The sequence below is a fragment of the Colias croceus genome, chromosome 7 (assembly GCF_905220415.1).
Source record: "Colias croceus chromosome 7, ilColCroc2.1".
Lineage (NCBI taxonomy): Eukaryota > Metazoa > Arthropoda > Insecta > Lepidoptera > Pieridae > Colias > Colias croceus.
The window spans coordinates 6,739,131-6,883,309 of record NC_059543.1 but is presented as its reverse complement, the minus strand read 5'-3'; the positions used below and the strand labels follow the sequence as shown (position 1 = coordinate 6,883,309).

Sequence of the window (144,179 nt, the reverse complement as noted above, 5' to 3'; positions counted from 1 at the left end):
GTGGCGAAGTTTAAATTGCAAAGAAAAACAAACAGAATTTTGCACACGAAATCACAAAGTTACATACCTTGTTATAAAGTTTGAACGAAATTTAAACAACTTCAAATGAATGCGGAGAATGAGGATAGTTTTTTCTGCATATGCTTTGCATGTAAAGCGATGAATTTGATATTAATCTATACTGTATAATATGTTGTTACTGCTTTTCATTATAGGTGCATTGTAATATATTACTAGTCATAGTTATGTAGAGCTGTTAATTAAATCTATTAGGAGTCAGATGAAAATAATCTCATGTAACTTTAAACATATGGAAAGATTTTTATCATGTTTTGCAATTGTACAGAGCATCACAATTTTTATACATTTCTTTCTTATAGGCGTCTTATCAGACAAATAAAAATAACATAGCTAACAGATAGTGGTTCTTATATACATCACACATCATTCATTAAGGTTCAATATGTTTGAAAACTATCTACGTATATATTTCAATACACATGTATGTATTATATAAATGTATATTTTAAAAGCAAAACCTGGCAAATAATTGTAGTGCGTTGCACTAGTCAAGGTGAGTGGAGGGTGAACGAAACCGCAACCGCAACCATCATTTATTTTTGAGCAATGCCACCTGTACTGCCTGACAATAAAGGCGTTATGTTTGCTATAGATATATTGTATTCTACCCTAACCAAAAAATCTCGGCTGGCTATTCATAAGACGACTTTAATTAATTAAAGAATTTAATTGATTTTAAATGAATAAAAAAAAGTTGAATATTTTTTAATTTTTAAAAATATCGAGTTCTAATCAAGAATATAAATATTGAAATTTGAAACTACCTATATACGTTAGTAAATAAATAGTAATTGATTTTAAATGAATAAAAAAAAAGTTGAATATTTTTTAATTCTTAAAAATATCGAGTTCTAATCAAGAACATAAATATTGAAACTACCTATATACGTTAGTAAATAAATAGTTATATGTGTAATAATGCGTCAGATGTATCCAAGAAAAATCGTTAACTAAATGTTTTATCGTCAATATGAAACTGTTCTATTAAAAACAATAAAAAATCTGTTCATTTCACATACACTACAAACCAAAGGAAACAATGAGGCGTTGATTTCATTAAAATTTTAAATGACAGGGTGCACCGGAAAGTCGGACCATGAATGGCGGCTTTACCGACGACACATAACCGCAGCTTTAGAAGGGTAAAAACTCGCCAACCTTACTTAGTGTCAACACTGCAAAACATAAGCTGGAAATAATATGTGCCATATTAAAAAAAAAGTTTTTGAATATCGAATTACGAACGGTTGAAATTGATATTCAACTGTTTTCTATTTTGTCACTTTGGTCACAATACTGGTAGCTGCAAGGTAGCTGTAATCGATATTTGTCAATTTAATGTCATTTTGCTCTCTTAATAAATATAAAGAAGGAAAATAAAAGTGAACGAAGGTAATATTATGTTATGATGGTATTTTATATGGACTTTTTAGAATATTTTCACTATTCAAATATTATGATGATTCAATTTTTGTTAATTTTTTGTTTTTCAATACAATTCACACTTTTTTATGTCTATTTATTAATGAAAGTGCTACCAGCGATGTCATACCATAAATGTATTCTATCCGTGTATTTTTAAAAGATTTAAGGATGGCAAAAGTTTGGGGAAATAAATAAAGAGGTTCCGGACATATTGCGGTTTTCATAGCGGAGAATTTATGGGAAGCTCAAGTTATATTTCAACAAGGCGCTTTCGGTCTTAGGATTGTTTTTATAAAACGCGAATTTTGCTGGTTTTGTGTGTTACAAGGTATTTAGTGTTGAAATATTAGCCTATAAAGTACAAATATAAAGGCGCGTAAATTGCGCGTTAAGGTATGTTGTGTTTAAAGGGTTTGCCCACTTTTGCATAAGGATTTTAGGGTAGTTTCCATAACTAATCGTAGGTACAATTTAATATACATTAATATCTATTGAATCGTTATCATTCATAGTCAGTTGTTTTATTCATCAGATAAAATAACAGAAGGTAACTTGTGGATTACAAAAACATAAGATACAATTTTGTTATACACCCCAATTATTATTTTTTTCTTCAAAAATACTTCTTAGTTTTCGTTTCTTTAAGACGAAAATATTATGACTATCGAATGTGCCTTTTAATTTTGAAGCAAAGTGCTGTTTATTTTTTCATCTTACATTTTGAAAAATAAAGGTTATATAGGTCAGTAAATTCGGAGAGATACTTCTTATAATAAGGGCGTTAATCACAATATTCCATGCAGGCGCTCAGAACATCGGAACAAAGGAAATCCCGAAATTAATTAAAGTATCATCATTATAAGGCCAGCATATAGGAATTAACATAATGTTCTGGCAGCATATTTACAGCCCTTTGTGATGGCAGACGTATTCAACCCATTAGCTGGCACGACGCGCGAACTATTCAAATTAATTAAATTTAATTGTGTAGAAACGCGCGCGAGTTCACTTCGTGTCTCGTAAACGCGAAAATAAATTTATTTCAATTCGCTTAGCTTTTCCCGTTTTCGTGCTAATTGATTTTTACTTAATTTCCAAATGAATGGATGTGGTGTGAGGGGTGTGTGGTGAATGAGAAACGTCACCTGAAAACGTCACATGTAACCAACAAGCGTCGCGCAGTCATGTTTAACAGGAAATTATCAGCGTGGGATTACGCAATCTAGCACAATACTAGGCCCATTATACGAGTGAAGTAGTGCTGTTTTCATTAAAGCAATAGTTACGGGTTAATACTAAATATCTGGTAAAAGTAAATGTTAGCGTATTTAAAATTTACAACGTTGCAAAGGAAAATAGTATTGTGCAATATCTAAGGTTAACTTTGTTAATAAAATCTTGTCTAATCTTCCTTATTATTGCTACAAAAAGAATTCTGTTAAATATTGCATTATTACAAAATGAAACATTTAAAAAGCTCACAGGTGATTGTCGAAAACCACCCACGAAGTATATTTATAGTTGCTCTGTATTTTAACACCTTTATTTTGTTTAAAGCCACGAATAACCATTCACATTTTACGGTTCAAAATAAACATGATTTTATCTTTCGGAAGCCAACTGTTGACAGTTTCCAATTTCAAGGCCTGGTTTAAGTCAGTCGTAAAAATTAAAAACAATATACATTGAATATTAATTTACTTTTCAAACGATAATAAAGTTTCAACTTTTATAACGTAGATAAGGTCAAAAAATAGTAGTCAATACGTATATTTATTTAGCCAAACATGTTTACTAATTCGTACAAGATTCTTACCTCTAAATTCAGTAAAATGGTTTCTTATTAGGTACCTAACTTCAAAATAACGACTAAACATTCAACAGCAATTAGTTACCGCTAACGGCTTGTTAGCTATTATTAATAATAGGTATTATTAAAGTTAAGTATTAAAGAAATAGGCATCACATTCCGCATCTCAAGTATTTAGCTCAAATTATTACACGGAAACGCAATTTATCACATAAGCTATTCCGACTTTAACAATGATTTAAAACTGTTTTGAAAGTCACAGACGTTTAATATAAACGAAACAAATAAAGAGTAGCTTCAGAATTGGATGTCACGAAGCACGCTGGCGTCGGGTCACATTAGTGAGCCAGCGTAAAGCAGTGGAAAATTGAACAACGGTAGCTTATACGAAATAATATTAGCATGTAAATTCGTGTCCGCGAGTTTGCGTGAGTCCGTACTGTTGTATGAATTATCAGAAATTTTCATTAAATTTTAATATTGTGTTTTAGATACTTTATTTTGGTTAATAGTTTAAATAATGTTGAGATGGTAATTGAAATGTACAGGAATTTTATTAATTTCATTTTTAAATTTATATTTAATATGATTTTATAATTTTACTCTTTTTTATTATTCGATAAATTTCGCGATATTGTTCTTAAGTAAATAGAATATTACTAATATTTTATACAAATTTTATGAAATAAACGGGTAAAGCTACGGTTATTGCTTCAATAATAATTAATTTTATCTAAAACGATACTTTATATGGTCGTTTTAGGCCGAGCCAGAAGTTGTTACGAAAACAGCAAATATAATTATTATAACAAAAGACAGAAATTATTTCCGAACCTCACTTTAGTGAGTGGCTATTCTTTGTAGCTTTAAATAAATTACTTCATTATTTATAAAATAAAAGGTAAAAAGGTAAGTAGATACTATTGTTTTCCTTTCTTAAGTAAATTCGGTGATACCGGTATTAATCGTTCCTACCTATTATCGCTCAAATATTGTAGTGTCAATATCAACAGAAATTTCTTTCATACATTAGATACAATTTACAGTCTATCATAATGTTATAAAAATAAACCTATTTTGTGTATTTTCATCATCATCCATTCTTAATTTTTAAATGCTATCTTCCTCTTCTGGCCTATTAAATTTTCATGGATATAAACTCCGCAACCAATTTCAATAAAATTGTTATGAACGCCCAGAATGGGGCACAATCTACAGGCATTTTGAAGAAAACGTGCTTTTCTGCTTTTAAATTTGTTGCCTGATTTTTTAATAATTAATTCATCAATATCATGAAACTGCATCTTTTTAAGTTGTATCTTTTACATTTTGTAAATGGGTTTGGCCGACTTGTTGCTCAAAACCGCACCATTTCTTAATAAATTTCATTTAATTTTTGCGATGTTGATCTTAAATATTTGGCCATCGCTCACGGTTGTAACGCTAAGCAATCTTTTACAACAATAACACAGCCAAGCAGCGAAAACCTAAAAATGTTGCCTCAAAAATGTCAACACGCTCGATCCGAGGCTCATATATCACAAGGATTTATGTCTACCGGCGTTCCTTTCTCGATTTCCACCTAACACCTTAATTTAATATTAAATTTCGCTCTTTCCATGCTCCTGTATTGCGAACAGATGTCTTTACACGTTTCGTTATTCATTTTTCACATCCATGCATTAACACTGTAAAGGGAACTTGAATAAGGCTACGTGAAATAATAATTTCAGAATATGCAGCAATGAATCAAACCTACTGAAGGTATAATTTAATTAAGGCTGTGTAATTAATTATTTATAACAGTTCTTATATTTTGCATAGATTCAAGTTTCATAACACAGTACCTTTTTTGTACGTAAAATAAATTAGGTATATGTGATGCTTTTAAATACTTTTTGATTGTTTAATATACCTATCCAATGATACAGAATTGAGATTTCAATTCACTATACTTTTGATGTGAACAAATAAATACCTCTCAAATAAAATATCCATCTTTCTACGAATTTACAAATATGAAAATATGTAGTATCGTTCTTGTAGTAGTATAGTTCTTGTAGTGAATCTATTAAAATATATTCAAATAATGTAGGAGGTACACGTGTCCTTACTTTTTCTATTTTTTCATATACACTACATCACTTGAATATGACATGTACTCAATTCTTGCTGCAAATGCTGTCTTTAAATAAAAGAAGAGCGTGTGTGCCGTGTACACGTGTCAGAAGTGAAACTTCTTTGGCAAGATTCAAACATACCAAAAACGTCACCTTCGTCCATGAAATTTCTCATCGCGCCTTAAAAAGTTCAAAAAACAACAAAAGACATACGTACTTACAAGTATAGTATACAATTTTCTATTGTCAACGAATGCACCAATTTCACACGTTGATTGCTGAAACACAAATCTGTCTGGCTGAAAATCAAACGAAGTATTACGTTGGTTCAAATTTTATTGCTTTCCATTAGAGTTAACATCAAAATCGAAATCAATATACAAAATATAAAGCTATTATAAGACCAACTCATCCGGTAAAACAATTAGAAACGAAGAGAAAACAATCATATGGACTGAACCACTCGGCGTGTAATTATTTTTATGTTTGTATAGGTATGTTATTATTCGGATTATAAAGAAGCGGTTTATCAGACGTTAGATTGGGGTATTTTTTGAGTGGCAGATACCTTATTATGAATGATACATTTTTTTCTTTGTTACCACAAAATATTTTCTATAATTTAGGTATATAAGGTAGGAAATATGTAATGTTTATGACTAGAGTACTATTACCACTTTTAAAGGGTACTTAAAGTATTTAAGTAGATAGTTAAAAATTTTAACTTAAAATAATTAAAGTTCCGTTAACTAACGCCGTGTCACACCCCGGACACTCCATACAAAATTATAGTTTTGACAGTCACACTGTAGAGACTGCAAATGTGTGTGTAAACTCTTTATGGTTGGCACATTTGTGACTAGCGTAAAAAAAAATTCGCGTTTTTCTGATGAAATACATCCGTAAACAGCACAATATCTAACCATTTTCTACGAAAAACGATAATCACAAATCCAAAATAATAAAATTGCTTTAAGTCAATTTGATTAATGTTGTCAATCTTCGTTGCGTTTCGTCTAAAGACGTCGTTGGTATCGTCCTTGCGGGGAAATGGGTACCATAACATGTCTGATCGTGCGGGGTGAGGTAAGTGTTTAATTTTGGCGGGAGGCGGAGAGTGTCCGTTCTGTAGCGTTTAGCTACTATTATGTATTCTGTGGCCGTGTACTGGGGGCATATTAAGTGTAGAGTTCTTATTTATGATTTAAAATAGTTTTTTTGTTTATGTAGTTAAACTCGACAACAATTTTTTTTATGTTTGTCCTTAATAAATTATAATAAATATAATCTCATTTATAATAAATTATAATCTCATTTATAAATTACGTTTAAAAAAATTAATAATGAATTTTCAAATGAACAAATAAATGCGTTTTAAATATTGCACAAAAGCTAACAACCAGTAGTTAATACATTGCATAAAATACAATTATAACAAGTAACATTTACAATTGAATATGTCATGTCCGATGCATTTTAATCAAAACAGCATTAGTGATCGTATGTTGATCGCATTGTGTGAAACGGACGCGATACTCACTGCCAGCACGTGCAGACAACAAAATAAATTTAATTATTTTTTGTTTTATATATTTAAAAAAATTGATTTCCATACAATTTATACACTAAAACACAGAAATAGAGTACAATTTATAAAAACATAATATTTCTCATTCTCTATACCTAATGGTTTCTTGTATACCCAGTTTTTATATCCTATATCACTTCATATAAAGAAGGTTTGTTTCTAATAATTGCGAGACTTGCCGTAAAAGTAGTGGCCACAGCACACATTGATAATAATCTTTATTGTGAATAGTAACAGTTTATTAAATAAAAATAAACTAATATCTAGGTTTGTTTGCACATTACTATGATTGTGAACCCATTGCAAGATTTAGTTTTACCAATCTTAACTTTATCTGTTTTTTTATATCTAACTAGCTGTGCCGCGCGGTGGCTTCGCTCCTGTTGGTCTTAGCGTGATGATATATAGCTTACAGCCTTCCTCGATAAATGGGCTATCTAACACCGAAATAAAAATTTTAATCGGCCCAATAGTTCCCTAGATTTGCGCGTTCAAACAAACAAACAAACTTTAAGTCGTGTGCGTAATGCAGAACAATATAAACAAAGAAGGTATTTTAATTTATAAAACTTTAAATATTGTTGACCAGTTACGACTGCCGTTACTTTACGGATTAATAGAGGGTGAAGCGTGTCTGATCGACATCGCCCTAAGCAAGGGCATTGCAATACATACTCAGCTTTATTGAAAATTAGCTAGCCCGTCACTTCTGATGGATATTTAATTTATTTTTAATAATAAATCACTAATAGCAAAAGTCTTAAAACAGATGTGACATATTTGGTGATTTTAGTATTGATAGTAGATTTGACCATATCTTCAGTAACATTAAAATCTGTTTAATATATTTGGCGTGGAAGAGGAATCATTTAAACAATCTTATAAATTTAGGTGTTTAGAAAGTAGGATGTATAAGAATCTGACAGCTACTTACTATGAAAATCACAAATGTGAACAGGCAATCGATCATAATATATTTTATAAACCACAGACCGCATATTAAACTAGCTGGAGAAAGCTCGTCAATATGTATGAAAACAAGTGTCTCTACATAACATAGCAAAAGCAATAATTTTGTGGGACGTGCACACGTTTTCGAAGTTTTTATAATACAATATGGCGCAACGAAGTTGTGAGATCCGACTAAATAATGCGACGATATTGAGAGCTTCGCACATAATCCTATAAGTATAAGTGTACTTTGTGTATTTGTATCAGTTTAAGCTATACTTTGCATATATTTAAACTCTACTATTGAAGTTTTTTTAAACTAAAATAATATTTTGCATTTAAATACGCTTTTCAATTTAGCCAATCAATTTAATTGCCTAAAGTTACAAACACGTTTCATTACTGTTCCTTAAAATATAGGCCTTTCAAAATAATTTAGTCTAAAATTATTAAAAGAAAATTATTATAACTTTTCAGGCTTGTTTTAGACTTGTTCGATACTAATCATTTTAGACTAGCTAACCCAATGAAGATTTCATTACTTCTCCCATGAGATCTATGCCCAATTTCACTACCAAAATTATCTTGTGAATGCAAATTAAATCATCGAGTTTCAATTGCATTCAGTTTGCAGTTACGATATGATGTACTCGCAAGATATAGAAAGACAAAAATAAAATTGGGTCTGTTTATTAAGGGTCCTACTATTTTTTTAAATCAGCTAGAGGTTAATTCTTATTATCTATACCTAGATAATCTTTTATTTGGTTCGTGAGTTGCACAGAAATCGTAAAAGCTTACCCGCTTAACTTAATTGAATATTTATGAAAAATTATCGCTATTCATTGCTTGGAAAAATCCTTAATATTAATTGAATGAAAATAAAGTCGGATTAATAAATTTAATTCATTCAAATCCTCTATCAGTTTTTGTTTTTACAGAATCGACATTTCAAAAGGTTTTAAATCAGAGTTACGAATTCAATTTAGCGGGGGCAATTTGGGGGCGATATCAGAATAATTTGCATAGTTATTGTATAAGCATGGGTCAGCTACAGAGGCTCGGTGACAGCCCCCATCCCGCACTTGCTAATAAATCAAATGTGTTATAGGACGATACGTAGTTATATGATATACTTTTTAACATGATATAGGTAAGAGATGAAAAATAATGGTTGATTTATTAATTTACACGTTGAAATTGAGACGCTTGAAATGCTTATTGACCTAATAAAGGGTTTTCAGCTCATTGATGTTCCAAATCTACCTACGTATATTTTGCTAAATATAATATATAAAATAAAGTGTACAATTTACAACAACATTTACAAACATAGCTCATGTACTTTTTTGTGAACGAAAGAGTAAAAGCGATTCTTATAATCCCTACATTTATAATAATTTTTTATTTTGTAAAATCAATATATATTTTGTTCTTGTTTTAGTACATTTTGCATCCGCTGCCAAAAGAGGTAATCAAAAAAATAAAAAAATGTGAAAATTTAAATATATATCCTTAAAATGAATTCCGATATAAGGTGAATCATGAAATTCCCGGTATAACTCGGCATTGTGTTACTTGGATGAGTTTTGGATAGCTGCTCTAACTCCGTAATTAACTGTCAAGTCAACAAAGGTACCATTCATCATTAAACATTTGTTAAGACACACTATATTCTTGCGCCGGCTAAAAATAATCTTTTACCTCGTTTTTTAAAGTAATTTTATTTTAACTTGCAATCTGCTCTCACAAACAAAGCTTTAACAATTTATGTTTGGATTTAATAAAACAACGCCAAAACTGCCCGAAATTTTTTATCTGTGCATGATACTAGAAGAGTGAAAGCTCCGTGGTACATACAGTATTGAGTGGTATATATTATTAAATATTAATATTATTGATGATGTCAACGACACACGCGCTTTCCTCGGCCGAGCCGCGTCCATACAGATTGCTTCGCGCAGAAATAGCTGTTTGGATCATTGAGATAATATTAATATGGAGCAGACACCACGAACAAAATCTGTGCGCCAAGCGCGGCGGCGCGGGGCGCGCGAATGACGGCTAGACAGTCATAGATTATGCGATGTCACTGACTCACCGCTATAGAGGCGACACTTTGTTTCATTCTGTCTATTTTATTGGGTGCCACTCCTTACATGCACGTTGACTTGAAATTTTCTTTGTACTTACTTAATATTTATTTTAGGTATAAACTGGCTTTACTACGCGGGGCTAACAATATCTGGCATATAATATAGGATGATGTAAATAGTGACGTCATATGGAATAATTTAATTTTTTTCGTGTTTTAGGTTCAGTCAGGGCTATGGGAAGTTTTATTCCTTACAAATTGAGCCTTTTTTAGAAAAAAAATAATTTTTCCCTTTCTTCACGGCCCAGACATGGAAACCTTGAATAGAAAAAATATTAATTACTTATCTCTGAACTAGCGGTCCGCCCCGGCTTCGCCCGTGGCACATATTTCCACTTGGACTCCATTGGACGAAGGGTTTTGGCCGCAGGGAGTTGTGTTTCGCCGCTTCCGCGGACGGATACCCGGCCCCCCGGAATCGCGTCACACGCCGAAGGCATAGCGTGTATTAATTTAGTATTTAAGTAGTTTTAAGTTCATATGGGCCGTAGTTTTTAAGTTATATTAAGACCTTTAACTGTAACTACATTTGTTGCCTGAAATAAAGACATAAATAAAGACATAAATAAAATAAATATTTCGCAATAAAAAGTAGCCTATGTTCTTTCTCAGGGTCTTAAGATTGTCTGTGCCAAAGGAGAATGCCCATGAAAGTATGGACCACAGTACAGTGTTGCGTCAATGCCAGAGTGGTTTTGGAGGGTTCTTCGATATTCAAAAGATTTTTACCAATTGATTTTTTTGTGATAAAAACAGGGGTTTTCAAGATATTGAGAAAAATGTGAAATAACCTCAAAACTTAAATAACCCCGATTTAGTTAGGTTTATGTGTGATTTAGGTAACATTTTATCGTCCAAAGGTTATTTTTCGATTAACATATTTAATCTATGCGTAGAGCTTATGCTTTCAGACAAAGTCTATCTGTTCATCGGCTAGTGTAGGTAGGCACCAGAAATCTTCCGGGACGGATTTCAAGAAAACCTAAATATATACTTAAAAAATGCCAATTGAGTTTTTATTCGGTTTACATGTTGTTGTTGTTGTTGTTGTTGTTTGAATCATTTTTTCACTACATATTCGAAGAAAGAAACAAATAAGAAATAACTGGTTACCTACCAAGCTATGTCATAATAATTTTTTTTTTATATACAGGGTTACTTGTAAAACACCGGCAACCTCGCAGGACAAGATAGCCAACATCATAAGTAATAACATTTGTTCTACGACTTTTGATAATTTGTTAGATTTTATTTTCATACAAAAATAAATATTCACTTAATTTTCCGTTTGAATATTATAAACTCTACGCGCATTCCAAAAATTACGTAAACAAGAAGCGAACGGGAGGGGAAAGGGGGCGTCGCGTCGTCCTTTCGATAATGAATAGAACATAGACTTACAAATGTTAGGAGAGTACAATAAAAGCTTAAAAAATCATTTAAAAATAATTTATTGCGTTATGCCAAAAGTCGTAGATCAAATGTTGTTACTTATGATGTTAGCTATCTTGTCCTGCGAGGTTGCCGGTGTTTTACAAATAACCCTGTATATATACATATTTATATTATTTTACTTCACTATCTTTGTTAAAACAACCTACAGTGTATAAACAATACCTTAAAGAGTGATTTTATGTTAATTGATTTTTTTTGTAATTCAATGAAAATAATAATCGATATTAATACATTTAGCTATTTACTATAGTAAATGTAATAACCAATAAGTTACCGCTTGGTTACCGTGGTAACCGGTAATGGTCACTAAATCTATATTAACGGATCTAAACAATTACATGTCTTATTAGATTTTACAAAACATTCCCTGTTCAAAATATATTTTCCGATGGTAAGAAGGCCTCTAAATTGCCGAGATTTTTTTAATAGTATTGTTGTCTTGATGCATGAGAAAAACCAGTACCAAAAATTGGCATTCTCCTTTCATCAAAATCGGTCCAGTAGTTTATGAGCCTATTAATTACAATCAAACAAACAAACAAAGTTTTCCTCTTTATAATATTAGTGCAGATAAATAAATAATAATTCAATTATACGTTCAAGTCAGTAGCTTATACAATATCAATTAAAAACTTGATTAAAATCAATTAACAAAAAAAATTGGTGATTGAGTAATTGATTTTCATATTTCATGATTTCACCTTTTTTCAATTAACAACCAGTCTATGCTTTTCTAAATATTATGTAAAATTATTATTTTATACTATAAAAATATACGCCAGCAAATATTACTAACAACACTTATTTCATGCCCAATGTCATATCTTAAATTTTTAATCTATGACAAAATGTCGCCCGCCAAAAATTTTGCTCTAACTAAGTTTTAAAAATTATTATCTAGTTACTTACTGATGAAAAGTTATTCCTTTGCACTTTTCCGTATTCTTTGTATTATTTGTGCAATATCGTAACACACACGTAGGCATATTTGATGCGTTTCACTTTAAAACAAATAAAAAATGAGCGTGACGTTCGCGCCAATGAGCGAGCAAGCGACTGAGTGCAGTTACGCCACATGACGTATGTTGAGTGGAACATAAGTGATGTAGGCGGTATCGTCTCCATATTAATATTATCTCAATGGTTTGGATCCGCCTTTTAAATGCTGTAATCAAAAGTATGTACTTCATCATCATCATCTCTGCTTTTTAAAGTCCGTACATTTTAAATAGTAAATAGTAGAGAAATAATATAATGTGTACAGGTTTTTATTTAATATAAACTAATTAATAAATAAATGTTTGCGCAATTTTCAGAGAAATACAGCTTCAGTCTTAATGATTAGAATTACACATTAGTGAGTCATCAATTTACCTTCAAAATAATATATAATTACTGATTAAATAACTTATTCAATTCCTCTATGTAGATTTAAAAAAATCCACTAAAAGTTTTCTTACGTGTATTGGTTTTTGTTAAACTAATTAGGAATCGTTATAAATACTCAAGCAGGTTTAAGTTTCTTAGGACAATAAATGCTCCCCAACACTTGTAATTGCAAATCCCTTTTATTTGCACTAAACTTATTCACGGGGGAATGAAATCCTGTTTAATGCAATTTCCATCTATATTTAATGAATGATAGAAGCGCCTCTAGAATTTGCGTACATCAATTGTTGCAATACTATAATTACGTTTTAATATGTTGTATGTATGTTTGTTTTCTTTCAAGAAAAACAGCTGATCGGATTTGTATGAAATTTGGTACAGAATAAGGATAAGCACAAAAGCTGACCTTTATCCAGGAAAAACGCGAGTGAAGCCCCAGGATTAAACAAGTACAAACATTTTTGAAAAATAAATAAAATATTATTACTTTGTAAAAGTGTTTTAAGTTTATTTTAGACAGAAATGATATTACCTATATATATCAGAATTTTTTATCATGACCATTATATTATACTTATACAAAAATTTACAAAAAAGAAAGATCTTGCAGAAATAACATAATATGACGTAACAATTTATCTCAAATAGTAATCACAGTCTCCAAAAATGAATCTAGATATTTCTACATTCCCTACGAAAGTATACGCTATACAGATTGGGGTAATTACTACTTCTGTCACGTCCCGTCACGTAATTATTAGATGTAAAGTATTAACGCAATTAGCTGTAATTGAGAGGACTTGTTATCAACGATTAGATCACAGCAGAGCGTGTAAATTGGAGATTTAGGCGACGCATAAATCAGTCAGAGGTCGAGGTAAGCCCTCCAATACGTTAACCGCTGTCGAAGCACGACACTTTTGACCTGCCATCAGATCGATTTTATTATAACCCAATGATTTTTCACGTTTTGGCAACTGATGGATTTAAATCTATACATACAATAAATCTGTAGAAGGGTCAATTCTGTACATTGAAAATATTGAAAATATAAATAGCAGGGGTCGTTACTGGATCGATACCAAACCCAAATATGTGATTAAAAAATTTATGTCTGTCTGTCTGTATTTGAAGGCATCACGAGAAAACTAACGGTTCGATTTTGATGAAACTTGGTGTAATTATACCTTATGATCCTGGGCATAAAATAGGAATACTTTTTATCTCGGAAAAATACGTATAAAAAGAAATCTTAATTTTTCTTAATTTGAACAATATTTTTGTAATATTATCTATTATGCTTTGAATATTAATGCATTTTAATCTTATAAAAGCTCAACATTAGACACTATGTGGCTTTATTCCTGTAGGGAGTTTTTTTTTTTTATAAACATACGCATTGGCTCGTTTTAAAAGCCTTTTATCGTAATCTACTTTTTCTTATCAGGTTTTAACTTCATTTTCATTTGCATGCATCCATTTTAATTGTTATTGAATGTTTCCTTTCGTTATTAATCCCGTTCTTTTATCTTTAATGAATCTCGTTGTTATTTAATCCATTTCGATAAAATCAACATATTTTCTTTTATGTCTTCCATGCACATTGCACGTACGTATTATATTTAAATTTTATTGTTCAAGAAAACTGTCAAAAATTTTTTTTTATTTATTCCCTTTGATTACAATCCCGATTATGTTCTCCTATATAATATACCTTTGAGAAACAATGTTTTTTCGTTCATCTGGTGCTAATCTTGTTAGACGAGCCTAATTATAATTAATAATTATCATTCATATTTAGTTGTTTTTAACTTAAAGCATAATTATCAAGTTTCCACGTCTATCCATTCCTATACGTGGAAACGTAATATAAGTTTAAGAATATAATGTACTTAGCAGGTTTATGTGGGTTTAATATTACCCACTAAGAAACAGTCGCGTGTGCCTTCAAAATGGAAACAAGAAACTGCACTCAAGCTAATTAGAGTTTGATAGCTGTTGTATTCTTGTTCATACAGTATAAGACCTACATGCTTATTATGAGACTATTTTCATATAAACTGTTTAACCATTGTTCCTATGCGAGCTATTACAGACTCAGATGTGAGGTATGTCAACCGTGTGCATCGTGCGTTATTTTCTCTTTTCTTATTTTAATGAAGATATTGGAACAAATCTTGCAATCGAAGTTGTATTAAACCAATTGATGTCCAAAAACATAATAATAATAACGTATTTTCAACATTAGATTCATCACATTGATCGTGGAAACTACACAAAATATTACTATTAATAAGATTAAGGGCCGATTTTTCAATGCTTGGATAAAACTTATCCGTCCAATAAAGTATTACACGATAATATTAAAATGTCACCCGTAAACTGTCAAGTACGGGCAATTAGAATACGTTTTTAAAATGGTAGTTTTATACATTATTCGACGAATAAGTTTTATCCAAGCATTGAAAAATCGGCCCTAAATAGAGTTAAACGTATAAATCAATAAACTGTGAAAGCATTTATCCACATTCCGTTGCTTTAGATTCATTAAACATTACTCATTCAAACTGGATATTATCCAGCATAACATTAAGAAATACGTTAATTGACCGATATAATGTTTCGGAGAGTTATTAACAGTTAATGAATCTTACGTTTAATGGTAATTGCTTGGTAATGAGAATTTTCGTGCCCGTATGTTCATTTGTGAGTTATAATGCTTTTAACCTTTCTCAGATATGTATGGGTTATTCAGAAATGTGTACCGTTTTAATTTCGTAATCGGATCACGTAGTCAAAATACGAAAGGCCAAAATATATTTGTTGGTGCATTGAGGAGATTCGGACTCACCACATATCTATTTTCGATTAGAGTGCTGTTAAATCAATACTCAAATAGATTTTAAGAACAGCGTTACGATTAACAAAGCGTGTGTAGTGAAAAATATACTAAAAAATTACTTAATAAAAATAATAATCTCATTTGTTTTATTCCGGTTATTAAATTAATATCTACCCACTAAGAATGAGAATGTATTGTGATCATCTCGTAATGACTAAGTTATTTTTGGCACGAATACTATTTGGTATCTGCAAACACGAATAAGTATGTATATCAATTTGTGCATGAAAAAAAAAAAGAAGAAACAATCTAAATTGCTATTAAAAAAATTACTTACTACTTTTAATAAGCCATAAAATCGTCGTACCTTACTCTACAATTATTGATATATAGGTTACAATATGATTCAGTTGTTTCCCTCATCGAAAATAACGGCTTGTAACACGACATGATTATACAGTGTTGATTGTCAGTCACAGTTTGTAGAACATTGCATTTTGTATTATAAGTGCTTTTTGAAATAGAATAAGGCTGCTTGTCCACTAATAATGTACGAGGATTTGTAGCGAGGAATGTTTTTGTAAAAATCAATCATATCGCTTCACGCCCTCGCATATTAAAAGGTGGAAAAGCACCCTAAAGTTGGCCAAATGCAAAAATAATGAAAATATACCCTGGCATTCTTTTCATAATGATGTTTTCATGACTTTCACAGTGGTGGCGAATACAAAAGTTAGATAATTATAGTATTTTCCTCCAATAAGGAATAGGAAATTAAAATGAGGGACCTTTTACTTAATCAGAAACTATAAAAGTTTTGGTTCTCATTGAATTACATTTTTCCATTTCCTAATTTAGACTATCCTAGGAAAGGTCGAATGTATTGCCTTTTATAAATGCCTCCGTTCTATAATATGTAAATAGCATAATTAAGATAAAATTAGAAAACCTTCTCTTTTTCCCAGATGGAACGAAGACTTTTTATAGGTTTGTTATAGGTTTTTTATTAATCCAATACTCCTACTAAGGAAATATTGTAAAGCTCTTACATGTATCAAATAATTAATTGACGATCGAAGGGTTTTCTTTAGCATATTCATTTACAAAAAATACTAGGTACTCCGAGTCTAAGATCCTCGGTGGATCGTAGCATTGAAACTTACTGTTCCCAAACCACGCCCTTGCGCTGTTTATTTTTATATAATTTATTTAAAAGTAAGAATAACTAAAATCGTTTCATATCTTTTATCAATTCATATTATTACTATTGCTATCTTTTAAGTCCTAGGTTATAAAGATCAGTAACAACTTAGCTAATTGTACACACTAAGACCTAATGCATCCATGCGTTCCAGAAAGTTCCATCATTTGTCACTTGACTGATTGTGTTGTTCGAAGCGATCACGCACATTTTTTGCAGTTTCTTTCCATCCTCTCTGATAGCGGGAGACGGGCCTGCAGACGGGGACATCAATTATTCACAACGATTCATTTTAAATGTTGCTTCGAGCGTACTCTTAGCCTGCCTTAGTAATTTTATTTAATATTAAGTTGCGATTGCTATTTATTCAAGTCTATTGCAGGAAAGTAGCATATCTACGTGTAGCATAAGATGATGATGATACTAGTTATATTATTGTATGAAATTGTTTTAAATTTTAAATAGTGAACTTGGTTTATCATTCAGTTAAATAAAAAGTAATAGATATACAAATAAACAGAATTCATTATTGACAACTAAGTTCTAATTCATACAAAGTGACTATTGCAATATCATTATTTTTATATTCAATCGAGTATCCTTTAAAACAGTTCAACGTGATATTTAGAAAATTTACGTAATTTAAATTGTACAACCACAACCGTTCTGTGTAATGGTACTTGTCTGTATTTAATACACTTTGAAAGTTCATTACATCTGCGTGATAATATTAATATGATAAGTTTTGGATCGCATAAAATACTAGCAGACAAACACAGTATATTTAATCCTTGTAAAAATTGCAATTAAACAAGAAAATATCAGCGTCATTCATTCTTTCTTTTCGTCAATCCAACTGCAGATAGCAAAAGTAATTGCATATCATAAGAAATTACTTTAAAATGCTCTACATTTGATCGTCGCGTGTTATGTGTGTTTGTACAAAGGATCATGGGCGCTTCATCCTCGCTATATTAATTCCACCGGCCGCTAAATTTGTTTCAGTCATCGAAGTACCCCGTTGACAGTTGTTCGATAATTGAACTGGGAACAATTAGCCATCGAGTGGTTAATATCTGCGCGGCTGTCAGCGCTGACTGGAGACACTCGATATCGAGTGTAAATCGATTCACGTAAATGCTGAGCTGACAATCGATTCTATGATGATTTTTCGATTAATTGCTGTAGAGTTTCTTGTTTCGTGAAATTTTATAAATGCTTCATTTTTTCATTCTCTATTCAATACTTATTCAAGAAACAATAACGCAATTATTATTATATAACAACAAATTAATAAAAAGTTACTGAGAAGTTATAGTTTCAGTGAACGTAAGTAAGTAAACGTTGTAAGTAATTAATTGTCTGTAATTGTCATCTTCGTAGTGCAAGTGAAAATAGTTGACATAAAAATTATTTACTAATAGCCTAGACTCACAGTAGTTTAATATTTATTATACGTATAAAATCTTGCCAAACTGTAAAACAATTTAATGTCTGTGCTTTATAGACGGTAATTTATTGTATTAATATGCCATAGTGCAAATTTGAAACAACATTGTATAACATGAGGCAACATTTAGAAAGTGGTCTGAGTGTCCAGTACAATGAAGTACGTTAATAGAATTAGGAACAACATAGAACTTAGGTTGAACTATTTCATAATTATTGTATTTGTTATTAAGCTTCTTTCTATCTTCGTTCTAATAGGTACATATTATATTATAAAGAATGTAGATATATCTTATATCTATGATAATCCTGAAATACATACAAATTATCACAAAATTATTTTCGTCTTCTTTACATACAGCTATGTAGTACGACTAAAAAACACAAAATGTTTCGAATCTATCTCTGCATGTATGAGTTGGTTTTCATAAAGGGAAGATGTACTGAGTACTGACCCAAAAGATCGCGAGCCCTTGTTCCATTTAATTTTACGAGCAGGGTGGCGCGAAATGTTGATATCTCGGAGGTTTTATTGGTTGTTGTTTTCACAACGTTGTATAGCGTTGGATAAAAAGAGTTTCATTGTTCGGATGTACGTGTCCCTTGCCCGTAATCCCTGCTTCCTGGTCACATGTGGTTCACTTTCACCGTTTGTTATGCTGATACTAATTAAATAAAGTTTGTAATGTTCATAATTAGAAAAGGTTCTGTCGCATTGTGAATTTTTGAAACAATCTCGTTTATATTTTTCCAACTTATTCACTTATTCGTAAATTAATTTTGAGATGATAATATATTGTGTTTTATTGTTATTATTAATTGAGAATTTGGAGTACATTAATAGCGATGGGATTGAACATAGGAATCTTCGAAAAAATAAAATATGCCAATAGGAAAAAATTGACTTCAAACATAGTAAATACAGTCGTTACCATCTTATCTTTCTTAAAGAAATCTTTCACCGTACACACGTACAAAAACGGTCAACTCAAGAACAGGATCGTGCGACATATTTCAATTTCTATCGGATAACATTGATTAATCGGCCTCTTTATCTCGCTGTAACTAATTTCTGAGACGCTGTTTAAACATTGATTATAAGAGCGAGCTTGAAATTATGGCACTGGATTCCTGTAGACCACCTGCGGAGGATTGCGGCCAGGAATACTCAATTACCTTGCTTGCAAGATGCTTACAGCCTGACTCACTGCTATTGTGTTTAATCAAACTGATTAAGGTTCTTGAAATATGACTACTATTAATATGGGGGAACGGTGTTATAACTTTAATGGCACGCTGCGTCTGTCGTGTTTCCAATATTTGAATAAATTGTTTGTTATAGGTATTTTTTTACTCTTGGTTGCCGTAATGAGGTACAAATAACAAGGTTTTAATGAGAGTAGCAGATTGATTTCAGCTATTAAAACGATTCCCGTTCAAAAAGATTGAATGAATCGATCCTGTTTTGCTTATAAAAAGGTGTCTTTTTAAGCAGCCGATGTTTATGAAGTGTCAGCTTGGCTATAGGTACCTTTGTACTTTTTAACTAATCACGAATGTACGTATGTATATAATGTGAGTAACATATAACTAAAATATGAGTGACGTTCTATGTACATGCACAAAAAACTTGATTCTTGATGGTAATAATAAAACTGAAATTGATAACCTACACATTTCAAGACACTTTTAAATGATATGTGTAAATGTTAATTTAAATATAAAACACCAAGGTAAGCAATAGGTGAATATAACTGTAAAATGATTTATTCAGAAGCTGCCATGTAGGTACAATAATATTATGTTAGATCGAATACGACCCTTAAGAAAATAAACAGCTGAAAATACTAGTAAGCGGATACTATTTCTATTAGAGTTCGTAGTTTGAGGAACTTAGTTACTGTGTGTGCTATAAAAATACTGGTTTTATGTCTGTTTTTCTTGTTTTCGCTACGAATGTAACTCTACTGGTCTGGAGCGGGCTTGCAAATGGAATCATTATGCTCATGGTACTATTGATTGTTAAATCCTATGTTATCGAGCTAGTGTTGCCCAAATGCAAGAACAAGACGAGACTTCGCCAGTCTTGGTCTTGGTCTTGCGCCAGTACACCTGGTCTTGGTCTTGGTCTTGGTCTTGCGCTCCCAGTCTTGGTCTTGGTCTTGGTCTTGCAGCAAGAGTCTTGCAAGTCTTGCAATTACCTATTAGTCTATTACTATTTATTAAAGTTTACTTTAAATCTTAGAAAAACGTATTAGAATTGGAACATTGTGAGCTTGAATTAACATAGCCATAGTAAAGATCAAGCAGATTAATAAATAACTGAAGATTTGATAAGAAATTCGAAAAATCAACTGACCTATATGTCGTTTTCCATGGAATTAACTTTTTCTTAATAAACATTTATGATTTAAACATTTGATTTTTTTCATTTAAGCTTACATTTGCTAAAACATGTAAAAAACAAATTAATTACAATAACTTGACTGTATTTTAAAGAACAATACTTATCTGTTTAGAAAGAGATTGAACCCTCAACTTATAAGAAATTTAATAAAAGAGTTTTACGATTTATCATATTTTATTTGAATAAAAACAAAAACATATAAGTAATCAATATTATAATATATACTTACTAGAATGAATTAATATGACATCTACTACCTATCCTTACCATTTTATCCTAATCATAATACTACTTGCGTGATCAGTATAATGTATTCATTTTCATTCTAAGCACTCTGAAACTTATTTATTCTATGGAAAACCTGTAGGTACTCTTAAAAAAAATCGAAATTATTTTGCATGAGTATACCTACGCCCTATGGCGGCAATCAAATAGTGTCAAATGTTATGATTTCGGCGTGGCGGCCACGATTGTTTTAGATTTCAAAAGAAGCCGCCAAGTTTTTCGGAAGTACATGTATATTGTATCATAACCATGTACTTCCGAAAAGCGGCAAATTTCTTTGAGAAGTAAGTACAAAACCTTTGATGTCGCATTATCAAAGTGCCGATGGTTAAAACATAACTATGCATGCACTCAGTTTGATTTTAATAGATATTTTTTTTATTCGCTATGTTTATGGTAGTAATGCGCATGGGTCCAGTTTTTCTTATTCTTTGATACAGTTTTTTGCGTCTCATAGAATTCCTAAGCGTACCTACTAGTTATACACCGAACTGTTACACCTAACTACTCAGTGAAATAGCGCTAAGTCCTAGCTGCAAGACGCAAGAGTCTTGCAGGCTAAGTCTTGTTCTTGCTCAAGTCTTGCACGGTCAGTCTTGGTCTTGGTCTTGCTAAAAATACGCGGTCTTGTTCTTGGTCTTGGTCTTGCAAAAACGCAAGACGCAAGACCAAGACTGCAAGACCAAGACTGAATTTGGGCAACACTATATCGAGCTAATGTAATAGAGATAGGTGTACGTAATAGTTTAGGAGCAAGACTGAATAGATTAGCATAACATTTAGTACAATAGGTGTACCTGCGTAGTTTAGAACATACATAAACACAGGTAGGTACTGTATTATTATAAAACGTTTATTTTCTTTCTCATTATAATTGTTTTTAGTACGATAATCTCAATTATGAGTTGTTGATACCGAACTACTGGATACTTTTTACGATACTGTAATGAAGTGCAGAAGGACAAGAATGTATTCTTGGCGGCTCTTACTGTAAATAGGTACTTGTCGCTGACCGGCTTGGCGTTTTGGTTATGTTTTGTCTAATATTTTAGAGAATATTAATTTTAAAGTAAATAAAAAATACAGGAATAATATTACCTACCAAGCGAAGAACCAAACGTTTTGAAGTATTAAAACGATAATTTCTAAAGTAGTGTCAAATGACACTCAATGTTATTTAAAACTTTTTGATTGAATTTGTTAGGTTAATATAATACATTATAGTAATAAGAATGAAACATAGTATAAACTACGAAGCATACATATTCCTACAGCAAAGCGTCAATGATTTTAATCACATAACCACAGGATATGTTAAATCGGTCAATATTAATGAATACTAATTTACTTGATCTGAGGATACAGCCGATACAATAAAATGTTAATTACAGTTCCGCAAACAGTAAACATGGACACCGGGGCTGCCGCTGTCTGCCGGACTAGAGGGGAGAGTTACATAGATGTAGAGAAACAGGATTTTTCAAAAGTGTTAAATTTAACTGCTAGTAATGGTTGAATCTATACTAATATTATAAAGCTGAAGAGTTTGTTTGTTTGTTTGAACGCGCTAATCTCGGGAACTACCTACTGGTCCGATTTGAAAAATTCTTTCGGTGTTAGAAATTTCATTTATCGAGGAAGGCCATATCATCTCGCTACGACCAACAGGAGCTGAGCCACGCGGGTGAAACCGCGGGGCTCAGCTAGTGGCGTATAAAATTGTTTTAATAATGTAGATTTAAATCCTTTGAAAATCCTAATATGAATCTACTAAAAGATGATTGATGATGACGACATAATATAACCTTATAGTTACACTTGACGTAATAATTTTATTTTTTGTTTTTAGTATTTTTAAAACTTTGATGTGGAAATTTTTGTTGTTACTTAAATTAATATGAGTCGACGAATTTTTTGCATAAAATTAATTGATCGTAACCCAAATTAGGTACCTTATACCTTGATATATCTTGAATACGCATTTACTATGAAAGTGCAGTCTAATCTAGTATTTAAGAACTTAGACCCATGCTTACACGAGCGCTATGGGAATTGTTAGTGGAATTTTTTATCATCTGTCCATCCCAGTACTATGAAAGAATACAGAGATCTCTCAAGTGTAATAGAGGTTTTTTCAATTTTTTTATGTCCTAGACTTTACTTTTGTTAAACAATAGGCGATACTTATAGCTGAGTGACTTTCAACACTTAGAGAGATATTTATGCAGGTCAACTATTCATTCATATATTTTGAAGATGGAATTTATTTTTGTATTTTTTATTTTCAACAGCATTTGTTTCACATTGAGATCAAAGATCAGAATCACTACAGAATTCCTATATTATTTACTTTGATATTAATTTTAAGGTAGGTATAATATGCCAAAGTTTCAAAGGAAAGTTTTATATTTGCTCTCACGTTGTAAGTTTTCCTACAACACGTATCAAAGAGAACTTTATGCTATTCTCACAACTGCATAAATCATTTTTCATATAAAGTTTTACTACACACGCAAACTTCATTACATGGAGCTCCGGGAAGCCACTAGATTAATTCCTACAAGAATATAGCTAATACATTATAACGATGGAATTCCTTTGAAGCCTTCGGCTAATCGCCACAACGTATACTAACACATTGAAAAATGATGACTGATAAAATCTTGTCCAAGATAATACCATATGTCATAATTTGCAAAGCCATACATCTTGTATGGAAAAAGCATAAAGAACCGCAATTGCATGTACGTTTTTGACAGGCAATATACCTTCAGTAACAAATAAACGAAGAGTTGAAATTTAATCAGAGCCGTAAGAAAATAATTAAGGTGCGCTTATTTTAAGGTCGTTTATTTTAGTTTAATTGTACGAATACTAACGAGCTTTATGTTTTTAACATTAGTAAAGTCGTTTCAAACGTAAAAGAAACTTGTAGGTAAAAAATGAGGCGTCTTTGCAGGCTGCAGACGAATTTTGAAAAAGTACTTGAAACGATCTTTAGCCCAACATCTCATTAGTGGAGGTTACTGACCTTACTACTAGAAGACAAAAGTATGATGTATACGAAATGCAATGCTCAGTTGCGATCTTATTGGTTATATTTTATGAAAGCTATACGTACACTCACATATACCTACCTACATACATTTTTTGTGCAAATGATTAATATTTGATAATTTGACATGTTATCATCGCGTAGCACTGTATTATTTATTTTTGTCTTATAACTATAGGTTGTCTTATAACTCTTTGTAATAGTATATATTTCGTATTCAAATGCAAATATCTACCTACTAATTTAATGTAATATAAAAATAATAATAGTTTAAAAAAACTAAAAAACACGCTTTTTATAGAAAACCGAACTAAAAAATAGAAAATTTTATCAAATTAGTGTATTGTCATCTGTCCTCAATAAATCTACAAAGTTTGAACGAAATCTGGCCGTTTAAAGTGGGTCAAAATCGCGCCCAAAGAAGTCGGTTACAAACATACAGGTGAAGCTAATATAAAGCGTGTAATATGGTGTTTTTTGTAGTTAGGTTAACCTAAAAATAGCGATATCAATAGTTATTAAGTTATCTCAACGCTATATTTTGAGCAGATGAAACATTTGGAATTGTATAATTAATGTTCAATCAAATCAATTTATTCAAATTACTAATTATACCTAGCTTAGATAGTATAATACTGAATAATGTAATAACAGTTACATATTTTGTTAGTGAAGCGATTATATCGCGAAAGCTATGAAATTTGAATGGTTCATTAAATTATAGTTATTTTAATAACCAATTTAATGAGTTACCATACTAGTTTTACGACTATTTTACGAGCGGCGCTCAAACTGTTTGCAGTTATGGCTGCTATTAGACAATAAATACATTTTTATTTGGGAAAAACAAAAAGTATTTTACATGCCTGTCATTTTAAATTTTTTGTGTAGCAAATTTTAAATATTTTTTTTTGTATGAAAATGGGTATTTATGAATAAATTAAGACTATTTCGCAGGAATTTCGATTCTGCTTAGATTTTCTGTCTAGAATAATAAGATCAAGTAAGAGATTTGCAATAAAACAACTTAGTAAATTTTGGATATATTTATTTAAAATCCATGTTTGTAGAATTGTAAACTTACATAAGGTTCATTTAAAAAAATATAAACATCGCTACAAAAGTACAGTACTGCGAAATATTGCTAAAACACAAGTGACAAAAGGGATCGTTAAAATTAATTAATTCGCAATCTTACAACAAATAAACTGCAAATAAAAATCACTACTAAATAGCGATGAAACATATAAATAATATATATAATATATATTTAAAAATGAATTTCAATAAAAAGTAAAATGTAAGGAATATACAATAAATGTCAAAGAAACATATTCTATCTACAATATACAGGTAACAAACATCTATCTATTTACATTTTAATTCAGACTAGTTCATGATTGAAAACGAAATTCATGAAGAGATTTTTACATTATACGCTATAATATACCGCGAAGGGTACAGTGATTTAATATTTAAGTAAATTTTAACAGCCGTTTTAAAACAATGCCAATGTAAATAAATTTCGCATTTCAAATGCCGTAAAAACATGTAAACAATTACAATATTTTTATACATATATACATGAATTAATTTTATAGATGTTACACATGAAATAAAGAGTTAGTGCAGGTAGAAACAGCCGTTTTTAATATTCATTACATTCATTGTAATAGCATCGACTATTTCTAATTAAACGTTGGTGTTTTCTATAAAATTTACAACAATTGTTCTAAGGGAACGACAAAAATCCATTGACCAGGGAAGAATTGGGCGAAATTTAAAATTTCACAATTCACCTACACTACACACGTATATATACATGCGAGATACCGCATAAAGCTCTCTTAAAATTATAAAGTCTCAACATAATAATTAACCTATCTAATTATCTATATCTGGTATATACAATTATTGCTATTAAAAGAGCGCTCATAACGCTCTTTATAGTCAAACTTCATTGACATTTCTACAAAATAAATACAAATAATATTAAAGAAATTAATCAAGCGATTGATGGGAATTTAAAATTATATCAGAATTATATTAAGTTTCTACATACAAGAAAGTCAATAAAGGCAATCTACAGAACAGTGAATAAGTAAGTACTTCATAAAGCAACTAAATCTAAAGTAATTGGCGACGTCGATACGCCTTCAATAATAATTAAGGGGAATGATACAGTAAATGTACGTCAAACTAAAATAATATTTTACTAAGGAAAAGTTTTATAACATCGCATCGGCATGTTGTTTTGTCAAATAAAGAATAAAACCTTTTATTTATTTCTTCGTTTTCATCAAAACGGTTGGAATAAAATATAACATATTGTATGATTTATGTAACAATAATATATCCAGATAGTATAATATAATAGTGACAAGGCGTAATAGAGGTCATTCCAAAAGTTCAATAACAATTATAAAGAAAAATACATTAACGGTTTAGATTTGAGTGTCAGTCTTATCCCTAAATCTATAAATGCGATATTTATCTAGGAAAACGTTCTTACGTCTCGGTATATCTATTTGAAAAATTTGATAAATTTTATATAGTCAAAAAATCATATAAGAATCTAAAGAAAATGGCAGATTTGAGCGTTCAATCTTTCCCGTTATCGATCACACTACGGTATCAGTTCGTAGCGGTTCGAGCAGAATTTGTTGAATATTTTTCTAGTGGTTACGGCGTTCTTGTTCAGGAGTTTTATTTTCAGCTGATTCAGTTTCGGTATCAGTTGCGTAAGCGGGCGGCAGCGCGGCGTGCGCTCGCGCCCGCGCCGCGTCCTGGGACAGCGCGGGCGCGCCGGGCCGAGCTCAGGGACGGTGCGGGTGCGCCGAGCTCAGCGACGAGCTGCTCACCCCCGAGTCGCTGCTCTTCTCCGACACGCACGTCTCGCCGCCCGCCACGAACTTCACCACGTTCAACTTGTGGTCGGACTCGCACGTGTCGTCTCTCGCCCCTCCCGGCAAGCCGCCAGTTCGAACGACCGCTTTCTCCCCGACCGTGCCTGGGTATCTTTCGATCCTATCGCACTCGGCGTCGTCAGGTTGCCTGCGGCGAATAGATCGCTTCGCTTGGGGCGCCGGTTCGGGCGGTCTATGTGAAGGTTCTTCTGTCCGGTGGACGAGGGGAGAGGTGCGCACGCGCACTCCGCCGACTCCGACGCCGGCTTCGTAACAGCCAGAGTCCCGTGGGAACTGACGTCGACCGAAAGGTGATTCTCCACCCTCAGAGCTGGATCCACCTCCTTCTACCTCGCCATCACCTTCGCCACCTGGGAGTTATGATAATGTAACGCATAAATTCATAAGGTGTTGTCGTTTTCATTAGTCACTTATAAAATGGTTAGTAGGTATATAATTGTTTTCTAAGATCCCGTATTAGTAAGTAGTTAGTAGTTTTTCTGAATTTAATATCTTTGGCTATAATATTCACGATAAAAGAGATTAAAAATACTAATTACATTCAAGCTGGTGCAGCAGTTGTACAGCAGCGAGAATACGCGTTCGATGGTCAGGTGTCATTATTCCCAAGTAGTCCAAGTCAGAAGGTTCAATCTCCTTAAAAAGTTCTATATCTTCATAACCATTCCGCGCAAACGCTATAGCGTATTCGGGCAAGTCAATCCTTCTCAAAAGTTCCTCGACGGTTCTCGGTCGAGTTTCCCACAACCTCTCCCGACTCTTGCACCATTTTAACGTCCTCGACCTAGAGGCGTCTCTCTCAGAAAGGACTTCGACGTTGGCAAACTTAAAGTTCCCAACTTTATTATTGAGTACGCCCCGCCAGATACCGGATGCGTTCATGTTGATCACCTCAATGATGTCCCCTTTCTGTTGGCAAATAACACATTTAAGTTAGATTTTGCTTTAAAGTTTAAAGCTTTATCTATGCAACAATACTCACTTTATATCTTAAAGCATCTTTTTCGTATAAATTAGGGATGTAATCGACGAGTGCTCTGGCGCGACACAGCATCTGAGGTACCAGTAAACTTCGCCCGGCTGGACTTAATTCTATGTTTTCTTCTGCCGAGAGAGATGAATGATTACTACCAGCGCGAACCAATGCCTGCGTGCCTGTACATAAATATTTTATACATATGTGCCTACACTACAATTTTGAGAAAACATAATAAAAACAATAGTTATCATCAAAAATATTAGTGGAAAGGTTGAAAATGTCAGTCGGTAAAAATATATACATTTTATACGTGTCGATTGGGGCATTTGGATCATAGAAAAGAAAGACAACACTTATTTACAAACATTTATATTAACACAGACAAATAGTTTATCAATAAATCCACTCACTACTGCCTGATCCGCTGGGTAGACTTTCAAAAGAGCTATTAGAACACGGAAACGCTTGATCGGCACTCGTCCGCCTTTCGGAGCCTTCGGGACCCCTTTCTTGTCGTAATCTTGATATTTTTCTTTGTACATCTTGTCTAAGCCCTCTAACTTTTCCGACTAAGTTTGAAACTCCTTCACAATCATCAGCCGACTAAAATTATACACAGAAATATTATTTGGGAAATTTTGAAATTAAATGCGAAATGAATGGATACATTTATTTATTAGTCGTTTTCATAAAGTTTTGATTTCAATTCAATTACCTTATGCACCGTTGCAATATGTTGCGAGTCAGTCTCGCTCTCTTGATCTTCGTAATCTGATGAGGCAGGCGATAACGGATCTATTCCTATTCGATAGCCTGACATTTGCCTGTAACCTCTCCTGGAATCCCGCTCGGATCGACTTGATTCTATCGATATGCCCGATAGTCGCGATCCTATAGACTGTATGTCGGAGGCGGCGTAATCCCCGCTCTCCCTATCTCTCGATGTTCGCAGGGGTATCACAGTGGTTGGGTAGGGTCCACTCTGTGGAATTATTAATCCTCTTCGTGGAGCCCTCGCTAAGCTTATATCGCCGGCGCTTCTCAATGATATCACACCTTCGCCTCTTGGTTCGTTTCGGAGATTAAGCGTAAAACATACTCGGCCATTTTGAAACGTAGCGGCCGGGGCCCCACCGCTCATGAGGAAGTCTTCGGGGTCACTTTCATAGGGAGGTTCGTCGTACCAGTGTCCCCGGCCAGATAGTCCTCTTGCTTCGTCATCGTACATGTATGTGTCGTCTGCAAACGAGTCTCCAATTAGATCTGAGTGATATAACCCTTAATAATGCAAATAAAAATGTCCGTGCTAGCATAATTGCAAAAAAATTTACCGTTTAATGCCCTCCCACAAAGTTGCGGTTTCACTGACAACACTGCAGGTAAGCTGTGTACGAACATCGGAAAGCCGTGCGTGGTTGATGCAAAATATCTTTAAAAACATGCATTTAGCATTTCGACGCAAAAAAACAAAATATTGTAACTCATGATTGTGAGTGATTTCATTAAACAGTCGATTACAATAAATAATCCTCTTGAAATTGCTTCCAATAACTTTTATCGAATCAAAACTCGACTTATTTGAATGTATGATTGATGAAGTATGCACATCGAAAGCATTCCGGATGATTGCGATACCGAACGATAAATCAATGACAATATCAAAATAAGCATTCCGTCAAGATGACCAATAAATTAAGTGTCAAAACATCGTGCAAGCAACATGCTTCAAATTTATGATCTCATATGTAATTTCCATCTAGAAGCTTCGATATTTTGACCTTAACGAGTGAGTACACATCGACATAAAGCAAATTAAATTCTGATTAAGTAATATCGATTCAAAATAAATAAAATAAAAGCTCAACTCAATTTTGAATTTAGAATGCATGAAAACATCTAGCTTGCAATAAGTATGTTACACAACTAAACATCAAAAATGGCCAAAATTTGAAGCAACTAGAAAACATTCAGTAGACATAAATTTGTATAATTCCATCCAATTTTTGTTGACCTGACGAACATAAACCCATTCAGAATATTGAATAACATTGCGGCAGTATTGAACTGAAATATTCCCTTTTATCCAAATCTAATATGGTTAAAATAATATCATTCTCAATATGTATCAGTACTGTTCGTGTTTGATGTAAAAATATTTCCCTCCCCCTTAATTCTATTTGAATGTCAAAAAAAATATTCCAATTGATTCATAATATATTTCAGATCAATACAATAAATTGTTAAATGCTGCAAATACCTCCAAACGGCCCTCGCACCCCGTCTCTTCCCATATTGATAAGGCCGTGACGAATGTCTCTTAGAATCTGTGGAATAATTAGAAGCAGTTAATAACTACGAACAGAAATAATTAGCCTGTCAATGACAAATAATTTATTACATCAGCTTATCAGTATTCGAAATGAATAAATTAATTTTAGAAAACATCGTAGGCTACAACGTATGCAAATTATTTTCAGAAACGAATCATTAAGAAATAATAAAAATAAACCAGTATGGATATGAGCGTGGGTGTAAAGGCATCCCGCTAACGAGGTGCAATACAAGTAAAAACATAAATAAAAAGATTTTCACAAAACGTTTCGCTACATCGTGAACAGGACAATAAATATTCAAAGGCTGTAAAACGACCAATTCCACGTAAGTAGAAAAGTATTGAAGACATTAACTTAATTTATGCGTTTTTTGTTCGTGAGCGAACGACTTTATACTATTGAATGCGGTCTGTGTAAAATTTCTCATTAAAGTAATAAGAAGAAATTGTTATTTTCATTCTAAATTATGTTTTTGTTTGTACTCACAAGTATATAGAATCATTAATTTTATAAATAGAAATACGAAGGATAATAAGATTATAAAACTGATGCATGTACTTCTTATATATTGCTCAAATATATAGCGTGTAAATATGCTTAGTAAAGGGATTCAAAAGTTTTGTATTGAAGCGGTATAAGTTTTAACAGGCTTCGTCGAGATTAGGGCGCGATTAGTGAGAGTCCCTGCTCATATGTCTTTATTCGGTTATCCATTACTAAATCTCAAACGTAACTTTGTAAGCTGGGAAGAGTATATTTTGATTTGAAAACCATATACAATCGTTATTTTATTCAAATTATGTTTTAATTGTTTTCCGGAACATATTATATTCATCAAGTGGGTAATATTCTTTGAATTCATTTTTCAACATTCAATTTCTACGTAAAGCCATAAATTTATTTGAATTTTAATAAAGAAAACTTGTTTACATGTAATTTTCAGTTGACTATTATATTTCAGAAAATAAATATATTTTGTATAAAATACAAAGAAAATTGAGAAATAAATTTAAAATAAAGTTTTAACGAATTACCTCCTCTTGCTCTCTTGCCAGTTTGTCTTTTTTCTTCATAGCTTCTTGAACTTTTAACTGCAACAAGCACAATATTTCTTTTATTTTAACGTTTATGAAAAAATAAACCTCGTACAATTTTGATAAGCGGTATAAAATGTTTAACAATATAAAATAGTAATGTAAAATAAAAACAAATTAAATAAGGCATTTCATGTTTTTCTCGTTGAGCAAATAATTTATAAATAAAATTGAATACAGTCCTACAACGCAAAGCATTGTTTCCGAACAAAAAATTGCGAAATAAATATATATAAGTATTTTATGCAAAATTCATTTGCGTTTACATGCTGGATTGATCTATTCTTTTCACGAAGACGAGTGAGGCAAAAAATATTTATTTATGTTATTGTGGGGACCACGACAAGTGAAAAGAATATTATTAAATGTATGTACATACACATGCACTCACAATTTCACAATTTCTAAAAGCATTTGGAATGGATTAAGGATTAGGGGCAAAGGAGATTACAGTTTAAATATAAACAAATTATTTCACATACTTCATGGCAATGGTCGACGAGAGAATGAAACTAGAGCAATACAATCAGAATGCGGTTTAACATGTAAAGAACGATCCATTTTATAACAGTCTCGACGACAATCATACTCACTCGCCTTCTGCGTCATATACTTTTATATTTCATGCATCCCAAACTACAGTGCAATACGTGCTGTGCAATTCACAACCTTATATTACTTATAGATACGAAAATTATGAACATTTGACATAAATATTAGATAAGCCAAAATCATATATGAGAGCCACCTCCTATTCTTTGAGCATTCCAAATGTAGAAAACCAAAATGTAGACGATGGAAAAATTTTGAATTTTGAATTCCTGTTATGACTCTGTTGGCAAAATGTTTTTCGAAAATGTTTCACTTTTAAAACAGTGTACATCTATGGTAATAGTGATCTGCTTTTTATTTTAGCATACATTTATATGCATCGCAGTGACTATGTGCTTTGCCACCCAGAGTATAACAGAAAGTTTTCCTGCTGAAATTTTGAATATTACTGTGTATTGTGTTTGCTTTATTTTTTAAATTAATAAATAAAGTACCCAAATAGTTTTCTTGACATTTAGGTAATTTTTCGATACAAATTGAACTCTCATTACTAACAGACAAAAAAATTTAAACAAAAGCAGATAAATGAATTGACATTTACACATACTTTTCAAATCTTTTAAAACACAAACACAGTAATTTGTAAATACATCCGAGCAGGAAAACCTTGGCTCACCCTATGTATAGTTTCTTCAAAGGTGTTTGGTTGGGCGGCAGTCATTTGAAAGAAGCGGAGGCGATCATAGTCTCTAGGGTCAACCATGGACCTTAGAGCCGTGTCTGGCCCAGGTCCGAGACCCAGGCCACTTTGTAGCACGCTGTCCGGAGTATCGACCTGGAGGAAATTACTTATTAAAATTACTTCACGGCTCCTAAACTATGATGATGCATCCTTGAACAAAATAAATAATCAGATAATGATAGTTTTTTTGGTAGAAATTCCCATTTATATATAGATGATTAATTAGAACTATTTTAAGAGTTATCGCTCGTGAAAAATATAACGAATTTTTCATAACAACGAAAAATATTTTTATATTAGATAACAACCATAACATGCGAGTATGGCAAAATATATTTTTAGAGCTGGTATTAAAACGTCAACATAGGCGATATTTTAGAAAAACGATCGAACTTTAAAGTTAAACAAAATTTTGAACATTTATCAACATCGCCGTTTCGACATCGACATTTTTCGGTAAAATATCCGAAAATATCAAAAACTCTTTTAAAGTTTAGATTTTCGAGTCATGATAAAGTTATTAATTGTTCAGAAATTTAAAGTTTTGTTCTTTTCATTATTTTACAAATAAATTGAAGTATTTACTGATTTTATAATTAAGAAACTTTTATTTCTTACGCTGCTAGGTTAAACAAAATATAAGGATAGTAACTACATTTCAAGAAGTGTTATATACCATATTTTAGCTCCAAAAACTTAGATTTTTTAAGAAGTAAATGACGTCACAGGGATCAGCTAGTCATGAATACTTCACGTTTTTCGCTCCCGGTATGTTGTAGAAAGATTACGCTAAAGGAGCGGCCATTGTCGGACTTTCGTATTATTCCCTTATCAAGTGCGAAGTTAATGGGCTAGCTTTGTGCGGGCTATGATTAATTGATTTGTCCCAACAAAATCTCATTGTAATGCAAATATCCTTAGCTTTTTGCAAAGCGAGTGATTAATAGTGGAACCGATCTTTTGGCTATACTGTGCACTGCTTTAAAACTTTTACAAGCGTGAATTAACTACAACAAAACTTTAGCCAATAATGCGTTTGTGTATATAAATTGAATATTATATTATTTGAGAATTTGTAATGTTGTTTAATATTGTCTTGTAAGAAAGCATATCAGCATACTATATTAGATAAGAAGTTAATTATACTGTTTGTATATTATAACTATGTAGATATAACTAATCATCATTGACAGGAAACCTTACACAATTTCGTATACAAATTGATTTTTGTGGAATTTGTTTTCTATCAGATTTTTTATTACCTAATATTAGTTATATTAATTGGATGTTACGATTAATTTGCTACAACATGAGCATATGGTTGTGGTTATTTATATGTGCGATTTACTCTTATTTTCATAATGTTTATTGAACCAAGTTACGAATGTTAAATTTCTGAACTATGTGTCCTATATACAATGAACAACCCCGTAGACTAGCCAACTGAATAGCAGATAGTGTGAACACAAATACAACTGAATTCTCTATATAATTTTCACAGTCCGATAGGATGGAAGTTACAATACGGCCGAAGAATTGCCGTTTTTTATTGTATTTCTTCGTTGAATATATAATACTAGAGGTTCGCTTCGCCCGTGGCACATATTTCGCAATAAAAAGGAGCCTATGTTCTTTCTCAGGGTTTAAAGATTGTCTGTGCCAAATTTCATCAAAATCGGTCCAGTAGTTTATGAGCCTATTCATTACAATCAAACAAATAAAGTTTTCCTCTTTATAACATTAGTGTAGATATGTATTTTTACGGAATTTTGCAGTTGAATTTATAAGTGAGCTATATGTACATAGTTGCACGTATGTACTTTTTCCTTCATTTTCTATTCATTATAAACTTTTTAGGTCCCTTAATTCGAGTTCAAAGGCAAACATACATAAACTATATTTACTCAGCTGTGTTTAAATTAATACAAAGTTTAATATAAATGCAAAACAGACGGATATACTTCTACGTACAAAGAAAGTAATCTGTGTCATAACGTTGCTATGAAAATATTACCACAGTAAATGTGATAAATGCGTCCCGAGGTAAACTTTTGTAGTTGCAAAACTTTAATATCGCCTTCATTTTGTCGTTCCAGATTTCCTTTGTTACCTTTGTTGAATGATAACCGCGTTTCTTATTACGATGTTATACAATTAAATGTGTGCAAATTAAAATGTTAGCTGAAAGTTACGAGAAAACAGTATCACTCACTGTTTTTAAGTTTATTTTTTCTTTACGCAATGAACTGTTGTTTAGGGCATTTGTTATGTTTACATTGAAACAATTGCCAAGGTTATCTATGCTTGGTTTACAATTTAAGCCTAATTGATAGAATAATTATTAAAAAAATACTTCTATGTTGCGAATAATTGTTATAAAGTAGGTATCATAATACAGCTGTTATAGTTTACGTGAGTTTTTTTGTACGCTACCTATATGCTAGTTTTGTAAAAGTTTATAAATCCTGAATTAAGATAATAATATATCTCATAAACGATAAGATGTTAAACGAATACAAGACACCAGTCACTGGACGGGCCATTTTGCTTATTGATTTCTCATTACCAGCTTTTTCGACCGAGGCTTTCATTTTCATTAATTTACTATTATTGCGGCAATCAATTCTGAAGAACATTCTATTCAAATAACACAAAAACATGTTTACATAAAGGAGGTTTGTTACTAATTTATGGTAATCTAACATTTAAAAAACTAATTTAAATTGTAAACAATATTTCTATGCATAAAATTGTTCCATGAAATATCAATGTTATTGGAGAATCAAAAAAGCATATTTTAATTGTTGGATCAAACGCACAATTTGTTTCGTGATCGGACAAATGAACGTTATACAGGGTGGCCCGTTTATAGTGGTCCAAAAATTTTTTTCAGCTTGAGAGCATCATGAGTAATCATTTAAAACAAACTTTAGTTCAGCGAAAACTTATGGTTTAGAAATTATGATTTTTTTTTTAAATAATCCGGAGTTTCAATATTTTTGACACAAAACCACTCTGTTATGAAAACTACTGGACCGAATTGAATGAAATTTGGTATAGGTATAGCGCAATAACCTACCTATCGCGCTATAGGCTCATCTTGTGCAAATAATTAGACTGCATTTTTTTATTTTAACTTTTTCTGTAGTTTTTTGAATTTCTCGGCAAAATATTGATTTTTCGAAAAAATCCTGTGAAAAAAAAATGTACCACCAAGGTTTTGCTGGTACTGCTAAAAACTACCTTAACATATGGTTATTCTTTACACAAAAAATCATAGTTGTCCTTCGATTGTAACATCTTCAAAAACAACATCATGTACATTAACACATGAAAATCGAAAAATTACGAAATTTACCATAATTTTAATTTAAACCTATTGGTTCGTAATTCTTCAAAGATAACATTATTTGAACTCCAAATGATCTTGTTACTCGTTTTCAAAGCCCATTCATCAGTGATATTTATGTGAATCATTACACAGTATTCAAAACAGGGTCATAAAAAAGCAGGTAAAGCGGGTCGGTATTCGTCGACAGAGAACGTTAATTATGTCGTGCGTTTGTTAAAAAGAGACAGACGCTACAATATTGTTGTACGTACGATCTTCAGTTGTCGTTTGTCGCTTGCGCTCACTGCAGCTATTCTAGAGTTTGGTGTATTTTAACGTTTTGGCTTCGTTTATTGACTCGTATAATCGCTCATCTGACTACTTGGCTTTCGTGAACTGGACTTACTGATTGTGCTCGTGATTTGGAGGTTTTGTTGACAATGGATGGAAATCGTAGACATGCAACCTACTCACCGCGTGAATATGCGATGATGCATTATTTTTATGGTGTCGCACAAGGCGTTGCGCGAGAAGCGGCCAGGCTTTATCGGCAATTTGCTGAAGGCCAGCCAGGCCCAGCTGTGCAGCGCTTTCCTGACCATCGCGTTTTCGTGAGGCTGCATAATTCTTTCCTAGAAGGAGTTATCCCTGGCTTTCGTCGTCGTGAACCTGGACGCGTAAACAGAGATGATGAAGATGTTATCCTGGAGGAATTGCGTCGTGATCCAAATGTAAGCCAAAGAAAACTTGCAAGGCGTACGGGTATACCCAGGATTAGAATTCATAGGACTATTCGAGCTAACCAACTTCATCCTTACCATTATCAAAAAGTTCAACTTTTGAAACCCGAAGATTATCCTAGAAGAATGGCATTCTGTAGAGAAATGTTGAGGAGAGATCGGGAGGACCCAAATTTTTTTGATAACGTTTTGTGGACCGATGAAAGTCGATTTGAGCGAATTGGATTATTTAATACGCATAACACGCATTATTATGCAGTGACTAATCCCAACTTAGTGAGAGAGTCAAATTTCCAGGAACGCTATAGCGTTAATTTGTGGAGTGGAATTGTCAACAGAGAGTTTGTGGGCCCATTTGAGTTACCGTCAAGGTTGAATGCTGACATTTATTTAAATTTTATTCAAAATGAATTGCCCGGTCTGTTGAGACATCTGCCAGAAAATTTAAGGGAGCGCATGTGGCTACAACACGACAGAGCTACCTGCCACTTTGCTCTACGGGTAAGAAACCAATTAAACGTTACCTATCCGGAGAGGTGGATCGGTCGCGGTGGCACCATCCACTGGCCAGCCCGTTCACCCGACTTGAACCCCATTGATTTTTTCATTTGGGGATACTTTAAGGAGATTGTGTACGCACGGGAGAGCACATCGGAGCAAGAATTAAGAAGGAAAATTCAAGTGGCTATAACAGCCATTAAAGAAAGCCGGCAGCCATTTAATAGGCTGCGAAGGAATTTCTTACGCAGATGCAGATTGTGTTTAGCGAAAGGCGGACGGCATTTTGAAAATCATTTGTAAAAAATAAACAGTATGTTAATTAATATTTATGTTGTTTTATTAATTTTCCAAACCTTTTATTAAGATTTAAACATAAAAACTAAATAACAAAAAAAAACTCAATAAATTGACATTAGAATAAAGTTAAGTTATCTTGGCTGGCAGGTTAAAATTTTATTTCATTCATTTTAAGTTTTATAGCAATGCAATGGCAATAAATGGTTCTTTAATCGAAAATTGGCCGTTCCAAATGATTAAAATTAAATTATGGTAAATTTCGTAATTTTTCGATTTTCATGTGTTAATGTACATGATGTTGATTTTGAAGATGTTACAATCGAAGGACAACTATGATTTTTTGTGTAATGAATAACCATATGTTAAGGTAGTTTTTAGCAGTACCAGCAAAACCTTGGTGGTACATTTTTTTTTCACAGGATTTTTTCGAAAAATCAATATTTTGCCGAGAAATTCAAAAAACTACAGAAAAAGTTAAAATAAAAAAATGCAGTCTAATTATTTACACAAGATGAGCCTATAGCGCGATAGGTAGGTTATTGCGCTATACCTATACCAAATTTCATTCAATTCGGTCCAGTAGTTTTCATAACAGAGTGGTTTTGTGTCAAAAATATTGAAACTCCGGATCATTTAAAAAAAAAATCATAATTTCTAAACCATAAGTTTTCGCTGAACTAAAGTTTGTTTTAAATGATTACTCATGATGCTCTCAAGCTGAAAAAAATTTTTGGACCACTATAAACGGGCCACCCTGTATTTTTTCCTGGTTGTTTCTATTTTTTCCGGAAATAGAAATAATATTGGTGAGTTATATATCAGCTAGAATTAAAAATAAATCTTTAAATCTAATACGTTTTTATTATTGTATTCAACACAATTACTAGTTCGTCCATATTAATCACTTGTATGTTCAGTGGCACTTTACATATTTCAAGTCCCACTGAATACTCAGGTAATTATTTATTATTGAAGAATGCAACGTAAACAAAAAGACGAAGACAAAAATGTGTGTAGTTACTTACTATACATTGATTATGCTTTAGGAGTAACAAATGGGTATCTTATCCCTATAATCGGTTACAAATTCATAAACTGGTCATATCTATTGAGTGATCTCCTACAACAAAACGGGTGTAACAGCGGACAATAGTGTTATCGTTACAAGACCTTAGTTACGAGGCGCATAATGTCGGGAGCCACGCAGCCAATATAAAGTTTTATTACCTATATCGTGGATCTACAGCCATAATGCTTGAACAGTATCCCGCAAGACGTTAGCTACAGGGCAAGGTGCCAATGCGAAAATTTAACTTCAACATCAAGTAGTACTATAAAACTTTTCCGTATAATAGGCACATTGTATATGTCAATAAAACCGATTGCCAAGACCATTTAGGGATATCGTCTTTTATGTTTTTGGGTCTTACTTTATATTCTCGTGTAGTCGTATGTGAGGGTAGCTATTCAGGTATAGTACGTAACTATTTTAAACTATATAAACGGAGCAGAGTCGATTAAATAATACGACAACAATACCTTGAAAATTTCTGACAGATTGTCTGAGTTTGTAAAACCTATGAGCTTAAAGCTTTACCTAATATCAAAGTTAAAGCTCTTAAATTATTACCTTGGAGAAACTTTGGATAAATCATCGTAATCTAATACAAGAGTATTTCATAAAGAGTGACATCTATTTAAAGTCAATTGTGCTAAATTATATCGTTGGTTTATTTTTGTGATAAGCATTAAACGTTATTATCAAGACACCCACGCCCCCACGCGAGTAGAGTCTGGGTGATAAATAAGCAAGATTTATCGTAGTAAAGGTGTACTATCTATCTAATATATAAAAATCAATGCCACTTTTCGTTGTAATTCCATAACTCGAGAACGGCTGAACCGATTTCGATAATTCTTTTTTTATTATATTCCTTGAAGTACGAGGATGGTTCTTATGTAGAGAAAACGTTAATATGTACCACGGGCGAAGCCGGGGCGGACCGCTAGTTACATATAATTATATCGACTGTGTACATATAAATATGCGTTATGATTACATACTCAATATTTTACACTTTCAAACATCCACACAATAAATTACATTAAAAACAAAATAAATTACAAGTATTGCCTCAAACAAGCCGCAATGCACACACACATATGGACGTTATATACTTTGATAAATAGCGAAATATATAGGTCTACAATTTGTTCGGCGTTCTGTGTTTTTTCCGCATTAACTAGATAACACCAATTGGATACCCATAAAGTATTCCTAATCCCCTAATCACAGCTGGACAAGTCCCGCCAATGGCCGAAAAAAGCAACTCCTGACAGAGCTAATCCTAAGTGCAACTCGGCCGATAAGGATTACACTCCCGCCCTAATGGCCTTATCCCTTCTCCCAACAAACGACCATAACTCAGACGCCGTCTTGGCTCAGCCGACTTAACTTTGGCAGCCGTCATTTCTCACTCGCACGCGGCGACGTACCCCAATGGTAGATTAATAAATATAGGTGGCTGGAAAAATGTAGCACTTAATTCGAGCGAGATGAGTTGCGTATACGTTGAGTTCTTCATATTTATGGCCTTTCTTTGTGTAGCATGATACATTCCTTTACTTGGGTTTATGGGACTTGTTTGGATGAGTTCTGTTCTTGTTTCGGCTTATGAATTTTCAGTTATTTATACATTAATTTTTTTTTTTTTTTTTTTTTTTTTTTAAATGAAATAAATTTATTTGTCCATTTTATGTTTTACAATTTAAGTACGACAGTGGATCCCAAACTAAGTGAAATACTTGTGTCTTGGGACCCTGAGTTGCGCTTCTTGCGTTATATACATATGTTATGGACAGTAGAGAGTTAACAAGTAGGTAAATAATCTAATGTAATGGAAGTTAATACAATTAATAAAAAAAAAATAAAAGAAAAACACAAAGTACATTATTTTGCGGTTTGCAGCACGCGTGTTCGTGATAGAGTGTGTGTGTGTGTTTGCGTGTGTGTGTGAGTGTGTGTGTGTGTGTGAGTATGTGTCATTGTTTGTGAGTGAAGGCATGTGTGTCAGCTCAGTGGTCCTTTAAGTAATTGTTCGGTTTCTTCAAAAGATAGTGTTTGTAACCATTTCTTTATGACTTTCTTGCATGTGTAGTTCGATAGTAGTGTTATGTTACAATGTTTGTTGACACTATTGTATATCCGAGGAAATAAAAATTTTGGACATCGTTTAGCTAAGAGGGAGGATGCACGAGGACATGGCAGTGAGAATGTGCGCCTTGAGGTGAGTTTTTTAAAGTCCTTTCTTATTTTTAAGGTTCTGTGAGTAGTTAACACAGCCTTGAGAACGAAGAGCTGCCTGACCCTTAGGACTGCGAACTCGCTATACAGGTCAGCTGTTGGGAAGCGGAAGGGTTTTCTCAGCATCACCTTTATGACGGCTCTTTGCGCTCTCTCCACAGTGATGAAGTTAGTTATTCCGGCGCCCCCCCAAACAGATATGCCATATTGCAGAATAGATTGACAGAGCGCGTGAAATACGGAGGTGAGAATTGGGAGAGGAGTACAATCTCGCAGTTTTTTCATTACATAAATGAGTTTTCTTGTTCGCGAAGACAATGTTTCTATGTGGGATTTGAAAAATAAGTTTTCGTCCAGTGTGATTCCGAGATATCTTATTGTTTTTACACGTTCCACTGTAGTACAGTTTTGGTCGCAGTTGGTTAATTCAGGATTATTGCACGTATGAAATTTAACTTGGAGATTTTGATTAGGTTTCGATGCCTGTGTTTTGGAAAAAGCAATTAATTTAGTTTTTTTTATATTTAAAGTTAAGAGATTTCTATCAAGAGCTTTAGCTAAAGTTTGGAGTCCAGATTCTGCGAGTTTGTACACCTCATCCCATCCGGTAGAATGGAATATAATGGCTGTGTCGTCTGCGTAGGATATTATTTGAGCACTATTTAGGGGTAAGTTTACTATTTCGTTTATGTACAGGGTAAATAAGGTGGGACCGAGTATGCTGCCCTGCGGTACGCCAAATTTAATTGGTAAGACCTCACTCGCTATCCCGTCTATTTTTACGTATTGTTTGCGGTCAGTCAAGTAGCTGGAGAACCAGTCAAGCGCAAGGCCCCTTATTCCGACTGATTCTAACTTTTTTATGAGCAGACTCGGCGAGATGGTATCGAACGCTTTGGCTAGGTCGATGAATACTGCCAAAGCTTGTTCGCCATTTTGTATATGCGAGGCCACTGAGTTAGTTAGCAGTATGGCAGCGTCTTCCGTCGATTTACCCTTTCTGAATCCGAATTGCCTGTCACTAATAAGATTTTGTTTGTCTAGGTAGTTAAGTAGTCTTCTGTTAACTATCTTCTCAAGAACTTTCGATAAGATGTTTAGTAGCGCGATGGGTCTGAAGTTTTCAGGGATGTCGACTGGCCCACCTTTATGGATGGGGGTTACGGCTGCAATTTTCCAGCAATCAGGGAATGAGCCTGTACTTAAACTCAGGTTAAATATGTAGGAAAGAGGTTTAGCGATAAAAGGCCTTATTTTTTTCAATAAGCGTGCCGTAATGCCGTCAGGTCCAGGCGAGCTATCGGTTTTAATCTGTGAGAGATATTTGTCGACTTCGGATTCATCAGTAGGGAGGAAGAAAAAAGAGTTTATCGACGGGGTGGCCAGTGAGTGATTGTTTGTGAGTGTTTGTTCTGTTGCAGAGAGCCTGTTTAAGATTGTATTAGAGAGATTTTTGCCAACTGTCGTAAAATAGTGGTTGAGTGAATTTAGTGTGTTGTTCTGTGTGTCATGAGCTAGTTTTATCGGGTCATTTTTGTGTGCGGAAGGATGTATGATAGATTTAAGTGTATTCCAGAGTTTTTTTGGGTTATGCTTGGTGTCCTCTATTTGCTTGCTATAGTATTCGGTCTTTAGTGTGAATAGAAGCTTGTTGCAAACATTTCTGTATTTCTTGTAAGTGAGACGCCTATTTTCATCGTAGGGATGTTTTTTGGTGAGACTGTGCAGTTTATCTCTACGTTTTATACATTTGATAAGATTCGGAGTTATCCAGGGTTTTATGTTAAGCTTTTTACGACTTATGTGTACTTTTTTGAGTGTTTATTAATGAAATACTTAAAATACCATTTGTGCATAAACTACGTTATTTTTGCTTTCGTAAAAACAATTTTTTATTCATTTATGTTGTTGTTTAACAAAACACGTAAAATACCCAAATACTACAACAGAAGAAGTACACATCTATTTAGTCGCATGTCAGACTTAAAAGAACATTTTTCAACAATAAACGTTCCCAATTAGAAGCATGTACAAACGCGATGTCGCGAGCGAGTTCACTAGCACGCTTATCTGACGTGTGCTATCTAGTGGCATTCAAACTCACGGCCAGACGACTCTTACTACAACCATAGCATAAGTATCTTTATGTTACAACGGTGTAACCGAATCTTAGCGAGACATTTTTCATACGTTCCCTTTTACCCTATGCACTATTGTCCCCAGCGACGCCGGTCCTTCTTTGACAGACACTCATAGCAATTAGTATGACGCCACTGACGCGTCGCTAAGTACGAGTGACGTGACCAATATTTCGAGATTTCGAGAGATAGATAGGCTATGTTATGTTAGAGTTTATTCCAATTTGTATGCATATGTTGGGAGCTTGATAAGACGTTTTTATCTGGCAGTATAATCGAATTGGCACTTTTATTTCCTTGAAAGAAATTTCCTCTTCAATGATATTGCAAACTCGACTTTATGTTTGAGTATAAAAAAATTGAATGTAAGAGACATTTAAAATTAAATTTTATCGCATCACAAAAAAAAAAATATTTGTAAAAATTCAGTTTGAATAGTTTATTACAACTTAAAAAAATATAAGCTTACTTGATGACTGATGACACTATTGATTTCTTAACGAAAGTATGATTTTCCTAATGATTAATATTAAAATTCTACTCCGAATATGATTGATAATACTCTTCCCAACATACCTCATTCCTATCCTACGGATTGCGATACGAATATTCTTAACTTTTCTTTTTAACCTTATGTTGTTTACCATCATATTTTATCAGAAAAGTACATAATTATGCATTTCAAACTTATATATAAAATATTGTCATTCAAAGTTTTAGGTACTTCATAATATATTTTTGATAAATGTTTAATGGTTGAACCTCATGAAATCTGTGACCATAATATATATTATATCAAATGATAAATAAAATTAAATATAGAATCGCTGAAAATAAAATTTTGATATATTTAAAGAAAATGTGAAAAAAAAAAACCACACGTTAGTGCCACCACATATTTATATAATACAAAGGTAAATGTGTAATTTTATGTTTATTAAATGTATAACAATATGAATATTATATTTTTATTATTAATATAGATCCTCATATTATACATAGTACATACACGTTATTAAAATAATCAACTATGTATCTATTATTTAAGCTCTGTCTTTGGAGCCCTTTGAGTTAGAATCATGCTCATTTGTACCACGTGTTTTCGTCGAGATAATAAAATATGCAATATTCTAATGTTGTCATACTTCTGGGCTAATTTAATTAAAAACATGTGTCACAAAATTAGAACATGCTCAGTTGTGCAACGCTATTCCATCTAATTTTGCACACACTCATTCGAGTAATTTTAGAATGCTTCTTACCGTATTTACCTTTAAATTTTACATTTAAAATATCATTAGTTTATAGCTTATATTATAAATTAGTTAATTACTTCGCATATATTTCATTTAATTTGATATAAGTACTAACCCTCTGAGGTGGTAATGTTTGACGAGGACTATGCGTGTGTTTTGGAGAGCACGAACCATGTTTTTCCTTCCTGTGTGACTTTAAGCCACGGAGCAGTCTTGAGAATGTCGTCACCTTCTTTTTCGCGGTCCCAAGGCAGTTATCTAAAGAAAAAATATAGTGTGTACTTTTATTTGTTTACTTATAACTTGAACAAAATTTTAAAAGTATATAGAAAAAAGAAGTAATATACACAGTCTTCTCTGTCATAATACATATTATAAAGAAAGAAGAGTTATTTGTATACAAGTTTATATTATTTGTACTTTGAAATATAGAACGAAAATAATTTAAAGCCCAGATTATTAAACTTATTCATTGTTGTTTTCTTGACGTTGACGTTTCAAAAGCTTTCCATAGTCTAGAAGATTAAACGGCTTTGAATATTTTAGCCTACTTCTCGAATATAAAATCTAAAGTATTTAAAATCAAAACTATTAAGTACTAGCGGTCCGCCCCGGCTTCGCTCGTGGTACATATTCACGTTTTCTCTACATAAGAACCATCCTCGTACTTCAAGGAATATAATAAAAAAAGAATTAAAGAAATCGGTTCAGCTGTTCTAAAGTTATGCGCTTACCAACACATTTTTATATTATAGAAGATAGACGTAAAAAAAAACATAACATTATGTATGAATTTTTATTTTGATAAAAATATAAGTTCATCTCAAGTTCTGTTTCAAATGTCTTAAGAATTGTACAAAAACGTGAAGATATTATAAAAATATTGAAATACTTACCGCTGGGAGGGAATTCATAAAAGTATGCAGATCGCGGACTCAGACAACTGCAACAAAAAGTTAACTTGTTCAAACTATTGTCTACGCTTTTATAAAATTAAAAAGCTAAGGAGATTTTAATACTTTAGTAACTTTGTAGCCTGGGCATTAAACCGTAGTTAAGGAAATCGTTTAAACGCAGTTTTATGCTAATTATTTAACGCTATTCTTGACAAGTCTACAATCGTTGTACCAGCCATTTTGAGCATATAGATTCAGATAAGATTATTATAGTTCAGTGATCATTAACAATTTTAGTTTAAACTTGTTACGATAAATTGTCATAAAAATCATTAAAATTACATCAATTTCATATAGTGTAAAATGTAAGCTACCTTTAGCGTTTATATTCAGAAAAAGACCACAATGAACGTTGTTAATCGATGCTAAAACAATTCTATACACACGTTACAGTCACATAGGTATGTGGTTTACCAACGCAGAACGAGTTTTCCTATATCGTTTATTTAAAACCCCTATTAAATTTGGCTGAAATCGATTCACATAGTATTAAACGGCTTATAAAAATTTACTACGTCATATTAACTGTGTATTTACTAGATATAGTATAGAAAAAAAATGAGTAAAATTATAGTCTGTTATAAAAAATTCTGTACTAAAAAAAATATGCAATATTCGTTTTCACATCATAACACAAAATACCTACATTATTTTTCCTTTTTATGGTAAAGATTTTATATCACAAGTATAAATTTTCCCATCATAACAAATAATTGTAAATAAGTTCTTAAAAATATATTGCTTGTTATCTACAAAACATCTACTCGACTCGAGTAGAATTAATCTAAGCTAAAAAAAAATTGAAAGTTAAAATATCCTTATCCAAATAGAGACAAATCCAATAAACCAGAATCATTAAACCATCCAGCTTTCATAGGCTAAAAGATAATAAACAGGGCTTTCTTTTATTAAGCTAGTACGTACTAATTGAACTTGTTATAGATTAGCCAAGTACCTATCCAAACCAAATTATCCCAATAATATTAATATGAGCTTGTGGCTCATGACATTTGAACTTTCAGACATCAAACAATATTTGCCTGAACCGAAATAAAGAATATATTCAGTCTATTTATAGCAACCGCGAAATATGAGTTTCACATAAAAAATAAAAACTCATTCGTAATTAAATAATGACGCCTGCTGGCTATGAAAAAATGCAGCTCCAAAAATTAAATTTCGGTATATTGAGTTATTAACAATATCCCACTAATGACGTTTGTGGGTAGAATGAGTGCCGGTAATGAGTGCGTAAATTTGTAAAGCGGGGTTATTAAATTTCGCGGGAGTTTATAATAATATGATATGTGTATGGGGACGTAATTATTACGCACCTGTCGTACTTACTACGACGGGCTGTTTTACAAAGAAGGCCCTATTAAAATTTTCACGCCTTTTAAGAGTATACAATATACCAGCTTAAAATATGCCTATTCATGATGATAAATATTTAATTAAAGCCATGTTCAGACGATAAAGAAAAGCCGTATTTAATAAAAGCAATCAATAGATAAAACTATCAGGGAACGTAAATCCACTGAACGAAAAAGATAAGCATTATGAAAAATCCCACCCAGTTACAGTTTACCTTGGGCACGCAATAAACCTATATATAGCTTGTGGTATTAAAGTATTAAACAATGTATTCGGATCAAACTATATTCCACAATGGGCCATAAATCAACACAAGTCGTATCGGAGCATGCAACGATGCAATGAATATTGATTTTGGGACCAATTTAGTTGGACGAATATAAATTAACGGGAGAAATCATGCGTATTGCGTATGCTTTGGAGGTGAAAGACATTGAAGAGTTCTAGCCTTAATTTATTTCTGTACCTATGAGATTTTAAAACACAAAAAAATTTCAATAAATTTATAGAAAGGCAAGCGAAGAAGGAAAGCGAGGAAGGTTCTTAATCATCCCAAACAATTATTTACAGCTGCTGTGTTGTAAATGATGAGGCATTCACGTATTTTTTTTTACTTGGAATCGCTATTTCGAAGATAAAAATAAACTTTATAAGCCAATTACTTATTTCTTTGTTTGATTCCTATTATAGGGGTCAATCTATCCCTAAATTTAACATTTGCAAATATAAAAATAGGTCTACCTGCTTCTTTGAATTCAAAAAATAGTTGCCTATACATTATTAATTTGCATTTTCCATTTACTAAGCAAACCTTACTAGGTAAAGCTGTTTAGGCATGGTCAGCCTAAAAAATAGTCTAAGTAATCTATAGACTAAATAAATATCAAATTTATACCCGAAGAATACAAAATTTGAAAACGAAAATATAAGCGTATTTGTGAATAAGCAAAATAACAAAAATAAGACGGAGACAACGGCAATAATATTAAAATCGCTTAGTGAGATACGTTCAGATTTGCGAGTCAGACTTAAGAAAACTTTCTGTTTGAGTAGCTCTTGGTATTCTTGAGATTAAACGTAATTTCAAATCCAGAGACTAGATTTGTCTTCTTAAATATCAAACTTTTATGATAAAGTTGTTCAACGTTTGTCAAGTGATATGAAAACATTTGTGGTTTCTTTGTTAGAAAATAAGGTTCACAGTGAGTAAAATTTTAAGAGCGTAATAATTGTTAGGGATAGGTACATTTGATAATAAATAAAAAGCTGTTTTCAATATCTAGACACGCGGCAGCGTGTCAAGCCGAGTTCAAGCGAAGAGAACTGGCGAGCAGCAGCCGTGTGTATATTTACACGAACCATTTCGAGCCACTTTTCACCCCCTTTTATCTCGAAAACTATTTGAGTAAAATAAACCAAATTTGGTACATATCAAGAGGACCTCAAGATAAACAAGAACCTTAAATTTCATAAATACAGATTAAACAGTTGCGTAGATATTAATATCCAAAAATCGCAATTTTTAAGACTGACTGACTTATAGACATATACAAAACCTAACCCACTAGTTAGTTAGTTAGGCTAGTTTTTAGAACCTCACAAAATATAAACAGTACGTAAAACTAGCCTCATCAAATTATGGGGTTCAATAGGTCATTAGTTGTTTGCTTTGTGAAAATAATTATATTATTCAAATTAAAAAAGTTATATTTTGGAATAAACAAAATTTCTGGACTGTCTGCAGAACTTGGCACACATTTAGATCTCATTTCTTTTTTTGGCAAATTAAGTCAACGTAAGAACTCGGCTCCAAATTTAACGACCGCTTCTAAGTAACAGTGATGATGAGAAAATAAAAATTTACTACTCAAGATAATAAAAAGCTGTAACATACATAAACTGTATATTGTCTGGTATTAAAATGTAGGGTAAAGCAACATAAAACGAGATTGAGAATCATGTCTATGGAATAATAGCTACTATAATAGCTATAATATAATATTATGGGGCTATGTTACAGCTACCGCACACACTGGGTGGCATGCTATGGGTGTTATGATCGAACTATTCTTGGCTATAAGATATGCCTGATGTAAGGTGTATCAGTATCACGAATCTATACTTTCTTGTTAAAGATTAAAACTGAAGAATTCGTTTTTATCATAGCGCTATTTTCAGGAACTCCTGGACCGATTTCAGAAAAGAAAAGAGAAATTCTTTCACTGTTGGATGTGTAAATACGAGAGCACTAAGTATAATTGTGATCATAAAAGTGGATTCACCATAATTCCAATGAGTCATACGTTTAAACTACAGGGTCCGATATCACAAACAAATTGAAATACTTGTCTATTTCACGATAATTCCCGCCAAATTTATTTTAATATAATGTAGTAGAAGATTTAATAATTTAAATCATTTCTATACAGCGAAGAATAAATCCTACTAGATTGATAAGGTACAAAGCGACTGCATGCAATCTTCAAGTGTATTAAGATGTGAGACGAGGTGGTAATACGCGTGTGTTATTATCTAGAATATAATATGAGATTCAATTGAGACTAATCTTAAGCTGAGTCGGAGACTGCATAAATTATAAGAAAATATTAGTACTTTAGTTAATACGTGACTTTATTAATGTGTATAGCTCTCGTTATACATGCAAGTGTAGTGAATGATGGAGGTGTTGTTTCTACAGTGAAAGGGGTGGATGATCGATCAGTCTACTAGACTCGGCGGCTGTTAGGCTACAAAATTAAAAATGTAAATGCAGTTATTGTTGAATACCTAATAAAGACTGAAGAGTACTATTAAATATAGGAAATATATTCATATCCTCATTTCCGTCAAACAACGAAAAAATAATAAGATCGAATAATTAAATTAAACGAGACTGAATAAAAAGGTGTCTTTATAGGTATGTCTTTAAAAATATTTGCCATTTTTGAGAGACCTTAAACTATTTATAAAAATATTAAAGGACGAGTATTTAACAAATGACTCTCATAACAATCAGAACCCGCAAACTATCAACACCATTGTACATTACCGCGGCGTCATTTCAAACATTCGCAATTATTTTAGTGTTTAAATAACAGAATTTACAGCGACATTTTTGAATTCATCAGTCGATTGTTGGCCTGAAGCGTTAACCACTTTTAACGGTTGGGTCGGTTAATTGCTTTTAAAACAACCGACTATAACCGGTCCCAATTTAAACCTCCATCGCTAAACACAACAGATAACATGAACGGAACGAAGCATTGCGCATTTATGCAGGCACTTAAATAAATCCACTGAACTAAAGGCGGTTTCACACTTACTCATAAATTTGTTACAAACATTAATATTAAAGAACTAAGATCATGCTCAGGGAACTAATTTTCATGTTCGGGATATTCCTAATAACAATGTTTCATTTGGAAAATGATCAATTTTCTTTTGGAAAAAACAATGATTTCCATGGAATTTTCTTCAGTCAACCTTTTTGATATTTTAATAAAGGATAACCCTTTCAGAATTGGAAATACTTTTGAACGCTTATCAGATATATATTTGGATCGGAGTCGCTCAGAAAAAGGATCAACCCGGAAAAGTTACGCGGACGCTTTCCTATAATTGCATTATAAAATAATAATTGAATGCACGGCCTTAGTTCATGTTAATAGTTAATATTAAACATACCGTTAATTACAAGAATAGGTATTATTTCGTCTCGAGACATGCTCATTTACAATAACAGATTATATAATCCCGACACTTATTCAGCCACCTATTCTTTCCAGACTATTCTTAGCATAAAGGGACATAACAGTTACCAGTATGTTCGTCACTTTACATACCGTGAATCTAAGGTCCCGTATCTTCGCTGGCTGTAATCACACAGCTTGTTAGTGTATTCCCTCCACGACTAGTGTTAATTGACTAACTGAGATACGTCGAACTTAATATTTGCGTCTACAACTTGTATGGCTCGATCTAAATGACTGATTTAACTAATAGAGGAAACTTGCAGTAAAATAGTTTGCGGCGAAAGCATTTTAATTCAAACGTATGACAATCTTGTATATGTGATTATCACTATACGTATATATCTGTCAACTGTGTTATCACCTTCAATTAAATGAACCAAGTACAGGATGTGGTTTCCCACTTTTGAAGGCATTTCAGCAAATCATTTTATAATATAGCCTAGAACTATATTAGAAGTCGAGCATGTTTTAGCACGGGCCACATTCGCAGGACGATGTTAACACTACGGAAAGATAAGATTTAATGTGATATATTTAAAACATATCATCATGTTTGAAATGATGAGCGAAAATATACCTACTCATATCAATTGAGTCTTTTTTCTTTCCATATCTGGACGAATCCTGATTTCCTTTAAATATGACAAAGCACTTAATGAACAAACAACAAGTTGTAAATAATATATTTATTGGTATCATTGGAGAAGAAATGAGCCAATACAGTTAGTAAGGGAAGCAAGCGCCCACCGAAACCACCCACCACAATTAATTGCGGATGTGTCACATGGGATGTGGATTTGAATGGGATAGTAAAATAAAACGACTTCAAATGGATTGTCTCTTCTTGGTAATTCATCTTTATATACAGAAGCTTATACTTTCCACTTTGTTTTTCTTGGTAAATTAAACATTTAAAACGAATTTGTGTTTATTTTGTTGATGTTTTATCTATTTCATACTTGAAAATAGTAATAAATACACAAGACAATCGTATTAACTGTATCTAGACATCTAAATTTACAAGGACATTTCGATTGCCTAATCATACTTCATCATCACTACATAGTATAAAACAAAGTCACTTTCTCTGTCCCTATGTATGCTTATATCTTTAAAACTACGGAACGGATTTTGATGCGGTTTTTTTTTAATGCATAAGGTGATTCAATAGGAAGGTTTTAGTGTATAATTTATTAGGTTTTAGACAAAGCGGGCGAAGCCGCGGGCGGTAAGCTAGTAAAGATTAAAATAAACACCACTAGAAAGTATATAACAAGTAGGTGAAGTAGTGTTGTCTTGTGTACACAGCTTTAGTACAAAAGAGCATAGCACAGTATGATTATAAAATCGGTTATGCAATATAAACACACTACCGATATTTGTCATGTTCTCAAGATATTTTATGGCAAGCGTATAAGAATGAAGTGTCATACACTATATCAGATATTCGATGAAAATATTATTAAGATGAAGTACCCTCAGAGACTTTATATTAGGTACGCGGTATACCAGTTTACACCCACTCAAAATTTATAGCATCAGTTAAGGTTGTTGTATGATTTTTAATTATAACTCTGCATAATGTAGAAACAAAAATTGTGTTGTCACAACCTTTTTTACTTCTAATTTATGTCTGAAACAGCTACAATCGTTTTATATTCTAATTTATCAATACAATTTGTTTATAAATGCGTGGTTTCTACCTACACATTATTTCATATTGTAACCAAACATGAAATTTAATATCGTTAATATAATTCATTATTTGAAGTTATGCTAATACGATTATTGGAATAAGTTACCAATTAACAGATTTTGATTCAAATTATTACAATGTTGATATGCTAATATAGAAGATACAAATAGTAATATCAATTAGTTTAATTAGTACATCATAACAAACTGAAATTTACATAAATTATACGATATTTTATACAAATTAGACCAATGCTTGTAAAACGTATGACAATAGTATATTGCACGAGGTAATATGGTTATATTCGTAAATGACTAGTGAGGCTTATTTTGAATTGTAATTTATACACTCTTTTCTAAATTCTTATTTATATGTTTCATGAAATTTGGCACTACTAAAATCCGTGTAATCCGAAAACAGTAGAGATTAACAGGTACCTACATACAGATTTATGTACCCACTATAAGAACTACAGTTTGACACACACAGTACAGTCTGTATCTAATTTACTTCATAAATTAATTCTCAACTCAATAAATCGATAATTTCAATATATAGTTCCTAAAATGAGACCTGTATTCACGATAAAATTAATTATCATCAAGATAAAACGGCATCCGTAACTCGGTAATCGATTTTATCTCTGTACCTTCGGGAGCACAAATCCTTAGATTTAGTTGAAATAATTACAGTAAAACCTCTATTATAAATCCGTAGGAGCTGACATATCTTGGTTCGTTAATTTAAATTTATTTTACATTGGAATGAAACAGTTATACATTCGTTTGTGTCCCTTATTATAGTCATATAGCTAGTTAGTATTTCGCTTCCATTTAAACTTGTACGTTTGAGCACAAATGCTTGTAAATGCTTTTATGAAAATGTAAGACTAGTTCAGATACTTTTTCATAAAATTGTAAGATAAGCTATCATTATTATAACAACTGGAGAGGGTCAATTAATGAACTTTAGTTTAATAATTAAAACGACGAAATATTGGTTATCGCAATGTATGTTAGAAATAAACAATCCGCATATACATATTTAGCTAACCAGCTTTATTAGCTTCTTCCTACGGCTTTGCCCGGAAAGGCGTATCAAAGAAAACATAACAATTTTTGTATTTTCGCTGCGTAGGTCGATATACAATTACAAATGAAAATAAATTTGTTGTAACACTGTAATAATAAACTTCAAAAGCCACCTACTACTACCAAGCTACTTATTCGTGTGCTATAAAAAGTAGAAAATCAATACACACGCTTGTTTCAACGGATTGGAATATTCAATACAAAAAATCAGTGAAATGCTGCAGTCGCTGCATTTACACAATCAAACATCTAGGAATATTATATCTAGCTTCAGTGTATTTCAGGAAGAGAAAATGTAACATTAAAATAGGTCACCAGCAAACACAAATAGCAGAAAAATAGAAAGGAAATTCTTTAAATGCATTTAAATGCTAAAACTATTTGACCGAATTTTGTTGCCAATCGAACGTCGGATTTCAATTTAGATAATCATTTCAACATTTACGTGAAATTGTATTTTATAAGTATATAATAGTTGAAATAACTTATGATTAAGTTCTGGATTGCGAATAAAACGACGTCTGTTTAAATATAACGGAATAGAAAATATTTAAGAGGATGTATATGTGTTGGAGGAGTAATATAGATAATGTTCAAAGTCATAAAACTTAAATACTGTAACTTGGTTTAGAGCTTTTGATGGCCCTAAAAAGTTTTGTTTTAAAAACAATTTTTTTGTAATATATTCCGATACTGCGTTAGTTTAGAATTTGAATGGAGGCAATACATTGTGTATTGGTGGAGAATAAAATTCATGAGCTTCATAAATCGACTCTATTCTAACATTTTTATTAAATGCCGGTACATTTCGGTTCGGTACGGTGACGTTAACCGTTAAATTTTGCCCTCGGTTTACAGTGGGCATTAGCTAACTGAGTCCAATTTATAATGCATCTATAATTATCTCATGATTATAAAATATGTACCATTTTAAGTGATTTTCCATGTCTGTTAGCACTGTCTGACTAAGGATAGCAAAACAGTAGCTACTTATAGTATTAATAAACTATATTGGAGCACATCTTTTGTTATTTTTTTATTATTTGCCCTAATATATGCTAAGAATAACCAATTACCTATTCATTTTTACAGATTGCCGCCATCTACAGTCCCAGAGATGTCCCAGCGTTCTACATTCATAACTACGTCATATATTCCAGAAAAATGTAAATTATTCTAGAATGTTCTTACCTCTGATAGTTATGTTGCTGATTGTGCATCAGGGGTTGCGTGGGCTGCGCTAAGAGAAGTTTCTGCTGCTGCTGCCGCTGCAACATTTGCTTCCCAAACACACCGTACCCGAAACCGTAAATTTCATCTTCTTCCTTATCCGTCAAACAGCTTGAAGGCTGGAAAGACTTTTCATATTATTGTTACGAAATGTATAGATAGCACCTACGTTCTTGGTACTTGAACATATTATAATAAATAATTACACTTTACAGTATAAGTATAATAATAATAGCGAAAATTGTAGTCGCTTGCTTTACTTTGGAACTTATTTTCAGACAGTAGAAAATATAAGTCAGAATATAAACAATTATAACAGATTGTTGAACTTGTTAAAAGTTCACAAAATCTCAGAAAATATAATATGATATACAATATATTATAATGCTTTGTTTTCTTCACGTTATGCGTATTATTGGAAATATGATAAACCTTTTGTTTTACACAATATAATTGTTATATTTCTTAGTATTGCGCAAACATTTGAAATATGAGGTGGAGAAATATATATTAACTCTACATTTTTTTTATCAAATAATGGAATATGTGATGATATGATGAACATGCTATTTATTTAATTATGCTCCAAATCCAAATATGCTCTGCTTATTTGGCGTTGTTTTGGCATTTCATATCAAAAAATCCTTTTTAAATAAATTTAATAGCTAATTTAATTAAAACAATATGTAGGTTGTAGGTACGACAAAAAAGCATATCTATGCTATAAATACAGCGAGTATGATAGGCGTGGTACGACAAATAGTAACATTTCTTATCAATAAGCCACTATTTCACATCCAATTTATTGCTAAGATAGCACTTCCTTCGTCACTATAACAATTTTGCGATACGGGTAATTGGCGGAGGCAATTAGTCATAGATAATAAATAATAATAAAGTATAAACCAAGTATTTCTTATAACTAAGTATATGATGTTAATTGATCAATATTCCAAATTACATTTTTGAAACTACGCATTTGGTCTACTAATCTACGAATTATACATATTTATGTATAATTTGGAGATTTATATAAAATGAAAACTTCTAAATAACTATACACAACTACCAAAACAAATTTCTCAAATTTGCGGACGTTAATAAATTCTTGCATTAAATGCGATAGGTCATATTTTTAGGTCAGTCGTTTAAAAATATCAATAAAATGTACAATATACAAGGAATAAAACAAAACCTTGAGATAACCTTATTAAATAGGTACTCTCGTCGTCCGTGGATAACCTTATTAAATGGTACAAGTAACGTAAAACTTGCCATTCCTCTTTGTGGTTTTAATTTAACCAAATATAAGCCAAACTTTTAATTAGATTTTGTTTCGGAATATAAATGTTACCGTATATAAATAATTATATTATAACAGATGTTTGAGGATATTTCGGAGAACGTAAAGCGATATTAATAATTCTTCAGGCATTACGTAGATAATCTTTATTTTTTCTTTTTCTTGATATGACTTTATTTTCTTGATATCCTAATTTGATTAAAATTCTATAATATGTCTTCTGTAATTATCTGTGACGACTATGAAAATTAAGTCTTAAATAAAAAGTTAAAAAGTCAGTATTTATCAGCAAGCCCTTAACAATAAAAAATCACGAATATATTAACTTACAGAATATTTTCCGGGAACATAAATGGGCTGTGAGTGTGATGTGGTCAAGTTGTTCAGCGCCAAGGACCCCGGGCTGGCGGACGGTGGGGTCTGCGGGGTCCCCGGGCCGCCGATCACGCGCATCCGTGGGGACATCTCCTCCCACTCGTGCCTCCGAAGCTCCTCCAGGTGGTCCAGCACATCCCCGTAGTGCGTGGAGAAGAGATCTGCGTATCTTGATGCGAGACCTTCTAGGTAGCCCCGGTCACCGTCCTGTTGGCAAATGAAATAACAATAAGAATATTTATATAGGTGCATAATATAGAGTAACGTCGATTTTTGTTATATTCTATAGGTACGAGAACAATACAATTCATTACCTAACGAGAAACGTAAGGATTTTATTCAGATATAGATTTTATAATAGAAAGATCCGCCTGACAAAAGACATATTTTATGAAGCTAACATCACTGCAAAATTTCATCAGAACTAATTTAATTTGAGGGAAGGAAATTATACAACGGATCTGGAATAAAATAAAAAATAGTAATTATGCGGCACCTAGGGGCCTATTTGCCTGGATCCCTTCCACGCAATTTCCGCTGGACGAAAAAGTAAGGAGGCAATTAAAACGAGCAGGTTATGGAAAGGGATCGTAAATTAATCATGTAACCTTTTGCAAAATTCCAGTTAACTACGTAGTTTCACTAATTTGAATTGTTAGAGAAATCACTGGGAGGGATTTACGTTATGTTGAAATGAACTTTTTTCAGACCGCGTTATGTATTGAATAATAAAAAGGGGATCTAAAATAAGCTGTAGCTTGCAGTTATTCATATATCATTTTGACAGCTGCTATACTTGTACTATTCGTGACACTTATATACTCGTCAATAATAATATAAAACAATATAGATAAATCAAGTGAAAGACATTTGTGGAAAATAATTGTGTCTTGCATGTTTTTATTAATGTTAAAAACATTAAGAATAGTGACACTTAGTCTACGTGGGTAAGTGAATTTTAGTTTATCTGCAAACGAAGCAATCGATTCCGTGAACAACCAATAGCTGTAAAAACATAGATGGAATGGAACATGGAACACTAGTGGTTTCTGTTCGAATAAATACTAGCAAAGCTTTAGAATGTACAAAATCTTAATTAAGTAATTGCATAGTACAATCTGTAAATGGAAGACGTACCAATTCAGATATAAAGTGAAGATCAATATGATTTCAATTTGAATTAAAGTTGGAGTATCTAAAATTTATATTATATATTAAGTATCTAAGTTTTCATTGAATGGTCTTGTATTAAAATGTTCTGAACGAACCTTTTAAACCAGAAATCGTTAACAAAACGCTGTTATCCTTAAGGATGAAAGTTAATAACGCGAGACAACCGATGTCGTAACTCGCGGAAGGCCATCAAGCAACAAAATAAACAAAAACGAAATATTCTTGCTGGCAAACGAACTCTTTCATTAAGACTTGGACCAAAGACATGCTCCTCGGGCAAGTAATTCCTCGCTTAAATAAACATTGCAAATACCGCGAAAGGTCTCTCAAATACGGGGATTTAAGTCTTAATATATAAACATTTTCTATAATGGTATTCCGCATTCAAATAACGTTTTTCGATTTGTCTATTCAGACTTCTGGATACATCTGTTTCCGTTTAAAATATTTGTTAACTCGTATTTCAGATAGATTCGAATATTTGGCAATTAATTTAAAGCTTAAATCTAAGTTAGTCTCGGAGAATTTGAAAAGCGCGGCGAGCGCGTGCGTTACATATTGTAATACGCATTCTACGAATAGAATCGTCGCGTCTGCAGAGGAGGAACGTCTTCAATGAATTGTTAGAACAAAGAGTACAAATGGAGGAGTCCGGGGGGCAGGATGCGATCCATCAAGCCAAAAAGGAATCGGCAGCTAGCCAGTGGAACAGCACTTAGAATTCAACCAGCGGTCGCGCGTCGACTCAAAGATGGCTCGAAGTTTATTTCCATTTTTAAATGAGAGCGGCTGAGAGCTTTGTCGGTCCCGAGTTTGTGCTCTGCGTTTTAAGTGGATTAAATCGCTCTACGCTCGTAAACCGACAAGTGCTTCAGCTAAGAATTCAAGTAACCATTCGACTTTTGCATGAATAAGTACTGGTGTAGCGTCACTTCGCTCTGTGATGCACCCCCGCTTCTTTCATTGAGATCTAAACAGAAAGCACGGCTACACAGATCGTCAGTCGGTGGCATAAATAAACAATGTTTCTAAGTGAATACTTTATTAACATTGGCTAAGAAACTTTTTTTAGTATTTTGCGTGAAAAAGATCTTCTTTTTATTTTTGTGTTACCAAAAAAAACCTCATCTTACAACACAACATAGTTCTACACGTTTTCCTACAAAATGAACGCCAAGAAAATGCAAATAAATAGCTGTAGGTTCACGTGACGAGGTAATTTTTCTACTTGTCCTATTGTGATAGTCGTGTCACTATTATGAATGAAGAATAGCCCATCCGGGAAATAGTACGGTGGAAATTGTGTTCATATTCAACATGATGACACTTAAAACTCAGCGCTAGTTTTAGCATTTTTTTCTAGTTTAAATAACGTTTAAAGTACATATTCAGGTGAAGAAATATTATACGGGTTGTTTTACAGAAATATTTAACATTTATAAATCGCTTGCGTTATTTAATAGCTGTCGGCTGTTACAAACTTTTGGATTTGTCTTTTAATAGGTAGGTACTCTACAAACAAACATTTGTATATTAGAGTACTTATACTTAACATAATGTAGTGGCTTTTGCATTACATCCGATCATTGAAATTTGAAGCAATGGGACAGATAAAAAACCAAACTTATCTACACGTGTAAACTGAACCTACTTTATATAGGTAATTTTTTTATCATTTACCAAGTTTTAAAAATCAATATTTAAATGTAATTGAAAATATTAGTTCTCAGTTCACAGATATCAATTGTATCGAAACATGAATGACTTGATGGACCGTTCACAAAATAGTGTCTCTCCAAGTATAGTTAGTCAGTTTGCGGAATCTTCTTATTGGTGCTGTCGAGATGTCTTTGTTCTTTAGCTCTTGTCGGAATAGTCCTACAGGGAATTGTTTTTTTCTTAAACAATTACAAGTTGAGTGAGCTTTTAACGATTTGACTAATAATATATTATATGAGCTGGGAGAAATATTGTTTTCTGGGGACCACGATTGCGTGAATATGTATTTCTAGAACGATATAATATGAAGGTGTGCGTGTGTGAACTTTTTTTCTATATTGTCTTTTATCCATAATACTCGGGTACCACCAGAAGGACGGTACCCGGATCTTTGGAAGGCTTACGTGGGGACACGGATCCAACACGCAGAGGCCCTTTCGAGACTTTTAATGTGTTGTGGGACACCAGCCGCAGCCTGCCCATGACTGCACTATAGAAATACAGCCCTAGGCAGTCCGCGGCCGATGTAGGACTATTGCAGAGTATGGAAATTTAATAATTAGGCTATGGATTGGGATGCTAAATGGACTGGTACTGGGGACTATGGGAAACTATGGCACCTGCCTTTCTACTAAAAGAAAGTAAAAATATGTTGGCAGGTGGTGACTCGCCCTCTCACTGTATGGGCCCCCGAAACAAGTCGCTGCAATAGTGCGACAAGGGGGCAACATATTGTGAGCAGCTAAGGGTGGAGAGGCGTCCCTGGACTTTAAACTCCGATCACGCGCTCCCTGAGGGTCCAGCATCACGTGCCCACTCGCCACTTACGCTTCGCATCCACCCTTCGAGCTAAAAGCTCTCGCGACTCCACTCTGGCCGGCCGGTTAAGGCAAGCCAGAGGTGAAGACAGGGGCCTCCCCCGGGAGCACTCGGTTCCCGCGGGGTCGCTACTCCCCGACACCCCGCCACAAGGTGTCCTGCGGGTTGACTGATTGCACGGGTGGAATATCTATTATCACGTAAACAATAGATATCCCAACCGTGGGCGATGGGGTCGTCACATCCCTACGCCCTTTATTTATAATAATCTAATAAAAAAAAATTCTTAGTAGGTAGATACAAATAAGTATTTTTATAATTATCAAAAGAGGCTTAACATTAACCTATATTATGAATCAAATAATTTTCTATACAACATATTTAAATTAAACTAACAATTGTGTTAAAAATTACGTTGTAAATTATCATATTCATCAGATAAATATTACAAAGTCCATAATTATTCGCGTCCATATAACAAAACCCTCGCAATTTTAGCGGTGCTATTCTGTTGTAATTAACTTCAATTAAATGACGTATCGCAAATCGCAATTACTACAGTCCTTTTACTCGTCCATTCTATTCTAATTCAGGAACGTTATCCATTTATTCTTAACTTTCGTATTGGTTGACGGCGGACTGTTTCAGTTTCGTGATCTCTTAATAGAGTTTGCAATTTCGCTAACGTCCCAATAGTGCATTTCGTGACTTAACAGTGCTTTTGGGTAATTTATCTTTGGATTATTTTTGTACTTATATATGTCAAGCGCAGTGTATTCTGCATTTGTTCCAATTAGTGAATGAAACGCAATTAGCAAATCGATCTACGCGTTTGTGCTTTGGATATAAGATAGTTATAAACTTGTGACAATAGAAGGAAGCATTGGGGAGTTAACAGCTTGTATCAAAGACATTGATAGCTAGTGATGATAGATAAAAACTCAATAGAACAACTTCCCCTCGAGTCCTTTTGTCGACAGTTGAAGATATTGTGACAAGCGCTTGTGGGATATTAATAATGCTTAAAAATTATGCAAAGTACACCCAATTTTGAATAACAATTACAATAAATTAATTCCAAAATTAAGAAGCAAACGCAGTGTAAGGAATAATACCTTTTAGCTATAGTTTCTTTGTATCAAGTGTCAACGCCACACATTCAAATAATTCTGGGAATTTTATGTATATTATTTTGTCTACGTTCCCAGAAAAAGGTAAACAATGAAAACAAAATTTATAATTTTGTTCATAGTTTCGAAAGATAAATAGTCATAATTCTTATTTCTTTACTTGGTATTTATTTTAATGTCATTGTACGCTGGGAATTACTTTGGATATATTTATATTGTTATCGTAATAAATTACATAGCAATTTATAGATAAAGTTGGTACTTAATTAAATAATCTTATGAAGTTATATATTGTCATTTATGTAAAGTACTTATTAAAGATATTTTGAACTAGGTATATTTTAGTGAGCGATGTTCATTATAGAATTTGACAAAGCGTTAAAATCATCAAATATCAAAATAGCATTACATATAGGACAATTACACAATCTGTGCTATTTATCTAAGACTAAAAACAACGCGATTCAAACCCACACACTTAGATTACAAAATAAAGTACAGATGGAGCATGACAACCGCCCGTCGCCCTTGTCAAAGAAAATACGAAATCAAAAACAAATACGTCGCTGCACCAGTGCTATAGCGCATATAGTGTCATGCAATACGTCAAAAAGGGTTTGCAATTTTAGTAAAAAAATGCCGTCTTGTGATAATAAAACGCTGTAAAATTTGTTCCCGAAAACAAAAAAAAAGATAAAACATCGTTTCACAGGTTTTCTATAGATTATTTGGCTGATTTATTTCTATAATACGAATAATAATTTTACAGATATGAAGGAATACAAAACTTCAACGTATGTTGCCAGTATTTTGAAAATGAATTTGCCATTTTTATTGGTAAAACGGTAAAATGGTTAAAGGATCTTCAGGGTAATGCTGTTGGATTTTTCGATCGTGAATGTGATTATTTGTATAGTGCACTAAAGGTTCATGATAATTATTAGATTATTTTAATAAGCATAATACATATTTTGTTACTTTTATAAAGCTTAAAAACGTCATAGTCGTTTTCGCTAGCGATTTAATTTATGTGAACTCCATGATGGATATGATGATAATAAAGTGTCCCGTATTCTCGACTAAAAACTACCGCTACATATATTATGAAAAATAAAAAATAATATAATTATTATAGTTAATATTGAAACTTTTTTTTATGTAATTTATTTAATAAAAAATTGAATAAATTTTTTTGTCCATATATAACTTTAGTAGGCTTTAGTACTTTATGTAATAAAAGAATTTAAATAAAAATTAAAACTTGACTTCTCATTTATGTATATAGCCTACGTCACTACCGCCACTAACATAATAATTCAGATCATTGCAATGAAACCTCACAACTCAAAATCGGTCCAACGGTTTATACTGCAGGGCGTGTCAAAGAAATATTATACATACATCCATAAACTCGAAAAACATAACCCTCTTTTTTGCGTAGTCGGGGAAAAATTTGGGAAATTTTTTAATATCTGGCAACATTACACGCACACAGAAGCACCGTGTACGTACAGTGCAGCGGCGAAATGACAGCACACATAGCTTTATTGAAAATGACGATAAATTATTCGGTTTAGTTCGGCAACGCTCCATCTGTCTTTTATTTTGTAATCTAAGCCCACACATATAAAGTGTAAACAAAAGCTCTTGTCAACATCAATGACGAATTCCCATCGCCCCATTTTAAACTCCCTTTGACAATTCGTAAAAAATGTTGTCCCTGCCCATTCTCGATAGATACGCATGTTGATCGACCTCATATATAAATAACTCAAGAGCGTTGAACTCAACCCACAATAGTTATTATAGTACAACCGGACTGGTCTCTTACAAAAGGACCAAGCTGTCAACTGCCCAAGCCGTAGTCTAATGGTATGTCAAACAATTATTTGTTTATGGCCCAAGCGAATTAGCTGGGAACTTTGTTTACGAATTGCGATGAGTGTAATAGATGAAAAAAATCAATTTGAAGGGTCGATTTGTTTATTTATAGATTATAAGGAAAAATAGAGCTGAGCTGGATTTTCGTATTGTACTATCATAAAGATTAAAACATTTTATTGAATGCAGGTACGCAAGTACTATCGCACCACAAACCTAGTTTTGCTAATTTCAAATCTAGTTACAAGTTCACGCTTCGCTTATTTTAAAATTGTTTATGAATAAACTTTAGATCCATCATATTATATTCTTCCTAACAACCATTTTTGCTTTTTGTTTTATGAATATAAAATTAACCGTGAAACGCAAAAACATCGATTCGCTCTTATGCTGCAATAAGATTATATCTGGATTGGATTTTTTACAATTTTCAGTAAAAATATATAAAACATTCAAAATAAATACATAATTCAATGGTTTGTATGGATTTAATACGAAAATAGCTACCAAATAATTATTATACATTTGACAATTTTCAGCGATACAGTTTATTGAATCGTAAGCGAAAAGCGATTTCTACGCAATATATTTTTATTGGCACTTTTATCGGCATCATTTCGTACAATTGCTTACTACTCATTGCCAATCACAGAGCTTTCATTGTTTCAGGTAATAATAATAAAGGACAATAGACAGAAAAATTATATTCTTATTCTACATGTTACCAATGTTACCATGTTATTATAACTGTAATTGCTATTCCTTAATTCAATTTAAAAATTGATTAATTATCAAGAAGGCAATGTATCCAACTTTTCACGAAGAACACCCCTAAATCACGAGATTCGTAGCTGCAGCACTCGCAAGATTCCTTGCATTTAATTACAGAAACGTTTAGCGAACAAGAAAACAATTTAAATAACCATTACAAGGAACTACAATCAGATTAAATGCATGCGAAAAGTTGGAATTTACGAACCGGACGCGGTCTTCAATTAAAGTTGTTATAATGAAACCAAGTAAAAACGCAGTAAATTGCCGTGAGGAGACGAAAATAGCAAAGTTTTGCAATTTATCCTCATTTTAAAGTAGGTAAAGTTCGATGACGCGCGTCTTTGGTTGCTAGAACGACCATCGATTTGAAACAGCCATACCGGGGTGGGAAATAATTTAATCCAAGTGCGCCAGTTATTAGAATAAATCGTTCAAATTAGTTTTCTAGGTACAGTTTAACTACATACTTTTAATAAGCAGTCAATAAATGTTTGTTTTTAATTTCAATATTGATATTATAATGTTAATAAATAGGTTAAATAAATTCAAGCTGTAAAACATGATTGGCAGATGCTTATACCGTTATACGTACGTACTACTATATAAACTTCAATCAAATAAATCAAATTTGCATTTGATTGACCTATTTAGGTTAAACGTAGATTACGGCCAAGTATTTTCCAATTAATATTCAGGATCGTAGATTTAAAATGAAGTTGAGATCTGCAATTATTAAGGACGAAGTTCAGATATTAAATTTTTGATATCTATATTCTATATTATTAGTTTTAGCAAAAATAATAATTTTCGTCTTTATTTTTACCCATCCCTATTTTAACTTTAACTTTGCTGGCTTACCTAATTGTCAATTTTAAGCACACTATATATTCATATAGTTAATAGTTTTAAAGAAAACGGTTTGTGTTGCTATTACAATCAAATAATAATCAATAAACTTAGGTATAAAATCCCGACGCATTTTACGTTGGGAAATAAAAACATTAGTAACCTTATAACTGGAACAAAAGCCGATAAAGCAAGAATCACGCTATAAATTACTTTAAGGTATCGTAAGGTAAGGTTTAAGGATTGAAAATCGCATAACAGAACACTTTAGGAAATATGAAATGTATGGCATATTGAGTTTTGATGTCATGCTGAATATTCTCACGGTAATAAAATAATATGTCGCCACCATCTCATATGTTGGCAGACGTTTCGAAATAAAATAATGATGATACAGTTTAAAACGAGAAATGATACATTTTATTTCCTGATAGACATTTATCGCTCTATGAATTTTTTAAGACTCTTACTAGTTACTTTTAACTCACGCCGAGGGTCTGTAAGCGCGACGAAATTCTTCTCCGTCCTAAATTTTATAAATAAATTGGGACTAAAAGTAAAACAATTACGTGGAAAGAAATAAATCTCGTTTAATTAAAGTTGAAGGGAACAAAAACACTCAAGACTGAATTAATCATTCCTCAAGAATAAGATAAAGTGCACAAAATTAAAATGACTTCTTATAATGAATTTAGATCGATTTCGAGTTTTCTCAAGCCGAAGAGCTCATGTTTAATTGAGCAAGCGAACGGATTGACAATGACGAATTGCTTAATCGTCTGCGTTTTATATATAAAAAAATCGTATAAGCTAATGGATGGATTTGATGAACACCACAATTTTTAAGGTACAATATAGCTGGGAGTAAAAATATGACTATCAAATATTATAATTTGATCTTTGCTGTCTTCGGAAAATATTCAAAGAAGTATAAAAATTATAATCAATGTCTTTATTATTCATACCTTTTGGTTAATATAATTTTTAACAACCACTAAAAGTAACATTCACTCGCGAGGCAGGCATTCCTTTGTGACGATTATTATCATAATAGCTTTCCGAGGTTAATGTTATTTATGGCTAAAGTTTTCTTCATTGGAGTCATAACTTAGAAAGTGGCTGTATTTAATTATTGTAATAGTCATTAGAGTGGCTTCTTTGATAAATGAAACCGAGCAAACTGGATAATTCCGACTAATTGCGTACCTCGACAATTTCCCCTAGATGCAGTTAACTTTCCTGCATAAAACCTAAATTTATCACTGTTCCAACAGAACATCGGTCGTCGGGGAGTACCGCAGGCGTTTGTTCCACAATTCTACATAAACCACTGCCGATGCACACCGAGCATAAACAAAGCTTTTGAAAGCGGTCCGTAGGCGACCGTTGTACGTAACGCATGTCTCACGAGTTTCTAACTTCTACTAATTTATATTCTACTGGTACTGCCCATCATGTGACTTAAGTAACTGAAGTAAAAAACGAACGTAAATCAATTATATTTCTTAAGTAATAAAGATCACAGTACAAAATATTCAACACTCATAATACCACAGTGACGTAGACTAATTTGTACAGTCGCAGACAAAACGTTGTAATAAATTCGACACTCAATAATTCATTCGAATCAAAATAAAACATGGCCGTTCTAAATTTGAAACGTCGGATCTGTCAACGGTCGAGTGCGCGCGTTGTGCGACGACGAATGGTTGCATATACCGACATCTGTTGCCCATTTTAGATTTGTCACCCAAAGACAACAGTCTGCACCGGAACCGTAGAAACCACGAGGGTGCATGTAAACAAAATTAATTCACAAAAACAGTAAACATATCATTGTTTTAGTTTATACAATCCTAAGTAAACAAAATCTTTCTTCGTGTGATATGATCTATTAACAATATGCAGGAGAGCAGCTGGTCTATACCTAGGTGTTATCCCTCCTTATGTTTGTTTTCATTTTACGATGTAATTTTTCCAAAAAATCACTTCATCTCATTTATATTATTACTTTATTTAACTATGTTATTACCTTTTTAATGTCATTGAACATCATTAACGAAATGATTACAATTCAATACAATTTAATTTGTCTTAACTATATTTGTAAGTCGATTAAAATATATCTCATAAAAAATCACAAAAAAATTACCTTGATAAAAACGGATACTACATCTTAACCTAACAGTACCCACTGATTGCGCATAAATAAAACATCAACAAAAACAAGCAGCGGCGGTCAAATGGTTTATAATTAGTGGCTTAACTAAGGTTCTTTAGCAAAGGTCACGTTGCCTGTTAATTACTTAATCAAGATATTGAATTAACAGACTTCGCACTACGACAACACACTGTTTGTTATCTTAGCGCGAAGTAAATTTATTCTCGTTACGAACCCGACTGTTCGGTTTATCTTTATCTACCTGCTTGTTAGTTCACACTAATTATAAATTCTAACTTGAGATTGACAAATATTGGAGTTAACAATACGCTCGTGAGATGTGTGCCAACTGCTAACTTGCTTAGTGGGAGTGAAGAAAGGAAAGGTGCGCTGTTTGGTTATTACGCTCATAATGTGTTCAATAATATTCAAATACATTTCAATATTTGATCATCACTTCAGTTTTAATACGACAATACTTATAATTCAAGATATAATGCCGTTATAGCTGACTATCGAATAGATAATAATTTCTTCGTTATTATTGTTTTTAAAATGATTGTGGGCACAACATTCATAATTTTGACAAAAAATATCCTTTTGATTCGGTATGCTTTCAGCCAGTACGAAAGTCGATTACATTCAAAAGCAGAACGTTTCCCGTCGCGTCGCTTATCACAACTCTTTGTGCTCGACGCATTAAGCTAATTTGAATGGTGCATAGTCTCAAAAAGCTGTTGTTCGGCATTTCCTTTAACTTACCGATTGCCGCTCGATTGTACCGCCGTTGCATGGACTGCATTTATTCGTCACACGAGACCGCCGCATTGATCGCGGCCTCCTTTAACCAAATAAACTCGGAAATTTCTGTTCGTTTGAGCATTTAGTATTCATTACTACATATATCCCGTCCGTGTCCCGTTACGAAAATAATCACGATTTTATCGCAGGTCTTAATTAAAATATACCGTCTATCCAGCAGTTTTATATTACTAATCGGCAACAGATTGAACGATGCGATAATGTTAGTTTTAGACATACTCAAAATAAGCCCCTCGAGAGATGGAATCAGATAAGCGACGGATCTCTACTGTCGTCGAATTAACGAATGGCCCTCGCACGTGGCATTAAGTGTTTTATACGTGTGAAAATTAGGTCCAAAATAAGTTTTTGTTCGATAAAGATGTGACAAATGCCCAAGATGCAGCGACGTGGGCGAAAGCAGTGACAAACGACGGGCACTGTCACAGCATTGATAAATAACTGATTATGTTACACGCCATTTTGCTTTCATAATTAATTGACATCTGCTATCTAAGGAAATCAAGCCCACTATTATAGCTGACAAATTGTAATCTCAGGCAATAAATAATTGTACATGATACCGGCAATAATCAAATGATTGAAAATCTGGTGGGCGTTGTTAAATATTGTAATCAAACACAAATTCGGAAGAAAACGCTTTAATTAAATACAGAATTCGAGTAAAAAGCTCTATGCGGTTATACTCTTTTTTATTTAAACTTGTTTAACATTCGGTAATTATCATATAAACTGTAGTTCAGTTTGCAAATGCAAACAATCTTTAGCTTTGCAGTTAGTGGCAATACAGGAGCAATATTTATTGTTTGTACATTACCAACTATTCCAGACAGTTATATATTGCATTATTATTTTATTGAAATTGCAAGCATGGCGTTGCTCTCTTTTTATAGGTTATTTTTCGACCGGTTCCACGGTTATAAATTCCACAGGGCTTAAACGCGCCGTGAGTTAAAGAGCAGCTACTACATTTATTTATATCACTCGTGATCATTTGTTACCGTTGAAAGCTGAATGTGCAATTCTTAATCTTTAATGAGCAACGAATGATGTTCCGTACGTTATTTATACAGTACATAAACCCTTTGATGCCCGATGCGGTTTCGTCAATAATATATTTAATATCAACACATAAAGATAAAACACATAAACAACCGAAATAAAGATTGAAACGATAGTTATAACCGAAATAGCGCGCGGTTATTCTTGTGCATCTATAGTGGTTAATTGCCGCATTTTTTCCACGCTCGTCTGCCACGTCTGTAATTTGTCTTCTCAGAAATGAGTCGCGTCGTCGAATGCAAGCGACATGGAGATGTACGTTTTTTTGGAGGCAACCCACAGATTTCGGGCCGCGTAAATAACGTTTTAGTAAAATACCCCGGGGGAACGTTAGATGGATAATTACTGCTTCAACTTCTGAGACACAAATGTCAAACGTGGCTTATTTATGAGGAGCGAAGTTTCCGTTTACACGTTTCAATCTTTCGAGACTGAATGACATTTCTTTCGACAAGGTCTAAGAAAAAAACATTGTGTTCCGCTGAATAATTAAAATTGGGTTGGCAGATTGCGGACATTCAAGGGACATAACGCAATCAATACTTTGACGTGCTCGTTGCGGGTATACTTTACTACTACTTGGAAGATTTACGCTCGTGGTTTATGCTATTTTACGGGTACCCTTCGGTGTATTTACGATTATGTTCATGAAAATTATGCGCTATTACCGAGACCGTGACCTCGTTGGCTAAAAACGGGAAATTATTGAATTTTAGTACACCGAATTTTGGATCCATTTACTAATTTTGCTAAGTAAATATTCCAGTTTCGTATCTTGTATATTTATACTTTAGATTAGACTGAAAACTTGTTACGATATATTATGAGATCAGTGACAGAAGGGACTTAATATGGAAATTTTATGATCGGTGATATGTCACTCGAATTAAATTACATTGTATTTAAATGCTCATAATTTTGTTATGAATTATATTTCGGTTAAATTGCGGATGTCGTGAAGTGGTCTTAAGCGCTTTGCAATTAAAATATTCATGAGTATTGACTTTGAAGTTTGTGTGCCATAGTGCTCAGAGGTGCACTTGAAAATGATAAATAGTATGTTTTAAAAGGTGGTCTGGAATACATTTATCTTTGGTATTCAGTAAGGTTATTATGAGTAAAGCTATTTTCTATTGGAGGGTTTAGATATTTATAAATAATGGTTTGTAACTACAGTAATTAGGGAGATTCGATAAGGCTTAACATATTGAAGTTAAAAATAAATATAGTCTGGTTTAATCCAAGATTATATTCTTATATAATAATTATAAATTGTTTCTATAAAATTTTTTTAATTCATCTACAATTAAGTTAGTATCCACTGTTTTTGATAAAATTTTGAACAGTAGACAATCATGCTATTTGACAAAGCATTTGTTTCAAGAATTGAATTTGAAAAGTATCCTAAAATTAACTAAAGTACCTACATTGTTGCGTATTAAATAGGTATGTAGGTATATCACAGGTATCACGCTATGAAATGACTTTTAAAAACTAGAAATTACAGAAAATTATTTTATACGTTGTCATAGAGATTTTAATCTTTTAGACTGATGGGCTCTATAATGTCCCTTATTTTACTTAGAATGCATGAAGCTTTGATGATACGAGTAGGTAATTACAGGCACTGCATGACAAATAATTATTGAGCACTGTTCAGTAGATTGTTTCATGCTTAGGTATATCAGTTTTCTATACTCTATTATGTATTTTTTAGAAAATAATAAAATTGAAGAAAAGCGAAATTGTTTGATCAAAATAAAGTGGTATTAATAGATAGACATCAATTTGGTCAAGTCAATTAAAAACAATTACTAACTTATTAAAATACCGTCATTCTTCTTATCTTGCTCTTTTCCTCATACTACCCTCAAAAAGAAATAATAAGTACATCGCATTATCATTAATTTCACAGTTCTATACTGTGGTTCTATCCCCATTGGAATATTCATTACCATAAATAACAAAATACGCTTTTTGTGATACATCTACAAAAATTATGCGTCAAAAAGCGCGTCCTCAATTACGAGTTCTCGTATTTATTCAGAATGCCGCTGTAATCAACGTTGTCCTATATAATATACTTACGTGTGATTGTACAAAGCATACATTATTATGATTTACGATATGTATCGGTGTTTATTATCGTTTTAATAGACATTGCAATACTGAGTGTGTGGCTATGCGTGTAATTAATTGAAAGAGCCAATATACCGAATGGATTTATTGCTTTGAATCGGAATTGGGTACTGTTTAGTTTACCTAATAGTTAATACATGCTTATATGGAGCAATGATGAACACATATCTACATCTGACATAATTGAAAGTTTGTAGAACAAAAATTGTTTACAAATTAAATTTACTTTGATTTGGTTCACATACAAGACACCTACCTAGTATTATGTTACTAAAATATTCGCAATAGTAGGTGGTTATTGTTTTATTAATCACCTTATTCGCATGTTAAGCTAGTATTATCTTTCATGTCTACAAAGCTTACAATCTCCATATATGTATACATATAAGCAGTTTTACTCTATATACATTTTGTTTATTTAAGAATGATGTGAGCCAAAGTCATCCAAGAAAATAAAAACGATCAGATTTTCAATTTAAATCTCGCGAGTATAATAAGCTCGCTTCCGTTTCTTTCAATATCTGAAATTGGATCACAGTGCGTGATTGAAAATTATCGTTTATTTTATGAGTCTGAAATTAAATACCTACCTACAAGAACAGAACAATTTTTTATTTCATTTCAATTAAGCTTGTGATAATAATTTTCTATGCAGACTTGTCTGATTGATGAGAATTCATTAATTATATTTTAATAATAAATCATTACATGAAGTTTATTTATTCAAATAATAGCTGGAGCCTGTGGTTTTCACCTACCTATAGGTAGTCTATCTGTGTACCAAACTTTAATCTGATCTGATCAGCTGATTGTGCGTAGAGTAACAAACATACCTTCTAACAAACTTTCACGTTTGGAATATTAGTAATGGGTAATACATAAATTATACAAATGCCTTGAATATTGCACAAGAAATCATTTAAAACAAAATTATAGTTAGATTAACCTAACTATAACTGTACCATGCTTTTACACTACCATAAATGAATACTTATCACCATTAATGTATTAATGACAAAACATCATTAAAATGTAAAAAACGAACCAAATACCTCATTATAACACAAACATTAAGTTACAGATTACTTCAGTATGTATCATCGTCATTCCAAGTTTAAGTGGTCGTTATTAGTAAATTTAACTTGAAAATAACTTGGCAGGCTTCGAAGGTTCGAGCACACCGCCAAACCAAAGTCAGCTTAAGCCATGCCAAATCTCTTAAGTTGTTTTGTGAGTACGCGACCTAACTTAAGCTACATACTTGTAAAGGAACTACTAATAAATTTGACGAACTAAATTGTTTAGCGATACAGTGTGTGTTAGAATGTTCTAGTTTGAATTTTATTGTTAACCATGTAAGAATTTTGTATTTACTTATTTTGGCAATAAATACATTATCTTTCTTCCTTTCTTTTACCTGCGGTAGATGTCATATGAGGTAGATTTAAACTCCCCTTTTATGTTTATGCCATAAATGTCAAATAAAGTATAGTAAGTAGCGTCAAATATAAATTATGTTCCAAATTCATACTGTAACGATACACACACGTAATAGTACATGTAATGATATTGTAGGTCAATATTGTCATTACCTGAATTTATTAATATTGCCGGAATTTTAAAAGTTGATAATTCCTCAATCTGTATTGGTTTAAAATATTCCAAATATGTAGAGACGAAAAGTATTTTAATATAATAAGGTTTTCATGCACAATAAAAAAGCACAAAAACGTATTAATCTTCTTTACATAAATATTAAACTAAGTGAATAAAACGGGAATTATTCGGCAAAATAACCAATTCATTTAGTGGAAATTTCCCAATAATGTTTGAAGGAACAGCCGTCTTATTGTAGTAAAATGGTACAAGGATTGGTGCCAAATTGCTCTGCGTTGCTTTCTACGCGTCATTTACTTCAGTCCTACGAACTTGGGACTAAGAATTTCGATAAAATAAAGGAAATGTGCGATTATTACAAATACATCTATGTTCACACTAGAGGAATTTCTTCTGTAATGGAACGGATAATGTCTTAATAAATTATTATTTGCTAGTTCTCAAGCTATGCGCAAATTAATAAGCTTCATATATTTTTTGGTGTGATTTTCCGCAAATTGACGCGGACGTGAAGGCTAAATAGAAACTGTCTCTCAGTTATTAGCACATTTGTATAGCTGCGATTATAGGTTAAATTGAAAACATTCCTAGATATCACTTAGAACGTCAATAAATTATAACTTTGTAGCTGCACCAAAATATCCGTATTGATTTTGAATTAGTATGATATGGTAAGTTCATATTGTAGTATTTTATACTTATTTAATACACTCTTGTGCATGTGTTCATATCGTGGGAGCAAAAATTATCTGACGACTAAAATGTACAGTTTCCTTTTCCGATAACGCGTTTATAAATGATTCAAAATTAATTAGCCGCATCTATTTGTTACAAGCAACTACTTAGACCCAAGAAAGTCAAACAATGAAGCGGACACAGGCCTCGTTAGAACTTCCGTGGCGATTTATTGGAATCAACCCCTCAATTATACATGGGAAACCATGTGATACTTCATTTTTAACCGTAGCAAAATGGGGTGAAAGGTTTTTGCTTGTCTACGTTTTCGCTTACAACGCGTTTTTTCGTCGCTCATTTTAATTTTCAATATGAAGGACGAGCATATTCGAGTGTGTGACACTCGATTTATGTTGAAAATAGTAGGAATGAATATGCAGCGTGTGAACTTTATTCCTATCAGCTGCATGTTACACAAAATGGATAGTCGATAAAATATAGATTTCTCTTCTTTTTCACAGAAGACAAAAATCGGGAGCGACCGACGATTTTCGTCCTTGTGTATGAAAGAGATTGGATAACGAAATATTTTACACTTTTCAAGTGTAGCTTCTTTAGGCGCGTTGAGATTAAAATTTTAAGGTTGCGTCATGGTAATACCGCGACGTCATAGCGTAAGACGACGATTTTGGTATTTTTGAATCTTGCTAAAAAAGTTTCACTTCTGACACGTATGCTCGGCACACACGCTCTAAAATAAAAAGATGGTACGAAATTTACTTAGAATATTACTTCTATTTAAAAATGTAACGTAGGTATAACATTAATTTGGCTCCCGTATTGGTAGGTACTAGGTACTTAATCCCCGCTACATCGGAGTTTAATTAAAAATCGGTAAAAACCTTTGACGCGCTAAATGTATATTAATTTATGCAGTTCAATGTTTGGATGTGGACCCGCGTTTTAATATTATTTGCATATTTCACTAAACGAATTTGGTGCCAAATTTTTATCGCATTCATTTTTGATCTTTTTTCAAAGCGATCTGCACCAAAGCATAAACAATGTATAAAGTACTACCTACTGTTATTTTTATTTATATATACATAAATAAATCACAATTTAGATTACTTTAAAGGCCTCCATCCTTTGTCTATACATATAATAAATCTGTAGAAGGGTCTATTCTGTACATTGAAAATATTGAAAAAATAAATAGCAGGGGTTGTTACTGGATCGATACCAATAACCAAACCCAAATACGTGATTAAAAAAATTTTTGTCTGTCTGTCTGTCTGTATGTTCAGGCATCACGTGAAAACTAACAGTTCGATTTCGATGAAACTTGTTATAATTATATCTTATTATCTTGGGCATAAAATAGGATACTTTTATCCCGGAAAAATACGTAGAAAAAAATAAATCTTCATTTTTCCGCGCGGACGGAGTCGCGGGCGGAAGCTAGTAGTAGTATTTAAATAAGATAATATTATGTATTTCTGTAGTTTTCAATCCATATTAGTTATAGCGAATCAATTAGAACCCATTTTTAGTGACAGCAAAGGCAATAATAATTAGAGTGAAGCAATAATAAAATAATAAATGCTAATATAATTTTTACACAGTTTACTAAAAATAAATCCGAATAAAAAAAATATCATATCAGTAACATAATTCCTACCGAGACATCGGAACGCGTAATAAATAAAACATTTAAAAAAGCTGTCGTAACCACAGTCGTAACGCCCTGTAAATAATACTTTTAACGCGATTTAAAATGCCTTATCAAATGATAAGCAAGAAATTCCCTGCAGAGTCATTACCATAACCAGACATAATTTAGTGGCAGTACTCTTATTTTTATCTTAAATGCCCACGATATGATATTTATCTTAAATAAAGACAAATATTGTACAAGTAACAAATAGGCAGGATATAACTAGGCGAGTTAGGATATCTGCCAATTCAAACATTGGAGTGATTGGCTCATTAGGGTCGGAGGGGATGGACCCAACAAAAGATACACCGGAAGCCATGACAGTAACAAGTGTCGAAGCTTTGAGGAGGGTCTGCGTGACTTGCGAAATATACGCTTAATTTGCGGGTGTACATTACTGGGACATTATGTTTTTACAAGTATCTGCTTTGTAATCATCTTTACCGTTATTAAACTAAAATGTCTGGTACGAACGCTCGTGATTGAACACATTGACAGCTGGTGTGATATGGATTCGACATTTATTTGAGAGAAAATGGTTGTGATCAGATTTCCCTTTACAATAATACACTAACAACATGTAATAAATAAGTTTATAATTGTGTACTTCACTTTCAATAACATACAGCTTATCCCTTAACTTACTACAGAGTCTACATATAAATCCACGCATTAACATATTAATAAGTTGTAAAAGTGGTTGTAATTTAAAACGCCTACATGCTATTTACTATAGACCACAGCTGCATTAGTATTAAATATGTGATACTTGAAGTACTGCCCACATTTAGTAGCGACGGGATTCTGAATGATAGTAAAGTGTTTCTTCCTTTTACGTTTAGTAATATAGTGTAAGCGAGCGATATGTTCCCCCTTCATTATGGAGCCTTACGTCATGTCTTTTATCTTTATCACAATACGCTTCTGGCTTTGAGCCTACTTGAATAAAGCAAAGCTGTAGGAAATAAATGCCATGTATTAAGTAAATGTAACGTGTGTAGACGTGGCACTTTAGCGTTTGTTTCTTTGATTATTTGTTGTTTTCTTACAGGATTCAATATAAAGTATGCATCGGATCGTATTATCAACTCACTAATATGTTATCTGTGTTTATAGGACATTTAATTGGGAACAAAAACCAAGACAGACATCAGTTAGTACAAGTGAACACCGCAAAATCATCGTAAACATGAACCTAAAGATTTGGTAGTTCTCCTTATACGACTTGTTTAGGACCGACTAAACCGAACTACCATAAAAGCAGCTGTACGATAAAGCAAACTACATTGTTCCCACACTGGGATAATTAGTCAAAAGTTTAATGGTGCGTCCACATACACCCAAGCAATCGCAGAGACATAAAATATTTTGACATATCGATAAGAACAAAGAGCCGAAACTCTTATCTAATCACCGGGTGTTGCGCCACTAATGACCCAGGGACCTTCTTAAGTTGCTTCCGACATCTTTATTAAAATTTCTTAGGGCGTGGGTTTTTGAAAATTAATTTTAAATGTATGTTTGTTGTAACCGACGACATTTAAAATGCATTAGTCTGTCCGATTAAATAATATCGTTTGAAGATTTTTGATTAGATAGATTAGATTAATTATTGTTCGATAACATAATGTAGGTGGATTGTATATAGAATATGTTTCGTTTTACTACTATTCATATACGATACTGGTTGTTCTATAATAGACACTCAAAGACCAAATAAATACTTTTAAATATCTTTACTTTTAATACCTATATAACATTGTAGTCTTGTAGATAACAAAACATTGTATGATTGTATCATCCCAAGTTATTTGTAGCCACCTCATTAAGAGAACAGAACAAGGGGTGCTAATGAAGTCTAGGTGGTTACTGGTTAATTTAAAAACGCACATCAATCCAAGGGATCAAGGGTTTCATATCGGTCTGACGTCGTGGATTAACTCAGCTATAAATGAAAGTCTTTAAGAGCTAATTTGGTTCAAATTGAAAACGGGTGAGAGAAATGAATTTAACATCTTGTGGATTACCTAGGAAAGTTTTATATTTCAACTAGCTGCGCCCCGCGGTTTCACCCGCGTGTCTTCGCCCCTTTGGTCTTAGCATGATGATATAAAGCCTTCCTCGATAAATCTATACCGAAATATTTTTTTTAATCGGGCCAGTAGTTCCTAAGATTAGCGCGTTCAAACAAACAAACTTCAGCATTATAATATGAAGTATAGATAGGAATGTACTTTAATTGTATAGTTATGTTAATAAATTAGAATTCATAAATGCACGATTCAATCAAATGAGCGGCTGAGCGATCAGCTGTCTGGATTAATTTAATTGGAATATTAAAATTTTGTAGCAATTTATAGATTTATAAATAAAACAGTTGTCTATGCACCTGAAGAATATTAATTACCAATTTCAGTTTTTGTAATGAGATAGATGTTATATTGGATATAAATAGATAATATTTTTAAAGAGCTTATACGTAGATAGTTTGCGTGACACAACAAAATATTATGTACTAGCTTCCACCCGCGACTCCGTCCGCGCGGATGTCGGTCTTCGCGTGGATGGTTTATTTCTCCATTTTGAGTAACTCTGACAATGACATCTTATAAAATATCTATTGGACCCAAATACAGCTAGGCCTATAATAATACGCAACGTGTGTTCGCGGTTCTACAGAACAACGTCTATGGATAAAACTGAAAAATTAAGATTAATTTTTTTCTGCGTATTTTTCCAGGATAAAAAGTATCCTATTTTACGCCCAGGATAATAAGGTATAATTATACCAAGTTTCATCGAAATCGAACCGTTAGTTTTCACGTGATGCCTGAACATACATACAGACAGACAGACAGACAGACAGACAGACAAAAAAAATTTTTAATTACATATTTGGGTTTGGTATCGATCCAGTAACACCCCCTGCTATTTATTTTTTCAATATTTTTAATGTACAGAATTGACCCTTCTACAGATTTATTATATGTATAGATCTATAGACCATTCGAATACTTACCTACAAGAAACTGGAAAGAAAACCTTCATGTTGAGGTGTTAATTTAAAAATTTTAATAAGAAAATTATCATATTATGTTAATTTTTCGTTAAATAATCGCACTTTCTGTTAACTTTGATTACAATTTACGAGAATTCAGTAACATAACCTTAAGAAATGTTGTTATTTCAAAAACCGTCGGCCGTCTCAAAGATCGTATCTCTCTTAATTTCAATAAATAAATAATCTTATAAATGCGTCCCAAAGCTAAGAACATGCGGAATTTCGATTAAACCCTGATGTTTATCTTTAATTTATTAAGTTTTTTCTTATATGATATGTATCATAATGCGTTTGACATTTTTAAATTTTTAATTTATGAGGTTGGAAAACTGGTACCGTAATGTTCAAACGTGGGATGATCGCTATAAATTCTTTGTCGTATTTTCGGAGCTTTGCCTTTGTCATTATTATAATTGATGCAATCAATCAAAAAATCCAAATCGAATTCGTCCAATCCAACCGTGTTAATGCCGTCATAATATAAGGATCTGTATAAATATCTAATGTATATGACAAAATTTAATGAATTCTCATTTGTATGTCATCGGTATGCGTTTTTCTTTTCGTTTAGAAAACCAAATTTGTAGCTTTCGTTTAGAAAACTAAATCTTTAAGACAATATTGGTATCATCTAGGAATCATCTAATAAATGCATAAACTATAAATAAAGTTCTTTTAATACATTGGAAATAGTCGATGAAGGCTTAATGAACTGTGAATATCGTAAAATTCATTCAATAGTCACTCCGACCTTATTTGTGGTTACCCTCAAGTGTTTGTAAAGGGATCAGCTTTGCATCCCGTGGGATTTACGATTCCATTGATATTATTACTTTTTCCTTACTTTTGTTTGTATCAATACATCTGTGAATATGATTTACCGATTTCAAAAAAAGGAGGAGGTTCTCTATTGCACTGTTTTTTTTTTCGGATTTTTATTTTGGAATTTTCAACTGGGTTAACAAGTTTAGACGTTTCTTTTGTATTTTGAAGCATTCCATCTTAATTATGTTTATTCCATATTTTTATCTAATTCTGACAATTTTAAGACGGTTTACTGGTTAATAATATTCAGTTCTATAGCATTCAATTTTAAAATGAATCAAAACGAGTGTTTTGTTATAAAATTATTATTCATTTAACAGTGATGAATGAATCTTATCGAGTCATATAACCAAAGGAATGTGTGATACACGGTTTATCGAATCTTTAATAACGGATTCGAATAACAATAGAGAAAGTAAGGGATATAATAAAATATTCAATTAAGAGATTAAATGTGGCCATAAATTCGATTATATTATTCCATAGAAAAGTGCCGAAAGCAGTAAATACATTTTATGACGTCAATTAATATCTTCACACGTTTATTGTTGTAAAATATGAGATGTTAATACGTGAAGCGATTCCAATTCGAAGTTGTTATTACTTAAATTGTTTTAAATTGTGGTATATTTCTTGATAAATTTGGCTGATTTTTCTCATTCTTAAACGTACAGCACAAACATAATAAATAAAATTCATAAGATAATGTATATTAAAACTTTGAGAGCAACAAAGAAAAAAATCTGGGCCAGAAATGCTAAGAAGATTTAATCATTACAATTCGTATGTAAGTTTGTTCACTTCTCGTATTAAAAACAGACGACTAAAAATAAATTGCACAACCTAATAAATTACAAATTTTAATAAAGATCTTTCGAGAATCGTTATCGCCAAGAAAACGGACCATTTGTCAAGACACTAATGAAAACAGAAACGTCTCCAAGATCAGATTTCTTTGCTTATCCCATCCGTTGTAATGATTTCTAATTTATAAACGCATTACTGATTTGACGATTTATTAATCCGATTTTAGAAAGTAGGTATATGGGTAGGAATATTTAATAGTAAAATGAATTATTATTATCTACTTGTTTGATAAATATTTAGTTATAGATATGCAATAGCTTTAACTTTTAAACTGGATTTATAATTGAAATGTTTTTTTTTTTAATGACGTTGTTCTGATTCGGTTAAAAAATCCGAAAGATTACGTATCATTTTGAAAAGAAATAAGCTAATAGACAAATAACAATTTTTGAATGACCGTCAAGACGTACAACATCTCAGTCTCCCCGTGACCACGCTCGCTGTAAAGTGTTCGAAACGTCGGGAAAATAATATAATGAATAAATCGCGTTTAAAATCCGTTAAAAAGTCTTTAATTTCTAAATGTATAATACTCGCGTAAAATCAAACCCTAGAAAATACTAAGCTAATAATCCTTAGAACAATATTTACAAAGCTTATCAATCTTAAGCGTTAACATTGCTGCAGGCGAAAGTAATCCGTCAATCAGATTTCCGATGAATTTATTTACATTCTGTCATCGCGCGATCACAATCTAATTTAAATAAGGATTGTTTAACGATCGATAAAATTAAATCTTGAACAATATCAGGTGGACAGGAAGGCGAAGGTTTGTATTGTTTGGTAACCATAATTATCCATGGAACTTCAATTTAATTGTAAACTACGAAAAACTTCCCAATCAAACCTGCATCTATATCATCAAAGCCAAACAGCACGTCATAAATAATAGTAAATAGTTGAATCTAAAAAGTAGGAAGGAATATTTGTACAGGGCAAACATGAAAAGAAAAGTTACGCCAATATAAACACACTTTGTGAAAGGTCCCGTAAGTGATATCGTGTTGACTTGAGCGGGAGTGATCTGACTTGTTTGCTATAATCTCAGATTGGTAATAAGATGCGAAACTTATGTTCCTTAATCCCGCGGGAAAGCCGCGTATTATAATTATAACGATCTCTACATATTTAATGGAGATAGATACAATAGATTATTTATTTGGAGATCTTACAGAAACAATTAAACCCGTGTAGATTGTTAAGTTTGCGATTGTGAAGATTGCGATTCCTAATACAGTACAACTGTACATTTAAATGCGATTAAATTTATTATGACAAAACTTTTTGTAATATTTTCTATAATATAACATATGCACATTTTATTGACGAATCACCTGATACGGCTTTCGTGGTATTAAGTGTTAAGATGTAGGTATAGTACGTGGTACTAATCCGGATTATAAACAATCTGTGTCGTACATTTGATCGAAATCCAATTGCTCATATTTACAATAAGGGCGTAAATTAAATATAACTTTTTTCTGGAGCACATAACTACAATAAAGTTTATACAGCATTTGCTAGTCCCAGAAAATGTTGGCATAAACACCGTGAGTGCTTCGAGATATACACAACACGCAGTTCAAAAATCATTTTGAGCTCACAATCACTTAAAACCAAATATTTATTCCGACCTCGTCTGGCAATTGTCCAACAACGCTAACGGAGTAGTTACAAAAGATTTGAAAACAGGAACGTTGCGAAATACACCGCGATATTGAAATAACTCAAATAACTGTTGTGACAATTAATAATTTAACTGAAGATTTTACTTGGTAATTCAAATCAAAGGCACTCTCAATACAAGTTATTGAGTACAGCCTTGTCAGGTACAACAATAAATTATCAAAATAGTGGGAAAACAAATAGGTTTTGAAAAAAGATACCTAGGTACATGGAAAAAGCAAGGTTGGAGCTCTGGTTTCTATTCTCTAAACTGGGCACAAGCAGCTCGAACGGTAAAGTTTTATTTGTAAGTCAAAGTCGGAGCTAAAACAAAGGCTGAGCTGATATCCGACTTGAATCGAATAAGGGCTAACGCAGTGCGTTTGTATGACTTATACCTGAAATAGAAGAAGCTATTATTGGTAGACCACCGACCACGGCCGGTAAGATCAAAGCTCCATAGAATATAATCGTGACATCAATGCTATACGGTAGCTAAGGGTACTTGTATCATTAGTCAACGTCATATCATAGCTTCATTCGTGAATAAGTAAAAAGGTCGGCGCTATTCGCGAGATTAAATGTTAATAATTTAAATTATCATGCTTACGCTAATGAAGTGTTGCTTCTGTTTGTGAACATTTGTAAATTAAAAGCATACGCAACGTTTAAATATTGAATATGTAAGCTGCGTTTTATTTACCGATGTAGAGCTTTTATAGTAAAATCTTTAATAAGATTTATCCGTCTTGGATGAGTTATTATTAATTAATAATTAATGATTGCAAATACAGCAATTCAAAGACAATATTACCTAAGGAACATTTTATTATGAAGTAGCAGTCTTGTAGCAGTTTATTCGGCCGCTGTCTTGAACAATCGATCTATTTGTACAACGCCATCTAGTCCCAATTACGTATCAATTTTCGATGTTTACTAAAGAACAGTAAACAATCTAACACACAAGTTATTTAATGTATGATCTTCACTCGACGTTGCTTTCAACTCACATCTCATTCATGGTTATATGCAATGCAGAGTACTTACACTGATACATTATGTTTAACGCATGTAAGTATAAAAGGCTTAAGTATTAGGGATCTAGGAGAGGCCGTAAGTGAGGTGACTTTTACCTGAAACAATAAAGAAGAATCATTTTAAATATGTAATTTATTTGTAAGTACATTGCTAAGTTGGAATGCATACAATATACATAATTTAAACAACAAGTTTAGGCCGGTATCTAAATTGAGTATTTGAAGTTGCAAACCATGCCCAAATTCTGATTGAATATTTTGTTGTAGCTTAATCAAGTCAATTCTCAATTCATAAACCGGCCTTTTTCCTAAAACTTTAAGGAATCTATATTTAGGTACTAAAATCGTTTCTAAATATAAGAATACTACGACTGTAAGAAACAGGTAGTAGATACCTAATTCCAACCGCACCAAAAAGCGGTGGAAACGTTTGAAACTTTATAATCCTGTTCAATATCGGATTCGATTACATTCCACGACTCTATACAAAGATTTTTATGTTCAGTGTCGTTGGTACTGCCAGATCGTATTAGTAATTGAGCTTATCTATCGTATTGAATTGTCAGCGCTGTAAAAATGGAATTCGTATTGGTATAATGCTTTAGATTGCATTTTGATGTAGTGGTAACTGTGTAACTGGTAAGTCTTAGGACTTGTTTTGTATTGACTGAGATAATTATTTTTGTTCATGTGCAATGGTTCAAGTCATGTATAGGATAGAAATTCTACCTAACTATTAGTAATGTTAACTTTATGGGTAATTAATATGTTAATCTCAAGTGATATTTAATTTAAATTGAGTACCTATATCGATAATTTCAAGTTTTTGTCTCTAAAACAATATGAATTTATGTTTCTTTATTCCTCTAATTTATTAAATCTCTTAACATATGTGAGATTTACATGCATACATATTTGAAAAGGTATATTTGAATTTTCCAATACGATAAAACTACAAAAGGTATTTCACGAAGGGTTGAAACAGTCACCTAAAGTTACTATCTTGACGTGCGAAACTTTTACAAAACCTCATATCAAGAAGGATTAGATCAGCAAAAGTAAGTTATTTAAAGTTAATAAATCTATTTGTTTGAAGGCCTGATATCTTTAGGTATTATGTAAATGGATTGGAATACGTTGTCAAGTACATGAATTATTAGAAATAGTTTAAAATTCTTAAAATTCTTTAGGCATTTTTGTTTACGTCCCACGCACGCCTATGTGTTGTAGGTACCTACTTAAATATTAATGTATGACGTATGTTATATATTATGTAAATATATATATGCAAACTGATGTCTGGGAATTTTAATATAAAAAAGTCAGTCAAATATTCCTTATGTTCGTACAGGAGGATGTGTGTATATGTGTTGTTTTGTTGAGGAATCAAACTTCCAAAAACACTGAGCCCATTTCGTGCAAATTCTGATGGAGATAACCATACTATATTTCGAGTCTTTATTCTTGTATTTATGACAATACTTGAGGTAGATAAGATTATATAGTTTAACTTATCTTCCACGTGAATTTTATCCTTGTTCAAAATAACCAAAAATACAGTTATCATCTAAATAAATGTGATAATTTTTATCTCAAACACAATATATTTAAAGTAAAGATAAGGGAAAGTAAACAGAAAACAACAGATTAAAAATACATACAGAACTCGATTGTCTAAAACATAATTAATCGCGTATTTATTATCGAATGCTCCTCGAATAATTATTGGCCATGAAATGAAGTTATTTCTCTGTACGCATTTACTTCGCGATTTTATTTCAACCTTAATTTTATTATTGGATTTACCGTTACTCACAATAAACAGCTCTTGGTATGCAATCAGAGCTAATCAACGTTAAAAATTGTTGGACCCTTTCAATTTGATATGGAACGGTTCGATAATTCTAAATGTATTATTCGTATTGGCAATTTTTTACTTTCAATACAGTCTATTGTAGTCTATTATGTGAATATACAAGTTAGATATAATAAAACGTTGAATATATGAGTGCCTAAATCTTCCATTTAAATTTTATTGGAAAATTGTAATTCTGAAAATCTCATTCAAATACATAATGGTTTTCTTAGAAATGTTTGTAATGTGAACTGAATATTATTAAGGTGCTGGTAGAGAGTATCTATTTAATACTTTTGAGAATTGTTATAAAATTTATACTTTATACCTACTTTCATTTTTCAGGGTTCCGTATATAATTAATTGCCTAATATATGTGTGATTACTTACTTACACTACACCATACATGGTGTAATGCTTTAAGAATTTAAACCTAAGAGTTAATCTAATTCATTGCATCTAAAATGTAATTGGGTGGATTAATTAGAAAGGCAGTCAATTTCATGTTCAAATACTTATCACTAATTAAATTGATTACTTTCAATAAAATAATATTTAAAGGCGTTGTTTTAATACTTTAATTAACTCCCCGCAAAAACATTTTAGTGAAGGCATTTATCTGAATACTTATTGAAAAAAAATTACACGTTATTTAAAATATTTCGGGTTAATCGTTGAGCTATTAAAAATATTTTCATTCATTTTTAAACTAAAGTTATATTAATTTTTTAATTCTTATGCAAAATAAAACATATAAAAAATGTATCTACCTACAGTTATCAGCTTTGCGATAAAATTTATAAAGATAGCATTTATATGATGATTCCCTTAGACATTATCTTTATATAGCGGTATACTATTCAATAATAACTTCTATCGAAGTTAAATACAAAGAAAACAATGCAAAACAAGAATAAATGTGTTTTATTTAGAGATAATCCTCTGTATTGGTTGTTGAGACCGGTAGAGGCAGTAAATTCTCCGAGCAAACATGGCCAACCTGATTTTAACGCTTGATGTAAAATGTTTGTATTATAGACTTGAAATCGAAATTCGAAGACCTATATTTTGTTTAGCATACGTTTCTAAATATTTTATGATTATTTTTTCATGAACGTAATTGTGTAATGTGATGTACAACAAAATAATTTTTATGGTCAGTACCATTTTTGATTAAACACTTTGTTCGTAAAAATTTAAAATCAGTTTCTCAACTTAACTGAACCAATTTAGTTGCTCTTATATTCATGAAATTTTCTCTACAAAATATTGTGTTATGTAATGTTATTCTCCCGAGCCTACCCTAATAAAATTAAATGCAGCGTCATCGATCGTATTTTTACCCTTACTTTTCCGCCCTACATAATATTAAAAAATTTAATGAAAAGTCGGTTCTCACAATCTTACTGTAAGACTTTACCTAGAGATAAAAATAATAAATAACACCTTTATGAAAATTTAGGATCCGGAATAGTGTAGGAATGTATTTTAATAATGTAAATCTTATAAACTAATTATGCCCCGCGGTTTTAAATCTGTTTTTTTTCCGCACCTAGTGGTCTTGGTGTGATGTGACCTATATTACCTTTATTATGTAACAGTGAAATAATTTTTCAAATCTAGCCCGTGGCCGTTCCTGAGATTAGCGCGTATAAGTTACCAAAACAAATATTATATGAGAGTATTTAGTTGTATATATTTACTATTGAAGCTAAAGTCAAACAGATAAACGGCATTACCTTTTCGCAATAGATCCTTTGATATAAGTTGCACGAACAGAATAAAATTTGTAGTCTTGCTATTTCTCGAGTGGCTCGAGATTGCTCATGCATTGAACAAAATTTAAACGAGTATTTGATTTGTATTGTAAGTACAGAATATAAATGTACATGAGATGTTGTTGAGATTTTATTTTTTTATGGTAAAGACTCTTATGTATGGCAACTATTTATAAAATTAGGTTTAGGTATTCATGATATAATAGCCTGTGAAAATTTATATTTATTTCTTATTGATGTGCAGTTGTTTGACCAGGGATATTTTAGATCGTACACTTAATTTATTGGGTAGGTAGGTATACCGACCCAAGAATAAAGATGATTCTTTACGTTTCATCAAGCCTTACGAAAACAGTAAATACGCAGGAGGCGTACAGATAAACTGACAAAGAAATGTAACCAAGAAGCATCCCTTATAAAAAAGCGTTTATCCCGTTCATTTGCGAAATTATTACACAAGGCACATACTTGGTATCCGAGCGGGAAATCGAATGGAAAACGTAAAAAACAAGCTGTGTTTCGGAGGACAAAGGCAAATAAAACGCGTTTAATCCTGTCCGGCCTTCAGAAGGGGAAAGAAAATTGAATTTATTATCAGTTCTATTTGAGTGACGTGTTATTTCACACGTCAGCAAAGAGTCGGAATCCAATCAGGGGACAGGATATCCAATACTGTCTTACACGTCCTTCGCAAGGTTCTGTGTTGATAGACTCATTTCGCATTTCTAGACGGTCTGAGAGGTGGATGGAAATTTAAGGTCAGGTTAAGTATACTTACTATACTTACTTGTATTAATGAGCTCTGAATAGCAATCGATCGCTATGATACTCGACCGTACTGGTTTCAATTATTTACTAACAGCTAACAATATTAGTTACTTATGTTTATATAATAATATTTTAATTCTGTGTTAAATGTACGAAATGAATTTTAAAATAGTTAATTTAATAACATAGATAATTTAATTCGAACCACAACAGTAAATCAAATCAATAGATTGATTAATGTAATTAAATCTTTTGTTAGTTTAACTCGCCTTCAAAAGTAAATATAGGAAACAATTCCAGGAAGTTCCAATTGTTTGCGGTTTTTATGCTTTTCCTAGAAGCGATGGGTGAAAGGCATTGGCTCCAATATTGATTCAATTTTTATCTAAATACACTTTTAAGAGCTTTTAACGTAGCAGGGTTTAATATTTCGGTTATTTTGTGTCTTTATTGCAACACAAACACACAAAAAAATCTAATGTCGAATTCATCAATAGTACTTTTATTTTAAGCGAGAGAAACAATACTTTTATATACCAGTATAGTGTACAGACGGGGTTAGACGAAAGGGGTTGAGCCTAATGTATAGTTAGATAATTGAACCATAAAGTTTAGGGTTCAATAACATACATATTAGGTACATGTTTGACAAAGCCCAAAGCTTGAAATATATACAAAATATGCTCTCAAACTTCTTTAGCTCTAGGTTATACGATAAAGTGTTTAATGCCTGGGGGGTAGAAACGTCTTTAACCTAGAATCTTAGTAGATATCTTAGGAAATATAAATAAGAAGTTTATTAGTTTGTGTACAACCAGTAAGTGTACAACCAGTACATAATATCTTAGTATCAAATATTAAGCAATTGTTAAGGGATTTAGTTGTGTTGTTATAATAGTTCATTGTTATGTTGTAGGATGCTGATTTCTGGTGAAAAATGGTAATAATCTCGTGTTAAAATACATTCTATTATTAGATACAGAATACAATTTGAAATTTGAATAAACAGACTTTAAATAAAACAAAGATTTTCTAAAAAATAACCAATAGGTATAGATATAAATACTGATTGTAAAAAGTTACATAAAGATAAACAAAGGTCATTACCAAACAATATTTGCACAGACTATAAAACATGCATCATTACACGACCAATGATGGCAACTGCGAAATAAGCAATGGTCAGTGGTCAATGCTGATAATTCGCGATGATGGATGGCCACCCATCACCGCTTCCTGCCATTTACATATTATGAGCTAAAGTCAAGTAATAAATAGGATAATGGCTTGCTGTATTACTCTAGACTGGTTTCGTATTCTATGGACTCGAAAGCCGTTGCTATAGGCCATTTCTAATGAATAATACGTGGAAATAGCCTTGTGTTTCTAATGGTATATGCGTGCTAATATGTTTTCTTTTATTTAATTCTAATGTACACAACATAACAACATACATTTTGAGATAAGGTTTTTTTATACAGAATATTTTTACGTATGAAACATTAAACAATAATAAATAATATTTTTGGTGACACCAAAAATATTATTTATTATTGTATTTATTGATCTCAAAACCAAACATTTTATGTATTGATTTCAAAGTTCTCAAAGAGTCATTGTGTAGCAATGGCTTTATTGGCTAGGTAGTAGTAGTAATCCGATATGCAAATATAAATTACATGAACAAAATAGGTATTTCGATTATACGTACAATTCTCATCTACTTTCATCGGAAGAGCCTTTTTCGAATAAGATAGCTACACCGTACCAAATGATTGAGCCGGCTGTTATGTTGTTGATTGGAATTGTATTTCCAATCTTGCAACATGAGACCCAAAGGGATAATACCTTATTAATTATTAATCATTAAGAATGTTTCTGACCGGAGCCAAGACAATATGAAGGACCGAAGACATAGCGTGCCAACCCTCTAGGGATTACTACAACTTCAAAGGTTTCGCTGCTCAAATTTTCCAGACTATGTTTTGTCTATACCTTCTTATGTATTTTAAATACAAAACTCCGTTTGTAGCCCTGTTTTGACTTAATTATGAACATTAATATGGATTTATCTTGAATGTTTTATTTGTTTTTATTTGATAGTGTGAGTACAGTGTAGTAGTTTGTATTAATTAGGTAATGGAAGAATTCTAAAGTTCTATTCAAATGGAACAAACTATTGGTTTTTTTGCCTTTTATCTCCGCCATATTTATATTATTCTGTTTTTTTATACTGTAAAAATCTGTTTACTTACTTACGTATAAAGAAACAAAAGAAATTGAATAAAACCTTCGTAAAACATTAGCATGTAATAATACAACTCATGTAGGAGGTACAAAATAGATTTTGTGCTATTAATAAGTTTAAAAGTAGCAAAATGTTTTCTTTATCTGAATATTTTGATCCTTAAAATGTGATTAGACACCTACAAAGCAACAAAAGCGTTTATTTCGGGACCTAAATTTACAACTAATGTTTCTTTTTTTGTAAATTATTCTTAACGTGTAGGAACTCGAAATACAACATAAAATAATCAGCCTTGAAATAATGTGACATTCATTTAATCCCTAGGCACGTTTAAGTATATCATTTCAACAAACAGTTTTTGGAACTCTTTCCTAAAAATAAACACACATAGTATTGTATAATATTATACCCATAACATTTTGTAGTATATTTGTGGCATCACTAATAGCATAATATGCAATAATAATAACTATCACATTTAAAGTGTCATGTGCTTATTGAAGAAAACTTTGTCTTTAGTTTATAAAATCTTCTTCCATAATTTATTCAAAGGTGACTTAAAGTTGAAACTATTAACATGCTTTCAAGAGGTAATTTATATGATTGCGCCCAACTACCGTAATTATGTAAAACAAAATTATAAACCAGAGAAGCGAACATAATTGGAGAATATTCAAAGGGTCTAGTGAACAGAAATAGCAATGGAATTCTTTAAGTCTTGCGCACCTTTCGAGATGAATTTTAAAACAGCACTTTGTCAATCGGCTGACTATGTTAATAGCCTTTTTCTTGTTATCAAAATCGCAATGTTATTACAAAATAATGTATTCTATTGTTTAATTATAAAAGGTACGATGAGGAAAAATACGTTGCGGTATAATTTAAATTCAGTGAAATTAAGGTAAATATACTTTTCTTTGACAATTAATTAACATTATTGTCAAAAGAGAAATTTATAAGGGTGCCTCAATTAAAGTCAATATAACTCCTAAACATGCTTTAAATGAAATAAATAATTTCAATTATTTTGTGTATTAAGAAATATAGGTTTAATTATAAAAAAATATACACAATTATTTTAAAACGCAATGGTCATAAAATTAAAATGCAATGCTCAGTTGACCACCCACGTAGCGAATGGTCGCCATTTAATTAATATGTAATCTGGTCATATTATTTAATTGATGCAATTACTTTATTACCCCTTAAGGATTGCTCATTATACCTACTTATAAAACTTAACCGAACCATAGTGAGAACAAAGATTTTTTGAAGGGAAGAACATTATTTATTAGTATTTGTACAATCAATATTATTTGTTTACGATAGTGACAATTCAGTAGTTTTCCAACTAAATGTTGAGTTTATTAGATGCAAAAAACGGTCTGGTAGGAAAGAGTAAGCATTTGCCCGTAAAGAAAAATCGATTCGTGAAACGGAGGTCGAGGGTGTACGTCTACCGTATACATAAACCGGTTAACAGGACTAACTTTTTAAGGAATTATGCTGCCAGTTAAGATCAGTGCACATTCTCTTTAAATTTACTTGTATGGAAATATGCAACAACTTGTCGTTGATTACAACGCTTTCCAGTTATTCAACTCAGAAAAAAGCCCACAAAACATTTTAATCAATCTAGTTATCTTTGAAAAAACTCACATAGCTATGTCGTGCATAAAATGAATGGACATTTAAATCAATCAAGACACTCGGAATGCGACGGGGCTAGTTCAAAACGATGTATTCACTTGTATTGCTAACGATGAGGGAACACGAAGCTTTGATTCGATTTACTTTCCCAATAAGGTGGGTTGAACGATGTCGCCGCAAAGCAAAACATCGACCCTACAAGTTAGTACACATAATATAATAACTTTCGTCCATTATCAACTCTATTATACCGAGATAAAGTTTGTATTCCAACGACATCCCCAATTTTTTGGTCTCAATATGAACGCAAATCAAAACTTGAAGCGTGTGGAGACTTTTATGAAAAATCAAGAGGGCGACAGGACGGGGATAGGGTTAACACTAAGTTTGATTAAAAAATAAGCGGTTATTGATCTTCAGGTGCGCTTGCAGATGAAAAATATGACTATTGGTGCGTGAATCTGCTCGTGAATCTTCCTCGATAATGTTCCGTCAAAAATTTTTCAAAGCAAAGAAATCTTTACATTCTAATTTAATTAATAATTTATAGCTAGGAATTTTACGAACGTATTTAAAATTTCCTAATATAAATTCCATAAGCAAATACGAGTACAAACACATATAAGTAAACACTCAGGAAAGCACAGCAGGAAAGCGTAGAATCTCACGACAGCTGTCAATGTAGAAACTCGAGGCAATTGAAGGGTTTGCTCCCCATGTAAGGAAAATTTCTCCGGAATCATTTTGACTGTAATATACCTTAACAGCAATCACTCAAAGTCGAATTTTCAATGAAATGAATTACGCACGACGCTTTAATGTGTCAATTGCGTGCTGGAAGGAAGAACACGTACAGAATGAATTTTTTAATTTCGTCGTATAGTGTGTTCTATAAAACAAACTAAGCTTTTCAATTAAGAACCACTTATGGGTAAGTGTCTTCAAATTTTGTAGTACAAATAGGAAATAATTACTGTGAAAGTAACTATTGTTAAGACATAAAACTAAATGCAATGATCAGATAAACCTACAATTGTATATAAGTATTCATTATGTAATTTATAGACAGTATTGCTATAAATCAAATTATTAATTCCGCCTTACATTAATAGTTAGCCCACGATGCAATATTTCATAATCTGCCCGTTACATGATCAATTTTGTTGATAAAACAATATTGATAATCTATTCAAGAGCAACCAACCGTAACATTGTGTATTACGTCGAACAATGTGGCACAGCAAGGTGTTTGTCTGTCCACCTACATTTGCATCTCAAAGCCCGAGTTACCCTCAATTAAGTGAAAGCTCATTTGATATTCGTTCACAGATATGCCTATTATAAAATGCTTACGGGCCTTTGCAATGGGTAGCGTTGGCCCAACAAATGATTGTCCATGTTTGCCGCCATTGCGTCGATTATTAATAAACATCTACAATGACGGCCTATCATAGACATTTAGGCCCTCTACAGTTCTACACTATACACCTCTAGGTACTCGTCCAACGCTGCCCATTGTGAAGAGGGCCGATTAAACGGTGACAGGCTGACGAGTTTGGTAATTATTTAATTTTATATTTTCAAGTGTGTACGTGACATGTGTCTGTGTTAATTAAGGATGATGCAATATCATTGGACGTCTCACTTTGAAAACATTCGCGTTATTTTCAATTAAATTTATTATATGTACTAAACATGACATTTTTAGTATTTGTCCTGAATTTATCCTGAAATTACTCGATCACAGCTGTGTTACGTTTTGTAAAATTAATATGCGAATATCTTTGAAATGAGTTACAATTTTAAATGGTAACGTACAAACCTTATATAATTTATTTTTGTTACTTTGGTGTTGTACAGAAGCTGATTAGTCCGTAGCCCTATTTCATTAATTTATTTAACCAAGAATAATTAAAATAAACCGTACCTTAAGGATGTTAAAGATCCCCTGTGGTGAGATTTTGATATCTGTCTATTCGCAGCCCTTTTTGTTATTTGCCAATTTGCAAGATTAAATAAATTCGCCTTTGATTATAGAATGAACGAGCCCTTTGCTTCGCTTTTTCTTGTATCCACTTCTTCAGTATTAGGTACTAGTATTATTTAAACAATTTGCAATAAAGTTTTCAAAATCGTTGGGCATCATGATATTATCAGATATCTATGTTGGTGATTTCAAGAATAGTAGAGTTTACCGAAAATAAGTAACAAAGTCCTAGAGTGAAATACAAATTGATATTTATTACATACCTACGAACATAGATATTGTTATCATAATATCCCTGGGAATACATAAACTTTATAGATCGATCGTATAAAGTTATTTTCTTGATTACGTTGATAAGTCTCTTGCTGTATCATTCTTTTCTTGCTTTCGTTCATACGTTTTCAAATTTCAATACGTCAAAGTAAAAGTATTTAAAAAATTCCTTAATACCTAATAAAGAAGTCTCAAAAGCCGCCAATTGCAAAGCTACATACAAAATCCCTCACGAAAAAACGTCCACACATGAAACTCCCACTATACTTATCACAAAGTAACTAACATATCATTACATTTGATTCACGAAGTAACATACGGACAATAAATCTGAATACCTAGCAAGCAGTGGGGTGAAAACCGCTGGCATCGCGCCACGCTGCTGCATTATCTACTCCATCAGTATTACTAGTACGAATGGACTGAACAAAACTAACTATATGTACTTATTATAGCTATGTTATAAATTATGACACTTATTCTATGAATACCTATCTCTTCTCTTCTCTATATGTATATAATTCTGATATCACAATATTAGTCACTTTAGTTCTTGAAACGACTAGACTCATTCTCATTAAATTATGTGGCCCTTTTGGGTCGAGATCTGAGAATCGGCCAACTTCTGTGTTTCATACTACTTCCGCGTGAACTGGTGGGCCAATTTCGATAAGTCTTATATTTTTTATGTGTTCGTTATTGTCAGGACAAAGATCATATGAAAGAAAAACATAGCAATTTGCGCCAAAAACATGAAGAAATGCTAAAACAACGGCCATGTAAAGATCACGGGTTTGACCATTTGCGCGAAGACAGGACGACGTCTGTCGGGTCAGCTAGTGTTTTATTACAGACATATTCAAATATGGCAAAATTGCTGAGGAAAATTGTGACGTTAGGAGTATTGATTTCATGACGTTAATACATTTTTATTATCGTAAAGTAGATGTATCTTTATATGGGATGGAAATCTTTGAAGTCGATTTTCACCTTTTTCGTGCCGGCGTCAGATTAGATAGAGAGGAAATTTGCAAACGTATTAAGAATCTTTTTCGGTTCTCAGTTCAATTTGCCATAAAAGCGTGTTTCATAGAACTTTCCCATAACATTATTTTTTTGATTGCTATTGACAGTTTTGAAATTCAGTTTATTATTGGCAATTTATAAGTATAAAATAAAATATAGCCCTGATAGATTTACATACATTGAAGACATTATACATTATAACATTTCATGATTTCATTAAAACAATAAACATTAAAAACAAGTGAATGTCTTATTTACATTACATTCTCTGATTGCTTTTCTTTTAGAGCATACTTTAATAATAATCGTGGCATTTCGATACATTCATTTTTATTTAATTTGCATCTACTCTGTATCGAACTCATGATCTATTGTTGACAACACGTTCAGCGTTCATGCCTTAACTCATTTTGACACTCCAATACAATAAAATAACTAAGCTGCAACAAACTTGCAAAAAATCCTCAATATCAATATTTCTCGAAACTTTATAGGTACAGCAAGCCTTAAAATATACAATAAATTACCTTATTCAAGAAAATAATTAAAATATTACGACATTATTTAATGAAGCCGTTATTTATAAAAGGTTCCTTAATTAAAACTTTTGTAAAGAAAAATAAAGTTGTCGATGTATTTTCGACACTCCCAAAACGAGTTTTTACGACTGGACGCCAGATAATTTATTACAGACCCAGATTAGCCAAATCCTTTAAACCCTATTAAAATATATATTGATGTACCCTCTGTTTATATTTATCAGAATATCAGCAATATTCGTCAATGTGTATTAACGCAATATAACCTACCTAATAGACAACATATTATGTGTAGTATTATAATAGCAATTACAAGAATATCACATCTCAAACTTTATTAAAATAAGTTGCATTCAAACTCTAACAACACAAGTTATAACGGGCCAGCAAAAAACTCAAACATTATTGAAAGTTTAGACCTTTATGGCGAGCGCGTGACAATCGTGGAAAAGCGATCGAGGGTTCAGCGCAAATTCATCACGTTTCCAACTTTTAAACGCGAAAACCGGTAACATAACCTTTGAAAGAAGCCCCACCGGTGAGTTGGCGAAGTAATTAATCCACACAACTGTCTCCATGTCGGGCCGCATCAGGTGGTGACGCGCTCTGCTGGAAAATTGGAGGTATAGACCGAGTAATGTACTTGGACCCGTTCACTCGTGTCATCTTTGATAACTCGATATTTGATTTATATTCATATTGGCATGAAATATGGAGGGATTGTTCAAATAGATATCGAAACTGTTGGACTTAGGATGTAGTACCTCATTCCACTATTATTCCACGTTTCTTATAATGTTTTAATTAGTGTAAACATTATTTAAAATTGTTTTGGTTTAATCGGAATTGTACGTCATTTCATTTACAATGTAAACTAGTAAAGATAGTCATCTCTCTATTGTAGATAGGCCATTAACGATCCGAATTAATGATCCAGTTTTATTTTGTTATTACACCAAGTAATCTGGTTTTTAAATAATGTTCGTACTTCAAAATTAGTACCAAGAAATTGGTGCAATGAATAATGTTATTATTGCAGTCGTATGATAAATTATTGTTAAGGATCCCTTTCTGCAATTAATTATATGGGGAAGGCTGATTTAAAAATTTATCTCCGAATAAATAATAATATATTTTGCTTACCGACCTCAATATAAAAAGCATGATTTATATTAATACTCATTTCGGTAAAAAAGAGTCGTTAACATAATTTTCCCCGAAAAAAATCTTGGTAAACATTAAATAACCAGATGAAGAAATTTATATAGCATTGTTGGTGTCGAGCAATAAGAATTAAATGAGAATACGTCTCTGTCGTATTGTTATTCATATAACATTACCGTATCTTACTTTTCCAGACGTTTTAAGCGTTGATTATTCAGCGGTATCGTGGCTTGCCATCTGTTCGCTTTGTTCACGCAATTTTTGTCCCAAGGAACACACAATAAGAAGGAGTTTTCCTTGTATTTTTCTGAACGAAATTATAGTACGGAGACATTATTTTGTCACAATGGTGGTTCACGCCCACTAAAAGCTGCGAAACTCTTTGGTGATGCACTGGATTGGGGAAGGAATAAATTTAGAGACTGTTACGACCGCAAACTCTGGGAACAATCTTGGTATCTTTACAGCGTGATTTAATACACCCTGTGGGATAATGTACGCCCAGACTGAATCATAGTGCAACTTTTATGAAAATATTATGCACACCAATTATGTGTGTGCACATATTTCATGAACAACTTCAAGTTTTATGGTCGTAAATGATAAATTTGAAGATACTCTTAAAATATCGAATTTGCAATATTATTCTTCTGCTCTTGTAAAAATAAAAATGAATATCTTCTTCAATATAGTTTTAGTTAATTTGGTGCTCTGCTCACAAAAAATGTTTCAAAAAAATTCACTACCTACTTTATTTACTTCGCTAGCGGAGTTTTATGGACATCGATACTTACACCGATTTTTATTTTAATAAACGATCAAATAAGGAAGCCTTCTTGTAATTAAGACAATGTAATCCTTTAAGGCAAGTTATTTTCCAATAAGGAAAAAGAAATGTCGAAGAAATAATAACATTTTTATCCGAGCTACGAGAAACCGATACACAGTACTCAAAGATAATAAATTAAATAAATGTAGTAAATAGAAACAACCGTGAGAAGCTTAATAACCACAATGCTCGTGGCGTCTCCACATAACCACAAAGAGTATGTAATCTAATACACGATGCTCATCGACACTGGCTTTCATGGTCGCCAATATCATCTTACTATCACAAATGTACATTTTACACTCGACATTCTCAACATCGACCTTATTGCACTCTCATTAAGAGCTCCTTCCGTCGTAAACGATTCGAAATACTTGGTTATTCACCGATTCATAGATTGCTTTTTTGTTCAAGCTTGGCCAAATGAAAAAAGATAGTACGTCGTAGGTGGCTATCATGTATCGAATTCTAGCTTGTGAAGCGTTCGCAAGAATTGAATACGTTTATTTTGTCGTTTTCTAACTAATCTGATTGAGTGGATACAGTTTCAGATTATAGTGCGCTTCACACGCTATCAGTTTCATATATTCATTTTGTTTTCTATGATTTTGAAAGCCTGTCCGGATTTAAAACTTATCGCATGTGTGGATGAAAAAGTTAAAATGAACACAGGATACATAAATAATTGATACATTGTAACGGAATAGGAAAATACTATTTGGTTTAGTTTTGAACAGAATAATCTACGTAACCACTACTTTTGATTATATTTTCTACCGTCATTGTAATGCATATTCATTTTTTTAAATATAAATAATCAAGTTTATGCGCATATATTAATTAGCAGTTAAATAGGTTGACAGGCATTAATTTTAAACAACAATAGAGCTTAAAATAAGAACGAAAATATTATTCAGGCAATTTTAAAACTCATCTTAGAGTTATGACAAGGCGTATCCTAGCCCGTGTTTCAACGTCAAATTGGTTAGAATTACTCACCCCGAGAATTGGCTCTGCAAGAACTTTAATCACGAAGAATTCTCAAGAAAGCCCGCTCGTTTTAATATGCACCTCACAATGGTAAGGGGACGAAGTTCTGAAGAGGTAAGTCCTTGTAAGGTACTTTATCTCGCCACAACTCCCCTTTTTATCGCGAGGGATGACATGAATACGATTACAAGTCTTAATCTTTAAAGGACTGCTGAGTGGTCAACGGCCTCTGAACTATGGATATAAAGATATCTGCATATGAAGTGCGAAGGGAGAGACCTTATAACTTCCCATCATACGACATACCGATAACCGACTTCCCAGTTCTAAATAATGGCATATTTATTGCAACTAATAAACTTTATGTAGGTAATAAAAGTGTGAATATACATTATTTATTTCTAACTTCTGGAACATTTGCATCGTTATGCTCGAAATATACAGAAATATTCTTCTGCAATTCAAATTGTAGGGACAGACGCAAAAATGAAATGCATTTGGAAAGTTTATAAAGGGGTGGGTTGTAAACGATTTAGAATAAAATACCTCACCCAAGGGCATACTTCTGTTAGCAAATTTCGCCGGAATGGTCAAGAGAACAATAAGATCAAAAGGGATGTTTTACTTTCAAGTTTGTGCTTCAACAAGGTTGCACATACAACCACGTTAAGCGTTACCGTTTTAATTAAATACAGGCCTTTTGCTAATTCGGTTCATCGTTTTAACAAAGAATTAAATTTAGTTCAACTAGCTTTAATAGACCGACCTCTGTTTATTCGCACAAAAAGGTTATATGGATGTAAAATATTTATGCGGACTTGAATATAGAAAAGTGGGTTTGTACATTTGTTATTTTGGAATAATAAACCTTTTTGTTGGAATAATAAGTACGATTTAGGTACATTAGTTAGAATATGAAATGTTATCACAGAAAATTTGAATTTTTTATTATGATTAAAAACTGTTTAACTTTGCTTCTCTGAATGAAATTATTACAAAGTATACCTGATTAAGTAGGTACATTACATTATATCTAAACACATTATACAAACCATTACAAAGTACAAGTAAATCACAAACTGACACGATAATCTACTTATCTTAGTTATTTACCGTTCTAGCAATTTAATGAAGCCTGTTCTAAGCTAAGGGACTATTATTGTGACATATATAAATTGTTCTATCATTGGAGGCCGATGGTGAAATAATCGAGTAGGTACCTGCCTTTTGAGATATCTAGCCGTAACAAGGCTGGCAGCATTTGTTAGTGCTTTATCATACAATAAGAACGGTAACTGATAAAAGATATAACCATTTTGGTAACGGTATGGTATTGTTCCGTTGATTGTATTGTGGAATTGGGTTATAAGTCTTATGTAAGGGTTCGCTAATAAAAACATAACTTATAAGAGTATTTTAATAAAAAAATAATATATATAAAGACATGAAATAAAAATTATAAAATAACAATTTACAAAACTCACTACCTATTAGCGTTTAACTATTGAGTGATAAACTATTTAAGCGCCAATTTAAATATTTCAAACACTTAAAACTTTATTGATTGGCGTCGTAAACACACACATCAAACATGAAACCTATCCGTAATTAATAACAAACGAAGTTTTCGTCTCTAAGTTTGTATAAAATTTCACTACGATATGTAAATATTTATTGGCATCCGATTTAAATATTATTAATAACAGAATTATCGTTGTTTATCGTTGAATTAATTTGAATTTAAAATAAGATTTATGGCAGGACACATTAATCAACGTGCAATCAGATAAAATAAGTTTTATGCGTTAGGCTTCGTATTAATTACACATATTGTGCTATCTGTCAATGTTTAATTGAGAAGAAACTTAACTTTTTATTGGAGAAGATAATAAAATATTTTCTATGTAATCAAATAATTATAATTAAACGGTAGTACGATTATTTAAAATATTAGTTAGGCAGATTAAATATTACGTAACTACATATTATATAAAACAAAAGACAACGTACAAAATTGCCCACCTTAATCCGACCCTGCAGTTAAATTTAGTCTAAGCTAAGACCCTCCTACCCATAACCTAGAGACCTACACTACACTACACGAGACTCCAGGCTACCTGCCAAATTTCATGTCCACAGTTCAAGTACTTTCCGAGATTATCTACAATCTACATGTTTCGTCAGTATAATATATATCAATAAAAAAATACTATGTATAAATTGTGTAAAGCCTACATTTTCAATGTGTGTACCTATTTCTTAACTTAGTTTTTATTAATATCTTCAACAAGTAGGAACATAAATTGCATTTTTGATTTCCCGTGTGGATTTCAACAAAGAAAGAGCCTTCGGCCATTATATCATGTATGAATAATTTATGGTCTTACAAACTTATCTCATATATATCTACAATAGTTGCATATCTAATAAGAAAAACTAAGAAAACACCAGCATAATATTATGCAAATATAAAAAAGACCAAGTATGTCAATGCGAAATTATTATATTTGATAAATACGTTTTCAGAATAGAGCTCGAAGACCCTCTTTACACCCTATTATGCTGAATAGGATTTGACGATCTGCCAAGGCCGTATTCAAGTCATATGCAAATGTATCTTCAGTCTTACCGCAATAGAATCAATTCATATATTATAATAACTTACTCGAACTAATTTAATTAATAATTCTATTGCTTCATTTGACATTTCTCATAAGCCTTTTAAGGTTTAATTTCCTACGAAATTTGGTTAAACCAAAGTTGTTTCAAACATTGTTTGTTTCTTTCGCTTTGAATGAAATCTCTTTATTTGTAGAGAATTAATGAGTCAGTTACTAATAGCCATTTTACGTTTCAAACAATATTATTAAGTAACAAAATAAAACACAACGGGAAAAAATATATCATAATCATCATCATCATCATCATCAGTTTGTCCACTGCTGGACATAGGCCTCAGTAAAAAATAAACTAAATAAAAAATAAAATATAAACGAGAAATATTCATATTTTTGACACAAACCCCGAATATAGTTACCCAGTCGGATTCACGGATAAGTTAAATATTAACATAATTCCGAGCAAAAGGTGTCTGAGAAACGTCTGAAAATTGGAATTTGGCAAAGATTTATTTTCAAATTGTTCAGCGGAGACGTGTTTGCGTCAAGAAAACCACGATGTATGGCAGTACGTGAGCTCTGGTCAAAAAGACGTGGATCGATCCGGATTAGGCTGCGACCGGCACGGCTGCTAACGAATCCTATGCAGTGTGAATGTGTATCTTTTGTGCTTTCGTAATTCAATTCTTAAATCAACGTTGCTTGGCGAGTTCGTTGTCATTTGAGTTTGGTATTTTGGGCGTTTGAAATTGGCAATATGTATTTAAATAGATGTGGTTTGATTTCGAATTTTAGTATGTATGTTCTCTTTTGTTGACTTGAAACATTTAGTGTGTATTTAAAGCTAACTTGCTAATAGATGTCTCTCGATTCACCATGAAGCATGAATTTTAAATGAAAATTGATCAAAAACCAACAGTTTTTAATAACTAGAATTATCATAGAACGTTTGTAAATATTAAATAAACGAAATAATTTTGTGCAAATATATGTTAAACATCTATCAAATAATAAAAAAAAAAATCAGCCTTAAATTTATCTGTATCCGCTTGAACGGAGTATAAATGTGGATTTTATGCCAGTTCTATTACTGTTCCGTAAGTCATGTACAAATATAAAATCATACCATGAAAATTCACTTACTTTAGCGTGCGTAGAATATATAGCAGGATGACTAAAGATCTTACCTGAAACAAAAATTACATATAAATATAATTTAATATTTGTATAAAGTATTACATGCTGTTAAATAGATATTATTTGTGTTTTAATGATGCCCACTTATTTTTTAAATAAAATAAGGATTTTTATCATATTTATTTTATTACCAAGATTTCTAGTTCTCATTACGACAAATCTAAATAGTAGTGAAAGTTTAGTCAGCAATAATTCTGAGATGTTTTATTTTCTGGCATTAAATGGCCCTAAATTCTACTTTTATTACATAGTTTTCTGTGTCCATTTCCATATTTCCTATCTCACTAATTCCATGCAATTCTATATACATATTCGTAGAGTAACATCGCCTACATATGGATGTACGGCTTCGAATAAAAACAAAGTACCTACAGTTAAAATAACTCTGAATTTACAAAGAGCTGTAGCAAGTTAAATAAACTATTATTTAAAGTGCTGATACTTTTTCTAACTTCCATTGTTTCTGTCGCAAAACTTTGACCGTTAAGAGAATACACGCGCTCATTTATTAGGAAATATGGAGTTCGAGGCTTGGCCACATTCAGTGGCAAGTTTATATTCCTATCGCGTGAGTGGGACGATCTCACCTGCATCTATACCTACCAGAGACCCTTCCAAAAAGCACCTTATTACGATTATACAAGCTTCATTTTCACAAAACAAAACTTTGGGAAAAGGTAGTCCCGTCACCCGTTCTGCCCGAAGTAGATTTGATATATGTTGTTACGTAGGCACTATTTTTTTATAAATAGGCAATCATAGCAATCGGATGCGTATTAAAATAGAAGTTCGTGCAGAGTTTCCACGCGGGGAAAGTTATGAAATTTCGCTACAAAAAATAAATAAAGAACTTGACAAAAGACGGTTGTTTATGTAACAATTTATTGTTATACAGAGGTGTTGCTAAAGATAAGATAACAATGTATTCAAATCTGTATTGTTAGAATATTATCGCACCATTAAATCCATACAAAAGCTTATCTTCTTGGCACTGTTATTGTTCCACTCATTTAATAAGCTAATTAAGTAGCAGAATGTAAAGCAATTCTCTTAATCATTAACGAGACGCAAGCGAACATTACCATGTTGCCATTAAAAATGTTGAAAATAAGGGCATGTATGATTGAGCATTTTGTACCGTTCTTGCAAGGTTTATCATTTAGCTTTACCTGCACTGCTACGCTCTTATTGGTCTAAGCGCGCGGGTGATATAACCTATACAACTTCATATATAACTTTTTAGCTTTATAATATTACTACGAGTATATTAAGTATATTATTTTTCATCGGCTTGATGCATCGGCTCTATTTATAGATTATAGAATTAATGACCCCTACATTAATATAATATTTCTGAAACAAAACTGGATATACCTAGATTATATTTTATACGTTCGAATTATGTCAATAAAAGCGGAATATGACCACACAGTTAATATGAAATGCCCCGAGCGCGGCAACTCTTTGAACTTGACCGGTCGAGGTCGATCACCTCGCCTAGTAGTCACATTACAGGTGTAGAAAGGTATTACAAAACCAAATATGTTATTGCATTTTGAAACGTGCTGTTTTTCATAGTTTAGTATATGATCTGTATTATCCTACTATTATAATGCGAAAGTTTTTGAGGATGTAATTGTTTCTCTTTCACGCAAAATATACTACTGAACTGATTTCAATGAAATTTGGTATGTACCTACAGGTACCTACGTAGGTGGCTGAAGACCTAGGCTACTTTTTATCTCGGAAATCCCACAGAAACTGGCGCAAAGCCGCGGGCGGAAAGCTAGTAGTATTATAATAAAATCACGATAATTCTAAGTACTGAAGTTAATTAACAAACCGGAGAACTTTATAATCAAAGGTTGTCCATAACAAGTTCATCAAAGCGGGATTGTCATTGAAAAGTTTGAGATAAGACACATTCCTTACAAAATTATCAGTAATGTTCGTTGGATGTTGGAGTTCAGAGATATTGCCCATTATTGTGGAATCGTAAAATATATTTAATGCTTTTGTTTATACATTAATAAATGCGGGCGTTGCTTGTCGACTCTCATTGTATTTTCTCTTAATGGGGATGTGGAATTTTACTAGCATTTTTTAAGCCAATCGAATTAGTAATCTCTTTCTCTAGTAGGTGACCTAGTTATTAAACATCGGCATTCATCATCTTATAATCGATGATAATGTTACTATTGTCAATAAGGAACAATATCTGTATTTAAAACGGTCCCACGCAATGGCCTTAATCTATTTTCAATATAATTCAGTAAATAGAAGCGCAAAAACGCATGTACACGCTTTTGCAATGAAAAATAATAAATTAAAAAATAATTCAGAGTCAATATTAGAACTTATAAAACTTAATTATAATTGCCTTTTAAATAGGGGAATGATCATATTATATACGCCCTACAAATTAAATCTGGTTATGTAGGTATACGTATAATGTATATATAGTTATCTAGCAAACCACGCTAAAACAATTGTAATGTAATATTCATATTCTAAATCAGTAGACCGCACCAATGAAATCCGATTTACTATCCTTATTTAAAATTAAATACAATCACATTGAAATAAGTTTTCCTGGAACATATTATACCTACTTACAATACATATACCTACAAATATAAGACAAACTTCAAAGCCTAAAACAAATTGCTGCAATGTCAAAAAATAAGAAGCCATAACAAAGTGAAAAGTTTGAAGATACCGCCGTGGAAAATGCCCCAAGTCCAAAACTAAATAAAACAATCATTCACGACGACCAAAACGGCGCTTAAAAAGAAAAATGGCGCGGCAAACAAGCGAGCAACGAGTTAGGCTGTTACAAAAATCTAACAAAGGAATGATTAACGATTTTCCACCCCCAAACTCATTCAAGCCGCGTCGATATTGAAACCTTTAGACGTAAAAATGAAAGTTTTCCTTTCCCTGTTTTGAACATACTGACATCGTGAATGCGGAAGAATTTCCTACAATAACAAAGATAGAATACTTAACAAGGGCTGTTCATTTGTTATGTCTTTCTAGTACCTAGTGGTGTTAGGTGTATAATACATAAGACATCTAGTGTAATGAAACTTTCTGTGCTTTATATAAGTTTCATGAATTCATGTGAAACTATCTTTCAACGACTTTCAGCGAACGGTACCCTAAAATATGATAAGTAAACTAATTTGAACTAATAATATTATTACATATTATGGAGGTAACTTTGTCTCTTACCACACGGCTAGACTAGCGTCATAATTTAATTAAGCAGAGGGCTAATAGTTTGGAGAATGGCATTAATAAACGAACAAATGTTATCTACTTTGTACACAACGAACATTTGGTTGGAAAGTGTAAACGTAAACATTTATTTTTACAAAAATCGAAAACAAACTAATTAATAAAAAATGTATAGCTACTTTTGAACTTTACTATATACATAATATATTAGTAAATCCAAAAAAATGGTGGAATAATTGCTTAATAAAAGTGGCTTTTTTCCTTTTCAAGTTGTAATTTAATATTTTTCTTTTTTTTATGGTGTTTCTCAATGTTAGCCAGAAGGGCTACTACATTTTAACGCGGACGCGGGGGTGAACTGAAGGTTCACCCTGGTAGCGACATGCACAAGGGCGTCCCCCCTTGACGGGGACCACGAACCTCGGCTTGAGCTGTCGCTTGAGTGGAGGAGGCCAGAAGGGCCCTAATCGGACGGGCGCTCACCCGGGTGGGCGCGGGAACGCGGAACAAGGGACCTCGTCTTCGCCGGCGAAGACGGTGTACGCTTTCTGCTGTGGTGTGTGCGGTGTCGCGGTTTGTTCGACGTTGGGCTTCAATCGCCGAGTCTAGCCGTGCGTTAGCTTTGGTAATATCATCGTCGGAGTCGTCGTAATTTAATGCAAAACAAGCTACATAAATAAAAAATAAATCGTCGATTCCATTAAAAATATGCTATCTCATCAGATGCGTAACAAGTAACAATATTAAATTAGTGTAATTTTGCAGGCAGTGTGTCAGCTAAATGTTTATTTTCTTGTGAACAAATGCCATTTTCCTTAATGGTATAAAAGAAAGAATCGTAAGTATTTCATATGGATATTTGTTTTTTTTAAAATATTAAAATACAGGTTAAAATGTACCGTAGTTTCTTGAAATCGTTTCATACTCGTTTCCTTGTGAGTCATTGTCCCTCATATCGATAACAATATCAACATGATCGACTGCATATTAACGGTACCTACATTTGAGTATGTACCATTCATTACACTCCTGTCGATTAATAAACAAATAGTTCACATTTCCTTGATGGAAATTAATGATGAACGCATAAAAGAATTTCTACGTCCAAACCATCGATCAATGTCCACAAATTTGCTCACCATACAAACAAAGCGCTTTCGTCAATCCTTTACAAAATTAAACGTGAGTTCAATAGAGTGTAAGCTAAGTGGCTCATCTGTCGGTCTCAGGACTTCTCAGGTTGCAATGTTTTTAAGGGTATTTCATAGAAATACTCATTACCCGATCCGAATCTGTTTATTCCGTAACGACAAAATTATGTAAAAAGGCAGTAAACGTTTTTATCTCAATCTGGGTTTAAAATGAATTCAGTGTTATCTTAATGAAATTCCCTTTCTCAAGTGCGGTCTTTAGTTTTTTAGTGTTCGGAATTAGCTCAGCTATATTAAGTTTCGCAAAGAAATGGCGGCAGGTGCCACTTCAGCTGGCAAGCATATGTTCGATGGCATGTTAATTATTCTGCACAATTACAAGTTACCTGAAGCCATTTTTCAAATATTGCTTTGTTATCCAAAAACCATATAAAAAGCAATAAAAATTGTTCATGCACAAACACGTAAATCCAATCAAAACTTATTCAACTTTCCAGGAAAACGGGCGAAATGAACAACGCGCTGTCTGTTCCACAAATCACTGTAGTAACGATTTAATTAGAAATAGGTAAGATAATATACATAAATTACATAAATTAATACTGTATGTAATAAAGGATATATATATATATCCTTTATTACATAAATTAATTCACATTAATTTTACACTTGTGTCCAACACATTCAACATATCTATATGTACTAACAAATAAATTTACTTACTGCACGATACTAATAAAAATCAACTGGTTTCATAAAATAGAACGTTGTAACATTTTTTCTACGGAACCAATAAATATTTAATTGCGATATTCAAGATAGAAATGACTTCAAACCCGGCTTTGCGATTTGATTCAATAAAATCTCTGAGCCAATTTAACTACGCTGTGAGTTCCTCAGAATGTCGGATTAGTAGGCAATAAAGTAGATTACAATCTTTTGATTTATTCGACATTTCAAGAAAATAGCTTATTGCTCGATTGAACAAGTTTCTTTATTTACTAATATTACTTTTTTGTATTGATAAAACGTTGGATTGTTCTATAACAATGGGTCTATACCCAGACTAGTATTTATATAATACCTAACTCATCAATTCATACTAACAGCACCACTATTAGAAATCTTTATATTTAATAATAAATTTAAAATAGGGTATATAGAATCCACTTACAAGAATAAGGATTGAAAACACGCATCTCGTTTCAACATCGAGATTACCAAAGAATTCCAACAATAAAGATATTTTTCTCCCATAATATCTTGTTTGCACATGAATGATTATCGAACTCATTATATGAAATTACCCATGGAAATTGAATGACAAGATATTTTTTACCAAAAAAAAAATAGAAACTTATTCATATTTTTCGTTGCAATAAAATAGGTCATAAAGTAGAGCCAATTCGTTCCTATAACAGTAGCTCTAGGATAGAAACAGCTCACGTTATTTATTTAAAACAAGGGTTTTCTTTTGTTACCTCGCTCCTCCGGCCCCTTGTAAGCTTCTATGTCAAGTGGTATTAGTCATTTCTTTTCTTTAGGAAACAAAACTGGAAGAACTTATACTTACCTCTACTGCCGTGTTCATTAAACTTTTAAATACTGCGTTTAAAAGACATCAAGATTAACATACATTACCAAAATGCAGTTCTTTATAGTTTACAAAACTATATCATAAAGTAAGAAGAATTGAATCTTAAATTCCATTTATTCTTTCACGGTGTAGTACACGAAAGAGCTTTCAAAGCCAACATACCTAAGTATACATCTATCCAACTGTAATATTTCGTGTAATAACAAGAAAATCAACACTCCCCTACGTAGTGGGTTACCGAAATCACCCTAAAACGTCAAGTTTGAAACCATCGCGCCGCATATTACAGAAGTTTCATGCCTGGCTTACCTTATAAATAACAAAGCGTGCCCTTACAGCGATAAAACTGGTTAATCAGTTGGTTGCATGCACGCTGGCTAGTTTAATGACATAATTAAAAATCCCTAAGCTAAGGTAGGGAAGTTCAGGCTTTGGCGTATAGTGACTGGCCCCATTTGCTAATCTCCTAATCCGGCGAGTAGTTTTGGTACAAGAAACAAACTTGTAACTCTGTAGGGATGTGTGCGGGGTGAATAATGGCGTAATGTTTCAGATAAGATTATCTCATATTGTAATGTGTTGTGACCTCGGTATTTAGTATTTGCGATTTACATTATTAAGCATTTACAAGAATTTTGGTCGTATGAAAATATCGTAGACACTTAGTCAGTATCGGGATTTTCATATTAGTCATGGTAAAGTTACTTATTAGAACTTCACATTGTTGAAAAACTTCATAGCTAGCATAAAAAGTTAGAAATGTACATCCACTTTCTTTGCGTTCTTTAAAAATAAACATTTTTAATTAGTTGTTGTGGGAATGAATAAGATCATCAAATAAGACATAGATTCTTCTAAGAACTGTTCGAAATGAATTAATAAGTGCTATTAATTACTCCGTACCATTTTTCTTTGGCTTTGGCTGAAATTTTTAAAGTCAACAATAACAAATATCGTAAATCAAATCAGTTCACCACGTTATTAACCGACCATATAATATAATAGTTAAAAAATCCCCGCTTTATTAACGTCTTTGTACCACGTACAAATGTAAGCTTAGCCAGGTACTCGCCACGGATAGCGCAGAGTAATGAGTTTTGTTGTTTAACAGTTACCAGTGCAGGATTATGGGACACTACAAACTATAGGACTCAATGTAAGCCCAACAAATAGTTTACTTATGAGCATTTCATCGATTTCGGATACAACATTGTGGCTATCGCACGGAACATTAAAATGAAATGGTCAGTTGCGATTTAGTATCATTGGTTTAGTTTGATTTTATACGAGCATTTACTTGAGTATTACGTGAGAATTGACTACTGTAATGCTATTGTGAATTGTGATAACGCGTACTTTAACGCGTAGATAAGTAATATTTAAATTTTACTGCAATCGGGTAAATTTATTTACTTTTATTCAAATTGGATCATATCTATCACTTCTGTAATACGAGTGCAATTTTTGCAATAAATCACCTAAGATATTAAAATTTATGTATCCATATTGTAAAAGTTGATCAAGTTGCAAACGCCCGGTATCAAAAAAATGTTACAAAACCAAGCAAAAAAAAAAACCACCGCTTTGAGCAGAACAGTTCGAATAGCGATAACCAATTGTCCATGTAAAATGTAAACAAAAGGCATCGATACCCATTGTACCACAAGCAATACCAGTAAAATCATGTCCGCAAACAATTAAGCGAAGCTCGGACAAATTGCTCCAGCCCCTAGGTGGTCATACAGAGCGTGGAATGTTAATCGGTTCAGGTCAAGATGAGGTTAAGACGCTCCTGAACAAATAATAGCTAAGAGCTTTCCATAATGACCATACCAGAATGTTGATCCAGTAACGTGCTATTAACCTGTTGTTTGTAATTATATACGCTTTGATAGATGTAATATCGATCAATTAAGAGCTATAGGGCGTTTGGCTTTGTTTGATTACTTAATATGCATGATTATTGTGTGAGTAAACAAAGGCGTGGGACTTTAAATACAAGTATGTTTTATATTATGATGTTCCAATCAGTATTATATAAATGTAAATAGGTAACGTTATTGCAAGGGTTGCTGGGCATAACTGGCGGCAACGAGCGAACGACCGGGCTCAGTGGCGTGCCATGACTGAGGCCTATGTCCAGCAGTGGACAAATGTAGGCTGATAATGATGATGATGATTGAAAAATGCAAAGTATCAGAAGACTGAAGAGTAAGGATCAAATTGTTAAAAATCGAAACGTTCGACTGTTCTAGAAACATTAGCCACCATTTTCGCAGTAAGATTGAAACGGGGCGCAGTAAAAACAAAAATAACAAAATCAACTCCTCTGTTAATTTAGCGGGAGTTGGCAAAAAACGGTAATGCTGTGCCTTTTTGTTGACCGCCCATAACAACGAAGGAATGCATTGTTCCCGTTATTCCAGTCCCAAGCTGTAAAAAAGACAATATTTTTCTCTCGCTCCTGTCCCAAATCCGACTCACTTTATGGAATGTGTCACTCGCAATAAGGAATTCACTATTACGTCACAGATAAGGCTTACGCAAATAAAGTATCGTTCTGAGAATATGTAACGATAATCATTATCAAAGTTTACCAATACTAGATTGTACTAGGAAAATGTATATTGTATCAAAATTTGTTATAATTCACCGAAGTTGAAATACATATTATTATTATTGGTTAATAAACAGCGCTATTTGATTAAACACAGAGCAAATATGGTGGAAACTGGTCTAGATCACAGATTAGATACCAGTCTAGAGGTAGGTCCAAATACTTACAAACCTAAACATTCTTACATAGTGTAATATAAGGCCAGATAATTTACAAGGTTTATGAAAAGTTAATAAAAAAAAAAAACGAATCTACATCATAGTAGCACAATCCGTGTGCATCAACCGGGTAATTTCGTGATAGTTGTATGATAATAAGAACAAATTAGTCACACCACGAAACATTGTAAACAAATAGTCGTAGTTCAATTTGACGCTTCAAATCTATTTCGTAGCTAATGGAAACTTTGTAGGGATCCTTTCATTTTCGCTTTAATCAATTTCAAACTAGGGAAAGTTTCAATTCGAAATCCATTACGTATTTCACGATACAATTGTGCTGTACACTTTTATGTTTCGGCTAAAACGATACTCGAAAATAAAATTGAAGCTATCCAATAGTTTCAATGTTTGCTTTTGACGTCGCTTGCACCTTAACTATTAGTTTTAACAGCTAAAATAAAGTTTAGTTTTTGCAATGACAGTGAAAACTGAATTTTTTCAAACTGAACTCTGGGAATACCGCATTGATATATACGTGGCGGTAACGTTATTTTTCGAACTGGCCTGTATGCAAATGTGTATTAATTGAAAATTCCTTGGATACCTTAGTTCAAATTGAGAACTCTTAAATTACCTAGATTATAATAGATATCTTTAATCTCTAAAAAGAAATCGGAGCGTATTGACAATAGTGTTCAACCTTTTGATTCACTTGCAGGTTGGATTTATAACGCAATGAAGAGAAGAAAAAACAATCCCATCATTGTCATATAATTTCATTAACGATCATACAATTTCCCTTACAAATATAAAGTGTCGTTACTTTAACACGGTATCCAAGTAATTACATAGTCACAAACAAATTGGAAAGTTGTAACATGAAAAGTGCGATTCACAAGTAAGTAATAAATTACATCAATAAGGTACAGAGGTTCGACTCCCGCTGCGAGATGCATCGCATATAGGCGCCTCGTTTGACGGATGTAAATAAAAAACAAAAAAAAGTGTCTAAACTGGCCTGCCCACACGGCCATTAAGTTGGAGGTTTATCGGCCCATTCATGCTCAGAGATAAATATCTTAAATCGGGTACGCGGGGTCAAGAATGTCTTAGAATAAATACGAAAAGCAATACGTTACTCAATAAAGAAAGGTCAATAATATGTTTATAATAAAAGTCACGTTAATGAAAACAAACTACCGAACCACATAGATTTAAGATCGAAACATAAATTTACACAAAGACAAAACGATATATGTATTGGTAAGTGAAAAATGAAATAAATTTGAACATAATTTTGATTAGGATTTTTATTCCAAGCCGTGCAAAACCAAATTAATAATTGGCGGATTTGAATCATTAGCTTAACATCTCGACGTGCCCAAAAAGCAATTTACTAACAGTCAGCGACAGGAAGGTTATCATTATAATCATAAAGTTTGAAATTTGTAGACCGGTAATTGATCAAATGAATCACTTTTTGTTCGACAATCGGGTACGGGTTAATACGAAAATAATAGGTAGGGAGTCCCAATCATTAAGATCATAGGGGCAAGACAATAGTTTTTCACCGAATAAAGCACATTTTTAGTGAAGTTCCCGACTAATTTAATAGTCTTTTAAGTGTTTTGTTTTCATGTACAAAACTGGTTAATGTTTTCGCTAAATAAAAGAACAAATCGACTGGTAATGGAAACGTAATACTAATTTGCTTTAGATTGGTAGGTACTTGATGAATATCTACCTATATTATCAACTGTACATACCAACATAATGGAAATCAAATAGCTAGAGCTGTTAGAATCGTCGGATATTCGAAACTTGTACTAACGAGGAATGTGGAATACTAAATTGAAACAAAAATTCGGTAAGCCGGCAAATCTAATAGAATAGATGAACGTTTGCGGCGGCGCTATGGAATTGTAAAAAATAAATGTGTTATTTTTTTGTGTATCAATCCAGTTCAATATGATAATGCCGCAGTTTTTTAAACATTTTATGTGCTTAGATCGAGTATTGGTAATGATACAAACAAGTGATAATTGTTTATAATAATAAAATAACGACAGTCTAATAGAGTCTAATATGAGAATATGGAAATTATCGAATTGTTTTCATAAAAATATGAATCGTAGTCAAAACAAAGTAAGTATTGCTTACCGATTTTGTTATTTGCATAAACAGTAATGACTCAAATAAAAAATAATAAAGAAAACATAAACACAACGTAAGAGATAAATTACTATACAAAAATTTTATTGAAATACTCAAAAGGATAAAAGATAATACAGCTTCATATACTTTTATAGTTAGTGCTGTGTACAAAGTCATAATTTGATGTCAATTTATGTGACGCCAAAAATATATTTTTATATGCTATCAAACAATACACAAGCCAAAAACTGTGAAACAAGAGATAAGAATAAACACTTCGCTTTATGGCAGAATAAATTTCTTGATTAACATAACACGAATGAATTTTTTGCCGAGTACCCACCCGGAGCAATTTAAAATGCAGCTCTGCTGGGTAGAAATGAAAACACAAGAAAAAAGCAACCGTTAATTTCACATGATAGCTATGTTGAATTCTAGAACCATTGTTTTTTAAGCATACACTTTATCTATTTCAATTGTTATCGAGACATGTTTTGTTTAATAGATAGCAAAAACAACAATGAAACAACGGGTATTAAAAAGTTATCAACATTCGTTTATCTTCAATTAACGGTCCTCTTGGTACATTTAGAACGTGATCGAATTAATGAAACCCAGTAAAAGTTTTGAAGATGAATCCACAGTGAATACTGAAAAACTAAAATCCTGCCCTACATTCTGAATTTCATATAGGATTGTATGCTGCAAGTGATTTGAAAATGGCTCACATTCCATAATTTAGATAAAAGCTTTGACTAACCTAATTTCTTCGGAAATGACGAGATATGTCACGACACATTGACAGAAATGTTGCAGTTCTTATATGAACATTAAACACCCTTTTTGCATGTGGATATAAAATTGACTGCTTTTGCCTACAATAGCGTTCATTTATAAATTGAATTGAATTTAAAAAGGTTGTGCGAGATAAAGAATTACAAACAATATCTGACTTATTTAAAAAATTACGTTTCGTACGATGATTTTTCGAGAATATTCCCCAGTTATTGTTGATGTGTTTTATATGTATTTTAATCTTGTCATTCAAACCATAATATCATATCGAGGTTACATATTGTTAATTGTAATCTTATAAACGTGCCGACAAATTTATCTATTTCCACTTAAACAGTGCGAACTAGAAAAGACTATCGGGTTGAATTATATTAAAACATCCAAACTGTAATAAAAAATTCTAAACAAGCGAGAGAAAATTGTTTGATAAATGTTGACAATAGACAAATTTGCTTGGCGTTTATTACTATAAAATTTTAGCGGGAGTTTATGTTTGAACATCTGTCCCACAATGCTAACACATAGTGTGAAACGGCGTGAAGGAAAAAACTTCCAGCGCGTTTATTAATTTTGCCATTGTTAACAATTTGCGATTGTCCCGGAACCGCTTTTTGTTTTCACGGGAAATTTTTCATTCTCACTCTATTTACGTTGTCAGGAATCTCATAAAAGTGTATAACGTTTGATTTGATTAACTACGCGTAAATTATTTATCTTCCTTAATTGCGACAGTAAATCATAACATGAAATTTATAACTGGATAATTCGTAGAGAAAAATAGGGAAGAATTAAATAAGAAGGTACTACTGATTTTGTTTTATAAAATTATATATTACTTTGTGATACAAATATGTGAGGTGTTACAGCGTGTGTTGATACATAAAGGTTTTTATTAAATATTTACTCAGTACTTCCGTTTGAATTGTATAAGATAACGAAGCAACATAAATACAACGGGAGATGCCACCTAAGAAGTCAAAACAAAGACCCTTTGGTTTATTTTGAACTACAACTTCTAGGAACCCTTCTATATAGTTTTAAGAATCCGTGCCGTGTTTTGGTTTTTTCATCGAGACGAAATAAATGTCAAGGTTAAAACGTAATTCTGGCATCGAAGTATTAAATAAAGTATTTTGCGAATTCATGCTAACTAGAATACATAACATAGATCGTCCCAAATAATTTCTACCAGTCATTGCAGAATACAAATACAATTTACTACGTGTTTTATTTAACAAATGGTTACATTAAATCGATTTATACGATTTTAGATAACAATCAACATCGTTTTTATTAACAAAGCTGTAGTTTCTTTCAAATCGTGGCATCATGATCAACAATAAAATTCTGAGCACGTCGTTAAAAGTTGTAAAAATTACCAAAATCAGTCCAGATACTGCACGCTACCAATATCTTATCATTAAATCATGTTTATTTCACAGCAATAAAAAAGATATAAAAATTCATTAAAAACCACAACACACATCGAGCTTCACGATTCGTACAATTTATATGACCATAAACTTTTTACAAGGAGAATACGAATAAAAAATTAAGGATTCTTGTTAAATACAGCGATTTTGGGATCGTTAGGTATAGACCCATAAAACATTGACCAGCTTAATAAAATAAAACGGAACAGGTAACTATACATGATTTCGAAGTATCTTTTCGTACCTAATTCCATGTAGCACTAAATAGTAAATAGTTAGTTAACGGATATGAAATAATACTTTTTAGAAAAAATTTCATCATCAAATACATGATGTTATCAAATATTAAACAGGATCAAAGTTTCATCCACCATCAAAAAAAATATAAAATTTTATCTTCTCCTACTAAAATACTAAAAATAGGTATATTAGTCGGTCATTAAGTGCGATGTGAAGGTCTATTTTTTTAATTTCTAATTAATTATTCATTAATAATTTTCCATTGAACTGACCTCACCTGTCTACAATAGGTACAATAGATTATTAGCATAATCGTACATTTCTCTACACGGCAATTTAAGCCAATTGGGTGTACGAGCACATGAGTACTGTTCAATTCTGCGAAGGATAGGAATATCCTTTTCTAGTTTTTAGAAATTCTTTACCTGAAGTAAAACTGAAGGGTGAATAAATACGTGTTTAAACTAGGTCACAACTGGTATTTCTTTGTCCGAGATAAAATGATTGTCATGTTTACTCTAGTTATAGTCTTAAATATTTTAAGTAAGTATACTTATAGTAAGTCATTACAATATTCATCATTAAAATACAGCATCCTTTCGACAATCAACGACCGTATTACCAATAATTCTTATGCAAAATCTTTTGTAAGCACAATGTAATTTGATACAAGCCAAAGTATATGGAGGCTCTCGCATTAATGGAAATTCCTCGTTAGACCGGTGATTTGCATTCATTTTTATTTGCCAAATTGTGTTGAAAGTAACATGTTTAAAGAATTATCCGCACGCAACATTGTTTAAAACCTGGCTATGATAACATGTTTAGGATTTGTTTTTAGTACATAGAGATATATTAAATGCTATTAATGATTTTACGCTAAATAACAATAGAATTTTGATGAACTCGCCCGAATTAACCGCGATATTGACGTGTATTATATCTCAGCTTTTATACATTTAAACGGGTTTCGTATTAGAATTTAGTCTATCACAAGCTGTCTTGATTCTATTGTTAAACTTAAGCCTTCCTTTATCTTATTGTGTCTATAGATAACAAGTCTCATTAAGGCGTTTCGGGGCTGAACTAGCCAACTTATTACTCAATATAAACTTGGCTTAAATAACTGAAATAGTAGTCATACAAATTCCATTATTCGGAATAGTTAGCAGGCTTCAGTTAGCAATGATTTATCCGATCTGGGAGAGAAAGTTTTGACACGGATATACAAGAAAAATGTAATCAAACTCGTCCCTTTAATTTAAAGAGAAACGTTGGGTTAACGGTAAATAAATATTTGATCTTAAGCCTTCAGATAACACCTACGCGGTTAAAGCAATCAAGAAAATTCGATGCTGGGCTCATATTGCCACTTATTACATACGACGGCAGTTAAATGAACATCGTTTGGCTTTTCTGTATTACATGTAAGTATATTTATACGTTTTAATGGATATCTGTATTCATTACTTTAATGCTGAGCAATTTTGTACAGGTGTTGATGTCAGATGCTTATAAATGATAAAATTATTAATCAAGAAATTATTTCACTGAATTCTTCAATAAATATAACTTATTAGGATTTTATTATTATTATTTATTAATAGTTAACTGTGATAGTGAAATAGATAACCTTGTTAAATACTGTTTTGTTTTTTATTACCGGGAGTAAATCCCTACAATAAATTATAGATAACACATGTTTCAATAACACATTTGTTTCTTAACCGAGATCTTAAATTACATAGAACCAAAAAAACGTAACAGTAGATTTTCCTTCTCATATTATAATGAAGCAAAATTTTCGAATTAAAAATGAAGAAATAATTGTCGTTTGTTCAAAAGACAATTAGTTTCAAATAACGGTCAATTAAACGGTAGAGATAAACCGAAAAGAATGCTTGAGTAATGAGTGAAAAGAATTTATAGAGTCATAAAATTTTTAACGTGTGATCGTCATGTGGGCTTCTATAAAGATAGACTTATCGACTGGTGCAAGGTTTACGCTTTCATCATTACACTTAAACGGAGACAACTTGATTTGTTGACTTTTACGACTTCACCGGTACCACATAAACCGATTATATGATAATGAATTTTTGACTCTCGTATAGTAAAAGTTCTGCTCAAATGAAGGCTGTCTGTCGTTAAGCGGCTTGGAATATTGTTCGAGATCCCTGCAATTTATTGACCCAGTTTCAAAGCATCCTTTTAATATTCAACATCAGACTTTCGTTTAAACTATGTGCAAAAATTTAAGACTACGAATTACTGTCGCTTTGTATGCTATATTGCTAAAAGGAAATTATTTAGTTGGAAAAAATGCAATGACGTTGGATTTTTGGCTAATTACCTATAAGATGAACTGATTGATACTCCGTGACTTTTCACGCCTTTACATGTCCTGCATCTGTCAAATGCTAATTTTCAGGCTACATTCAAGAATGATATCGCCGATTTTTTGTCGATGCTATTGTACTTTTTTACGAATAGCTTCTTATATCATTTTTTCATATACAGCATATAATAAAAGAATATAATATAAATGTAGTATTTGTTTTTAACCGACTTCAAAAAAAGGAGGTTATCAATTCGGCCGGTACCTATGCTTTTTTTTTAATGTATGTACACCGATTACTCCGAGGTTTCTGAACCGATTTACGTGATTCTTTTTTTGATCGAATTGGTCCCATAAAAATTTTATTCGGATAGGCCCAGTAGTTTTTATTTTATGAGCATTTTTGTCTGTATTTGTAAATGTTGCAAGTGCAAGTTTGAAGTCGGTTGTTTTTAACGCAGTTATCACTTGTTTTATTATATCCTTTTCCGTTTTATACGGCAATAATTACATATAATATCTACTTATTATTTTTACCAAACTACCTGTATTTAAAAAACGTTTTTATACAATAGCACATAACACAATAAAACAATAGTATTCGAAACAATTAAATTAATTAACTACCAAAAAATAGTCCACCAACGACACAAAATATGTTAAATTCACGAAGGGAATTCCTTAGCCTACACTTATGGTCTTTCGATACTTATCTCATTAAGTTTGCGTGCAAGAATTAAAAACGTACTCACGCACAGTACCTGCTTTCATATATTTTTAGGTTTCACCATCTAGCATCAACTTTATATTCCATACCGTCATTAAGGAGAGAAGAATTTTATACTAATCTATGTATAAAGAACATAATATCTATTAAACATGAGAAACCTTAGTTTTGCTTCTTAGAGCAGAATCGCAACTTACTTTGAATAAAGATAATTCACTTGTCTATCTTCGAAAGATTTTCCTGCACGAAATGATAATAAATAATAATTATCTCATAACTCTATTAATATTGATTGAATAAGCACGTAACTGGTAATCTTATTAATATTAGTTAATAACGTTTATTTAATTATTGTTAACTAGGATATATTAACGCCTCGATATATGTTTGTGAAAGGGAAAATGTTAATACATTATAATCAATCCGTACATTTCTGTATAGAATTGGCTGTATAGAGGAAGCGATTCATCAATATGGGATCGAATAACAAAGAAGGAACTATCAGTTACGGTTTATGGGGGTGGTTATTGCAGATCTAATGCCATCTGCCTATTTATAAATTAAGCCAGAAAGTTCTTAAGCAACTTTGTAATGCTAATGCGGTTATTGTCTTCAAGCACGAACGTTTTGTTATAAGATTAATCGTATTGTGTTTAGTCACATTTCATTTCAATATAGAAACAATTCTTACATACCAAAGTAACTGAAGTACCACCCGTATATAGGTACCTAACATACCAAACGAAAAAGTATCATAAACATTATACCGGAAATGACGGCAACTTTAATGGGAATTTTAATAATCCATAGAACACAAGTTTAAAGTGTAACTGCGAAACCGTTAGATTTCATCGAATTCATACTCCAATAAAATTCAATCAATCTGAAAAGTCGCAATTTTAAAAAATGATACACCGATATCGCGCCGGAACAATGCACAACAATGGACGTCAACACGACATAAATATTGGCTAATAGTCGGAACTACGATATTGATACCCTGACGATATTTGTCAGTGCTTTGTGAGCAGTTCCGCCGGTAATCGCTTTACAAATGGACAGGGGCAAAAACTAACGGATTGTTTGGGATGAACGCATAAAGGAATGTTCCCAGGTAGAGGGTGGATCAGAATCACACTGTAAACATGTGAATGTGATAGTTTGCTGCGGGATTATTTATGCAGTATTCATTAAGTTGGACGGTGAAAACGGTATTCACTTTTCGCGATTTTATAATTAAACTTTTATAAAGCCAAGCCGGTTTAAATGCATGTTTTTTTTTTACTTTGTAAATTAACCTGCGTTAATAGGAGTATCATTTAATTTTCGAGCTTCTTTTATTTTTGTTTATTTCAAAGCAAAGCTTTGTGTTATATCTGTTTGTGTCGAGTTGATATCACAAAAGAGTATTGTGTTAATGTTCCATTCAAACGAATTAATTTCACTGTGTAAACATTATTCAGTATTAATAATTTAAATTCTACTCTGTTATTATTCTTGTGTTAATCGGAAAAGCTTTCTGCTTTTTTAAGGAATATCAAGGGCACAAAGGCTAGATATACCTGCTACATCTTTTACTCTATATATATATAAAACACTAAACAATGCGACGAATGCGTCGTATAGGTCTTGGCTTACGCTTCACTCCAAACAGGTTTCAATACTATGCTTTAGAAACCGGTAAAAATCACCATGAGTAATTACAGCAGGCTCATCGTTTTACAATTTCATCCATAGATAACCCATTTTATTGTAATTCTATTACATGTTTCTTATTTAATCAGATTGCACTAGAGGTACCTATCCTATCTATTGCATTTCGATACCTTTTTCAACAGTGAATCTATTAAAAAATAAAATGCATCCAAAAACTATTCCCAAATCCCAATATACCTATGATCATTTACTTTTGAAGTGAAACTACTTTAGACGCGTTGAGAGTAAAAATTCAAAATCATGGCAATACCGTCACGTCATCTAAGGCGACGATTTTGGTATCTTTGAATCTTGACAAAGAAGTTTCACATCTGATACATGTGCTCGGAACACGCGCTCTTTTTTTAACTCGCAACTGTGAAATTATGGATTTAAATCAAATATTAAATCAATATTTGAGTAACTAACCCTTTAAAGGACAAATCTTTGTTGGACAAATATTTATGAAAGATCAACATCTGATAGAAGATTATACCTATATTTTATTGTTAAGAGATTCTTAAAATAGACGATACTGAAATGTTTGACAAAGCTTTAAAATTTCAAAAGTCCATCTAATAAGGTATTAACAATTTTGCATAAAAGTGTAACATCGCCAATAACCCGCTGAACATTTTACTGCTTTAAAATTTATAGCCAATGTCGTGAAAAGTTCTACAACCTCAGTTTCTATGAAGTATGTAAAATATTGCCATCCGTTAGAACGTCAGTAAATCACGTTGACCGCGTCGTATTTATTTTCCTTTCAGAACCTAGGTCGTATGAGTTACATTGTAGGAACCTAAAGATCCATTGTAGCTTGCTAGAGCCATTACCGAGTAGTCGTTACGAAAATTATTAGAAACAACGTATTGTCTAAGTCGAAACAAAGAAATACTCCATAAAAAGTGCTATGAAGCTAAATACTTCGCTACTAAGGAAGTAATGAAGTCTTGAGGTATAATAACATGTACCTATTTGAAACATGTTTTTGTCGAAGAGCAGGTAAAGTATTGGTCATTTAGCATTCTCGCTGACGATAACAATCTTCGGTTTTAAATTTTACAGCAATTACGGCATTCCCGGTAAGCGCTAAAACGCTGGTTTTGTATACTTTTTAAATTGCGAAATTGTTTTAAGTGCTACATTATTGGCCGGTGCATTTTCTCGTGAAATTTTAAAAGGTATGCACAATGCACATGTAATCATATTGACATATTCAGTTGGGTTCCGTTTAAACCAACATTATTTTAAGACATACTTTGAAATAGTAAGTATAGTATTACTTACTTAATTAATCTTATATATAAAAATGAATCGCAAAATGTGTTGGTAAGCGCATACCTAACTCGTGAACGGCTGAACCGATTTCGATAATTCTTTTTTTATTATATTCCTTGAAGTACGAGGATGGTTCTTATGTAGAGAAAACGTAAACATGTACCACGGGCGAAGCCGGGGCGGACCGCTAGTTATTAATATAATTTTTGTAAGTACCTACCTAGCTTTAAGTGCTTAGGTAGGTACTTCAAATAAGTTACACAAGAAATCAATTTCTAAAACGACATAACTTTAGCCTTAATAACTAGCCCAACAACTAAGTTATAATTTAATAATTAAATTAATAAAGTAGGTAATGTAGCAATCAAAGGAAAGTGAATTTTCTCCAATCATTTTTATTATGCTTTTAAATAAATTTCATCAGTTTCTATAAAGCTTAAAATTCATATTTAGTCAGAGATGATTATTTAGATTTCGGTAAATACCTTCGTTAATTACTTACTCATTTATGTACAGAATATAATAAATGGCTTTGTAAAGTCAGTTAATTTCAGACCGATTGATTGATTTCGAAGAAAACGAAATCGATACACATGTGAAGAGGAATCGTATTACTAATTAGCGCCTGGGGCAGGTATAGCAGGCGTTGCGATTTATCGTGAAAGCCAATTTAGAGTTGGGAGGCACGCGATTACAATCTTCTCACGACAGGAAAGGCGCGCGAACTCCTCATCTCCAGGGAAATCACGCACGCAACAAACTTTATATCAACGCGTCCGGGACTTAACGCCTGAAGCGGCCAACATTCTTTACCACACACAGTTCAAATTCAAAAGAAATAACAACTAGGCGCGGGCAGTGCCTCTACTCAGCCTCGCCTCATTAAATACTTTTGCCGCCACTCTACACACTATTATGTTTACAAATCACAAACACAAATCACAGGCAGCCGCGAGAAGCACTGCCAGTTCCCACAACAAATTTACACTGACCGTTGTCGAATAAGGCTGCAGGCTCAAGCGTATTCCATCTTGGGCAAGACGTTCCCGAAGAAGACGCTTCAACTGGATACGTGGTATTTTCACTAACTCCGCTTTTCCCTCCTCATATTCGTCAGCGTATTTTGCCGGTTCAACGGTTGCCACTGCCTGTTCCTTGCGGACTTCATCGTCACAACGGCAGTCCCGGGCAGCAGCAGCCTCCTCTAACGTAAAATACACAGCCGCTGCACCTTCTTCTCTCAAAGTTCTCACTGAGTGCAACAGTCTCTGACGATGTGCAGGGTTAAGAACTCCGATGGCATCCAGATCGGGTTCTCCGACCTGTTTGCAAATTTCTAAATCATCGTAACCATTGTCAATAAAGCTTTCCGCGTACTGGCCCAGGTGAAGCGATCGTAACCACTCGATTACGATATTTCCGTTCGTCGACGAGGCCATATCGCGTCAAAACACGCGGGACATCACAAAGCGTGCTCGCGTCGCGGCAGACGGCGAGAAACTGGCGACTTCGCTCCCCCAATCCCCATTCCCCCCTCGCCCCTCTGTAAGCCGCGGTCGCCGCCCCTAGACCTACGTGCTTTTGCTTTTTGACATTTTGTAGCATAATCGTTTCATAGAGGTGCGCGACGCGGCTCACGCCATGCTAAAGGTGCTTTAAAATAATAAATTGTTTACATTATTCAGCGGTCAAACTTATTGGAGTTTTGTTTATGGCACCCAAAGCCAAGAGCTTTTGGTTAATGTTCTGAAAACAATACTTTTGTACCATTTTACTGACAGTTATTATTGTTATCTATAGATTTCAAATATTTTATTATTGACATATTTATAAGTATAGTACTAGATCCAACTAGATCCCACAGTAGGATAAAACCAAAATTTTGTGTATAATTTATAATCCCACCAAAAACATTTTCATGTAAAATGTTGCCAAGACGGCCCCATATGACTTGCACTGTCAAAAAGTTATCAGATCTCATGTAGAGCCATCAGCCAAGCTTCTAACACTACACGCCCTAACTCTACAAGGCCTAACTTCACAAACTCTACACCTTAGTGAAAATATGTGGCTTGGCCATTTCGCTACATTCACATCGGCGTAAGGTGAAAAATTAATTCACTGTTCATTACTTTTGTGTTATACAATAGTTCTTGTAGTAACGAACGGCCAAGCCACATATTTTGACTAAGGTGTAGAGTTTGTGAAGTAGAGTTAGGGCGTGTAGTGTTAGAAGCTTGGCTCTACATGAGATCTGATAACTTTTTGACAGTGCGAGTCATATGGGCTCGTCTTGGCAACATTTTACATGAAAATGTTTTTGGTGGGATTTCATTTCTTTTTGTAAGTTGTTTGTAACAAAATTTATTTTTATTTTTTTTCTTATTTTTTTGGGGTGTATTTCTTGCACATCAGAGACGCCTTTTTTATAGCCCACTCTCTTGTCAAGGACAATTTTTTTTTATTTTTAGCTACTGTGTGGACGTAAGAGGCAGGAGACGTTCGCAACACTTCTATTCATTCATATTTATATGATCTGATCTGAAGTATATGTATCAATATATTATGTCGATAATCGATTAAATTTTTAATTTTTTTTTAACAAGAAGTACCTATACATATAATATATATCTAGGGAAACCAAGTTTTTGATTATTAGATTAGACCTCTAGCGTCATCAAAATTTAATTTAAAATTACAGGTCTCATACAAACTCCCATCCCCTAGTTTAAGGGGTTGGGGGATGAAAGTTACAAGTTTTATAATTTTTTTGTTGTTTGTGTGCTAATACTAGCTTACATACAAAATTTCAGCTTTCTAGGACATTAGGAAATACCTTAAGAATTTTGATGATCATCAGTGAGTCAGTGACGAAATTAGCGTTTTTTAGATATAAATAAAATCGGAAGTATAAAAGCTAATGTAATTAAAACTTAATATGTTCAATAAGTCCGCTATTGACAATATATCCCGAAAATTTTGTTGATCTAGCATAATCCAAACCCAAGTTATGAGGGTTCAAAAAAACGTCGAAGCGCTTCGAGAAAAGGTAGGTAGTGCCCGTGCGCTTCGCTTTCGCTTGGGTCGTCTTGACGGGGGCACTACCGTGCCCCCAGATCAGGAGAATATAATAAGTATAATTATTACTAGGTTGCCAGTCAAAATTTGGCCGCAAACATGTTGAATCGATTTGGGAAAATATTTCGTTCACTTGTTAATGATCTCTAATCTCCATCACCATTTATAAATTTATATCTCTATCACCATTCATGCGTAAATCTCTACAATATCTAATTAATCTTATACCGTGAATATTTACTTTGTTTATATGTTCGTCTGCATCTGCAGTTTACCTGCGTTCTTCTCCACTACGTTTTACAATTCAAAGCGAATTTGCCTCTCGAAATAGCGTAAGGCCTATTTACAAGGCTGAGTCCATAATCCGACTACGTTGCGATGTAATCCAACGTATTACACCATGCTATTGGCAAAATCACGTACTTATGTAGCCTTTTCGTATGTGATTTTAATTTTTAAATCACTATTTTCAGTACCAATATTGTGTTAAGTATTTGGAGTAAACAACATTGTTATTGAAAACATCATACTATAGGATTTTACAAAAAAAAAAAAAACACTTACAGGATAAAGTCTTTACTACTACTTACAGTTATCGAAAGCTAAGTGATACATCGTTAAAATAGACCCGTCAGAAGGTCATCTTATTTTTATTATTTCTTATACTACAAGTCAAAGATCCAATAATGGAAAAATGGCATACACTTCTCAGAAGAGTCGAGTTGAGTTTACTCGCGTGAAATCAAAGTATTTGCCTATGAAATATCGCACGAAATTTATCAAAGAATTCCACGTACCCCTATTAAAATAGCAATGTATATTGTACATGTTAAACACATAGTATGTTGACTCAGTACAGAGTTAATTACCCACAAACGGGGAAGCGATGCAAAGTTTACTTTTGCTAAAGCTGTTACTCATTAAACTTCTTGAACCTGTTTTATCTTATTTCGGTAACTGAAACTACGAGTGTCGAGGTTTATTTAAGCGAACGCAACTTTCTTAATAACTTTCCTCTTTCTTTATTAATTATTTTAAGAGAAATTTCCTTTTCAATTTTTTTCACCGTGATTGTGAATTGAGCATTGACTGGCGCAAAAGGTTTTTCTATTTTATTTCCATTGTTTCAAGTTTGTTGTTGAAACGGGAATAAAATGATACAGTTTATTTTTGAATTTGTTTAAATTGTATTATTATTAAAGAACATTCTAATGAAACGTAATAAAATTAGGTATCTACGATACTTACGAATTTTAGCATGACAGACGTGAATTATTATTAAATTCATATTTAGTTACTTATTTCATCATATTCATAATATGAAAGCTCCAAAAAGCTCCTTTTAAAATTACTTAAACAAAATATATTTTAAATAAAAACATATAGATAGTGGAACACGATTACGTGGTTAACTGATCACTGAGTGTAACCACCCACGAACATCAGAAGTCAGACTGTCACAGAAAGTTTAAATTTATAAAAAATAGCACCTTCATAAAATAAACCTACACTAATATTTTTCTATTTTAAATTTTAAAACTTTTATCTTCTTGCTCTAGTTTTAATTATATCCACGCTCTACGTTTGTATATGTATAAACATAATTCAATAAGTGAAACCTGAATAATTCCCATGCAAAACATTGTCCAAATCCTACCTTGATCTGCACAAAAAAAAAATAAACAAAACATTGTCATTTCGAACAATATTTCGAATAGTAAAACTTTACAATCTACATACATGGGATTACCCATACTTATAAGAAAAATATATAACCGTTTCAATTTAAATACGTATTCCGTTTAGTAAAATGAAATGATAAGGCAAGCTGAGGTTATCGCGACATTTTGCTATCTCCGCAGATAGGCTAGCCTCTAGATTATTTGTCCCAGTTTTGAGCTCGTTCAACTAGTATGGTGCCTGGGGAAAATTAAGAAACCTCATTTTATTGTACTGTTCAGATTCGCTGACTGAAACCTGATACAAGTAGAATTAACTGATTTTATATTGAAATATAAAATTTCTGTAACAGTAAAGCACTTAAAACGTACCTCAAGTCCTCAAATCGTTGAATATATAGGTCAAATACTTTCTGATTTGTAAAGCGCCAACATTTTACACAAAACAAATGTGTATTATGAGTTATGAGTAATGACGTTTAGGTATAATAAGGTACTGCCCTTGTACTGTTAACGTAAAGCTTTTTCTGTTAACTCAATTCATTTTTATTTTCCTAAATTTTTGTATAGGTGGACAGCTGGTGGAGGACCTATTTGCATATGAGAATTGGTTTTTGTTAGATAGTAGATGAAAAGGATTAAAATTTAGGAAATGTTTGAGATAGAGCAAATATATACCAACTTAATTTTAAAATTTATGAAAGTTTGTCAGAATTAAATCTTTGATTTTTGCTTCAAGATGGATAAGTTTGAAAACATTTTGAAATACAAAATGTGTCTAAAAGCTTTTGTATAATAAATGAATTCTTGAATACCTGGTGTGGTGTGCTTGATATAAAACATCAAATTCGTTTTAAACCAGCATCACTTGCAGTTGTTTAAGCAGATGCTTGGAAATACGACAAGCACTCTAGGAAATATCTCCAGACTGGAAACATAAGCGTTGGAAATTGTTCACATACGAAGCATGTTTCAGCTTATTTTGGTTTGTCTACAATCCTGCTCAAAGAGATGTTGGTAATGTATATCTTTGCTAATGGCGGTACAGGTGACAGTTGAGTTTGTGTTTCGTTTCATTTATTTGCTAAATCGTTTACAAATTCAGTAATATAAGAATTTAAGGCTGGTTTGCTCTTTGCAGATTATGTCACAAACACAAACATCGTTTTATAACACTTTCGGGCGTATAGGTATATATTTTTTTATACATCTAACAATAAGCTGAACAGAACTTACTTATAATATCCAGTTGCTGAGAAACCAGACGTTAGTGTCGTACCTAAATATTGTGAGCCTTAAAGAAATAAACAGATACTTAATGAATAAAAATTCTGCCTCAGTTTGTAGCTTTTAGATAAATTGGCCAATCTTAAAAGATACCTATATAGTGTATGCAGTTTATATTTCACTTTCTCACTTCTGTCGACTGAGGTAAATTGAGAGTGAAATCAAATGTAAAATTCTTTAAAGCTTTCATAAAAACACGGTTGTGCACTTGTGCAGTCTCAAAACTAGCTGGCTATTTCTTATTTGTATTATACAAGAACCTTAATTACTTCTTATTTAATTCAGTTGTTAAGATTCATATTAGAACGTGTGTTGCGTTAAAAATCCTCCTTTTTCATTTTTTGTTATTATTGAAATTACGACAGAAAATACACTTGTGACCAAAAATTACATGAAATCATACAATAATACTCCTCATGATGCTATGAAACATGAAGCCCGTCATATAATATTGCGCTTATTATAAATTGTACTGAACTGAATATATATGAGAATTGAAATGCTGGGATTAACACGAGTATAGTCATTCACGATAAATAAATGAAGCCAGTAGTAATTAATTATGAATCTGGGTCGATGTTTAATAAAAATATAATGTATGCTTATTATTTTGCTTTTCTCTAAGGCTTTTCTATTATTTCGTTTCGTTATTCCTTTGTTATGTTTCCGTTGTCTTATAAATATGAATTGTTTATTTATATAAAAACTAAAAGATGATTTAATGTTGCATTTCAATTTTAAAATCAACTTAAGTAATGTAATATTACGAATATTAATGGATACTCCGGGTATGTCACTAAAACATTATTATTATGTAGTTTCCACGTATTCCACTTACTATGATATAAAGTTCTGGATCAGTTAGTTCATCATACAACACAGACTAAACAATAACAAACGTGGAATAGAAATGAACATTTGAGAAATTGCTACATGTAAATCAAATGTTGGAAACTTTGGAGTATACTTGACCTTCAACTCTACACTGAGAAAAATTTTCTTTAGCAAAGTACCAATTTAGCTCGGTTAAAAATTATTCTGCTGCATTCAATTAAGACATATTTAAAATATGCATTAAAGCTTTGCTAGTATTATACAAGCAAGTATTGCTAAATATTCTTGGCTATTATTAAAAAAGTACTTATTTATTTCAAAATTACCGACTCGGTCAATATTACCTTTACCGAATTAGGTTCAAAATAGACAAGCTTACGTTTTTATTTAATGATAAGCAAGTTATTTAATTTTAGACTTAACCATAGTTGGCTACTATTTACACAGAGTTCGGTTAAAAATAAACAAGCTTACATAATGATTGAATGACAAGTAAATCATTTAAATTTAGACATAATATTATTTGGCTAAAATTAAATAACTTTCTATGATGCATATTACCGTGTTTCTTACTTAAAAACAAACAAGTAACTTATCTATTGGGAGATAAGCACAGCTCGGCAATTAACAATGGAGCGAATACTATTTTTGACCGAGTAACTTGATAAAAATGAAACAAGGAATTGGCTGCGTAGCCCGCAAAGTCAGCCATTTCTATCAAATCATAGTCGAGTGACGAACGTGTCTGTTGAAGCGCCGCCTCAGTACCTACAAGGCAGATTCAAATTTACATTAAAAACTTTTCATCATCATTTTAATTCAAACTATTATAGAAGAGCAAGATGCAGAAGACAAACTATTAGGGCTCAAAAACAGCCATGGACAGCCGTAGAACTAAAGTGGCAAGACTCTACAGAGACGAAGCTAATTGCTGCAAAATAGTTAACTATAGCTCCAATACCTCAATACAATGAATATGCGGCTCTTAAAAAACCCAAAGGAGTTCAACCAACCCAAACCAAATTCTGGTGAGTTCAATTTTTTTGAATTTTTTGTCTGCTTTAGTTTAATTACTTTTGTATAATATTTACTTAGGTTTTTTTTTATTTTTACAGCTAGAAAAAGATTGTGAAAACCAAAGGACAATATATCACTGAAAGCTTCCCCACAATCAAGCCAAAAATATTTGAATTAGTAAGTTACTTCTGATCAAGCAAGATATTGTCATATACTTATTACTTTATTAAATACCTATTACTTTAGTAAATTACATTAGGTAGGATATAGTTCCCATATAATATGTAAAGAGCTTATTGTACTTTAATTTTGTTTTTGGTGCTAAAAATGTTTAAGTTTTAGCATTTATGATCATTTTCCCGACGACGAATGTGAATTATGTTTCAATGAGAATTAATTCAAATGTTTAAAATAACGGTTTTACTTGTTGGGTTGTAATAAAATTATTAGATCAAAAAGATTACTTATTCTCCTAACTTATTAATAGTTTTTGCCTAAACTTTTGACATATCAAATACATATAAGTACAATATTTAGATGTAGTAACTTGCTAACATTACCATAATGGTTGTTTGTTTTTATGTAAACAAACCTAAACCACTTTCATTATAGAACAAACTCCAACATCGCGAAATAAAATCAGCTGTTCCGTAGATTTTGGCAGAGTAGATAATTCCACTTTTGTATATAGCTGATATTTCTTTTACGATGTTGGATTTGGCTTTGGATTAGGTATAGACCTAATTAAAGTTGTTCAGGTTCGTAGTGTGAGTCATTCCTTAAAAGTTTACTCATGATTTATATTTAACCCTGTTATTGTGAAAATTAAAACACAAAATAGTTATTGTTTCTTGACATTGTGAATTGTGTACTATTTTTAAAAGTAGTAGTATCTAAGTGTAAGTAGTATGTTACTTGAAATGATTGTATCGTGTACTGAATAAAGCTAATTTCATTAATGTGCATAATTTTCTTTCAGTTTCTTATAAGTTTTTGGTGTGTCGGTAAAATGAGTGTTATTTTCCTACATGAACGTTTCATTGGCTTTTTTTCCGACATGCCAAAATTTTGCCCCCTGCACTAATGACAAATGACAACATATCAAACTAGGTAAATATTTTCAGTATGAGCTGACTTCACATTGCATACAGGGTGTAACAGAAAGGGGTTACACATCTAAGCAGGGCGTGATGTACCTACTGATGAAACTGAACAATTTTCCCAAAGAACATAATGTCAAAAGATGAAAATAATGGAGAGGTTTAATTCTTTTTTCATCTTTCGACCCATTTTCCTTGGGAAACGTTGTTCAGTTTCATCAGTGCATCACGCCCTGTTCGGATGTGTATATCCCCTTTCTGTTACACCTTGTATAGGTTTTACAAACATTCACAGGTCAGCTTATACTGAAAATATATAGCTTAATATGTGTCGTTTGAATTAGTACTTGCAACAAAGTATTTTAGCTATGGTTACCTAATAAACCCGCCTAAGAATACAAAGTAACTTGGCTAAATATACCAATCTTAATTGACTAGAAAGAACAGAGTATATTTAGTTATAGTTAACCAATGAACACGATTGACAGTACCCAGTAACTTGGCTACGTATACAAATTTTCAATTGAGTAGAAGTAACAAAGTAGATTGGCTGTCCCTACCCAATAAATATGATTAACATTATCGTGTTACTTAGCTAGTTTTACGCAACAACTTTGCTAAAAACAACAGAGCACGTTGGGTATTGTTAACAGAGTAACGCGATTCACTATAGTAAGTAGGTAAGTTATATTTACTGAGTGAATAGGTTAAAAGCAACAAACCTTTAATACGTATTTTTTGACCAGCTTAGTGGGTTTATATTACCAACATACGTTAACAAAGTTGACTTGTATAATTTTAGCAACAAACTTTGCAGGCTCCCTCCGAAGCAAGTTACTCGGTTGTAAATAGCAGCAACTTGTTTATTTATAGCCGTCACGTTTTTTCAGTGTATGGTTCATATTCAGTTGAAATCAATGTTGATCGAAAGTTAATTTACATTATGCCCATGTTATTTTTTATCGGCATTCCATGAAACATCACCTCCTTACAGAATCTCCTGAAATGTGGGCAATGAAGCACAAATAGACAATTATAAGTTGAGCGTGGTTTTCGGTATGACCAATTATTATCGTGATTTACTGTCATTTTACCTTATACAGACTTGAATGTTTATTTATTTTTTGAAGTCAAATATCGCCTTAACTCTTTGTGTGTTAGCATTGTTTATTGAACTTTGGAATGTTGATGTGGATTGTATTCAGTGGTCGATATTTTGTTCGTATTTCTAATTCTGATAGAAAAATAGTTGGGAATTTTTACGTACGCGTCTGGTTCCTATAAAACCTAGCTCTTATTAAAATCTTAAATATTTAGATAAGAGTCGTCACACTGTAAAGCGAATTTAATATTATTATAATGTATGTATGAGCAAATACTGACAGAGAATATTTCTGTCGATTAAACTCTTCGTTGTTCTACAAAAATTGGGGTGAACGTTCGAATAAAAACCATATGAAATAAAGGGCAGGATGAAACCCGGCTAATACACTTTTGTAGGCTTTTCGAGGCTTTCTTATCGGAAAACCTCTTGTTATCTCTTTTACTCAAGCAATGAGGAAATAAAGTGATATTCTTGACAAAGTTCGGAAAGCGAATTCACACAAATTATTTGGATAAGCCTCTTTGCTTTTGCCTTATGGTGAAATTATCTATGATATTGTTTTTATTAAAGACTACAGTGTGAATCAGATTTTACTACTTCTAATAGTTTAAGAACTTAGGAAGGCATTCAGAGAATCATTGGTCAGACATAAATTGAGTTTCGGAGAAATGTGTTCAAATAATAAATTGACCCATAAAAATGACTATAGTCGGCTATAAATATATTTCAAGCGCAAAGAACGGTTAATGCAAATATAAGTACGGTCACCGTCCATTTACTTGCACTAGTTCCAGAATGTTCGCCAACGATATCAACAAATCTTGCAAAGGAACTATTCAGGAACTACAATATTTCGTTTTATGTTCAATTTCCATACGCGGTGGGCGTGAAGAACTTAATGGAGCACAAGATTGCGCCGATTCGGCTGCCGAAAAGATTTTTTGAAAGTCGTAAACTATTGCCTCTGGATCTTACCCTATTTTTTCTTCTTTACGTCGCCCGCTCGCAATCTGTATGCATAACTTAATCCAGTGACCCACTTAGCTTTGTTAGAAGTGGCTGAGAGGTTTTACAAAATTAAATGTTAGTTTCTTATTCTACGGTTCTGAAATTAATTGAGAGTGAGACTTGAGAGACTAGTTGCAACGTCTTATTGGATTCAACATTACTACTTATTTACTACTAACTTATTGTTACAATAATGAATAGTTTTCGTAATTACTTATTTCTGTTCCCATCATCATCATGTTCATACTGAAAGGACACTGAGTTATCTATAAGAGTTTACCTATTCTGTTCCCGGTAGAGTAAAAAAATATGATTCGACGAATGTGGTATTAAGTATCTAGCTTCTGGTTATATTCTGTGCTTAAATAACCACCACCGCATCTGTATTACTACTACTTAGCGTCGTATAAAATATCAAATTTTGTATTATATTTAGTTACACAAAAAAAAAACTTAATGACTTAAACCGGGCCGAACAATTTATTTTCCCAATTTCAGAGAAGGCAGTGATATATACCTCCCAAAATCAGTGGTGGCCCACGGATGTAGACAAATGTTGGTCGTCTACAACCCTGACACTTTAGCCGGGTTACACGGCGTATAATGACCTTGCACGCCTTTCAACTATTTGTGACCATTTGGGTCGATTGTGGAACTTCGCTTGTTTCTCGGTTAAGAGCTTTTTTGCCCAAACGCTCGTTGATCCATTGTGTTAAATTTTCTATGCATGTTACTGAAATATTATGCTAGGATTTACATTTCGTGTTAGTGCGAATTTATAGTAGAAAATTAATTTCGTTTGGGTTATTAGGTCAGCTGTCTAGTTAGACGAATGTTTACCAGAAAATGAAACTGTATAATTGTTTATATTAATTATATATGTATTAAATTATGCTCACAAATGTGTAATTTGCAATTGAATTTGCGAAAGTATCTACTTTTTATGCACTATTATATACATTGATACTAAAAATAACATAATTAGTACATGTTCATTCAATAGCTACTTATATAATCTTCTCAACATTATCCTATAAATATCTAGTATCTAAAGTAGGATTAGGAGAGAATTGTAATAGATTTTTAGCAATATAATAAACCACGAAAGTACGGAGTCTCAAAAGGTTCTAATCAAATTCCACGAGGTAATGCTTTCAAAGCCTCAGTTACTAGGAGATCATAGAAAGGAGGATCACCTTTATGGCTTATGTTATGAGGTCCATGCGTTTAGTTTAATGGTAGCTTCAGAAGCGGTATTAAAGTAATAACTGGATAAACTCAATGGGACTTTGTAAGAGTCGCAGGATTGGAGAAACTGATAAGAAGTATCATAGCAAAATCTTAGTTCAACGTCGCAAACTAAATTAACGTTTGTAGGTATTTTCAGGTCCTCTACTTAAAATGGTTTTTCTTTTTATGAATTTTTTAAAATCATGTTTTTAATTTTCTTGTGAAATGAGAAAAATAAATACGCTTACAATAATTGATACTTACAATTTGGATGGTTATATTTTGTGTTACTTTTATAAAAGAGTAAAAAATTAAATTTAAAATAATGAAAGTACCTACACGAATAAAGTTACGTCAACTTCCATATTTCCTTGTCCTCCAAAGGAAGAGAAACTATTTACATAACACTTTGATATCGGAGCACAGTTTATCAACACCAGTAATAAATTCCCACTCCATCACGCACTTACAAAGCACAAAGTATATATCATTTCTCACTTCAAACGAATAATGAAAGGCGTATTCGCAGAAATGTACAATATACGCAAAGCAGATGTTTTCATTTTCGCTTTATATTAACGAATAAAAAACGACTTAAGAAACAAATGTGTCAGCGCTTTGATTGTTTATTAAAAAAGAGGAATTTCGAGTATTAAATGAAAATCTGTAGCAGTAAATTTGTCGCCGTTTAAAGAGATTAAAAGAGAATGTAGCGTGAGATTGAATGGCGAATTCATTTGTGCTATCCCTCCGCCTTGGGTAATTTATATCGGCTTTGACGCTCCCTGCTTCGTGTGAGCTATTTTTCCGGGATTGTCATTGAAAAGTTGAAAAACTTCTTGCGAAGTAACTTCGCGCGGTTGGCGATTTATTCAAATCATTTTTCATATGGTGGTACCGATATAAAATTTTGAAGCTGGTTCATGTTAAATAATTTTGATTAATTAATCACAGGTTATATAATCAGGCTTAAAAGGAAGTTCATTATGAACAAATTGGAACAAAATATTTTTTATTGGATGAAACTTGTTTAACTCTAGAAAATATAAAACATTGTCACCATACGTTTTTCAAGGGTATTTCCTAAAATATTAGACCCATGTATTATATACTACCTACATGTGTGTGTTCGCACACATATTGACACGCAATATTTTTTCATGATGGTAATTGCCAGAACAATACTCATTCAAGAGTAGGTACATACAGGCAGATGCACCTGGGCACGCGTGACACCAACAATGCCCTCGTTCCTTTATTCTCCTGAACACTCTAATGCCTTAGAAATAACTAAAAACACGTTCCGCCAATATTACATGGTATAATTCTGATAATACTTCGTACACGAAGCATTCTGGCACAAATTAATAGCGACATGCGCTTGTTGCGTACATTGCATACTTTATGGAATGTATTACTTAATTATGTGTTAAACTACCTTATCTACAAATTTGTAGGATATTTTAGTTGAACGAGAGTTATGTTAAAAATAACCCAATAAAATGTCACAAACATAAATATGCATTAATAGTGATACGATATAATATTATAATGATTATGTATTAGGTTATTTCAGAGCGTTGACTACTTTTACAAATGGCATCTATCTTTACTTAAAACCATAAAATTAGACAAGCATGAATTTACTAGTTTATATGTTTCCATAGTTAATTTTCCCTATATCAAGTTACGCTCCGATAAATTTTAATCTATTTACAATAAAAAATCGTATTTAAAAATCGTTTGCATAAATTGACTAGACCGTTATAAATAAGAGCATGAATGAATAACGTTTTAAACTACATTATTCAGAACATCTATTTTAAAAATACTATTTAATTATTCAGAAATGTTTATGTGCAGAAAATTCCTATTGATTTTGGAAACCATCTTTTATGATTTACAGTGGCTTTTGTAAATTTTATGATCGGGTTTTGTTAGTCGTAAACATTTTACGGTTCTATAAATATGTTGTGTAACAAGTAATATCATTTCATAGTTTAATAAAATAATACAAAAATAACTTATAAAAGCGTGTTCTTTTTATACTTTTAAGAGGTCAGCTTACTTGCATTTTATAATTACTTAACATAATTTCTTTGTTAACTATCACGAACATAATATGCATTAAATTATTTGAAGAGTTGAGAAAAGTTAGTGTTTTGCTGTAATTAATTTATGAACACAATAATTAAACGATACATCGTTTTCAGATCAGAAGTCAATCATACTTAATAACACTTATACAGAAAGTTTACACTTATTTCTTCTTACTCGTATTCAGTATATCAAATGCTAATCTAAATTGGACTTTACATCGTAAATTTTGCAGTTCAATATCGTTTACGGATGTAAATGGGGCATAAAGAATGGTCAGACCATAGAACATTATCTCCTCGGTTTAGTTTCGATCGCAAACTTTATATCTCAGGCGAAGATTTATTGTAATGAAATCGTATGGCTTACAATTTTCCTGTGCGTGAGTTTATCGACGGGAATCGTAAATAATTCAACTAATAAATACCTTTGTTTTGGTTGTAAAGGTATAAGATAGTGAACTCGTTTGGCAAGTTGTTGACAGAGTGCACGCGATTTTGTGATTTGACTGAAGGTCCCTTTTTCGTAAACAATAAAATAATTTGCAAGGTTAAAGATTAAAAGGTAGGAAATATAATGTATACGCATGCTATGAAAATTGTTAATTCCGTCGTAAAGCTTTCAACAAAAATATACGCATTTATTTGTAGACTCTTATAGATTAAGGCAATACAAATATTGAAATATTGAATTGGTACTTGTTGATTTTGACAAGTTTACTACTTTAGAAAAAAATATTCAAGTGTTCATTTTGAATTATTGAACCTGTTTTAAAACCATATAAAATATCATTATTATTAATTGTATTACGTAAAATATTCTATCATATTGTTTGCTCAAAAGAAATGATATTTTACAATTGAGAAGTCTTCCTCGACTAATTTCTCGAACTTGACGCTGTCTCAAGTAACTTTACAATCGTGGGAATTCGCTCAAAATCAGTACTCAAACTTCCACACCTTCCAAATGTCAATACAAAACTCAAAAACAAAAGCGTGACCTCACTTAATGCAGTGTACACTAATTAATCACCGAAGTACCGAACACGGTACCTACACCAGCGACAAGGACTAAGTTCATAATTGTATTCTGAGTTTGGACAGCCACTTGATTGATTAGCCTGCGCTTCGTGTGCCGATGTACGACATGTGCACGGGAATTAGACCGCTATGACCTATAATTTTGTAGAACCATTCTCGTAAGTACCTTTGAGCCGTGTGATCCAGCTTTAGGCGTTGCTGATTTGTCGGCATTGGTAATCGTATGTATTGTTAATATTGATGGTAAGCGGATAGAGTGCTTGCTCTAGAATGTTCTAGAGCAAGCACGTTATCCGCTAGCTAGCTAGATCATGTGCTCGAGCTGATATGTAAAGCAAGTTTAATGGAATCGTCATTTTCAATATTAGATTTAATCACACGTTGAATGCGATATGCAATGAAGACTCCCTTTTTGTGCTTTTGGTAAGTCCATAAGACTCTCCGTATACCTATTATTTTATATTATACGTTAAAAATATTTTAAATTGTTGATCACTTTTAGATATTATATGAGTGATAATATGATTATTTTGATTAATATGTGATCTCATTCTATCACTTATTAATGAGCTTAATAATAATATTATGAAAACCATGCATCGAGAATCTTAAGCTCCTTCAATTGCTTATGTTATTGTGTGGTAAATAGCTTATAAGTAAATATTAAATAATATAATTCAAAAAGAGGATAAATTCTCAAACAACATCAGTTTACAATGTTTAAATATTTATATACAAAAACTGAACTGCAAAAATTTTGTAAAGTTATTTTTAGTCAAATTGCTCATAAATTGAATTTGTGCTCGTCGCCCACTACGCGAAAATTTTAGATTTACCAGCGCTTATTACCAAAACTAAATAATATGATGAAATTTAATTCCGTGTGCAAACTACGCTACAATTTATCAAAACTTTTCTGAGCGCATAATATTATTATGATAATCATAATCGCTGCTTTGAAGTGTGAGCTTTGTTGGGATACTTTATACAATATAGTAAACTTACAATTATTATTATTCAATATTAGCTGTGCCCCGCGATTTTACTCGCATTGCTCCGCTCTTGTTGGTCTTAGCCTGATGAATGTGATGATATATAGTTAGTTCATAGTCTTCCTCGATAAATGGGTTATCTAACAACGAAATATTTGTTTTAATCGGACCAGTAGTTGCTGAGATTAGTGTGTTTAAACAAACAAATAAACTTTTCAGCTTTATAATATTATGTAAATAATAGATAATACTGATGGTAAAAGTTTTCTAAGATATGGGATATGTTTATACACGAATTAGTTAGGTACAATAAAATTTATTTTCTGCCTGTGGCTTCAACTGCATACATATGTATATGTAATATCGCGATTACTGTATTATACCTATTATGTTATTCTACTAATTTCAGCAAATATAGAAGAGCGGTTTTTACAGGAAAAGCAACGAATATCTTCACATCTATCCTAATAAGTTGCAGGATTTAGATGAATTAGAAGGATTACTGTGCTAATTTGGTAGTAGGTTTAGAGCGTAATTCAGATGCCAATTAACGATTATAAGATAATAGATTATTACATTTTATATCATCTTTAAAAACAGATTATTTTTTCAGATTAGATCTTCTTCGTGATTCCTTGATTACTATATAGGTACATTTGCGCTATAAGCTGCAGCAAGCTAGGGACTAATTCCTAGCCAGGACAAACAGAATATCTATCGAGTATTTCATGAAGCCATAGATATAAAATAAAATACAGCCTTTTTACACAAAACATATTATTATACGATTTATTTTAAAGGATATTAAAATTTCAACCGTACTGAAAAGTTTAAACGAATATATATAATATTATGTAAGTTTATCCGTTTTAAATGCGCCAGAATTATAAAGGTATAGTTTTAAATATTTAAGCATATTTAAATAGTCAGTCAGGAAATAAAATACTGAACGGAGTTTATTTTAACAATTTTATACATCGTAGCTTCGTTGAAATGGGTTTTAATTAATCCCTTGATGTCTTATAGCAAACAGTTTTTATCATAATTTTATTTTAATTATCAATAAATAATAACGTTAAACAAAATGAAGGCATAATGGGGCAATAGTTTAAATTTTCCGAGTAATTATTTATTCAAACCAATTTTTATTGAAAATTTAAAAGTTAATTATTTTACGGTTAAGAATAACTTTATGTATTTGTGTGTCATGTATAAAATACATATATAATATAATTCGTTAATAAAACTATCCATGTATCCTTGACCCCCTATGATGTACAATGTCGTCTTAAAGCCACAATCACTGTCCCTAACTCGAGTAATAAAACATTCTACACACGTAGTGCACAGCCTAACAGCGACCGCTTAATTCAATAAATCTAAGCTTTAGAGAACTGTCGGATTTACTAACAAACGTTAATGTGTTTAGACTAGTGTGTGAGCGCCTGATGAATCAATTGATGCTGATCACGAAACTGCTGGCAAAGGTAAATAGCAAGCAAACACTATTGACTTGTGACCTAATTAATTAAGAAAACTGGTATTGCAGTATTGTGTTAGTACCACTTAGTACCATATAAATCTAAATAATAAGACACGTTAGTACTAATGCGGCTATCGTTTCGAAGAAGTGTTGTAGGTATATTAAATTATCAAATGTTAATGAGTTGTATATGTCCTGCGGGGACGAGTCATCTTCATGGTCAATAAATCATTTTCAACCGGTCGAGTAATAATATTGGGAGCGGTTTAAGGGCAAACTGTACACACAAAGTAATATTTATGCGAACAGAACTTACTTTAGTAGGTACTCTTTATTGAAAAATTTGTGACATAAAATATTAATTAATCAAGGTAAATATGAATTAAACTATCTTTCCAAAAGTCAGCTATTATTATACACTCACTCCATAAACGCGTTTAAAAACCTCGTAAAGGCATGCTTGCCGGCTGTTAAACTAAAAGTTTGACAATAAATTCAATTGACCGCTCCTCGATAAAATTTTAACACAATATAAATTGTGCAAAAGTCCCGTGTTTGTAGCTTGTCGTAAAGTGTTTATATTCACCTAGGGAAATAATAAAGTCTTCATATTTAATTTTTTAATTTTTATATTCTTTTAATTAATTTTTTTTGGTTAATAATTAGAAATTGGCATCGTTTTGCTGTTTGATAATACGCGGAATTATCTTCTTGTGAAGCAACACTTTCTTGTTTGATAGTTCTTCAAACTTTACGGATTTGAATTTCTCGGAATAATTTCTTACTGCAATAAACGTAACAACTCTTTAAAACATAAAAATCAGAAGCTTAAAAAGAAAACAATCCTTTGTAGCTGATCGAATAAAAAGTGCATTGGAATGAACAATTTATTTCGACTGTTAAATTTGAATGTTCGAAGCGAATCGGAAACCACAATAATATTCTTTTAGTAGTATGACGTTTTAATCTTATATCCGACTGTGATTTTTCTACTCTGAATTTCGAATGGACGTACGGAGAAAGGTTGAATGAGATAAAATGTATTCTGGGAATAATAATTATCTCGTTATTATTTCAATTATATATGTATACCTTAAGGTGAATATCCTTGAAGGCCTTGAGGTCTACTCTCATTGTAGGATAAGTAATTTATAAATATGGATAAGTTTGTAATTTTTCATGTTTGAGTTAATAAACGTTTAATAATAATGAGATATTATATTGTACTAATATCTAGAAAAATTTCCACTGAAGCCAATTCTTGATAATTATAATTATTATGTAACATAATTATTATTTACAACATAGAATGCTATTAATTTTGATCATTTCTCACATTCAGTGTTTTTTCAACTTTACATATTAAATTATTGTTCTACTTGTACTACCCAGTTGTTTCAGGAATGTTTTATCATATTTTTAAATCTGGAAGAAAGAGCAGACAAACCCTACCTCAGCTACAACCAACGAGACAGTGTGATGAAAGCGTAAATCTCACCTAAATAAAGATGATAAGCGACCCTAATATTTTCTTACTAGCCGCGAAATATTACCGAAGCCTCCTCCTATTGTCCCTGCTTTAAGGTCAATCTATGGCTGTGTGACATTTGAAATATATAGATACAAAAAGTCAATATTTTTCTCTTTCCTATTTGGTATTTTTGTAGGTAAGTTTGTACTTGGTATACTGCTGTGGATATATAGATCCAAAAAGTCAATATTTTTCTCTTTCCTATTTGGTATTTTTGTAGGTGGTGGTGAGGCTTTTCTTCCATCGAGATTAATATAATATATTCGTACGAGGATCACGCATATCTTGATGCAAATTCGGAGCGTTGTAGCATTTAATTTCAACAGAAATTCGGCGAAGTAGATAAAGGCTGGAGTTTCCGAGTACCCGTCTTTTATGTAGAGAATAATTATTTACAGTCTAATAATATCAATTCAACGGAATTACAACGTACGATTTTTATTTCGTTATTTTCGGAAATATTTTTCCATTAATTATTATTTGTTTTTCTAAGCTTAAGCTTCCTATGAAAGATTACACCTTAATCAACAGTGATCGCTATATGGGTTGTTGGATGTCAGATCTCATTTTAACTTGGGGAAAATAAATGTGTGGTTTATTTTTAGGTATTAAGTTGAACTTCATAACGTTGATATTATAAAGTATCTGGTATGCTTCGAGCAGGGTGGATTCGATGTCAAAGACTGCTGCTTGTGTGAGGAATTGCTTTTAAATCTCTTGCGCAGGTGCATACGAATAAATTATAAATACATAATATTATGTTAACTACAAGGTAGGTTAGCTTAGTTTTAGTTGTTTTGCTTGCTTAAGATAATATACCTACCTGTACGACTTGGACATATTATATACATATAGGATTTGCTTGTTTTATAATAGTATAAATACGTATAAAAAAATTATGAAATAGGTACTTAAAAGTGAAGCGTCTTCTTCCGCCGCCTTCGCGCGTGATGTCAGAAGACATCACTTCTAAAGAATATAATAGAATGAACCTGTAGAATTGATAAGTTTATAGAATACTTGGAAAAATAACCACACATCTTATGCGCTTACTGAAAACGCGAATAAAGCTGGTCGAAATTAGATATTATATATTTAGAATGCAGTTTGTATAGATTATATTATAATCTTATATATATATTATCTGTAGTCATTAAAAATATACGTGTAGCTATCGCAATATCGAGGATTGCTAACAAATGCTGGTTCAGAACCACAGAGTACTTTTATGTTCAGAACTAACTTGATATTGGCTAGACCAGTACAGGGCGTCGGATAATACCCATTCGCTGTGGGAAAGTACTATACATGATCTAGTTTAACTGGAAATGGTTGTGGAATTGATTCTTTCAATATGAAGAAGTATATTTTTTATCGCAAACAACGTTTTTTGTTGAATGGATAAACTATTGCGTACTAGCTGGATACCGTGGTTTATTCACGTGTTACTTGGATAAAGGAGGAATAATATCTAATCTAGAATTAAATTAAATTATATCTGAGTGCCAAATACTTCTTTTTTATAAGATATGATAAGCTGTTTTTCTGATGGAAAAACAAAACCAAGAGTAATCAATCAATTACTTTTATAATTTGACCTAGTTGAGACGAAATATAATATATTTCAAGAAACATTGACTCTATATAAATTTAGCTTTGGTTTGACGATGATTTTCAAGCAATAACAATATAAACTTTAGTGACCTAAGTTTCAGTTTGTGACCATTGTGACCATTATAAGTTTTTGTCTATTACCGCAAAATTTAATATATTTTTTGTAAAAAATGACATTTTGTAATTTGAAAGGTATTTTTATAGAATTTTACCATATCTAGATTCGTAGCCACGCATGGTCTATGACGCTTTAGCTGACTGTGCAAAATCTCGTTCGCCAGGAACAATATTTTAGTGGTTAAAAACGTAAAGAGAAACGTGAGCGGCGTATGCTATATTGAATATCTACTAGATTGTAGCTCGAGCTAACCGAAGCTTTTATATGATCATATAATCCTTGTTTATTTATCTGATACGAAGAGTTGCGTTCACATTAATCAGTAGAAAATGAATGCAGAGATTTCAGTACGTGGTATAATTGAAACCGCTTAGTTTTGCTTTTGGAGAATTTTTGGTACGGTTTATTAAAGTAGCCTGGATTCGTTTCCAGTTAATATTGAATGGAAGTGAATATCTAACTAAGCGGTAGTCGTATTTGAATGTCCGTAGATCGATATAACTTTTACTGAAAATGTACGTAATCAAAATTCTTTCTCCAGTGGAAATTTCATCTCCGGGGAACAAGCCCAACTTTTGATAAGGCTTACGAGATGCAAATTGTTGATATTCGTATTTTATTCAAACTAGCTTCCCCACTTTTTAGTTCAAGGACGAAATTTCTTTTTTATACTATGTAGTGATATTTGCAACGGAGAATTGTTTTAATCTTATATCAAGTATTGTAGGACTATAAAATAGGCGAATCAACTAAGATTCATCCCTAAGCAATGACACATTTCTGCTGGTTTTTAAGCTGAGAAACCATAAAAAAGTTATGAGTTCTCCAAAGTTTTTTGTTTTTGTCCTTAACAATAATAATTAGGACGAACGACACGAACATATATTTCTATTTTCAATAAAATAAACGGCAAAGATAGGATGTATGTCAGGCTTTTTTTAGTGTTATTTTGAACCAGACTTCATAATTACCTCTAAGTCACAACCAGGACCGTCTACACTAATTGAACTATTTAAATTCCTACAATTATTGTAAAAACTTGAAAGAACAGGTCTTTTCACATGAATTATAGTAGATATGGTGGTACCATAAATCGTCTGTGATAAAAGTTAAGGCCAATGATGATAATAGTAGATATTCAGAAAAACATGGAGACAACAATACAGAAAAAATAGAGATCGTTTGTGTTATTCTAGTCTAGTAAGTTAACATTTTTTAATAAGGAATCAAATTTTATTAAAATATATTTTTTATTTGCTTATTATAATTATATTGCTGATCTTTAGATGAGGCTAAAATAATGAAACTGGCATAAACTACCAAAAACCTCCATTGAAAAACAACTATTTTACTACTCCCTTTTACCATCGGAGGGTAGAAATAAAATTGTCAGGTCGTAAATAGTATTTGTATAGATAGGGGCGACAGATGAGATATGCCGTCGTCAATTCTGGCTCCCCTCGACCCTTGGGATCTGAGGTGTGACCAGTCATTGCTAATGTGTAATCTACATTACAATTCAAAGTAAGACGCCTTCGTTCATTAGTTTTATATAAAGTTAAAGATAACAATAGACGCACAATAACTAGATACCTATGTGTGCGAGCTTTTGAAGGATTAGGTAATAAAATATAGTTCAAACACTTAAATTCATTACTTTCATACTGCTTATCAAAGAAAGAGCCATAAATAATAAACTCAATGGTCATACAAATTTATTTGTAAAAAAAGCTCTTGAATTTCTTAAAGTTCTGGTTACAACACTTAATAATTGTGATAAATTATAATCTGTTCGCACATGAAGTTGTAACGATTTAAAATTGTAATTGATTTGACGTAAAATATACTCAATAGATTTAAGTAAAATTTCATACGATAACGTGCTTAAAGCTTAGCTTTGCGTAAGCTACTATTTCCTATATCTACGTACGTTTAGCAGCAAGCAGAATCTAGAACCAGAATAAACAATTACTTAGTCTTCAATCATTATTTATTCAAGGATCTATTTTTACTCAGCAAATAATTTTATTTTCATGTATACCGTAATAATCGGTAGTTTTATAAATTCTGTTGCATTTGAGGTGAACACGTGGGTTGAAATCCGCCTTAAAGTATATTTTCTTCAGTATTTACTTGAAAAAAAATAATACTATAAATAGTGTATTTGCACTACACAAATTTCACAAAATAAATATACTATCAACCTCAAAAGTCACATTTAAAAAATATATTTCTGTGTACCTTGGGACTTGAGCGCAATCTTCATAATTCTTACCGTTCCTAACTAGATGAAAATGTGGCTACTTCTGACTAACCCAACATGAATAAACTACGTCAATAACATAAAAGCTTAGGTTATATATTTTACTGCGCAGGTATATTTATCAGCGAGCCCAGTCTAGCTTAGGGTCGTATAAAATATGTCTTTATTTTTATAGTGG

General features: G+C 32.4%; 1 protein-coding gene across 6 annotated transcripts; it reads right to left on the bottom strand.

The window, feature by feature from the left end:
• Positions 1-25,244: 25,244 nt before the first annotated feature.
• On the bottom strand, positions 25,245-122,006 carry LOC123693058. 6 transcript variants are annotated; one of them, XM_045637989.1, is made up of 13 exons: positions 121,518-122,006; positions 56,140-56,391; positions 54,468-54,634; positions 45,304-45,350; positions 44,523-44,665; positions 32,775-32,933; positions 31,487-31,543; positions 30,377-30,443; positions 28,835-29,358; positions 28,530-28,722; positions 28,123-28,295; positions 27,680-28,049; positions 25,245-27,490 (listed from the first exon to the last, which is right to left on the bottom strand). In XM_045637989.1, the coding sequence occupies exons 1-13, from the start codon at positions 121,962-121,964 to the stop codon at positions 27,030-27,032; spliced, it is 3,060 nt and encodes a 1,019-aa protein (XP_045493945.1). In that variant the 5' UTR covers positions 121,965-122,006; the 3' UTR covers positions 25,245-27,029. The 6 variants fall into 6 exon arrangements, with proteins under 6 accessions (XP_045493945.1, XP_045493947.1, XP_045493946.1 ...); XM_045637991.1 differs by having other exon boundaries at positions 28,123-28,244; XM_045637990.1 differs by having other exon boundaries at positions 54,468-54,625.
• Positions 122,007-144,179: the final 22,173 nt, after the last annotated feature.

Excerpts from the sequence above, each read along its gene's own strand:
- LOC123693058 (XM_045637989.1), bottom strand. The coding sequence starts at position 121,964 with ATGGCCTCGTCGACGAACGGAAATATCGTAATCGAGTGGTTACGATCG. Across the intron at positions 31,544-32,774 it reads TTGAAGAAACTATACATAGG|TTAAAAGTTCAAGAAGCTAT; the intron begins GTGAGCCAAGGT and ends TGCTTGTTGCAG. Across the intron at positions 28,050-28,122 it reads AAGATGCTTTAAGATATAAA|AAAGGGGACATCATTGAGGT; the intron begins GTGAGTATTGTT and ends ATTTGCCAACAG.